The sequence below is a fragment of the Amaranthus tricolor genome, chromosome 2 (genome assembly GCF_026212465.1).
Source record: "Amaranthus tricolor cultivar Red isolate AtriRed21 chromosome 2, ASM2621246v1, whole genome shotgun sequence".
Taxonomy (NCBI): domain Eukaryota; kingdom Viridiplantae; phylum Streptophyta; class Magnoliopsida; order Caryophyllales; family Amaranthaceae; genus Amaranthus; species Amaranthus tricolor.
Window position 1 is genome coordinate 38,699,143 of NC_080048.1, and position 140,971 is coordinate 38,840,113.

The window sequence follows — 140,971 nt, forward strand, 5'->3', positions numbered from 1 at the left end:
AAGATGTTTCTTTAGTGTCCGCTATGTGAACCGGGATCATGTTTTCATATGATTTTTCGGGTCACTTAAGCCGGGCCGTTACAAATTTACTGCCAAAAAGTCCCACAATTTTTTATCAAAGCATATCAAAATGAAGCTGTACAATTAAGAAATGAAATTATTATATGCATTTACATAAGAAAAACATTAGAGAATGTGATCCAACACAAAAGTTTTTACTCATGATATCTTATCATGTTCTTAAAATCAAGTATTTAATACTCTATGGGATTTATAGTGGATGCAAACATCAAAAGAAAAGATGAAAATATTTTATTGTTTATTCTTGCAATATCCTCATATTGTTGATTGGGTAAGCGTATATATTCATGCATTTTTTGACACTTGTCTATTTGTTAGATGTTTTTCTTAATCAATTATGCATAATAATATGTTTTTGTCATGGTCTCTTGTTTTAAGGCTCATCCTTTTAGTGAACTTACACCAAATATAAAGCAACGTTTCGTAAGAAAATAGGGGATAAAACGCTTTGTCGCCCAAAAAAAAAATTTATTACCTAATTTGTCGCTAACATTGATTACAGGTCATAAAAAAATTGAATATTTGTCATTATAATTAAATAATAATAGTAGTTACTATTATTATTTAACAATAACAACAAATATTCAATTTTTTTAACAAATATATATTATTAAAGTAATATTTATACAACAAAACTGAATTAAATGAAATTTAATGAGTAAATTAAATTTAACTAAAAAATAATTAGTAAATTGTTAATGATTCTTTATTAGATTAATGATTCTCTAAAAAAAATTAATTATCCTTTTCAATTTCTGAAAAATTCTAAATATTCATAAATGGTCCAATAATATAGAAGAACAAAAAAATAATTGAAAAATAAATAAAGAACATAAACAAAAAAAAGCAAAAACCCAACACAAAAAAACTGGAAAAAGAAATGAAGAACAAAAAACCAAATTGAAGAATAAAAACAAACAAAAACAAAAACCCAACAACTTAAAAATGAAAAAAAAAAAAAAAAGAACCAAACAACACTAAATAGAAGAAAAAAAATGAAGAACACCAACCTAAAAAAACAAAGAACAACACAAAATCAAAGAACAAAATTGAACAACAACACAAAAACGAAGAACATAAGCAAACTCGGAATCCACATAAACAAGAACAAAAATACAACTCAGATCCAAAAATACAACTTAAATCGAAGCATTTAAAACATAATATTGGGAGGATTTTTCAAAAGGTTTGAGATTAGAGAGAAGATAAGTATTCTTTTCGAAGGAAGGAGAACAAAGGGTAGTAGCTTCCATTAATAAAGTGATTAAGCAACTTGTAGAGATAAGTTTATGGGGATTTAGGAAATGAGAAGAAATGTAAGAATATAGAGATCAGAGAAAAAAGATGGGAAATGGAGAGAGATATGAGACAATATTAACTTACAAAGAAAATGAATTAGTTTTGGTGACAAAATGTTTTGTCACTAAATTTGTCACCAAAGTTAAGAGAGATAAAATGGCGACAAAATAGGTTACAAAGAGTTTGTCGCAAAAAAGTTTTTACAGTTCAATCAAACTTATCCCGCCTTATTATTAAAAAATAAACTGTTTAAAAATTTTGAACAACAATATTGGCAACAAAAAAATGCCTTTTTGTCACCAGACTTAGAGACAGAAGCTTTTTTTTTTTTGTCTGCGAAACTTTATTTTTTTGTAGTGTACTTGAATTGGTATAATTGATTTAATTTGTAACATTTAACTTAAAGTAGGATGTAACACTACTAAGTTGTAATTCTAAATATTTATTTTCTTTACTAGTAAAAAAAACTATTTACTCTATTTTTTTTTCTACTATACTCACACTATTGTATTTTTGGAATTTTTATAGAGTTTTTTTGTATGAAAATATATTAAAAGAATGTCATGGGGCAAAAAATTTTTAAAATGAAGACAATAAAATAAAAAAATTTTTCAAAATAATCTATTATTTCATTGAATTTATTACGGTAATCTAAATATTCAATTAACACCGAATAATTTTAATTCTAAGATCACTTATCTAAAGAGATCGTAGCTCAAATAATGACCAATTTTTACCGATAATGGCTAAAAACAGAAAAAATAAAGTAAAACCAAACTCATTGTATTACCTTGTGGCTTGTTGGAAACATTACCAAACGTAGAAAAAGGTGGTAGAATAATACTTCACAATTGCTACATTGATGTTCGAATTACTTCTACTCGTTCCATGGACAAGTACACTGGTCTGTATTCTGATCGCACAACAATGGCAATTTGATGAACAAACACCAAGAAATCGTGCGATCTTTACTATGAAGAGAAGCGAGGAAGACGAAGATTACTCTTCCCATGAAGCCATGATACCACATTTAACGATCAACTCTCTCTACCAATCCAATACTGAAAGGTTTTCTCTATTTTTGTGGGATTTATTTGTTAAGAGTTAATTTTGTTTTCTTTTGCTTCATTAAACTCTCTTTGCATATTTTTTTAGGGATATTCGTCATTCAAGTATTATAATCTCATTAGACATTTCTTATCTACTTTTCGCTGATTTAATTGCTTGCTCGTTGTTACAATGAATTAGTTTTGTTCATTTGTGGGTTTCCATCCTGAATAGGGTTGAAGATTAATTGTTCATTTGTGGGATGTTGAATGCTGTCTGGGGTTACCATGGAGTTTCATGCCTATTTGGTTTGTATTAACTGTTATAAAATTGGTTCCTAAATTGACAATTTGACATTGATTATTTGATTGGCTTACTGGCTGAAAGTTTCCTTTCACCTTGCAATAAGGGTTGGATTCTCACCACATGCACGCATCTGGCACATTCTTCGGCCTTATTAGTGATAACAAGGCTTCCATCTATGACGTATAGGGGTTGTATGTATGCAATTTGAATTTTTATCCTTGTAGTGATAACAAAGAAACTCTTTTGACTGTCCCTTGGTGGCAAATATTAACTCAAAACTGTACATGAATGAGAAGTGCATATGATTTAGTGTCATTTTTTCAATATAGTCCAATATGATACAAAATTAAAGGATAATAAGTCTTTGGCCTCATCCATTAAAGGACAATTCTCTTGCCTTAACCCAATCATATATGTACATAAATTGCAGTAGGGATTGGTTTGGGACTGCTAAAAAGATCTGTTTTGATGAGAGCTGGAGATGGTTCAATTTATAAGCATGCCCATTGGCAAGATTGTGTTGTTACTGCTTCAAAGGTTTCAACAACGTTGCGAGATAGCACAATATTGATCATGCTTGAACAAAACAAGATCAGGGGAAGGTTTAAAGGGCTAGTGTATTTCCTTTTAATCTTAAAGTTCAATTGAATTTCATGGTGTTTGAGGTTTGAGTCTAGCATTATGCAATGTCTTAATCAACAGTGCACAATGGCCAACATCACAGTATTATGAAAACTAGGGGAAGGTTTAATGGTGTATATTTCAGTATTGACCACAAAATCCATTTCGTGATTTGTTACCACATCCATGATAGAAACCCCATTTTTGCACTACAGTCTTAGTAGATGATTCTGGAAATATGGAGCACATGTTAATATCTACCATTTTGACAATCTGTAAGCATAATAGTATCTCTACTCATTACGGTCACATTCTCACATTAGTTAATCCCTTGAATGTTTAGATTTTATTTCCTTTTCAAAGTTAAGTTATGTTTTCTTTTGGTTGGTTATCTACTTATTTCTTATTGTCTATTTGGATATAAAGTTTCTATTAAACTACATAGTCTTCTTAATGCTCATTTTAATTTACACACAAGCAATTTGGACAACAGAAGACTTTTGTTTTAGACCATCACCAATTTGGCATTAGAGGTACTTCATAGAAGTACCTATTCAAATACCACCTTCGTGATTTTTAATAGATACACTTCTCCCTTCTATGTGAGACTTGTAAAAAATGGAGGATACTATTATCTAAGTCCATTTAGGCAATTCAAAAAAGTTTAGGCCCTTTGAAACTCAATTCTGTCCAGCTTTTTGTTTTGCGCTTCTTTATGTTTTCTAGTTGATTACCAGTAGGTGATCTTTATTGACTGATCTTGGAAAATGACACCAATTAGTGAACATGCGATAAATAAATCAATGAAAATTTGGGGAAATGTTTTAGGCTTATTGTAAGGTCTTGTTTGATAATAATAGACTTTTTGACTAATCAGTTGGTTGGTTTTTGGCTTTTAGCTTATTAATTGGTTAGTTAGTTAAAAAACATGTTCGGTAACTTACTTCTAAGTCGGCTAAAAAGTTGGAGCCAATATGAAACATTGTTAGAAAATTCTGTGTTTCAGCTGTAATCTTCTGTTGCTAAATGTCTCGACTTGTCTCTGTATTGCAGCTTCCCACCTTTTAAGTTGTGAGTTTTTTTCATCATACTCATCAATTGCTGAAGGGAATTAGAAAATTCTGTTGTCAGCTGTTGGATCTGAAGGATTCAGTGGAGAATTTATGTGGGAATACAAGGGCAAAATACTTGGCCTTACCAAAGGTATTTCTGAATATCTTAATTTTCTTCTGTATCAGTCTGTTACTTTGTAATTAAGAGCCATTTTGCTTTGTAGCTCATTACTTTTAATATGTAAAATTGCATGTGACAACAGGTACCAGCATGCATTCTTTTACCACTGTTTTTTTACTCCAATTATTTCTTTCTTTGTTGCTCTAGAAAATGTTGTTTCAGTTGCAAGATGACTCTCATGATCAACGTGGATGGTTACGCAGTATTTTCATATGATAAACTCAAAACCTATAAAAATGGTCGTGATACGATAATGCCGGTGATATCTGTAGTTATAAAATTTTTAGTTTACCGCCAAGTTAACTATTGATTTTTCAGGATGTCATTAGGTATATATTTTATAAGGAACAAAGCTTTGAGATCGACTCCCACTCCTCTCAAAAGTCTCGCGATGTCACCATTGCTTATGCAATGCATTGTGCAATGATGTAATCGCAGCTTAACAAGGTGGACGAATTCATTAAGTAATTGGTAAATTGTGAGCTTTACAATTAAAAAGATAGAAAACTTCTTTAAAAAATTACGTTAGGTCATTAAAAAATGCATTACATAAGACGATAATAATAGAATGACCATGCTCTTCCATTTCTTTTAATTTTCTATATTATGCAAATTGAAGTGGGAGCTTTTTAGATTAAGTTTGTTAGCATATTAAAAGAGACAGAGGCCAGGGAGTATAATAAAGCAAGCTAAACCAAACCTCCTTTATTATATAGATCTTTCTATCATTTACATATAATATAGATTCAATTTTTTGCTCCAATTTTTTTTTTTAAATCATCTAAAATACAAGTACTAATTAAGTTTTTAATAACCATTTTGTTTCAATTTTAGTCAACTTTCCATGCCTGTAGTAAAAGGCAAAAATCAGCCATTTTGGATTGAGTGCTTATACTAGAGTAAAACAGGCTACCAGCACTACTACTATTACTATTTAGCATCCTATGATTGCTTCCTTCCTTATCCGTATCTACTTCTGGAGCTTCTGGTTTGAATATGAACAATCCATACCCATTTCCTGCACTAGAGAAAAGCCAACCATGAACATCCCATAAGACTTGTATAGGTATCCTGTTAACAACCACCATTTCATTCCCTCGAAATTTCCACTGTAAATTCTTCACATGGATCAGTACAATTCCATCGATACTGATCCACATTTCAGGATCCTTAAGTCCTGTTACAGTAGTCTCGACAACAATGTCATATTCTTGATCTTTGCCTTGTCTGAATCGAGCCCTTGTAGCGAAACTCTTCGTTGAATACACAACCTCCTTCTTTAGAGTTGGAATTGCTTCTACAAGAGCTGGTCGTTTCTTGGTGCGTTTATATGCTTTTTTGTTATAATCACCTAATAATAAAACGACTTCTTCGTCTGATACAAGTGCTATATAGTAGTCTGAACATGGTTCTGGACTGTTATTACTGTATTTGGCTGAACGAAGATCCCAATACACGTCGATTTGGTGGTGAATATCTTCTATTGTGAAGGATTTATACCCTTTTTTACTCCAAAAATGCCATGGTTTTAGCTCTACTTTGCATGTTGTTTGATGCCTTTCCAAATTGCCTTCACATCCTTCAACCATGATGTTAAAAGATGTGTTCATTACATTCTTGCACCATAAAACACTTACATTTCTCCAATACCCCGCTATGTTTGCAAGAAACACACTTGTTACCGTGCATGGGGGATTTCTAAGAGCTACAGGAGGCTCCTCTTTTATTTTCTCTTGTGCTCCTCTTACTGACCCAACTCTATTATTCAATGCCATTTAAATTTTTTCGGAAGAATATGAATTGTTAGCGATGATTTCTCACGTTGATTGGTTTTGATTCATACAACTAATTCTATATTGTTGGGACTGACATTATTGCAGGAAAATGAGAGACCGCTTGAATGATTTACATGGTAGATGACTTCAAATGAGGAGGTGAAATCTTTCCTTAAGAGGTATATCTTACGACTTTGAATGAGCTGTTGATGATGGATGATTTCACACGTTGATTTGTTTTGATTCAGGTCAAACTATTTCTTGCCATGTTTCATAATTCAAAACTCATGAAGATATATATATGTGAAAATCTTATTGCTCAAGATGTATGACCTTTAAGTGCATTCAAAAAAAAGAATAAGATAAAACATTTAAAAAATTGTTTAATCAATGATATTCCTGTAAAAAATAAGGGATTAACATAAAGTTTCAAATTTCTTTTATTTTTGTTGTGGTTGATGAATCTAAATGGTGAAGTTCATAAAGAAAATGAGATCATGAAGAGAAAAAGAAAAAGGGATAGGGAAGGGTAATAGAGATGAAAAAGAAAAAGATATATTAAGTTAGCAATAAAAATATAATAGGCTCTAATTGATCTTCCTAAAATTAAGCACAATTTGAGATGTGTTTTGGTAATGTGATACTATTTTTAGATTTGTATCAACTTTTACCACAAGGAAAAAAAAAACTTCGGTTGAGAATACACCCTAAAATCTTGTGATTTTTCTCTTGCATTTACCATATTAATGTTAATTTGTCTATATAATTCTCATTTATTAGAAAAGAATAAAGGATTAATAAATCCAATTTTTTTCCAAAGTTTTAAATAATTCATATACTTTTTATAATTTATTAAAAGTATATTATGGAGTAATCTAGTAATAACATAAACTTATAATAATTAAACTATTCATTTTTAATTAAATTAAATAATTAGCTTTTCACTTTTAGTTTTAGCTTAGTGTGGAGTAATTTATAGCTTTAAACTTTTAAATTACTCCATGTTCCCACAAGAAAAAAGTTTACGAAAATTAAGAAAAAATAAATCTTTTAGATGATAATATTATTTTATTGAAAGATAAAGTTAATGGAAAAGAGTAGGAACGGAACTATAAGCATTAAAAAACATATAAATGAAGTTAGTAGAAAAAATAGAAATACCACAATTATTAAAAAATATTTAAATAAATTAATGAGAAACATAAAAGAACTATAAACAATATAAAAATATAAAAATAAAGTTAGTGAAAGATATGTAGAGACCATAAAAATAGATAAAATATTAACGTTAGTATAAAAAATGTTAATTATGTCCAAAATTTATGATGGCGCCCAAGTCTTTTGACTCTAAGATGTTAAGCTCTGGCTTTTTCCTGTCATTTTATAAAATTTACTTTGTTGAAAAAATTATGTCTAAAATTTGTGATATAAATAAAAAAATTATTTGAAGAACAACAAATATAACGACCCAAAATAATTAATAAACATCATTAATAAAGAACAGAGTGAGTAGTTTTTAAATTAGCTTTCTGGTAAATTGGCTTCAAATTTTACATATTTTATTAACTTTATAATTTCCTAAATGTAACTATTTAGGATTATGGGATAAATTTTGGAATAAATAGCTATCATGCCACTAACTAAAGATTTAATAATGAATCCAAAATGCAACTATGGAGTTAGAAAATAAACTTAATAATGTTGATAATTAATTATGTTAGAAAATAAGGAAGTCACAATATTTTACATGAAAAGAATAATAAAAAGGATGAAACATACATTATTTATATCAATTTTCCAACTTTTATATATTTGTATTAGATTAGATTCCTTGGGTTGAAAAGGTAAAAGTTTGAAATTTCAGTGAAAGAAACATCTCAACTACAAAATTGAAGAGTCAACCGCACATGGAAGCTTTACCGTTAAACTTACTCACCATTTATACAAGGAATATCAACTATTTCTGGTATACTAGTTTCTCTAACAATTGAGAATCAGTCTTGTCTCAGTTCAAGAGAATTTAACACTTTTTAGAAAAGATTTTAAGTTCGATTCTCATTTATTTCTCTTTTTCCTTAGCTTATACTGTAATTCAAAAAAAATTTTAAGTGCAAAATTCTTTCTTCTTTGACCTTAACTACTTTTATTCATGATTGGAGGTCATTTTTCTTTGAATTCCTTTAATTTAATGCAGTTATTGTCAATTGAGTTTAACGTTTATTTTTTTTAATTCGGATTATATAATAAAAGTTGGGTTTTAGGTCGTATTATAATAGCATCGGCATGAGTTTTTGGTTTAGTTGGTTTAATATTAAATGTGATTGTGATAGAAGATTACAAGTAATTCCATTCACACCTCAATTTAAATGGAATATATTAGCGTTGAGTAGGGATGGTCATGCGGCGGGTCTGGAGCGGGTCTGGCCAGATCCGGACCCGGACCCTTTTATTTTTTATAGATCCAGACCCGGATTCGGACCCTAAGGGTCCAAAATTTTCAGACCCAGACCCAGACCCAGAGCCGCCGGATCTGACGGGTCTAGGGTCCTTGATGGGTCCTTAATGGGTCTTAAACAAAGTCTCTTTGATTGTCAAAATTGAACCTTTTTCGAGTCTTTTGGTATTTTTGTAAGCAACTTATCGTAGTACAAACACTTGTTCGAGTCCATGAAATTCAAATACAAAATAATTACTAAAAAGTAAAAAAAATATTTAATTGTATAGGGTCCGAGTTCGGGTCTGAGGGGCGGGTCTAGGGTCTGGGTCTCGAGGTCGGGTCTGGGTCCGGGTCCGGGCCTGCAGCTTGAGACCCAGACCCGGACCCGTCAAATATTTTCTGGATCCAGATCCGACCCGGATCTGATGGGTCTCAAAAAATATGACCCAGACCCTTAAAAAAGGAGCAGGTCCGGGGCGGATCCAACAAGGTCCTGTACACATGACCATCCCTAGCGTTGAGAAAGGTGTGTAATAGTTGATTCATAACATATTATGATATTATGGAACTACAATCATCAACTTAAGATAATAAATAGTAGTTGAATTGGTTCCTTGACCCCACTGGTGAACCTTAGTTATGCTCATTGAGGCGATACCCTGAAATAATTTTAATGTTTTAAATATATATCGGGTCACGGATTTTATATTAGATTGATCATCCTTTAAAAATTGTTTAAAATTCATCACTGTAATAGTCAATTGAAAATAACGATAAAGTTGAGTGCATTCAACCCCTAAATTCTCGTTTAAATAAAAGTTAGTGAATTATGGTGCTAATGGCTCAAGACTTTTTCTTCCATCATTGTAATAGGGTTTAATTTTCACAACATACGAGAAGATCAATTCCCCCTCTCAGTTGTCACAACTTAATTCCATTCAACCTATGACACTACAAGTTCATAGAAAATTTGACTTTCTTAAAAAGACAATGCGCTTAGTTGATACAAGTAATACTATCAATCTTGTTAAAACCCCCTTTTTAACCTATCTAATTTTAACATGAAATATTACATGGGGATATATTCTAATTATCTTGAAATAAAAAGAAATAAAGGTGTTCATTTGGGTCATCGGGTCGATTTCGAATTAAGTTTTTTGTTCGTTTTAAAATCGGGTCTTGTGTTGATCTTGGTTTTTACATAATTGTAAATTCATTTTTTAAGTCGGGCCAAATTAAATTCAGTTACAAAGTTATCAGGTCTGTTTTGAACTTCTCTATTTGTAGTTATTCCATCACTAATATTCTACGAATCTCAAAAGACTATGCCTAGGCCGGCAACAAAGTCTTCCTTTTGTCATATACTAACGACCTGCTATTCTGCTGACTGCACGCTGCTCATTCCACATTTGATCATAGTCTCATTTTCATTCTCATTGTTCATGGAAAATTCTGTTTCTTCCTATCCAAACAAACTAATTTCATCCACCAAAACAGATAATCTCTCTGAGGAAAGTGGTTGGACACAGTATCTCGACGACGATCTCATTGCGTACGACAAAGATGATGAGTTGGTAGAGGAATTCAGCTGTTTTAATTCGAGTTCGGGATGTTCGAGCTTTATGCAGAGTGCTTCAATGGTGTCTGATGCTGGCTCAGCCCCTGAATGGAAAAGGAAAACTACAGTTCATCATTTGGCTCCAACAGATTTACCAAACATGCCTAAGAAATTAAACTTCAAGAATAAGAAAACACAACAGATTTCTTATGATGATTCTTTGGAAGATACTGCTTCTTCCCCTGTTAATAGCCCTAAGGTATGTTGTTATTTCTTTATTTTTTATTGATGTTTTTTTAATTTGTTTTTATTGATATTAATTTGTTTGGTTTGATAAAAATACAATTTAAGGAAGATTTAGGGTCTAAAAATAGAACTAACATGAATTAACAAGTAGTTTTTTAGAGTTTTGAGTTGTCGGACATTTTTTTTTATGTGTTCAGACTCGATAATTCATATTTGACATGAGTCCTTCCTACCCATATCATATCGGACTATCGGAGTGTCAATGGTCTAACGGAGAATGAAAAAATGGAGAGTGAGAAAATTACACGAGATCAATTTCTCTTTTCCTTTTGCCGGTAGAAATTTTCTAAAACTATATAAAAAAAATTATATAAGATGAAGAGTGCAATTAACAAAGACATGAACTATAATTAGATTTTTGAAAGTTTTATTATATGTTTTTTTTGTTTGTTATTATTGGGTTTAGATATCATATTATCTAAGCATCCTTGTCTAAAAAAACTAATATTATTTTATTTATGTATTTCTCCGTCCCTTGTCCCTTGTGATCATCAGTAGCAATTTTAAAAGGAAAAAGTAGTATACGATACATTTGGTTTCTGTCATTGCAGAACAAAATTTTCATTTGGAAATTGAAATTTTAATTGAAATAAATTTTTAAAAAAGAATTGAGAGGAAGATTCTTCATCAAAAGTGCTAAATGTATTCCTAAAATGGCCGAATTTTCAAATTACCCATTGAGTCATAAATTTGTTTTATTATTATAATATAATAATGTAATGATATATTGACAGTATCCTTTATTTTATATATGATAAAATACTATCTAAATTAATTATAATCCTTTCTGTTATTGTAATCAAATATTCTATTTGTTTTTTGACACTATTCATTAATTACTTTAATTTGTATTTTATGTTAAATCTACAGTTAAAAATAATTAAGTGAGATCTTGTTTGATTCGTCTTAATATAAATTTTATTAATATTAACTTTTTGTAATTTTTAATTAAACACAATTAGAAATATTTAGGATTGAAATATTGTATCCTCAAGTGTGAAAAATTAAATGGAACATTTAATTATAATAATAGTCATAATTATAGTCGACAATCCAGTATTACAAACATTTGATTAAAATAATATGGAGTATAAAACACAAAAAAATGATAGTGTTTGTTTTGAAGGAGAAAAAAATGATGGTGTTTTTTTTTTCTTTGAATTTGAGAAACTTATCGATAAATTCTTTGTCGAATTTGGAATTTAAGAAGATTATAATTAAGAAATAATTATGAAGATTATTCAAAGCATGATGATGATTAATATCTTTTCAATGTATCTAATATATACATGGCGCTGTTCAAAAGTGACTCGATCCGAAATCCGATTCAAAATCAAAAGTAAATGGATCCGAAAATGTGTTCTTTTTTAGGTTTATCGAACCGACATTACCCGACCCGAAGCTATACCCGAACCGGTTGACAACCAAAATTGGGAAACTGAACCCGAACTGTAACCGATTTTTCTAACCGACACGTAATCGTTAACCGAGATTACCCTAACTTAATAATGATCGACTCGAGTCATATCCGATCCGAATCATGATCGAGATCAAACTCGATCCGGCTAAAACCGACTTAACCCGAACGAAGTTTAGATCGAACTACTGTAAACCTGAACTAATTTTTTACATAGAAGTATGATCGACTCATATTTAATCATCTTATTAGTTATTTTTAAAAAAGTGATAGCTCGAATAACCGATCTTCAACCGAATCGTGACTAACCGCCCCACCAGAGTGTGACCCGTCGCAACACGCTTTCGAAATATAACCGATTCGAAATACAATCGAATTGAATGACACCCGTCCGAAACAGACCCGATCACCCGAATGAACACCTCTATATATACACGTAACATTCTTCAAAATATTTATTAGAAACTAGTCTAAATTTTTCACATCATGGAAATGTTGATCGATAAGGAGGATCGTGTTCGTAAACCAACTTCCTCGTATGATGCTTGCGGCATAAACCAATCTCTCCTTGGGGTCGGTTAGTCAACATACCGACTCCTTCATGGGAAAGTTGGTGCACAAATTTTCCTCCAATTGATTATGTCAAATATGTTTTACGTAGGTGTAAATAAATATAGGGATGACGATTGGGTGGAGTCGTAGTGAAGATCTTCTTTTCCATAACTAAACTCGACTAAGATTTTCGTTTTTGCTATCTACCCATCATTCATGACCTACAAAATTTTAATCGCCAACACCTAAAACCATTTCATACTTATTACCGACTATGTATACCCACTATGACCATACTCGCTTGATAGATTGATGCCAATTAGCGTCAATAGGTGACATGTAATTATAATTAGAATATCGTCGAAGTTTATATTCTAATAAAAATGTGTATAAGGCGGAGTGTCGAGACGGGTGCATATAGGGTGATATGTGAGTCTTTACCACCATTTACATACTATCCATAAATCATAATGATTATCTTTTTCATGTTCATACCCGTCTATTAATCACCAAAAGACGGATATTCAAAATAAAATATCATTGAAAAATGTAAACCTCTACTATCTTGTTGTTCTTGGTTTAAACTTTTGTTACCACAGATTGCTACATATTTCAAGAAGATGGATTTAAATTCAAGAAAGGTGGAAAAGGCAAATGGAAGCCCTATGGTAAAACTCCTACCCCTTATAGTTATGTCGTTCTTGTTTTTCTTTTAGTATTCTATTTATCCCTAAGATATTCCAATAATAACAATTGACACAAGTATTAAAAAGTCGGTAAGGACCATCAGATTGTGTGGTTGGATTAAAAGTGAGAAAATTAAAAAAATTGTAAGGACCTACCTTAAAAGGAAAAGTTGCAAAGTTAAAAAGGGCAGAATAAAATGAAGAGTGTAATAATCTCTTAAGGATAAAGAGAGTGTGTTATATATAAAAAAACAAAAGAAAAAAATTAAATAAATAAAATCCTCGTACTTCTAGTACTATATGTTAATAGTTCAACATCTTCATTTTCGTTGGGACAGTTTTAGTAAACCAAATAAAAGAAAGTTAATTGTCAATTTTTTTTTGTTAAAAAATTTTAAAATGGAAAGCTATTTTCTAAGAAAAATGTTAAATTTAAATTCTGTCTCGCTTTTATTTATTGTCAAAACCAAATTATGATTTTGAGACATAATTTACAATAATAATAATAAAAAAAATATGTATATTTTATATCATTGACATTGATAATAATAAAAGATGCAGGGTAATAAAAGTAAAATAAGTGATATGAATGGAGAGGATGAGCTGAAGGGTAGTTTTGGCAATGAAGTGGAATACACTGAGTTGAAGCAAAAGGGGATGTGCTTAGTCCCAATATCCATGGTCCTCAACTATCTCAATTAATAATTTTATATGTATTTCCTTGTTACATTAGATTACATGTACATCTAATTACAATAAGTAAGTATAACCCAAATTATTGTACCAAAAGACAAATTGCCTTTGGTCCTTGATGCTTGTACATATATTCATGTGTTAAGAGGCAAATTCAACACGATTTAAAGGCTTAGAAGCAATGATTTCTACTAGATAACTTTGAAGATGATGTACATGAATTGTTCCCATACATTTGAATTTTGTGCATATCAAAAATGTCGGTTTGACACATGTATGCCTATGTTATTCAGTTAAATTATAAAAAAATTTTATTTTTCTTTAAATTTGAAATATGATTAATAAAAAGATAAATATAAGTTTCAGGGATATATAAAAATTAAAGAAAAGATTAAGTTGTATATTGTGTATTAGAGAAAGTTTTTTTTTTATAAGTAGTACTTAGTAGCACTAAGCATCCACTATACACTATACACTTGGCCCACACAACCCACAAACTTAGTCCATTAAACTTTACACTTCGACTCGAGCACACAAGCTCAATTGAATGGGCATTATGGTGAGTCGAACAATTGTCAAAGCATCATAATGTCATGTTCATGCGTCGAAGGAGGCCATTGTAGTAATGGAGTCCTTCCTTGAGTTTGATATGCCTCGAATAAGGGAAAGGATCAGAAGAAAGACCGCAATAAACATATATACAAATATCATTCTGCAACTGTCGCAATTCTGCAATTGTATTGTGTTGAAAAAAACCTGAACATTGCAACTCATAAACTAGGCAGAGGAAGAAGACTCCTTCTCCAAACTATGACTTCGACTAGCTTGTGATCGATTGCTCTCGATACTGTTCTTTCGCTTAAAGGACTCCTTAATCTCGGCTTCTTTTCTATCGACAAAATCTAAGTAATTCTTGAAGCTTGTTGAGCTGAGACGTCTCGACCTAACCTGTTCTATGGCCTCGCTCTCATCTTCTCTTACAACTTCAGGAGCATATCTGCTGAACTGATAACACACTCGGCTAAAAAACATAACAAGTGCCAAGAAGCAGGCACTGCCACAAATCAAAAATAGGCCCCAGAAAGTTTTTAGAGAGAGTCGACTGGTTTCAGCTAGACCGGATTGACTTGGACAACCTCTGTTTTCTAACCACTTATCATGGATTCTTTGTAGTTCACCATTTTCCGAGAGTTGGAGTATAGCTGTGGACAAGTCAACTGCGAGCGGAGAATCCCGTTGAAATGCCTGAGAAATAAATGGCAATAAGGAACAGCAAAAAACAAGATGCATAAGCTACAAAATACATTCTTGGAATAAAATATGCAAAACCAATCTTTGAAAATGCATTAAGTTCAAGAATTTACTGTCATTAAGATTTTAGTATCAATTCTTTCATAGTTTAACCATCATAAGACACTTAAGTACATTCAAGATAGGAATATTCAGTGTCAATTGCCATTTTGGATAGTATAATAGTGTCAACGAACAATCTAAAGCAAAAGGTTCGGTTGATGGTTGGTTATATCAAGCCCCTTCTTACGAGAGTCATTTTGAATTGAGGTGTGGATGCCCTCCTTTATCTTCTTGACGTTAAATATTTTACTTAACAAAACGGGTAGATGAGATTCAAACCCGTGATCTTTTTGTCACATCGGTTCCATTACCATGTTCAGAAACTATCAAAATAAAAAAACTCAATCTGATGGTTGAAAAACTAGCATATGCAATAATCAAAGGGCCAAGAGTTAAGCAAGTTAGCGACTTACAAATCCCCAGCCACTTTTTGTAAACTCTTGTCCTACTACTTGAAAATTGCAGTTACTCGAAGACAAGAGGACTTGAACATAAGGAAGCTCATCGACAATGGCAGCTACACCTCCATTGTTAGGGCCACGCTCAAGAGCATCGGCATATGATTCTTGGCTCTTTAGAGTTTTGATCCTAGACGCAGCTATATTGAGTTCTCTGACAAGATAATCATGAGCAAATGAGCCGTCTTGAATACCAATTGGATCATTACTAGCGATTAAGCTATTAATTCCTTCAATTCTTGATGATAGCTGCTGCACTGTGAGAATAGAAGTCAAACTAGCTGTATAACTCGAGTTGATAATCAACACCACAAAGAGCCATACAAGTAGCACAAATCTTCCTAATGTGCTCAAGGTGTTCTCTCCTGTAGATTGCAGCAAATGAACAATTAATAAGTAATCACAAAATATGGATACTCCAAATGACTACTTGAGTAGTGATTTCGGCGGTGTTAGATTTGGAAGAAAACTTTTTTTTTTATAAATTTTTTTATTTTTTCTTTTGTTTGGTTTGCCAAGTGAATTAAAATGGAATACTTGGGTGGAAAAGTGAAACAAATGTGGATGTTTCAAATAAAGATACCAAAGGAGCCCACACAAGGCTGCATACAGACCATTCAGACCACACAGAACAGGTCATGGTGTCAGAACAGCACAGCAGCAAAAACTAGCGACCAGGCCACCTTGCACGACACGTGGAGACCAAACCTGTGCATCCAGGACCTGGGCTACAGTGGAAATGGAATCTTGGCACATGGACCTAGCCATCAAGGGCCTAGGACCATGCTAAAAGTCCACGTGGAATCCTAGAAGCTGTGCTGAAGGAGGGCTGGTCGACAGTTTTCCAGATCAGAATTTGTTAGTGTTTTTTTTGCTTTCTGTTTTCTGTTTTAAGCGCCTTGTAATAGCACGTGTCTTTTTAATTAGGCTTGTGACATTATAGCCGTTATGTTAGTTGAGAGCTCTATATAAGGAGAGCCTCACTTGTGTAATAAGAATGTTTCAGATTTAATCATTCAATAGAAAACAAGAGGTAATTCAGAAAGTGTTTTTCTGTTTTCTCTGAAGTTGGTGGCAACTTCATCAAAGGCTACAGAGTAACCTTTGATCCTTGGAGTATTGAGAGTTGTGGAGCAACCTTGATGCTTTAAGGAAACCTTGGAAGCAAAGTCTGGAAGGCTTTGTAATGTGTTAGATTAGCGTGAGTAATAGGGAAGGATCACAGATCAACCATCATCAGAAAATCAAGAAGACATTTTTTGGTTCTGTTTGTGATTGTTTAGTGTTCTTTGCATTATCATCTGTAGTTTCTGTGAAAAATAACAAATCAAACTTCCGCACAACATTCATCATTGCATAACCAAGGCCCTATTCAGCCTTAGTTTTGCATCAAAAAGTGCATCCCTTATTTCGATGCGGTCAAGATTTATACTTCTTTGGTTTTAGATTATACTGGGTTATAGTAAAATGACTCATTAAATCATGTGCACTTGTTATTTATTTAAAGTTGTTGATGATGTTTGCTATCAAGGGTCAAACAAAAATAATCTCTTTGTTATTACTAACAAGTGTATAATACGGATAAGGTTGCGTACATCCGTCCCTAAAACCCCACTCTAACTAGGAGCCACGACATTGGGGTTACGCAATTTTATAATCACAATATATGATCACACTTTTGATAAGTAGAACCAAAATTTAGTTAAAAATAAAATGAAATGAAAGAGAATTCTTACTGTGTGAGAAAAACATAGTTGAAAAGCTGAACCTGAAAAATTGAAGAGAAATATATTATTATAATTGATGAATGGGAAGCATAAACCACATCTAGCTACAAATTATAATTTTAAAGAGCCTCATGTACAACACAGAACAAATGAAATTTTATCTTTTATCACTTAGATTATTACATACAATAATATTTCAATACCTCAAGTCAACGCCATCAAATAGCTCCCCGCTTGGGGGTTTGAGATGGTCAAATGTACACCACCTTACCTTTGTTAATAATAACAAAACAATGTTGTTTCCAATTGACCTTTATTAACAAACATCATCGGCAGCTTCACTAAATAAGAAGTGCATATGATTAAGGAGCCATTTTTATATTGTCCATTATAATCCGAAAGTGAGAACTTAAACAACATAATCTATCAAGTAATTTCAACAAAGAATAAGAAGCAAGTGAGCAACTACCAACCCAGTATGACAGAACAAAAATGCTATCAGACTTAGAAGCTTCTAGAAGAAAAGTGATTACTAACCAGCATATTGTGATAAGTTGTTGAGTAGGTGGACCACGAAATTCAGTGTTGACTCGATGCTCCAAAATCCAAATAACAATTCCCACAAGTAAGAAGAAGGCTCCAGTAACACACCACATCTGTATAGTAAAAGGTTTGAGGAATGCCCATGCACTTGATTTTACCTTTCTTATTGGGACAACTACAACTAATCCTGATTCCATAAATGGCTGTGTGAAATCCACTATCCTAGTTCTGTTTGTGACTATAGTTATGTCTCCAACAGCTGCATCAAATCTCTGTTTAGAAATTAGAAAAAACTAAGTTAATGAAAAATGTTTAAGGGTTTACTTCACCGTGCGCATTCCTCTTAGCCCAGGGGTATGAGTATGGTCTGTCCTCTACCCTTCCCCCGGACCCTAACTTTGCGCAAGAATACTGGGTTGAAGACTAAGACTAAGACTAAGTTAATGATAAATGCGGAAATAAAACTGAGGCTAAATCAACAATACTTACGTTATCAGCAACATCATAGACAAGACGGTTGAACTCTGGATTTCTTATGCCATCACCATATAACACATATTTGTGTGGAACAGGATACGGAAGCAATTTAAGAGCAGCTTCAAAGACATCAATACAGAATCCTTGAACTCCAGGGGGTTTCTTGTCTGCAGCAACAAATTCTTTGTAACTGACGCGATTTGGTACTACAATCTGCATAGGCTTGCCATTATTTGGAAACACCCATCCACGAGGAACTTCGCTGACGTTACCAGGCCAGATAACAGCGCCTAGCTGTTGGCTACTAGAAGAAGTGTTAGAAGGCTTCAGGTACAAAGTTTCTGGGGATACAACCGAAAGGCCAGAGTAGTTGGACCAATATCCGATATTTTTAGACCCGGTTCCAACAATATTCAATATGTCAAATGCAGGATGGACTAAGTTCTTTTCTGAATCGAATCGTATTTCCCCAGATAAACCCATGTACTTTGTTCCGAGCAGTATCTGGAGCAATTGTTGGCCTGCTTGGGAAACACGAAGAGATGATCTGTGTGCACTGCCGTTAATCATGGGGTTACTAAAGAAAGTTAAGTTACCAGACTGGTTGAAAAATGAATCAAGAGCATAAGCGGCTAACCAAATGGAATCATAAGCATAGAAAGCATAAGAATTAAGGCTAGAGTTTCCCACATTTTTCAAGACCTTCCATCTAGACATAAAAGCATGTTTGTTTTCAGAATCTGCAGTATGATGGCGAAGAGCCAACACACCTTGAAGTAAATCTATCGTAGAAGAGTCTTTTGGTCCTTTGCTGTCAAGAACAGAAGGAAGCCAATCTGTAGCAATCCAAACATAGCCCTTACTCATCATCCCAATAGACTTTGCAACAGAAAATACGTTCAGACCAGAATCAGGGTTCACATGGACTACAAAAACTCGAGATTCCATCATATCCACTTCAACTAACAAATCATTTATATCATTTTTTGAAGCACCTGAAGCTAAGGCAGCCTTGTACAAAATCTTGGCACGCTTTTTAGCAAGAGCATCTCCTAGTGCAGATATTCCATTTCTGCCATATTCATCATCCACAAATATAGCAATTATATCTCTCCACCCATAATGCTCAATCAAGTCAGCAATAGCATACATCTGAAAATAGTCACTCTGTGTCATACGGATAAAATATGGGAACTCCAACGCAGAGAGAGCAGGATCTGTTGCGAAAGATAGTAAGGGAATATGAAGCTCATTCACAACATTTGAGATAACATGAGCAATGCCAGAAGATTGAGGACCAATTGCAATAGCCACGTCCTTCTCCATTAGCTGCAAGGCTACATAGAAAATCAGGTCGTGTCAATGTTTTTGGAATCTTTCATGGAGGAAGATTAAAAATTTCAAGTTTCTAGCAAAATTAATAAAAAGCACATAGATTTGAGTCTGTTGAACTTATTCCAAAGCTCTAATTCAAGCCCCAAAACAACTCCTATGAAGATCACTATGTATATACTCCGTCCGAGTCAAATTGCTACATTTCTTCAAAAATGCTTCAAAATGGAGGTAAACATTGGCGGCCCTTTCGTTTGTCGGTATTATAGGGTGAGAATGTTGATGAAAATTCAAGGTGACTTAAGGAGGAAAACTACTTGACATGTTTTATGATCACGCTTATCTAACTCTAATTTATTATTCATCCAATGACATACACATTACATGAAAACTAATGCTAAAATTCATTCCCGATACCACCATTTATAAGCGAGTACTAAATTGAGCTTAGAAATACTCCTAAAGATTGATTGTTGATGATTAAATCCTCAACTCAACAAAATTATGCAGCTACTCTTGTGAGAGACCGTCTCTCAAAGAGACAACCTCATAACAAGAAGCACGCATTCTTACTTTCACTTTAATTTGTATTAATTGTGCTATTTAACCCATATATCTAATGCGTCTCTCGGAGAGACGTCTCTCACAACAATTTGTGAAATTTATAAAGAAAGAAAAGACGAGCAAAGTCCTAAAGTCGCAAGAATTACCTCCCATAGTGCCCACAAAACCACTGCATTTGGTGTCATAAAAAATGAGGTTTATTGTTGTTCCATGTAATATACTTGAATTGGAATTGATATCATCAATTGCAGCTATTATTGCTGACTTCAATGCTCTTCCAATAACCGAATTGAATGTAAAAAAAGCTCCAATATTCACAGATTTTGGTCTAGCCATGGAAGATACATCAAAACCAGAAGAATTTCTTTGCCCCCAAGTGGGTCCCATTTCCACCATTAACAAAATAAACATTAAACCTCCCCACCAAAATCCATGTCCAAAGAACAAACCCATGATCAAAACAACAGAAGAATAATCAATCCAAACATATATGTACAAAATTTTCAACTATCAATGTAAAGAACAGCTCAACAGGGCAGACAATTGAAACTTGAAAGCCACTACTTATTACTAAGAATCCCAAAAAGTTCGGGAATCAAAATCACTAAAAATATGTTTAAAAAATAATTGATTTTTCCATACAAGTTGGTTGAAATATAAAAAAATATCTGAGTTCACTCTAAACTACGTCATCTTGGAATATAAAAATGCCCAGAAAACTGTCATGATTCTTTAGCTAAGTACCCAGGAAATCTGCATTGAATAAAATAATGGGAGATTTTATATGATTGTCTTATTCGAGGTAGTAGTCAGTATAAAAAAAGCTAGGCATTATGCATACAAGAATTATAAAAAGTGTGTGGAAATGGTAAAACAAAGGTATGAACAGAAATGAAATCAAGAAACAGCAACAGGCTGTTGTGCGAGTGTGTGGCCATAAGCAAAATACTCCATATGTCCGTATGAATTGCAAAACATATTATTTCTGTCCGTGCCCTTAACTTTGCAACATTCCCTCACCAGTCATCACTTTTTAAAATTCTCATATGCACATTTTCTTGGTCTTTTAATAACATCCATACAATTTCAACATCCTCATTTGTTTCTTACTATTTGTGTTGAAACGAAGCTGATAGGATAAATCACTAAATGTGATGGATGGGGCGAACACCAATGAGGCATGTGAACTGCAAACTTTGTTAACAAACTTTTTCCAAACTAATGCCCCAATAAACTCGCACATATATCATTATTTTAGTTTGTATTTTATTCGCGTCATACCTTAAAACTGATGAGATTCTCAACATCAGTTTTCTTTTAAAAAATGCAGAAAACTTAACGGTTTTAAATTACCAATTTACCATATCAACTTATTCGTTTTTCTTCTAAAACTAGAGAACTCAGGTTATCGAAAATAAATAATTGATGAAAACTTCAACGGCTTTTTTGTTGTACACTTGCAATAATCGAATTTTATATTAGTTATCCGCGTTTTTGAATAAAATAATAATAGCCACATACACCCAATCATTTTGCAATTGATATCAATATCAACAAAGGGGCAGATCATTGGACACTAATCGCCTAAATATAGGGTGAATTTTGTATTCTATGTAATCCAAATGGCATTCTTAGTACAGCAACATTTTGTCTCCAAATATCCAAACATAGGGGCAAATTCTCAATTGACATAAACTTATACTTAGGACAATCATAGGTCGGTCTAGTAATTGAAGATTTTCACGGTCCTCCCCTTGTGATCGGAGATCAATTCTCACCATCAGTAAGATCAAATTTCCTCCTCTCTCATGCTTGTAGAGGATTATATATAACTCGAAATCAAAAAAAAGTATATAAATACTTGGAGTAATCAAAAGAATTTAGTTATCATAATCGACAGGAAACAAATATCTTTGAGTTAATCTAGCTGCCACGATATTAATTTACAAAAGATTACCATATTAACTAATAATTTTCAAGTGAATTATGTATTGCATGGCAAGAGTTCGATCAAATATCAATCATTTTGGTAATTTGGCAATATCAACGTATTAACTACCATTGGAAAAAACCCATCTAATCAAAAGAAGTGATGAAGCTGTCCCTGAAGTTGATCTATGAACTGACCATACAATTCTTAACCACCAGAGTCCAGATCATCATGAGGATGATGACAATGGCTGCAACAATGTGAACCATCACCGAATTCCTTAAGTCGTGAGAGGTGGCTAACAAAGCAGAGCATCATATTAGTAATATCATATTACCGATCACAGCTACCAGCAATCTTATCGATCCAATTATCCTAAGTGTTTTAGATTCGAAACATTACAACAGAGATCCCAATATCAGCTATCATCTTTGGTTTCCCTAAAACTTAAAATGGATAACAAGCACTTCAAGGAGAGGTTCAATTCACATTGTTCGCATGTTAAAAATACGCTTGAATTAGTCCCTTATTAGTTATTATCCAACACGGTCTATGGGCTATGAACAGTTAGGCCGTTAGGAACGAAGCTAAGTACTGAGACTAAGCACTCACATTACATTAAAGCCCTCCAAACGTTATGGGGACTGGAAAACTTTGCAAGCTATGCTTCTCGTTGTGAATGACTTTCATGGGGTTAAACAGTTGAGATCTATGCTTCTCGAACTCTTCATTTTACTTCACATACCCGTATTCAATCCTTGATGCTCGGACATTGGTATGGCACATAAAAACTTTATTTTAAGTGTAAAATCGAATGTTTAGACGTATACGACACTTGAACACGTACCAATATCCGATATTAATACCCGAGTCCAAGTAACATAGCTTGAAGTACATTTTAATTTATAATTCCACAGAGTATGCCCCGATTAATAAATCATATGACTAAATAACAAAGAATGTCTCGTACCTCCTTGGTGGAAGATGCAGGTTAAAGGGTTCTTATTAGTCCTAAAGAAACTCCAACTCCTAAATTCGACTAAAATTCTTATATTGTAACGTGATTTGTTGTAATTTGTAAAAGAATTGGTCTATGTTACTATAACGTTGAACGATTGTAAACCAAAAACAAATAATGACCAAATTGCAACCTTTGGTAGAAACAAGAGACATAATGTAATTAAAGGTTTCGTTCAACTAACAATGAATTTTCAACTTCAGGAAGCAGGTTATATAATTAGGTGTTGAATTCGTAAGATCTCATAAGTAGAAAATAACATCCAAAGCAAGTAAATTTATCTAACCTGTCTCAAAGCTTGATGTATAACATCATCATTTATAAACGGCCTTAATGACCACATCAGGCAAAAGCTCTCCAATTCACCACTCGAAGATTTAAAATTCAATGAAGAAACAATCTTCTCCTGCATCACATAATCTTGCTTTACCATGTTGTAGATAACTGTCATAAAGGAAGCACAACTCACAGCATCGGGTCTTTCAGAAGCAATTACTTTTTCTGAACCCTGGTACACCATCTCGAATTGCTCATTTGAGTTCACACGTAATGCATTTCCTGCCTTCTCCATAAGATTTTCAAGTTCGTTTATTATGGCTTTGGCTTTGGCTTTGGTTACACAATCTTGAAGTTCAAACAAACTTGTGTTCAGCTGATCAACACTCAGCATGTTATCATACGCATTGGAGCAACCAGCTTTCACATATGCATTAATCCTCTTGGTTTCATTTGCTTTAATGATGCTCTTGACCAGATCTGATGATTCGTATATAGAAGAGCGTCTGAGAAGCTCAAGCACCTGCTGAAACCTCACGAGAAACTTGCTCCCAAGTTCTACTAACTCTTCAAACTATATGACTCCCACAATAAACTCTGCCAACATTTCCCTCATTTCATCATCAACATTGGCTATTGATTTTCTGCCTTCCATCCTGAAAAGCATATCAGACTATGTCGTGTTGCACAAATAAGAAGCAATATATGAAAGTATACATTCTGATTCAATAATTCAAATGCTATCATGCATAAAATAGTGAAATGCTTATGATTGGTTTTAGCATTATATAAATCTTTTTAGCTCCAATAAACACTCGTCAAAATACTAAAATTTTTCCATCCTATAATTCCTGTAAACTATACTTCTATTCTACCAGTGCTCCTCACTATAGGATACTATTCTTAACTATCTTAGTAATAAGTACCATCTACACCAATCAAACTAAAAGGTAAACAACATCTATAAACTTATCCTTAACAAAATCATACATATTCATTATCTCAATCAACCACAATCATCAACCCAATGAGGTCATTCAAATCACACTATATTAACTATTACAAGTCACTTCAAGTCCAGAATCCAAATAACCAGGTTTATTCATTTCAAGTATTTCATAAAATCCCTTAATCGTAGTAAACCAAATGAGATTCCTTGGCTCACTTAACTACATTTAATAGAATTAACCCTAAATTAATGATTAATTAGACTCATTCCACCCCAGAATTATAATTTACAATCATCTTCCAGAGTGTTTTGATATGAACAACTCTCGCAACAAGTAGAATCACAAATTTACGCAGTTTTCCCTTAGTAACAAAGAATCACTCATTGTAACAGTATTCAACAAAAACAAAGAATCGCTCATTGAAAGAATGTCAGTTCGTAACAATTAAAACAACAACCATTTACTAGAAATAAATTCAAACAACTCAATTCCAACAAGCCTTGCATCAATTAAAGCCCTCACGAAACAAAAAGAGAATTGGTATGAACTTGCCTCAACAATCAGAAAACTACTTTTCTTCTGCAGCAGCAAAACCTTCGGATACTAGTGAGAAGAGCGTAAAACCAAAAGGCAATATTTCCGTGAATAATATAATATTTTGTTAACTAATTATTGATTAATTATAAATAATATCAATTTAAAGAGATATTTTTCTAAAAAATCTCTAAGACAAAAAAATTGGTATATTAGTTAATGAACTAAAGTTGGTATTATTTTAGGAAAAAACCCCTATTTAATTGGTATTATTCATGATTAATCAATATTTGGTTTTATTGTAGAAAAATTAACAAATGGTTGTATTATTCACGTAATTTATCCTTTATTTTATTACAAAGATAGATAATTTCTGTTGGCAACGCAAGAGTACAAAATAGAAGATTATAATGAAAAATATATGGGAAATTCCACATGGTAATATCGAACTTTCATGAAACGTCAATAATAGTACTTTTTTAAAAAAATTTTCACATTGTACCATCCAATTTATGCCTTATCTAATTGCCGTAGCATTTTCCGTTAAATTTTTGTCAATTTCCATTTAATTCACCATGTTGACGATTCTACCTTAATTAAGTGTTGTTTATTGTCTTTAAAATTTGCCCTAAATTATTTTTATGCTTTCAATTGTTTAATTCACCATTTTGACGTTTAATTCACTGTTTAATTTATCAACGCTCTAAAATGTTTAGAGCAAATTATAATGACAATAACCAAAACTTAAAAAGGTTGAAACGTCAAAATGGTGAATTAAACGAAAATTGACAAGAATTTAACGGAAAATGCTACGGCAGTTAAATAAAGCATGAACTGGTTGCTACTATGTAGAAGAATCTTACAAAGATACTACCACGGGCGTTTTATGAAAGTTTGATGCTACCATGTGAAATTTTCCAAAATATTTGCATGCACGGAATCTTGATAAATTTGTCTTAATATATATGTTTTAATTATTAAATTTTTATAATTTTTGGATACCCAAACTAAAAATTATTTATTTTTACCTTTGCTTTGAATTTGCAAAACAGTAAATTAGTAGAACAAAAGAAAACAAAAAAGATAAGAGAAAGGATGTGTTTGGACAAATGGCCTTTTAGTTGGTTTTTTGAGGGGCTGAAAACATGTACTATGTTTGTTGCTTTTTAATCTAAATGGATAAGCAAACTATCCAACAAAATTATTAAAATAAGATATTAACTATTGGTTATTTTTGGAGAAAAAGAAGGTTAATAAGGCGATGAAAGTCAATAAAAAATCTAATTAAACTAGCTTTTTTATTTTGAGTAAAAGTCAATTTTTAAATTATTCATAAAGCTATTTATCAAACACTTTTCTAACATTTTAACCAAAAGCAAGCGAACGACCAACCACAAAGAACATCTATAAATTTAAATACATTAAAAAATTATTCTTGTAAGAGACCGTATTTCGATGAAATAATCTCAAAACTAGAAGTAGATATACTAATAATTTAAATTAATTAGGTTATCCAATCTATACCTGGAACTTCTCGCTATGTCTAATAATAGCAATCAAATATTTTCAATAATAATTACTTTAATTTACAATCATTTAGTTGCACCTTTACAATTGAAGTGAATGACATGCAAGTACATGAACTCTAGTCTTTCCTCCATTTTTTCAAAGACTAATTCTTACTCTTTATTACCCCTAATAACACCTACTATGTCCCAACTCCTAACCACAAATTTACAAGAAAACTCAAATAAATACCTATTGATAAAAAATAAAAATAAAAATAAAAATCAAATAATTTTTTTAGTTACAGCATAGGCGAATTGCAAATGGTCAGATGAAAATCGAACCAAAACGAGCAGCTATTCTCTCCAACTCTCCAACTGGGACGAGACCTAATTTTGGCAGATAATGTTGAAAACCATTAACTCAAACAAAGCCGGCTACACGAAATTCAAATCAGAATTCAGGACACGAGTCAACAACCACCACCTCCGCCATAACCACCACCATCACAATGAGCAGCACCGCCACCATGACCACCGTAAACTCCACAACCACCTGTATCACCGCCCGTAGTACTATACACACTGGCTCGCCGCCTCGCCGCCACAACCCTATGGTGTTTCTCTTGCTCAAAACCATCGGCACAACCAAATACAATTATCGATATGATTGAAATTGACATTACGAATAAACATATCAGCATAATTGAACCGCCGGAGCTTCCTAATAAATCGAAATTGGCGCCGATACGTGATACTTCTCTTAATATTCTCGCCATTTTTTGAGATACAATAAGACATTTTTGAGTGTGTTATTGGGGAATATTTATGTACTCCTATATTTTTTTAATATTTATGTAGTTTGACTGTTTCTATAACTAACGGATAAGATTATTAGCAACTTGATTTTTAAATATCTATCTGTTTATTCTTTGTATAAAAATACAATTGAATACATTGGGCGTATTTGTGTATTTTCAAATTTTATTTTTTATATCATGGTAGTGGCAACTTGGTAGAAATTGAGAGAAGTTCTCGCAACTGATAGAACTGAGTAAAGCTGCAGGCAACTCCGCCAGCATGCATCTAAAAAAAATTAAAAAAAATATAATAATAATAATAATCATAATATGGTGGTTGGTTTAAAGAATAAAAATAATAATGCTTGTGGACTTTGTGCATAATAAACTTGTATAATTGGTCGAATTAACTTGGGCTGCCACAACCTGGCCAGCTGGCCTGACTTATTTATAATTTTATTCTTGTGAATTTTCATTGAAATAAGCATGTTATATTGAGAAAATGCCTCATAATTTAAGTACTTGTTTTTTGTTAGTTATAATTAATCATATTAACTATTATAAATCTATAGTAATGTATCATAATTCAAGTAAAAATAATATAATAAAAGCCCTTTAGGGCCCATACAGAGTCATTTGTATTTGACTTTATTTATGTAAATAAAATAGCTCCTTTAAAGTTCGTATATTTAAAGGTTAATTCTGAGATCTTAATAGTTCTCCACTCATTAGTCATTACGAAACTAAGTCAGTTCAATCAAAGTAGTATGTACCAAGTTTATGTTCAATTCTACTATAAATTATAGCTATCCATTATACAAATGGTCAATGGGTAGATTTATCCAAAATTTATCCAATTATCCAAAACTAAATATAACTTTATCAGATCTAAAATAGCGCTCACAAGCACGATGCACTCACGCACGCACGCACGCACAATCTCACACACATATATATCTGAATTAATATCAAATTATCAAAATTTTTAATTATCCAAAATTTAATTACTGTACTTAAAACTACACCTCTACCAAATAATAAGAGGAATAAATTAGAATTGACGTAATCTAACGTTGACGATGTCGGCACGCGTTGAAAGTTCAGCACTTTGTGCCACGTCAAACTGGATTTTTCGATTAACGAACTTTGCAACTTGCAAGTTGAATAAAGTTAACTCTTTAATGCCTTTTATTTTATTTTTATTTTATATATCCCGTCATCTAGACTTACATGCATGTAAATAGTATAATATTACTCTCTCTATTTTCTTGTATTCTTTTCAAATAGAATTTACGAATTTTAGTATTAAACTTTAACAATGATTTACCATTGATTTATATAAAAAACGTATTCATGTGAGATTTTGATAGATTCGTCTCAATGTATTTTTTCTAAATAATAACTTTTTAGATTTTTTAAAAACTCAGAATTAAAGTTAAAAAAATTTTACCCTAAATAATCTAATCTTTCAATAATTTTCCTATATATTTTAAACTTTTAATTAAACATAAATAATCCAAATTATTAATCACTTATCCAAGAAGGTGGTTCTTCAAATAGTAACATGTTTTTAATTTTTTATAGGTTAACTTTAATTACAAAAAGATAAATTTTAAAAATAACAAAAGTAGTAAGTATTTTCTCGGATAGTGTATAATAAAGGAAGGAGTAGATATTCATAGGATTTTCTTTTTCTTGCAAACCAGTAGCAAATTTACCTGTTTTACAATTAGTAGATTATCCGGGTTCACCTTAAGCAAACACCATTTAAAATTAGAATTATTTACGATTGATTAAAAATTAAGATTATTATAGGGAAATCAGTAAAATATTAGGTTATTTGGAATAATTTTTATTAAAATCAATTGACTTTTACATTTGAATTGGAATTTGTGCAAAAAATAAATAGGAAGAATAAATGAAAACAGAAAAAGTATCAAATAACCCCTCAATGATTATTATTTTATATATATTATATATTTTTTAGTTTATTAATAGTGATATCTTTTTTGTTAGTATTTTATTTTGATAGTTAGAATAAAGTAAAATCCAATGAAAATATGTATAATTTCTTAGAAATTTTTTTTATCAAATTATTATTTTCCTCAATACATGTGCCTTATATTCTATAATTTCTTTAATTTTTTGTCATAAACCACATTATTTCTTTAATTAGTGTCCGTAAATTTGACACATATTTAATCTCATTTCATTTGCATATTTTCTCTCACTACTTAAAATTTTCCACAAAATATTGATGGGTATTACTAAATATCGCCATATTTTTCATTTTATAGCCACCCTATATATAATGAATTTCCAAGATTGTCCATGCATAATTTTCGAACTCAAAAACTATAACATCTCTCTAAAACTCTCTAAAAATACTATGTTAACTTAAACAAGCTAAAGGTGTACATCGAATAACAATGGCGAATCAAAACGAACATGATAACGATTCGGTAAGTAATTAATTGTTTCGAAATTTTTCAAAAAAACAATTCCAGAACCCCCTCCAGTTGCACAAAATGTACGACCAGACCTAGGGAGAGTCGCACAAAAAGTGCGACTGGACCTAGGCTAAGTCGCACAAAAAGTGCGACTCGGCCTAGGTCCAATCGCACTTTTTGTGCGACTCGGCCTAGGTCCAGTTGCACTTTTTGTGCGACTGGGGAGTTCAGGAAATTTTTTTTTAAAATTTTTTTTGAAAAATTAATTTTTTTATTTATTATAATTATTTTTTAAGTTATTATTATTTATTAAATATTATAGTAAATTATTTTATTATATATTTATATATATTTTTGTGTTTACTTAAATTATTTATTTATGTTATTTTAATTTATTTTATTTTATATATGTATTTTATTTAGTAAAATTTTTTATTTCATATTTTTATATTGATATTGTTAATATATTGAAATTTGAATTATTAAACTAATTGATATTGTTAATATATTAAATAGTTTAATCTTTAATTTATTAAGAATAAATTTATATTTGCAGGACTTTGAAAACTTAGGGGATAATGTAGATTACTCCGATAGATTTGTTATCGATATGGAATTTGATTCTATAGATGATTTACATGCTTGGGCTGATGAGATAGCACTAAGATTTGGTTTTCAATTTATACGTGCTGCATATAAACAAAAGGAAGGACGTTCTAGGTGAGTTTGTACTTAAGATGTCACCGCTATGGTAATATAAGAGGTGATTTACATAACTTAGACAATGCTGCCCGACCTGGTTCTAAAAGTAGGGCTTGTGGGTGTAAATTTATGATTTTAGGAAGTAGTCGTAAACCAGGGGAAAGACCTTGGACAGTAAGAGTGTTTCCTGGTGAAAAAGGAAGACATAACCACCCGTTCTTGGTGTACAAAGGTGGTCAAATAAGAGTAAATAGGATGACTGTCGATATTAGGCAGCACATACGAGATCTTAGTGCAACTGGCATGCAACCAGCATTTATAATGACTTCAATTAGAAGGAATTTTCCTGGTGTTTTTGCTAGTAATAGTATGAATCAAATTTATAATATAAGACAGTCAATAAGGAGAGAAGAGATGGATGGTAGGACTCCTCTTAACACTGTCTTTATATGGCCACAGAGCATAATTATGTAGTTTGGAAAGACTTGGATAGTGAGGGGCAGTTGAGTAGATTATTGATTACAAATCCTACATCTATGCAGATGATACGTTCGTGGCCCCATGTTGTGTTGATAGACACAACGTACAAAACTAATAAGCAAAAGTGGCCCCGTTGCGAAATAATTGGAATGACGCCAACCAATCATAACTTCTTGGTTGCGTTCTATTTGATGCGAGATGAGACGGTTGTGTCTTATTCTTGGGTGTTGGAGAGGTTGAAGGATATTTACGGCAGAGTTCAGACACCTAACGTAATCGTAACGGATCGAGAAGAGGGTTTGTCTGTAGCTATTCGTGTTGTCTTTCAAGGTAAACAGGTTTTAATGATTAATTATTATCGATCTATATATATATATATATATATATATATATATATATATATATATATATATATATATATATATATATATATATATATATATATATATATCTCAATTAATTTTAAATTTCCGTTTAATGCAGATGTACGATATTTTTTATGCGTATGGCATATTGGCAATGACGTGGAGAACATGGTCGACAAATTGTGCGGTGGCAAGAGAAATCAACAGGGACAGATATTCAGGCAAACAAAATGGAACCCCTTGGTTAACAGTCTGACGATCCCTGAATTTGAAAACAGGTGGGAAGAGATTGTGTCCACTTGTTCGACTAGGAACAACAGGGCCGTGCGGTATTTGGCTGAAACATGGATTCCTCACAAAGAGAAATTTGTGCGTATGTGGACGAATGACTGTTTGCACTTACCAGTAGAGCGATAACCAACACTCGTCCTTCAAGTACTACCTGTGTAGCGGTAATAGCTCATTTGATACCCTCTTTAAAAGGGCACACGCACAGATAACGAATCAGCAATCGAGGATAAGACAAGCTCTGCAGGAATCTATGAATTTGTTTTCAAGGACGTCGCGACTTAATTTTTTGAGACCGTTGTATCGTCATGTTTCAATATTTGCCTTGGAACAATTGATGATGGAGCACAACAGGATGTTAAACTTAGGGATTTATGTTTTTGACAAATGCGGTTGTGTACTTCAAAGAACCCACAGATTACCCTGTGCGTGTTAGTGTTACTTGTCAATCAAGTTTCATGGTTCGTTGTACTTGGACGATATACATCCATTTTGGAAAATGTTAAAGTACTTAGAGGCAGAAGAAGACGCCAACGAAGAAGTACGACACGCAAACGTCGATGATAAAGAGTACTTTCAATCGTCGGTGGATGAAGTTTTAAAAGCCGACCCCACAGTTGTACGACGCATGTCTCAGGTACTTGAACATGAACTACACTCTGATGATATTGATATACCCGAGCCACAAGCAAGTCCACCGAGGAAGGGAAGACCAACGACAGGCAGAACCCTCAGGAGAAACAAAAGTGCGTTCGAGTACAGTAGATCATCCTCAAGGGGTCGCGAATCCAGATCTTCATTACGCAGGAGATCTAGTGGTAGATCAGCAACCGATCAAACCAATCGTTAGTTGGAATTAACTTCAGTTTCAACTTATCTGGTACCCGTATTTCCTTTCCTATAATCATATATGTTTTAGATCAATTGAATGATATTAATATACTGTTATTTTTTTCAGATGGTTTAGCAGGTCGTAATTTTTCCGTATATTCTTCCGTCGTACCTGTTTGATTGGATTGATGTTATAGGTGACGGAAACATAACAACTTTGGAATAGACTGTGCGGCGTACAACGACCACAGCATAATAACACCGTTGAAGATGCAGTCAATTTAGATACTCCTTAGTACAATGTTGTGTAGTTATTGTGTTGATTGTGTTTATTATACTGATTATACTTAGTGTTTTCATTAATTGTATTCATTGTAGTAATTGTATTTATAGTATTCATTCCATAATTATATTAGTGAATAAATATGTTTGTGAATCAAACGCAACGCGTAATAATACAAATTCTTCATCAATACAAACATAAATGTCTATGAAGGGCTGTGCCCTCTAAACTCTTGCCATTCGGCAGACAAATCTCTAAATTCATCCAAATAGAAATCAGCAGCCTTTCTTTCCCGGGGCGTCATATTAACAACAGCTGGCATCCTGAGCAATGGCGCGAGTCGAGTTGAAAATTCAGCTGCAAACTGTACAAACAAAACAATTGTATTACCAAAAAATTAGACAACAATTTCGATAATGACACATAAAAATGAAATGGATAAATAGAAACACTAACGTATTCAACTCTGTTATCCGCTGCACCAAACGCAGCAGTAGGTCCTTCACCGGGGATGAGAAATGTGTGGGAAGACACTCTAAACGAGTCGATGTACTCAGGGACAGCCTCTGATGGAACAGATGCTCGACGCAATGCCTGATCACCAACGCGGGCACAATAGGGGAACCTACTCCACATCTCCGTGTGCATAGACGGAAAAGCGAATGTCACTGAATAGGAACTCTGTGCTGGTTGCAGAGCTTGGGTAGGTCTCAACGGGGGGGGGGGGGAATAGCCTATACAAAACCAAACTGTCTGACTGTCCTCTCAGGCAAATACAACTCCACAATATCAAAACAAGTGATACCTCTAATATAGGCGGTGCGTGCGTGCTCGTTCAATAAAGCCCTAGGAGAAGTCATGTACGGAGTCCATTCCACCTGCTTACAAAGAAAAATTACAAATCGCACAAAAAGTGCGACTGAACCTAGGAGGAGTCGCACAAAAAGTGTGACGGTTCCTAGGTTCAGTCGCACTTTTTGTGCGACTCCACCTAGGTTCTGTCACACTTTTTGTGCGACTCGTAATTTTTTTGTTTTTAAATTTTTAATTACATTAAAATAGAAATTACCTCGAGTTTTTGTTAACGACTCCTCCTAGGTTCAATCGCACTTTAGCTCCGATTAATTTTATGTGTAGATTTTGTGTTTTTTGAAGTGATAAAAGTGTTATTGAGTGAGTTTGAAGTGTTTTATAGAAGTTTAAAAATTTTTAAATCTAAGGACATTTTCGTTATTTTATTAAATTAATTTAAAATAAAGGTGACAATAAAATAGAAAGGATGATGAAAAATAAAAATTGGGGACCATACAAAAAAACATAAATAGTACGTGTTTTTTTAATTGATCTTTAGATTTGGAATAGGGCCAAAGAATACCTTTACGGACAAAACAAGCAATGCATATTTAGCATGCTATTTTGGGTTTCAAAAATATTTAAATGAGATGGTAGTATTGTGAAATATTTTTTTTTTTGACTGACTTACTTATATTTGACAAAAAAAAATTTATTAAAACCATCTCATCATGAAACGGTTAAATATGGGTTGACTTAATATTTACTTTTAAAAAAATTAAACAAAGAAACTATTTTTAACTTACTTAATCAATTGTTTTTTTTAAAAAACATTAATTTGGTTGTTTGTATGGACTCGTCTCATGGTGAGACAGTCTCATACAAGACTTGCAGATATTTAGTGTGCTTAAGTATCACTCACAATTTTTAAAATGATTAATTAAAGAAATAAATTAATTATATGGATTCGTCTCATAATGAGACGGTCTTATACAAAACGAACTATTTGGATTTTGTCTTTTTCTTTTCTTTTTTCAATCAGTCTTGTATGAGACCGTTTCACCCATGAACGAGTCCATATACAAGTTCTATTAACAAAAAATATTGAAAAAAATGAAAAATTGAACGTCCACTTGTACAAAAGTAATTTTTTAATAGTTTAGACTGACTCAATTGAAATCGTCTCACAAAGTAATGTGAATCGAATTTTGGACGTTTACCTGAGAAAGTAACACATATTCTAATTAAATAAGACCCAATTCTCGTCTTTTGCTTTTCTTAACCAAGTCTATTAGCGTTAAAAATAAGCCGAATTCACAACCGCCATTGGGCCTATGTTTAGTTAAATATATATATGTATATATATATATATATGAATCCATTCCAAATTTTTTTGCTCATTTTATTTCAAATTCCTCCCCCTCCCTCTCTCTCTCTCTCTCTCTAAAATCCATTTATTTGAGTAACTATCGTTCAACGGTTATATTTTCATTTCACTTTCCCAAATTTAAATTTCAAATCACAATCTCAATCTCAGATTCTCTCACAGATTAAGATATTCTTCATCAATGGGGGCAGCCAACAGTCGTGAAGGTTTAGAGCTTTCTGATTCTGATGATTACGACGAACGAGATTCCGATCAAGAAGAAGATTATGATACTTCTGAAGAACAAGTTGAAGATGACCATAGCCGTCAACCTACAACTCCTTCATCGTCTTCTTTAGATGATGTTGAAGCTAGGTTAAAGGCTCTTAAGCTCAAATACCCTGTTTCTTCTACCCCAATTCAAACTCTTTCTTCTGGGTTAGGTCGAAAAAATGCAGTTAAACTTTATCGGCATGTAGGTGGTGATACTTCTGATTCTAAATGGAAAACTGCTGATGGTTGTACTTCTTACTTGTTTGTGAAATCTAATGATGATGAGGATGAGGAGGAGGAGGAGGAGGAGAAAAATGGGTATTGGGAGTTGAGGGTTGGGTCTAAAATTAGGGTTAGGGTTTCCACGGATTTACAATTGAAGATGTTTCCTGATCAATTACGGGTTGATTTTGTGTGTAATGGTGTTTGGGCGTTGAAATTTTTTGAGAAGAATAATTATTATAGTTTGTTTCTGGCTGAATTCCAGGATTGTTTATTTGAGAATGTTCATGGGTTAAAAGCTACTGAGAAGAATAAGCTTAAAGTTTATGGGAAAGATTTTCTTGGGTGGCTTAATCCTGAAGATGCTGATGATACAATGTGGGATGCAGTTGATGATGAACAGTTTGGAAGTGGAAGTAAGACTCCTAGTTCTGCGTCTACTCCGTCTCTGTTGCACCGAGACCTCCTCGAAGAAATCGAAGAAGTTGCCAATTCTGGGATTCAGAGTTTGGCATTAGGTGCTCTTGATAACAGTTTTCTTGTTGGGAATGATGGTATTCAAGTTGTTAAGAATTTCAGGCATGGAATTCATGGAAAAGGGGTGTGTGTTAAGTTTGATCGAAGTGGGTCAAAGAACACAAATTCTTCAAGCTATTCAACCCCAAAAAAGGCAATTTTAATGAGGGGAGAAACTAATATGATGTTAATGAGTCCAGTACTGGAGAATAAACCACATGCTCCTGGGCTTCATCAATTGGATATCGAAACAGGGAAAATCGTTACTGAATGGAAGTTTGCCAAAGATGGGGCGGATATCTCAATGAGAGACATAACTAATGACAACAAAGGAGCACAATTGGATCCTTCAGGATCAACATTCTTGGGTTTAGATGATAATAGACTGTGCCAATGGGATATGCGAGAACGCTGCGGTATGGTGCAGAGTCTTGCCACTTCTAACTCCCCTGTATTGCATTGGAATCAAGGTCATCAATTTTCAAGAGGAACAAACTTTCAGTGTTTTGCTTCCACTGGGGATGGTTCAATTGTTGTTGGTTCACTTGATGGAAAGATTAGGCTGTATTCTAAGACATCTATGAGACAAGCAAAGACTGCATTCCCTGGCCTTGGTTCGCCAATTACTCATGTGGATGTTACTTACGATGGAAAATGGGTGTTGGGTACTACAGATACATATTTGATTCTTATTTGTACGCTGTTTACTGATAAAGATGGAAGGACAAAGACAGGATTTGGTGGTCGAATGGGTAATAGAGTATCAGCTCCTAGATTGCTTAAGTTAACTCCTGTGGATGCTCATCGGGCAGGGTCAAACAACAAGTTCCATGGTGGTCAGTTTTCATGGGTAAGAGAACTCATTTTACTTTTATCCTTCTCCTTTTGTGTTTGCTGCATTACTATCAGCTTCTATGTTCTGATTATTGTTTCATGTTTTGTTTGTTAAATTATGTGCACTTATTATTCGTGTGAAGTTGCAATTGATGTTTGTTACTAAGGGTCAATCGGAAACAAAAATACTTTTGTTATCTCTAACAAGTGTAAATTTGCATCTATCCAAACACAAATCCCACCCACCTAGATGGGAGCCACTTTGGCGTTTGATAATGGAGTGTTGTTATTGTTGTAGTGTTAAATGTTGTCATGTTGATTACACGGCTTCTGTTGTGATTTTCTTTTTACCTTTTTTCGGGCTAGCATTGAATTTTTGTGTTTACTAGTACTTTAGCATGTGGTTTTGTCTTTAGATAGCTTATTTTAGGAAATTTTGGGTTTTCCTTTCTAGTTCTTCCTGGGTTTCAACGTTTTATGTGGCAGATTTTAGGTAGATGTAACCTGATTGCATTCCAGAGCTTTCAGATTTTAAAAGAGATATTCCTCAAGTTTTGGCTGGGTTATTATTGAATCATTACACATTCTTCAGAGCTTTTGCGGATTTTGATTGGATTTTTCTCCCTTTTATGGCCCTGTGTTTGAGATTATGACCTGGGGTTAGTTAGTTTTCTAGCATTAATTAGGAAAATTGAGGTTGGTGCAGAAATAGCTTATGGAGTTAAATTCGCGTTATCCTATTTTGAAAATCTGCATCTTATACAGCACACATGCCTATGCTGAGATTGAGCATTGAAATGAGGACAATCTTGCCCCCTATTCATGTTGTGGTATTTCGGGGTCGTACTTGATATGGACTGTTCGGTGAATGACTATGCTTGAGAACTTGTGAAGTTTTCAAGCAAAACCTACTGTCTAATATGGGCCCTTTTTAAAGTTGCTTCGTGTTATTTGTTATTTGTGAGGATAAAAATATGGCTTGATTTCTGTTTCTTGTCAAAATATGAAAATTCTTATTCGATCCATAAATGGGAGAATCTAGTCTGCTATGACCTCAAGCACATAAGGGGATGGTGATGGGTTGTGGGCTGGTAGCATTGATAAGGTATTTCACAATCTCTAATCAAGGATATGCGTTAAGGGGATTTTAGTGACCGTCAGGTTCTCGACAGAGCAACCGGCACATGACCAGGATAAACAACAACAATAACAATGTTAGAGCTTTGATCCCAAAGGATTGTGGTCGAATACATGAACTAATATATCAATTCTAATGGTCGTCCTTATCCATTACTAATTTTCTACCATCTCATTCAGTAATAGTATCAGGTATCCTTTTCTCTGCTGTTATGCATTCTTTAACATGTGAGGTTCCTGTGTTTCCAGGTAACGGAGGAAGGGAAACAAGAGCGTCACATAGTTGTAACAGCCGGAAAATTTAGCGTTATATGGAACTTCGAGCAAGTGAAGAACAGTGGCCACGAGTGCTACCAAAACCAACAGGGTATGAAGAGCTGTTACTGCTACAAGATTGTGTTGAAAGACGAGTCTATAGTAGACAGCCGCTTCATGCATGAGAAGTTTGCAGTTAGCGACACCCCTGAAGCTCCTCTTGTGGTGGCTACACCCATGAAAGTGACTTCATTCAGCATATCAACCCAGCAGTAACAATATTACACTGTTATCTCAATCTAGTATGCCATTTTTTTTAATTCTGAAGGGTATTCCTACTACATCAGTAAATACTCATTTTATGTTTCTTTTAGTGATTCAAGTATGTGTGCAAACTAGGGCTTTAATATTGCTATGCAATGGAAATTGTCCAAATTTTTAGTGATTCAATAGAATTTTGTTGCTTTCTATTTTTGTCTTGCTTTATGTGAAAATGTTTGATTTGATTTGGTTTATGATGTATAAGACAACATTTTGGAATACGAAATGCAAAATATTTTCAACAAAAATAATTTAATATCGAGAATTGAGATCTATTAAGGTTATCCGTAAGTAAATTGGTATTAAGTGTTGTGAATGATCAATTACGATGGATTAAAGAATCATGTAATTAACCCATAGGGTGAATCTAGAAAAAAAAATTAAAAATTTCAATAAAAAAAATTATTTCCGAGGATTGAGATTTATCAATATTATCCATAAATGAAAATGGTGGTGTTGTGAATGTCCCAAATAGGAAAGTAAATACTCCATTTGTTTGTTTAAATTTGCTACGGCTTACTCATCACCACTCAAAAGTCATTTCAGGTTTGAAAAGTAAACATACAAGGCTGGTGGAACATACATTTGTTTTACATTTAACAAAAAAATGGCCGAGAAGGAAAATAATAGCTTTATATGCTTTACACAAAAGAATTGAAATTTGCAAACATAGTGCAAAATTAAAGCCCGCATAATATGATATTGGCTGTGTAACGTTGTAAAGATTTTCAAAAAGAAAGATCTAATATTTCCCACATTGTAATGTAAAAAGCCGCGTTACCATGTTCCATGCTTTCGAGAAATGTTCCAAGAAAAGCCGCGTTACTCATCACCGTGTTACATTTGTTTTGGGTTGTTTCAAGAAATGTTCCATGCTTTCGACTGATATTTAACATTACATGTACTCCCGTTACCCCATCACATCTCGTTACCATGGTCGAGACTGTCACCACATTTTCGCACTATTTTTTTTTAAATATACCTATCAGTAATTTTTTCCCCATTGAAAACAATAGTCTTATAACTGTTTAGACAGGTGAAGCTATGCAGTTTCTGGTATTGCAAGTAGCACAAACTCAATGCCTATAAATTTGGCTTGCCAGTCTTGTGATCGCGTCTAATTTTCCGATATAGGTGCAAGTTCCTAAAACAATAAGAAATGTGTCAATGCAGTTCAAATCAACATTGTTAGAGTATATAACATATCGATTCGAACCCGTGATTTTTTTGTCACGTAACCAACTCAACCAAAAGCTTAATCTGATATTTAAAGCCCCAGAATATGTTATATACTCTAACAAACATCAACAGACTATCCTATATGGAAAAAAGTATACCCCTGCAGACAGGAAAAGCATGTTTTGTGCACCAGATGATTTAGGATTCACAGGTGAATGCCTGAAAGCATGGTTCACCAAATATGATTTGGAAGATGGATTCCTTGAGAGCATCGAAGGCAATGTTCGAGAGAGCCAGGACTCAGACGGAGACTTAGGTAGTAGGGAGTTCAGACCAAGTGGAGAACTAGCCTTGGGTGGCTGTTGAGCATCAACGATTAAAGTGACGTCTTTATTGCCTTTCTGCAAGTTTTTGATGCCATTACTGACAGCCCGGAAAGACTTTATATCTTGCAGTGAATCCATAGAAGGGTTTCTTCCTTTGAATTCCAGTAAGCTTGAATTTGAGTGTTGAGATTCGACCATACTTTCAGAATCTACATACAAGGTTTTTTCATCTACAAGCCGGTTTACTGAAATTCTCATTTCTTCAGCATCGTCGTGTGAGGCTGAGTTCGTCATTATGTTGTCATTTTTAGGCAAGTTTGGCTTACATCGACTGAAATCTCGAGGTTCCTTGCTAGTCATCGTTGATTCATTCGTAGGAGTATACTTTTTCGCAGTTCTTTTCAGTTCACCTCGACAAGCAATCCCTGCATCCTGCATTAAATATAAATCACTTCCACTTAAAGGGCTCGGGGTAGTACAACAGACAAGAATATAAATGATAGAATGATACGATACTTACGTTCCGCTTATGATCCCTACCGGGTGCTGCATACGCAGGTCTTGTGCGAGCACTTCGAGCAGAGGAAATCACTTCGACGTGATCTCTCATACCCGGTATGGGATTCATCATACAAAATCTAGGCATAAGCCCACAAAGTTTGACAGATAAATCTTCTGCTCTATCGGGTTCCTCCTTATCATCGTCGTTTTCTTCTCCATTGGTGCAACGCAGGGGATCAGGAACAGACTCGTATCGAGGGGACTCCTTCAGTGTCACTGTCTTGATCCCCGGTTGTTCCTGCTCTCTAGCCACGGGGTGTCTTCTAGAAACAAAATGCGGTGTTTCTGAAGCCACGGCTTTTGCTGCAGGAAGAAACCTAGCCATCATAAAATCTCGTGACTGAGGATCAGAAAAGGCCTCGAATGACCCTGAACCATCCAATCCGCTTACACCACTAACACTGCAGTTAAAGAATGACTCGGTTCTAGAAACCTTTTCCCGAGCATTTACATAGGCCACATTTTCATCGTCTGAATTACAAGCATCTTTATTTTCTTTCTCATCCCCGGATTCTTCAACTGTATCAAACGAAGAAGTTTCCAAAGAACGGGAAACGTTATCGTCTGCTCGGTTTCTAGAACTAGACGTAGGATATTCTTGCAGCACATCATCAGTTTGTTTTTGCATATGGTTTGTATTCCTCCCTGGTGGCAGTTTCGGAACAGGAGTCAGGCACTCAAGAGCATCGTTTCGTGCATTGTTTTCTCCCTTAGGCCTTCCGGGCATTTGTTCCCACTTAAAAGGAACAACACCAGGATTTCTAATGGGGCCTGATTTAAGTTCTGATTTGTAAAAAGGAAGAGAGGGCAAGCTTGGATAGGAGTTATTGTTCTTCCTTTCATTTCCCTTTAGAGCAGGAATTGATGCGCCACGCCTCACAGAGAGCAGAGGTTGATTAAAGTTTAGTTGTTTATCCGCCATCATACTCTTGAGAGTCATGAATCAAAGCTATCTGTCGACAGGAAACCAACGAGCCTATTCAAGCTCGTTGGTCGAACAAGATTAGACGAGAAACAAGACAATTACGTTGATATGATAAGTCAGTGTCACATGATTCGCTAAATCGCGAATAAAAACAAAGCGAATTACGGTCGATTTTAGGCTATTTGAACCATTTTGAGCGAATCGCGAATCTAAAAGGCGAACTAAATAGCGAATTATGTTTTGCTAGATAAGATAAAATGAAGTTATGACATAATCAGACATTTTCAAGCAAAAGAGCACCTTGGGTTTGAGCTAATTTTCACTTTGGATGTCGATATACTAATGTGTGATGTGTATTGGAAAAAGTATAAAGTGATTCAATACAAGTGATGAACATAAGAATAGATATACCAACTTCAGACTTTACTACAAAATTAACTATATTTGACTTCAGTTTTCCAATCAGATATAGACTACTAGATCATTTGTAAATAATGGAAGGGACAAGGGACAATGTCAAAATTACAGGAAGTCTCAACATCATAAGTCAAAACTCAACTGCCGACTCTGATAGCAATCAAGGGTCAATTGAAAATAACCTTTTGTCATGCATCAAACTCTCCAAACTTTTTTTAGGCAGCAACAACCTAATTACAATCCAAAACGTAATTTCAAAAATCTCCGTTCATTTATACTTGCTACATATAAACTTGTAAAGCAATCCAAAACGTAATTTCAATCATCTATATCTTAAACTATTCTAAACTAAAAATTACAAAAATTTAATATAATGAAAGTATGCGATTAGACAATTTAAAGAAAATCTCAGTTGACTATATTTCTTCTTAGTTCTTATAATATATAATAATATATAAAATAAACTTGAAACATAAATAGTATCAATATGTCTGATGTAACAAGTATTTCATAACAAAGCCACCTCATATTAGTTTAATGATACGTTGTTGAGTCTTCCAATCAAAAACTCAACTACTATTACCTTGGAAAGCTCAAGTACTAGTATTAGCTATTCCTCTATCCCTGATTTTGCTCGGAAATGTTACTTTTTAGTACCAAACTCAAAAAGATAGAAGAGAAGTAGAAATTAAAGCACTTTAATAGAGAGCTAGACACACATTTTGCTGATAAATCACAATCATATAGAACAGAATAAAATCACAGGGTACTAATAAATGTAATAATAACCATCAAACTCTTAACAATTGCCACTTAAATCATAGGTCTTAAATACCATTCTCCATGAAAATCCAATAAAGGAAATATTCAAAAAAAGCAGTCAATTCAAAATATAGATGAGAAATAAGGAATTACTGATGAGAAATAAAATTAAGGTACTAATAAATGTAATAATAACCATCAAACTTCCACAAGAAAAACCCATGATGCAATTCAAAGAAAGAAAGAAATAAAAGATTAATCTTACCAGAAAACCCAATATAGTAATCAATAGAAAGCCAATCTCAATCCAAAAATAACCAATAACCCACAAAAAAAAAGAGGAGAAATATAGAGAAAGAAATAGTCTTTTAGAGAAAAAAAGGTGTAATTACTGATTAGCAAAGTTATATGATGATCTGTATGATGAAATAATTGCAAGAAAAAGAAGAACTTTAAGAAAAATCTTTCCTTGAAACTAAAAAAGGAAGAAAGAATAAAGGAAGAAGAGAAATGAGGAAAGGAAAGGAGAAAGGGAATAAAGCAAGTTGTAAGTTTGTGTTACCTTGCACATAGCAAATATCAGAGCTTATGCATTACCAATGAAAGTTTCCATCTTTATTTTATTATCAGATAATGCCCCTCCGATGCAACATTTTATTAAAATTTCTGAGATATTGAATAAAAAGTTTAAGTTTTTTATGTTTTAACTATTTTAAAATATTTTATACTCATTTAATAAGAAACATTATAAAGATTTTATAAAAATCTTTTAAAAAACAAAATAAAATATATTTTTATGACTTTCTTTTACGTTAAATAATGTGACCTAAAACGTAAAAAATCAATCAATATAAATAATATTATATTTATATTTAGAAAGTAGTAAAGTCAAAAATATTAATAGTCATTATAACAATGACATCATCATTAAGCTTTAGAGGAAATTTTTTTATTAAGAGCATAACACATAAGCAATTTTGATAAGTGATGATACTACCGGTGTTTTATTTTAGTAATAGTTATAGATTCTTTTATATTCCTCATATAACCATTAATGCTAATAAGGTTCTTTTATATTCCCCATATAAATCATGAGTAATTTTTTTTTTCAATATAAGAGCAATTTATTACTTTAATTTTGTGGTGAACTTGTCAAAGATTAATTATTTTACAAGGCTAATTTAATGAGTAATTTGTTGATCTATTAATAAACTTGTCAAAGATTCCATTGAAATTAGTCCATGTACATTTATTATAGGAATTTGCTAATTTTTATACATAGCCCTAAGGGCTATGTATAACAAAGTCCTATTAATTATTGTAGTAACTGCTACTGTCAACTGTGTATTTTATTGGTAGCACCGTAGCAGGATGCTTAAATTTGTTTGCATGTAGATGTAAAGGATATCAGTTGTTCATTTATCATTTATTTATTTTGACTAAACAATTCCAACCTAAAGTACAACCTTAAATTGGGATTTGAGCGGGTCGAATATACGAAACATTACTGTTGCTAATCAAAAACAAAGAAAGAGGTTGTTTTTAATTGAATATTAGTAAGCATGCAATTTTATATAAATAAGAAGTGTATATAATTTAATTAGAAGTTTTATCTTTTTCTTCCATTATAATCTGAAACCAAAAAAATATAAATTTTTAGCTCCATCAAAATAATGGACATATACAATAAGGATGGAGAAAGGAAATTAATCGTTTTGTAAGTATGAAAATTAAACTCTTTTCATAAAAATAAAAGGAAAAATCCTTAATCATCTGGTTAACCCAAGTTCTTTTTATTGGGATAAAGTTGGAGAATTTTCTACCATTAGAAAAAGAGAGTATTAATATATTATGTAAGTGATGGTCTGATGGTATTGCATCTTTGCAGGAAATATCTAGAGAAATAAGCAAAGAAGAATATTGAATAATAAAGTTATCGTGAAAAGTGTGCATACATGATAATGTTAAAATAAAATTAGTGGAAACATGTGAAAATACAAGTATTTAAAAAATATTATATAATGTTATTGAAAAATATATTGAGACCTTAAGTTGTAAAATATGTTAACTTAGAAAAGTTAAGATTAATTTGGTCTAACTTAATATTGTATAAATTGTAAGATTTGAAAACAACCTTTAAAACTACTCGTTATAGTAGGTGAGTAAATCATTAAAAACACAAAGTACTTTTTTTGCTTATAAATTTTTTTTACATATTATTTTCATCTGTTTTTCACCGAGCATAAGATAATTTTCCTCTCTAATGTAATCTCACCCTCTTTATTTTCCTCATTAGATAAAAACTTTTTTTTTTAACCATGTTAAAATCTCCCCTTATCATATCCTTGGTAAATAGCAACAATCATTTATAGCAATTCCAGCGGGATGATATTATTTGATATTCTTACAAAAAAAAAATATTTGATATAGTAAGTAGATACGAAGTAAAAATGTACAAAAGAATTTTAATTTGTATACATCTTTTTTGGAAAATAAAAATCATATAGTTTTTATTAAATGGGGTACCTTACACTATCAAGAACCATCTGTCCCATTTGTATAGGAGCACTTTTAAAAAACTTTTCGTCATTGCTTTCACTGGTTTTGGATAACGAATGATGAAGTTTAATGCAAAGTGGTGTTGTCTTTATCCCATTCATTAGTTGAAACTTCTAGAATGGTAATCAATTTGCTATATATGCATTCATTCTTTTTGACTTTAGGTTGGTAGAGAAGTAATTTCTAAATGTTTTTTTTTTAAAAAAAAAAATAGATTTCAGATGTAAAAATAATAGGGGTGGAATATATTCTTTTTGATGTTTTAAAATAGTGTAGAAAGAGGTAAAAGGTAGATAGATGAAATAAATTTAAAGGTAAAATAGACAAGAAAGGTTTTTGTTACAGAACAGACTGAGGAAAAAAAAGAAAAGAATTAAATGAGAAACAAACACAAAATTTTATTGGAGAAAAGTAGTACTTACAACAACTATAATCGTACTTGATTGTCGAAAGATTTTAAGGGTGAAATGAAGAGATTAATTGTGGGCATTTACTAACATGGTATTATTTCAAAGAAAAAAGAAGGTGAAAATATGCAATTTGATTATATGATTAGGACATTAGGTTAGAAACATATTTGCTCGTATATAGTTGCAATAAAAACATGGCAAGTGTGAGAACTAATCTCCATCATTATTACAAGTAACAACCAAACATGGCATAACATGCTTACTTAGATGATCATTTACCAAAAACATTTTTAAGGAAAATGAGGGAGAGGAGATTGGTAAATTTCTTCTAAATTTTTCTGATGTTAAAAGAATTTATTTTGTTAAGAATATGTAGTTATTCCTTCAAATTCTCTTCCCTCTATTTCCCTCCCTTCCCCGATTGATATCCAAAAAATGAGAAAATTGCAATTCTTCCATTTTCCTACCCTTTTCTCCATTTTTCTACCCTTCTTTTCTTCCAATTTCCTCATATCCAAACACAGTGTTAATACAAAAACTCGATTGAATTATGCACTCAAATAGGAGTAAGACAAAAGGAGGTTACAAGCTACTGAACACGAAATAGCAACAATCAAGGGTTGCAAATGAATTCAACACACATAAATCAAGTAATGCCCTGAGAAAACATATCCTCCAAAATCCAAAGCCAAATAATAGAAATTATACAACATACCACTGCCGGGCACAACGGCTAACAAGTTAAGTATGAAACAAGTGAGCAAAGATCCATATGCCCGGAGCTGCAGCTCCGTAAGATTTTTACAAATGCCATGTTATGGAACGTCTTTCACTTGATGAGTCCCGGTCTATTAGCACGCAGTTTAGAATTAGATCTTGTTGAATGCCTTCTCTTAGGCACTTCTGTAGTCAATGCATACATCTTTACTGGGAACAGTTCTTGAGGAAATTCTTTCTGATTCTGAAGTACAAGTTCAAGTCAGAATGACACGAAATTTACAATAAACGATGGGTATAGATTTATTAACTTAACAATGAGTCGGTTACATTGACAATCATCATTCGAACGTTAATTAAATTAATCATAAAGTAAAAAGGGCACAATTTTAATTTGAAATTAACATTTCCTACATGTTAATCTGTTTTGTGCAACATAGCTGATGTTGTATCTACTCTTTCATCCATTGTCAAGCATGAGATTATGAAATTGATACCTTAGTTTTATAGAGATGCAGCCCACATCTTCGAAAAAGCTCCTTGTAATATAAATCAGACCTTGTTATGCTGTGATCTTCCTTGTCTAACACGAATCCTGCAGGTGCACAAAAAATATATTCATATACAAAAGCACAATACACACGAAATAGTAATATAACAATCCATAGTCTAGATCTGCAACAGTTGGCATCCTTGATAAACACCAAACTCCCTCTTTAACATTCATTTCTACAAGCATGAAGATCAGAATCTATATAAGATAAAACTTCATGTAAAATTCAAAAATTTACTAGAAAAAATCAACATCGTGGAAATAAGTATCACACTAAATGAAATAAAATGGGAAAACATAAAACCTAAAAGCAACGACTTTAGAATAATAATAAGCTCTAAGATCAGGAATTTAGGATACTTTATGGAGATACTTTGCAATAGCCTATAATTTATAAATTTTGAGTCATTGGTTGATGAATTTTGTACTTTCCTTTTGATACAAAACACTTGTTTTAGTCAACATAAATTTAAAATGCTAAACATAAGAACATACTAATTACTTGGGCATTTCTTTTGGCATTCTAGAGTGACTAGAAACTACATATTGAATTTCCTAGGTTTTTATTTAAAAAAAAAAAAAACAAGAAATAAGCAAAAGAGTGAACCATAGAAAAAAAAAAAAGAAAACCAGAATCCAAAAAGAAGAAACCAATACCAAAAGAAGGAAATAAAAGATAAAATAAGAAAGTTAAAAAGAGATAAAGTGCGAGTTAAATTGTAATACTCAAACATCAAAATCCCTTTTGATTTAGAAAGATGCTACTTACCTTGTCTGGCAGTGTTCTCCTTAAGAATGAAAAATCCCCCTGGTTTGAGACCAGCCTAAAATTGTTTTAAGAAAATGAAATATTAGGTGAAATCAGCTTTTAAAATAGGAATATCATAAGCCCATAGAATTCCACAAGATCATAAGTTAGCGAAAAAAAAAAAAAGAAGAATGTGCCACCTCATGTTGCAATTCAACAACCTAAGTATATCTAGCCCATAGAAGCTATGATCAAGGTTTGGGCAGGGCTGGAAGATGGCATACCATACCCTTTTCAAAGGAGATAAAGAGGTTGTAGGCTTGTAGTGAGTGAGATCTTCAACCAATCATTGCTCCACATAATAATTACTAGCATATTCTGGTTCCTTACTTTTGTTTTGTAGTTTTGACAAGTTAAAAACCAAAAAGTATAACAAACAGGCTTTTGCTGAATCGAGTATTGTTCTGATGTGTAATCCAAACAACAAAACCAAATTACATTTAGCTATCTTTTTCTTACATTTTCCTTTCTTAATTACTTTTACTTGCAAGAGAACACAACAATTCAGAAAATGCAACAGTTGCCTTATGATACCTTACATTTAGTGACCTGGGGTAGCGAGTTATTGGTTAGCAATTATCATTCGTAAGCTAAGCCGATTTCAGATCTTGTAGGGTAAAATTAATAACCATAGTCTGATCTTAATGGATTTTGTTACTATCATTACTAGAATAGCAAGTTGAAGCCTTAATTATAGGTTGGCTACATAAACCGAAGCAAATCATTGTAGGAGATTGTCTATAACAGCTTGCCTTGTCCATTTATTTTTATCTAATGCTATATGTCATGCATCTTCCATACCCTTTCAATCTTCGCCATCCAAGTTAATTTTAGTCTAAGTAGTTCATTTGTCTAACTCTAAGCATCGTTAATGTGACTTTATAGTAAATACTTAAGTTTGATTTTCACATCCTTTGATCAAAATATATTGAAAATGTTAGCTTATGATATTTACTTAATAAATGTTGACAAATGTTGTTTAACCTAATCAAGTTTTGGGATCTAAATTCAATATTTCAGTAGGTAACCTTTCTTAAGATATCACAGCTAAATCTTATTTAGTCTCATAAAAAGACAATTTTGCATCCTTTATATCTTGAACTTTAGAGATTAAAGATCAAGACTCAAGTGTATTTTGCCTCTAAACATTTTAAAAGCTCTTAAAGGAGGATTGCTAGTAAATGATATGACAGCACTAGCTACTTCACATATTTTGATAAGAAGCAACATTAAAAGAACATATAAAAAGGCGACTTTAAGTCTTGAAGTCCTTAAATCAAGCCAAAGAATAAAGGCAACCCAGTTTGCAATACATTAGAAAGGGACATGTCATGAGTGAAATCCTAAAGAGAAGCAAAAGAAAAGAAAACATTTCCGTTTATGCATTTGGTTCTATATATAATCAATTTCAAAACAAGCTTATATAATTTATAATGATAAGACTGTCATACATTAAAAATGTGAGTAATATAGTTGTAGGACTAATACTTAGAGTTCAGAAAGCATGATATTGATACTGATTTAACCAAGAATAACATGATTTTAATGCTTGATTTATTTCCATATTTAACTTAAAATTCCAATATTGCAATCAATAAAAGTACTAATACTGTAGCAATTTTATTTGTTGGTTAGTTAAAATATATTCATCTTGATTCTTATATGTAAAGATATCAAGATTAATGTTAAACTTTCTAAAACTCGACATTACATAAACCTAAAACCAGCTATTTGTTTAGCCATTTGAATGCATAATTTATATGACCCCTTAGAACATTCTACAACACATTTAAAAGTCTTCTAAACAATATTGAAACACTTATCGTTCTCAAACTTGAGCCTATTATTTTGAATTAGCTATTTATAATTAAGACAAACTAAAACTTTAAGCACTTGTATACATTCAAATGAATATTTTGATTAAACTTGAAATATGATATAGTTATTTGGTTTTGGATTATTACGATCAACGGATTACAATAAATGGTTCACTAAATATGTACACCTCTTATTTGTGTAAATTTGATGATGATGTTTGCTATTGAGGGTTAACCGGAAACAATCTCTTTGATATCACAGGAGTATTGTTGTGTACATCCAAAACCCCCACCCAAACCCTACCTAGCTGGGAGCCTAGTTGCCTAATTGCGGGACTAGGGACCCATTTAATGGCATTAGAGTAATTGAATGTTGTTCGAATCTCATAACATAGTATGTATATGCAAATTTAAATCCATATTAAGCAAAGACTTCAAACTTCCAATACCTCTTTCACATAAGCACACTGATTTACACTCATTTAAGTAACAAGCAAGTCAAGCACCCAACAATCACAATCATTTTAGTACTATGACTATGGTGTAAGTCATGATACAAAAATCAAAAATCTTGCTAAAAAGAGTTCAACACCACAAATGAAAAAACATTTTATAACTCTAAAACCTAAAAGAAAAAACACTATTAACACCAAGAAAAACTCTCCTCCCTCTTTCACCAAGTGTTAAAATCTTAGTCTATCAAGTTGGATAACAAACATTAACTCACCTTCGCATTCTCAAAGAAAGATACAAAGTCGTCGTCCGTAAGATGCCCAATACACCATTGTATCCATATGACATCATATCTTCCAGAATCCGGTGTGAACTCCTGAAACATAAAAATTTCATATTATTGTCAAGACAACCAAATTTTTAAAAATTCTAAGTTTAATAATTCCAGCTCGAAATAAACTGGGGTAAACTTCCTGCTAATCAAAATGAAGAATTGGAAGAATTGGTTCAAAACACATAATATCAAACTAAAGTACAAAAGAAATTCCAACTTCCAACATCAGTATGCCACAGTATTGGAGGACGGAAAGCATATTTAGCAATGTTGACATTTAGGCCAAAGCATAGTTAGAGAATCCATTAGAGATAACCAGATATACCAAGAAATCCCCCAATACCTTTTAATTAAAAAAAAATGAAAGATAAAACAAAAGTATTTTTGTGATTGATGGAAAGACCGAAGTCCTTGCATGTTCAATTGTAAGAATAAAAACATCCCAAGTAGTGCCCATCTCGTTCATAAAAGTGTTCAATGTTCATAAAAGCATCAAAGATCGAGTAAATAAGTAAATAACCCAGTTCTTGACAAACTAGTTCTACACTTCTAATACAGATTTAAGATGAGGAAGTATGTTATTCACACAGTACACCAACAAGACGGTCCAGATTCCACAGAAAAGAGAATAGATCAAATAAATTACCTGTAGGGGGACACAATAAAAATTTGTTGCTTTGTGCTCATCTGCACCAACAACACCTTCTTGGGTTAAACTCTGTCGTGCTGCCTCCAGGAAATGAGACACCGGCTCAAGAAGATCAACCTAAACAACAAATATAAAGTAACTTATACAAAGGGGAAGTAACCTAAATTTACAAAAGACTAATTCAAAATATGCATGGTGAATTACTAAAAAATACATTTGGAGCAATTAGTTAAATAGTTCAAGAGAATGATGATACTAAAACAACAAATAAATTATTTTGCAAACTAGGACAATAGTTTAAACAAGGATATTTTGCTAGCTTAAGCCCGTGTGTTTAAAGGAGGTCCAAAAGCCAATCATTTTCCAAACCCATGTAATTTTAAGGAGTTGAGCAAATCACAAGTCATATTTTCATTTATTGACAAATTTAAAGATACCATTTTCAAAGTACTAAATGAACCAAAATCAAAAGAATAAAATTCTAATGGCCAAAAGCATTCCATATTTAAACTTCAAAAGAACTATACAGACAAATTCACGGATTGTTATTACATGTTTCGCTTAAAATAGCATACTAAAGCTCATTATATATAGCACTTGACTCAAAAATTCAAGACTCATTGAAAACAACTTTTAGAGATTATGGAGTGTCGTTTTGGGATGGCAGAGTCGTGGAGGTGTGGAAAAGGTAAATATGAAGAAAGTACTCCTTTTAAATAAGTTTTCAAGTATCTAGGCTCAAATTTTCACAAGAACAAGATATTAATCAAGACGTTAAACATTAGATACAACGCACTCAAATGGAGAGTAGCAATCTGAATAATATGATACCAAGATGTGCCTCTTAGATTTATGGAAACTTCATCACCAACAACAATACAATATAAATTAAAATTTTGAGTTTTCAAAGAGATCATTGTATGAAGATGGAGGATAACTAAGATGCGCATATTAAATTCAATGCCCTAAAGAAAAGAATTTGAAATGAATATAAAAATATGAGAATCAAAGATATGGAAGATAAAATGAGAAAACATCATTTGTGTTGGTTTGTTCATGTACCCATATATTTAAAAAAGTGAAGGTTGGAACTTTGAGTAACTTTAAAAAAAAGAGGTACGTCAAAGATGAAATCGATAACAAAATTAGGAATAACAAGAATTGAGAATTATTGAAGCATATGATAATATATAGTAATTAATGGAAGACATAAATATATTGATGATCATTAGAACTAATATTCATAGCTGTAAATTAGTATCAAAGATATGAACAAATAAAGTATACTCTTCGTTAGCGACGATCTCAAATGTTGATTTGTTTTGGTTTACTTAGCTGACCCCATATTATAGAAAATAAGCCATTAAGGCTTTGAAATTGTTCTCCCTTTCTCCAACTTGAGAAGATTCCACTGAAGATGATTCTCATAAGGACGATCATACAAGTTTTCTCCATCTATTAAAAACTATGATTTTTGATGAGCATATTAAATTTGAAATAAAGTCATAAACCAGAAAGGAAAAGAATATTTTACCTCATTAAAATATCTTATAAGAAGATTTTTGGTCACTCTACCAATGCCTGAGCCACAATCTGCACACAGGATAATCTCTTAGAGAAACATGTTTTTCCTAATTGCAATTGATGCAAATCACAACAATCAACACAAGAAAATATGGATTACATTTGAAGCATATGCATGAACAGGATCACATGTAGAATAACCTTAGTTACTTTAGGACTTGGATCCAATATGGTATTTACCATGTGGAACATAAAGTTAAAAGAATAACAAGGTAGAATCAAACAAGAGGAACACATAAACCTTCTACTCTAGCAAACCTTCAACATGAATCTCATAAGTTTTTGCACCCAACCATCTAACGTGATCGGACAATGAATAAAAGAAATGAACATAAAAAATAAGACTGTCATTACCACCCTAATCCACCCTTCCCTCAAGTGTGTGAACACTTGTACACACATCAAAGGTTTAATTCTCGCAATTTTCCCAAAGAGGGGCAAGACAATGACTTGACCTTGTTGTTAACTCCTTGCAAAAGTCCTCCAACTCCATGATTACAACACTTGAAGAAATGAGAAAATTGTTCCTTTGCAGGGAAGTTGCATTATCCTTGTTTGATGCATAGGAAAGCTTCAGTAGGTTTTTGCTTCATGTGCACAACTTATCACTGAGATCAAAAAAATGTTGTTGGTGCTCCTATTGAGACTTTGTGGGGGCCGCATAACGAGTCTCCCATTGAAGAATTTTATTGAGCGCACTAGTAGCATCCCCATGTAGACTAATTATAAAATATAAAGTGTCTCCTCAATTTCTTTTGACACGCTAACCTATTCAAAACAACCAAATAAAGAAAAGAGACTTCTAAAAATGCAACTCCAATGGAAAGATAAGCATATTAGATGCACCTCAGCAAAAGTGAATCCAAAATTAGGCTTGTGAAAATAATAACGCCAAAGTCTTAATTCCAAAAGATTGGAGATTAAAAGATTTAACTAAGTTTTACTAAGATGAGAAAATTATTTATGAAAAATAAAAAAGCAAAAAAGTAGTTGAGAACGATATATGACTAAAACTAAGATGTGTGTATCAACATAGCTAATTAATGAACAATGTTCCCATGATGTAAGTTTGTAAACTTAGGGTAATATGTAATGTCCAATTAACATTTTCTCAAAAAGATGCATATGTTTAGGGAGTATGGATGATGACTAAAGGCTTTTAGCCACATCTTTGCAACATGAACGCATTATATAGGTTTTGAAGTTATCGCAATCGCAATATAGACCAAGACAAAATAATTCGTATAGACTGTGAAAGTGGAGATTTTGCATCATGTGTACAAGTATTGGATAATTGGCGTTCATTTAAGTGTAAATCGTGACATATTTGTGATTTTTTCCTTAATCTTACGCCAAAATACGGTGTTCAAGTGTGTGAAACCGGTCCTCGAGAAGAAAAGAAGAGTTCGAGAATCCTGATGCCCTTGCCTCTAGCCTATAAGTCATGGCATACAAGGAATTCCCAGAAGCAAAGTGATCTCAAGACATTTGAAAGTTGTCAACTTGAAATAATAGAGCTCAGTGATAAAAGAAATATTCCCACACAACTTCACACTCAAATACTCAATTCATGATTCACGTTTAACTATTTGGAGCTTCAAGCAACTATCTCTTTAGCTTGATTGATTATGTCATACTTGCAATCTCGTTTAATCTAAAATTTCTATAACAAGCAAATGTCTACAAGACAAGAATGAATTTGCCTTTGAATGATTTTCTTACAATCAATATGATCTTTGTTGACAAAGCCCTTAAGGCTAACTAGGTACTTCCTTGAATAAGTAGTTGAAACACATTATTGGATATGATTTGACACGAGCCTTGTAGTTCTCTCACTCAAATATTCTCTCACCCAAACAGAAGACAGACGATATAATTAAAAGGAAAATAAACAAGATATTGCTACATCTCCCATATAAACCTAGAATATCTTATCTTACTCTCCACGTAGTATGTGCCTAAGCAACATATTAAAAAAGTACTCAACCTGAATAATCAGTTTCATACTCATATATTGCAATTTGTAAGGATTGCAAAGCGTAAACACAATAATATATTCATAGCACTTAGCTACCATCTAAACCAATTGGAAGGGTACTTTAGAAATGATAATCAAATGCCAGAATCAACACAATTTCATGTTACTAGCTAATACCTTGTGAATTCACTAAAATAATATACAATTCTTTCCAAATCAATTCAAAATTTTGCTTCCGTTCAGTTAACAACTACAGGCTGAATTTCAGCCATCATTTTGTGTCTCAGCCGCAATACAATTAGTTAAGTAACATTCATAAGTTGAAGCGGCAAGTTTAAAGTAATAAAAAATGAAATCAACTCCCAAAAGCAACACAATATCATGTAACTAGCTAATACCTCAATATTTACTAACCTAATAGACTATTCTCCCAAACTTAATTTCAAATTCACTTCAATTCGGTTCAGTTGTAATAAAAATAGTATGAAAACCTAAACTTTTCCATCGTTTCAGGTCTCACATTTGCACTACAATTAATTAAATTGCATTCATTTCCAATAATTTAGTTAAACCAATAAAGTCCAAGCATAATAGTGAAAACATACCTAGAGCAACAAGATGACGATTGGTAGGAGTATCAAACAAGAGATCTGAAAATAGGTTTTTAAGAAAATCTTCACTTTCCTTAATATCTGCTTCATTCACACTCCCATAACCACCAAGAACACCATCCACTGAAGCATCCACTTCCTTGTTCAACAAATTAGCAACCGATAATAATTTATTAGACAATTAACTAATTATGATGAAAAAAATGTCTCATTTTTCAATAATTATTGAAGTAAAAGTATACAGTACTGACTTGCCAGTAACCGACGCCATTGCGATACCAATCAATTTTCTTGTGAGAGTCGCCATCTTCGCCGACTTGCTCCCTCCACATCTCCGCTGTATTCTTGAATTCACGACCATCGGTGTCGATTCCAGATATCTCCATTTTCGCAACTCGCAAGGGGTGACTCGTGGCTCGTCACTCGTAACTCGTCACTCTTGAGAGAGGGAAGTCTGTTACAATGGATGTTCCACTGGTTGTCTCATGGAAAAGGTTTATATTTCAAAAAATTCTAATTTAAATAAAAGTTTGAACCCTAATTTTGAGTTAAAGAATAAAAAGCCAAATATTTAACAGAAATTTTCCTGTGGGAAGCCGTGCAACTGGCTCTGCAGAATAGTCTTTTTTTTAATATTTTCACATCCTAATTTCAAGATTTTAAAACATAATTTTAAGACATAAAAATCTAATTTTAAGACTTAAAAGGTCAATTTTAAAGTTTTTAACATCAATTTTTGAGTCATCCTACATTAAGGTTGAAATTAGGATTTTAAGTCTTGTAATTAGTCTTTTAAGTCGTAAATTTGGTTTTTTAAGTATTGAAATTGACCTTTAAAGTCTTAAAGTTATCAAATTCCATGACTTAAAATGTTAATTTCAAATCATTGAAATTGGTCTTTTAAATCTTCAAATTGGTCTTTTAGTTCTTAAAATTGGCATTTTAATTGGTGAAATTGTTAAAAAAATACATATATAATTGACCCGATCTAATAAGACGCGTCTTACAAGTAAGACGGTCTCACCCAAGTTTTTGTGAGTATTTAATATTTTACCTTAAATTGTTTTTTCTAAGGTAGGCTTAAATAAGAACAATGCTAGCTGATAATTGATCGTAGTTGTATTTGATTTCCAACAAAAAATACAATTCAATTTTCCTGAGTTGAAAAAAATATTAATTTACCATCTAGTAAACTTTTTATTTATTCCACTAATATTGTTATTTTTGACTCATTAAACTCATAGTATTAATAAATAAAATAAGAGTATACTATCTTTTTGTATATCACTATGCATATAAATATTTTGTCCCTCTGAAATTATTAAAAAGTTACATTTTTTTTTAATATGTCATTTTTAATTGCAAACTCAAAGAGATAAATGAGTATTATAAAAAGAAAATTACATGCTTCACAAAAACAAACTAATGATGTTTTACGGGTCATTAGTGTGGGACTGTGACCAATGATAAAATTTTTTGCTTAAAGTGATGCTTTAGAAAATCAAATTTCTTGCTTAGGGTTAATTTAAAAGCTTTCTACTTTATGATTAAGGTTGGATTGTGAATTGTGCTGAAGTAAATGTAATTTAAATGTTAAATGTATTTCATGTAATGGTCTTAGCTCCCAAAAAAAAAAAACTATGTTTCCCTCTTTTATTCAAATTTCTTCGTATTTTGATCATTACTTTTATAAGCGAAATATATTATATATGTTTGATGATTTTTATTTTAAGTTATTTATGCAACTATGTTGGACTATTATGATCGGACTAACCCAACACACGCTTGAACATAACATCAAAATTGACAATATTAACATAATCAACTAACAAAGAAACGACAACCTACCTCAATTGCCCAACCAAAACTACCATTAGAATTCACTTTCCTTAGAAGGTGGAATTGAAATTGCAAATAAACATCTTACATTCTGTTTGGTTAATGGTATTAAAAGGTGATAATGAAAATAATTTATAGTGTAAAGTTTCATTAAAATTTCATGTCATTCCCATAGTGATGAAACTGTAATCACAAAAATGAATTTTTGTGTATAAGTTTTTATTGTCACCTAATATCACATCTCTCAATGCCGATCTCATCCTTGCTAAACAAGTTGACACTCAATATCATCCTATTTTTCATTGGATAACCGCTTTTGTTGCTTTAATACGATTTTCTTGCAAGTTGGTACTCCAATTTATCTTGAAAAAAACTAATCTTCAACCAAATTACAACTTCACCAAATAGGACTACCACACTAACAGGTTAGAGTTGAACTAAAGGGTGAGTAATCTCCATATCACCTTTTCTATAAGTGTTATATATTACAATAATGATATATTACAAATATGTGTACAAGATAAATCTACACTATTTGTGATCCTTTGTATATGGCTTTGAACTCTTGTTGAATCACCAAGGAGACGATGAAGATATGGTTGCGATAATCAAAGAAGTCACTCGGAAACTTGATATAAGTAGAAGGCATTCATGCACTTTCCTATTGTGATATTTCTCCCGCAAAGGTGCTTGGGATGATAAATGAAATTCACAATGAGATACAATCAACACAACAAAACCCTAGCACAAGGAAATTGCAGTTGTAAATACAAGTGTTGTGGTGAATTAAGAACTTTGATGATATTGAGAGTTAATTACTCTCTCAATATTATCTCATGAAAGGAAGAACAAGAATGAGAGTATTCTTAAGAGAGAAATAAAAAATGATATGGACTTATAAACCCTTGGCATGTAACCTCTATTTATAGAGCTATGCATGAAACAATATCTCCTTTTGAAACAAAAGTGTTTCACGAAACAAAGCTTATGAATCAAAGTAATGTTTCACCAAGCAAAACTTATGAAACAAAGTAATGTTTCACCAAGCAAAGCTTATGAATCAAAGTAATGATTCATCAAACAAAACTTATGAATCAAAGTAATGATTCATCAAATTCTTTGAGGCATTTAATTTGGACTTATAATATATTTATTTAAGTCCCACTACTATAGTAAGTATGTAGTATATACAAATCTAGGATTATATACTCTAAATGTTCAACACAAAACTTATGAATCAAAGTAATGTTTCACCAAGCAAATAATCAAAGTAATGTTTCACCAAGCAAAGCTTATGAATCAAAGTAATGATTCATCAAACAAAACTTATGAATCAAAGTAATAATTCATCAAATTCTTTGAGGCATTTAATTTGGACTTATAATATATTTATTTAAGTCCCACTACTATACTAAGTATGTAGTATATACAAATTTAGGTTTATATACTTTAAATGTTCAACATTATATTCTTATCATCTATTGTTTACACGAAGTTTAATTCACTTTTCTCTTCTTTCGTATAGGAAATAACCTTATCAATAAAGTCTAATGCTTATTAACATTTTATTTTATCATTATAACATGTTATGTTTGAGAACGATGATTTCATTTGAAAATCTGAAATTGATTCAAATTTATTGTTTGACAAATCAAAAATTTTTCAAATTTGAATTTGGTCAAATTCCACTATTGTTTTTAAAGTAGTTAAAGTTCAGAATTTGAGAATGATTACCAAAACTTGTCATTCTCAAATTCCTTCATTTATGATTTCATAATTGAAATCCAAAATTTAAAATAAAATACTTATTTCCAAACACTATATTAATAGAATTCAATTTACATCACTAATATAAGATTAATTTCACTCTTACCTGTAAAAAATTATCTCTATCCCAAATAAAGAAACGAATCAAATAAAGGTCTTGCGGTATTAGTTAACAATTATATAAAAATCTACATAAATACAAAATCCGATTTTAAATTAATCGGTAACATCTAGACCTGTCAAATATGAACCCGACCCGCTAAACCCAAAAAACCCGACCCGCAAAAAGCGGGTTTTGAACAAATATTTTTAAAAAGTGACCCGTTTAACCCGCTTTTTTAAACCCGCAAAAAATGGGTCAAAAACGGGTCGGGTCGGGTCTGACCCGTCGGGTTTAACCCTTAAAATTTAAAAATTAAAAGAGGAAAGAAAGGCGCTTCATTCATTTCATCCAGCCGGCCCTAATCTGCGTTGTTCTTCATCCTCACAAGTCACACCTCACTCCTCAGGCGATCGTTCCTTCTTCAGAGTTCTTCTTCATCCTCAGTCATCATCTCCGTTCCCAGTCATCATCAGCCCTAAATCTATGGGACGTCGAGCTTCAAGTAGTAGCCGCCGCCGCCCTCCGTTCCCACGAAAAGGGTGTTCAGACTGTTCACCATCACCTCTTGGACAATTCTTTTCTTCTTCATCATCTCCCACTCCTCAAGAAGGTAATTTGAAGTACCAATTTCATTTGTTTACTTGTTGATTTGTAGTTAATTTTAGTTTGCGTATTCGGATTCTGGCAATTTCAGTATGAATCGCTGTTTTCTTCGAATTCCTCGCGAATTTCTGGGCGTGTAGGTTCCAGTTTCTTCGAGGTTTTAACAATGTCGAAGAAATTGTTTAAATTTAATTATATTTTGGTGCTTGGTTTTTGTTGTTTGATAATAGTCTCTGTATTTTCTGGATTGTTGTTTGTTGTTTGCTTAAATTTAATTGTTGTTTGTTTAAATTTCATTGTCTGCTTTTTAAGTTGTTCTGGATTGTTCTGGAATCTGGATTGTTCTTGATTATTGCTCTGCTTTTCAAGTTTAAAGTTTGGAATTTGGATTGTTCTTGGATTGTCCATTGTCTCCCTAGAGTGCTTTTCCGAAATGGCCCTAGCAAGATCAAGCATTTTCCAAGCTAAGTCCAAGTCAGACTCCTCCTCTTCCTCTGCTTCAGCAAGTTCCTCTGTATCGCTTTCCTCGTTTCCATCTCCCTCATCCTTGTTGTTAGCTATCATTAAAGAGAAAATTCCATCAGGAAAATACTGCCAAAATAATAGTGAGAAAATTTGCAGTTAATGATATGTCTTCACATAACTTTTGTTCAAAAATGTTGTTAAAGCCTCCTAATAATAGAAACATGAACATGTGTTGATAAAATTAATGGGATATATTATAAGATCGATTATAGAAAAACAATAATGGAGTTTATATTATCAATGAGGACAAGTTGAAAGGAAGTTCAATAAATGTTGAAAACTTCTGCTAAACAATTAAAATTGATCAACATCTGCATAAATCAAACTTCAAAGGCAAATGATGACACTTTTAGACCCAAATGCTAATATAATGAACCTGTAATCTACATTGTTTTGTAGGAGTTGAGCCAAATGATGATAGTAACAATCCTGGAACAGATGGAAGTTATGGAACAGATGTTGAGACTCCTAACATTGGGCAAGAAGCTACTCCAACATTCGGAACTCGCAAGAGAAAATGGACATCAGATTGTTGGGACCATTACAATACTTTCGATGGTGATGAATTCGCTGATAAGAGGCCAAGAGCTTACTGTAAGTATTGTAATAAAGGACCTATCTTTGCCGACTCAATGTATGGTACTACTAATTTTAGACGTCACACTGAATCTTGTCAAGCTCGTGATAATTGTGATATTCGTCAAATGCTCTTAGATAAAAAAGCTAAGCCTGTTTTGAAATACAATCCTATTGAGTACAAACAAAAGGTTGCTTTGGCTATCATTAGGCATGGATATAGTTACACTTTTGCTGAGCATGAAGGGAATAGGGATATCCATACATATTTAAATGAAAATTGTAAACCAATATGTCGAAATACAGCTAGGAATTGGACTATTAAAATTCATCAAAGGGAGAGAAAACAATTAAAAAAGGCATTACATGTTATCCCTGGAAAGATTTGCTTGACATCGGATATGTGGTCCTCAATTGTTGGTCAAGGATACCTTTCTTTAACTGCTCATTACATAGATGAGAATTGGAAGTTGAGTCTCTCATATTGAGTTATTGTAATATTGAGGATGAGTCGATAAGCAATATGGCGAAGGGCATGAAGGCTAAATTTGATAAGTATTGGGAAAACTATAGCATGATTCTTTCCATGGCTGCCATTTTAGATCCTCGCTTAAAACTTCAATATGTGAAGTTTTGTTTTGTGCAATTAGATGGTAGAAGTGCTGAATATAAGACTGAGAAAGTGAAAGAAAGTCTCTTCAAGCTATTTGAAGAGTATTCACAAGTTGATATTTCTCCCCTTGATTGTACTAGAGTTGGAAGCGGGAATGCAAGTCTTACTGTAAGTTTTCATTCTTAACCTTTTGATATTATGTTGTACTTAAATTTGTTATTCAATAATTATTAATAGAAGTTCTCTTGTTTTGTAGGCGTTTTCATCTTATGAGAATTCTTCTTCTCAAGGTAGAACACAACTAGATGACTACTTAGGTGAGCATAAATTGGATCCTTTGTCGGATTTGGATGTTCTTGGTTGGTGGAAGGATAATGCTAAAAGGTTTCCACAAGTTGCAAGTATGGCAAGAGATTTGTTAAGTATTCCAATTACTACTGTTGCTTCCGAGTCGAGTTTTAGCTTGGGAAGTAGGATACTAACAAAATGGAGAGCTTCCTTACTACCGGAGAGTGCCGAGACTTTGGTCACAACCCGAAGTTGGCTATATGGATATGATGTTGAAAATGGTAAATTGTCTTTCTTTTTTTGCATTTTGAGAAATAAAGAGATTCATAGCTAATTAAATAGTTCGTTTTTTATTTGTGTGAAGATAACAATTCTCTTGAAGACGGTGTTGAAATTCCGATTTTGCGGGATCCAAACAAAGAACCTCAAGTTATCGGCGTAGAAGAGAGCGGAATTGAAATTCTTGAAGATGATGATTTTTAGTAAATGTTGTCTTAGATTATCAAATAGTAGACTATGACCAAGTTTATTAAATTGTAATTGTCATACTTTGTTGAACTAATTTTATTTTCTGTTTCATGCAACTTTTGATATGTACTCTATATAAGTTACAATTTTATCGTAATAGGTACATACTAAAATATTATCGTAATAGGTACATATTAATATATTATCATTGACGTAAATTATTTTTTCAAAAAAGTGCAAAACCCGTTGGGTCAACCCGAACCCGACAACTTAGGGTCTTAAACGAGGTAGTCTAAACCCGAAACCGTAATTTTTTAAACCCGTTCAACCCGAACCCGAAAATATTTTTATACGACCCGACCCGTCCGACCTGTTTGACAGGTCTAGTAACATCTAACTCGATTATTGACTAATGCGAATGAACACCTATGCCCAAATACGTTACCAATTGGTCGTCGGTCTCTACAATGATCTCCTATCACACTCACACTCTTTCTTTCTCTTTCTATCTCCTAAGCACGTGACTTACACCATCCCACCACTTTCTCTCTCCTCTTCAATCCATTTCATTTTCAGTCACGCCATCGCAATCCCTCTTTATACTTTTCAATTTCTCATCCCTTTTTCCATCAGTTCATTTCATCCTATTTTTCAAATCAAATCAAATCAAATCAAATACCCATTAACAAATCTCGTAGCAACAATAAAAACCCTCAATTTGATTTGCGACGTTTTTCTTCAACTGTACCAGAGGATTAGATGGTTGTTGATCATATAGCTGTATGAATTTTTTGTTACTGCACTATACTTGAGATTCTAATGCTGTACTCGGTTTCCCAGATTCAATTTGTTTGATCCGCTGGTGGGTTAGTTCCATTTCCTCTAATTTGTATTGATTTTGATCAATGTTTGTCCCTTTACATGAATTAAGTCGTATTCATTTTATCATTTGGGCATTTCATGAAGTGGGTTTGTGTTAGATGTGGTGTATATGAGTATGTTTTGAGATTTTTAAGGTTTATTCAAATAATGTAGGTTGTTTCTATGGGATGCTATATTCATAGGGTTAATTTGGGGATGCTAGATTTGTAATCTAGAACTTGGTGAAGTTAATCTGATCCTGTGCTGCATATTAATGGATTTTGATCTCGACTTAAGTGATTCTTACCTAATTCTATTTGTATATTGGTGATCATGTCATTGATAGTAAATCGCTTCTATTATCCCAATGCTATTAAATGCCATTAGACAGGATGTATGCCCTTGCGAGTGATAAAGAGGTGGCTAAGTAAACATACATTCAATTATCCCAATGTTATTAAATGCTATTATATGGCTCCCACGTAGGTGGGTTTTGGTAGGTCCAATATATGCAACCTTAATACCTTACCCGGTGATAATAAAGTCGTGGTTTCTAATTGACCTTTAGTAGCAAACATACAATCCATTATACCAAAGAACAGAAAGTCTCTGGCCCATCAAGAATAGACGATATCACTGCTACTAACGGCTTGTTTGTTAGGTGGTAATAAACGGTGGTAATGGGAATAGAAACTAGTGTAATTTTGGTTGAAAAATCTCTTGCTACCTTGATGGCCGTGCTTGTCCAACTTGAATCATCTAATTTTATTCATAAAATTCATTTCAACGCATTACCATAGGGAGAAGTGGTATTAGGTGGTAATGAAAATTTATAAACAAAAAAGTTTTTTGTGATCAAAGTTTCATCACCATGTGAATGATATGTAAACTTTGATGAAATTTACATTATAAATCATTCCCATTACTATCATGTAGTACCACTAACCAAATGGGCCGTAAATAGATTAGCATTTAGTGTTGGATTGTTGTTGCTTGTGACCTTTCCATTTGCATTGCTAGACTGCCATTTTTTTCATTTATGAAGATAATTGATATTGTTTCTTGTGTTTGGCCGTTTGGGTTTATAACGTAGTGTGTTGATGCTGTTATTTCAAAAGTAACTTAATTGACTAAGTGATTTTGCTTGTCCATTGTATATGATCTATTGAACTTAGCTTTCTTTAATGATAAATAAATTCACGAGTTAAATGTTATTACAATCTACAACTCAATCCATGCCACAAGTTTCGTTCAAATAGGCATTCTGCTGGACTGGTGCTGTTTTTTTGATACACAAATGTGATTTTAGTGAATTTTCTAACCAAAAGGTATTTGAATGATTGGGTTCGGCTATTTTCGGTGATAGATTGGAGTGTGAGTGGAAGCTTTATTGCAAGTCAAATAACGGCTTTATTTACTTTTTTATTATGAACATTATAAAACCGAAGTTGATGGCATCATGGCACTATGTTAATACCATTAGGAATTTTTTGACTTTAAAGAACAAGCAAAAAAATGGTTGTTATTGAGTAAGGTTGTGTTCTTGTACTGTATGCAATATAAAAACTCGAAGAAAATAATTCTTAACGATTGAGGTCGTGAACTTGTATGGTTGTATCTGTACCTTAGTTTGGGGCAGTGTCTTTGTATCCTAATTTTGTAAATGGCATGTAAAATGTAGATCTGCACTTATATGTTATTTTTCTATTCATTCCCATGTAACTTAGGATCGTGATGAATGTTGTGAATCATACTAGATTTTGAGTCCTCTGGAACATCATTTGTGTTTGTATGAGCTGATATTCTTCTCCATAAAAGATTAATTGCTATTTGTGATACATTTTCTTCGATGCAGTTTATAGATATGTGTCATATTTTTGGTGATTATTGTAGGTAACTGTGTAGATATTGATTCTTAGGCTATATGTTAGATTGCATTTGACTATCTGAAGAGAGAACTGCAAATTTATGTTTATTGAGTCCATTATGTCGACCAGAGGCGTTTTTGTCATCATAGGATGTAAGTGGACCATAAAAATTGGAACAATATATGACACTTCAATCTGCAATATGCAGGCTGTGCAGCCCCAAGGTCTTGGGAAGCAAACAACTTGAGCAAATGATTTTTTGTTGCAATACCCCATCTGGATGGAAAAGGACTTTTATGGGGTAAAAGTTGGGGGCGAAATGTTATTACATTGCAAATATTCAACAGCATGGAGGAGAAACATGGTGATATAGGGCAAGCAGAACAGGAGCCTTCTAATTCTAGCTGGTGGGCTTCAGATTTTGCGGAAAGTTTTGGATCAGTTTCTTTGACTTCGCAAGAGGAAAGATTGAATCGCAAGGAAGCCATTAGACACAGTGAGCAGGATGAGCTGTCCTCTGAGACAGCATCACATGTTCTATGGAGCACTGGAGTGCTTTCTGAACCTATTCCGAATGGCTTTTATTCTGTTGTTCAGGTGAGTAACTTTTTTATTTGCATGTTAAGTATAGAAAACAATGACATAGACCCTATTTGGAAAAAATATCTGTTAGATGATTATATCACCTGTGTGAGCTGTTTCTCGGTGATGTTTCAATTTTTTTTATATAGAAGTATATTTTACTCATTCATGATTCATTTTGGATTAAATCATGGCCGAATGCCCAAGTGATGGTTTCAATCATCTTATTATCTGAATCATGGAGTTGGTCGTGGGCATGTAAAATTGTAGAGTTTGTTTACTTAGGATTAAGTTGCTATATTGCTTTAAAAAATTTTAGGAAACAAAGAATGCTCCACGTTCTGAAATCTATGAACAGACCACTTTGATATATGCTTTTACTCAATACTACATTGAATGACTGGGAGTAGGAGACATATGAACAAATTTTATATTTGTTCCTGATTGTAGGCGATGAATCAGGCTGGATGAGTAAAATGCAAATTAATAGAGGGTGAAATAGAAAGCTATGATGCCTTTTTTGGCTCATGGATTGCATTTCTCTTATAGGGTAGCTGAAAAAATATTATATATAGTAGAAGTAGTTATTAGATTTTCTCCCTAAAAACTCTTCCACCATAAGCTGTCTCTGCCTCCAAAAACTATTTTCTGCAACTTTTGCAAGACTTAATGTCTAAACACAATGTTTTTGATTTACGGCAGAGTTATGATTAAATGTCACAAGGTTTCTAAGAAGCTATTTTTTTGCTGAAGAGAGCTAAAAGCTTTACTGTGATGTCGATTGTCAGGTGGTTATGACCCTCTACATTATTTTGATCCGCGACCCCCCACCCCCCAGTTCGTTGTTTTTAAACGCAGTGGCCGCTGAAGCTCAAGATGCTGCAGGCCGAACCCTTTTATATATATGGGGAAGTAATTTATGTAATGCTCATCATAGGCACAAAAGGCACAAAAACGTTAATGCGTTAGTGTGTCTTGCACCTTTGTATATTTAGTGTGTCTTTAACTTTTACCGCATTTTCCCTGTTCTACTTTTTCCCTTTTCTGAATGGTGGCTAAGTGAAAGAAGGGAAGATATTGAAAAGTATGATTATGATAGGTTACAACCTGAAGCTTTTATACATTGCAGGATAAGAAGCTTATGGAGATGTTTGATCGTCTTCCTACGCTTGATGAGCTTTCTACTTTGGAAGCTGATGGCCTTAGGGCCGAAATTATTCTTGTAGATGCCCAGAGGGATAAAAAACTTCATATGTTGAAGCAACTTATCACAGCTTTAGTGAAAGGATTAAACTCTAATCCGGCCGCTGTTATAAAAAAAATTGCTGTATTGGTAAGAATTCCTTAACAATAATGTCTGGTCACTTCCAAAACTTTTTGATTAATTTTTTGTGGTATTTTGTCTTTTTTCTTTGCTGTGGATTATGATTTATTTTCTTCTAACTTTTTGTATACCGGTGTATTATTGTTTAACTGTTGGCATATGTCTCTCTTTTTTCTAGTCTACTGCTTCTGTCTTCATTGAAATTAGAATAGAGGCCTGCAAACTGTGCCAGATACTAGAAGGATAAAAAATATTGTTTGCAGTGTTGCAGTTTCCTAAGTGAGTGTAATCCTTGAGCTTTCATGTGATATAACAACAATGCAAAAGCCATAATTCCAACAATATGGGGTCGACTATGTAAACCAAAACAAATGTGAATAAATTTGGAATACAAATGTTATATTTTTTCATGGAAAACACCCCCAAGAAATTTTTTGGTTAAATGTGAGGTATGTAAGGTAATATGGATAGTTGGTGCTGTTTGGTGTTTCGGTAAGGTTGATTAACCACTGATTAAATGTGTCTGCCTTTTCTGCTATTTGTAAAGGTGGAAATGACTGATGTTGGATAGCTCGTTATCAGGAAGTAATGATGGAAGTTTGAGGATATTCTTTGGTCTGATAGATGGCGTGACCTTGGATTGGAGTTATGACAGTGTCTTTGAAATCTAGGACAAGGGTGGTGGAAGTATTGAGTAGTTACATTTTGCGTAGATACAAGTGGTGCAAAATTTTGGCATCATCTTGTTTTCATAAGACCATCTATGTTTGTTCTTGATGTTTATGGCTTTCCTCTAGATCAAATTATGTGAGAATCTTTTCCCCATTGGTATGTTTATCGCTTTCCTCTTGATCTAACAATGTCGGATTTATGACAGGTTTCTGATCTTTACAAACGCTCTACAACGGATTCCAGCCCTGTAAAATCTCTACTAGATGAAGCTTCTCAAGGTTCAATGGCTCGTGGGGTTCAGTTGCTAGGACAAATTAAAAATGGTTCTTGTCGTCCTCGTGCAATTTTGTTTAAAGTTCTGGCGGATACTGTAGGTTTAGAGAGTAAGCTTATGGTGGTATGTATTCTTGAATTTGAGAGGATCAGAAAATGTTATTTCTCTTTTCAGTTGTTTTTGGTGAACTTATTATATGTGCCCATTTTTCTTGTAGGGATTGCCCAATGATGAAAGAATAGAGTGTGCAGATTCTTTTAAGCACATGTCTGTGGTAGTAGTTTTGAATTCAATGGAGCTTTTGGTTGATCTCATGAAGTTTCCTGGTCAACTGATACCTCGATCCACCAGGGCCATTTTCTTAACCCATATTTCAGCTGCAGGGGAGAGTGACTCTGCAGAAAATGATTCTTGTGACTCTCCACTTGAGCCCAACAGTCCTATGTGTGGATTTTCGGAAAGAGTTGATCAAGATAGGTTAGTTGGAAGCAATTTTTCTGAGAGTTAGAGTTAAATGTAAATTTACCAAATTAGCTGTTTGTTTCAGTTGTTTATTTGAAGTTTGAGCACATTCATTCAGGTTTGTCGGATCCTGAACTGCACCTATATAGTTAAAGTCTGTTTGACCTAAGATAAATCATTCTTTGTTAACTTGGTAAATCTAGCAAAGCGAAATTGCAAATGATGTTGCAATATGTGATCTGATTTTTTCCATTACGAACATCACTACTAGATAGTTAGTTACGAAGAGTCTTTCATTTTCTTTCCAGATCTTCTTATTGTCTACTGTTGTTTCATAACAAATAGCAATTGCAGCGTTAGAGGATTGTCACAAATATTAAGTACACTCATGCTAGGAGAGTAATAGAGGAGTCCATATGATGATGAAAGAGAAAGAGAGAGAATGAAACAAATATAAACCAATGGTGTGTGGCCAAAGAATCAGCAAGTGTTTAATTATTACAAAACAAGAAAGAAGTAGTATCCCTTTTAATTATTTTTTCCTTTTGGCTTAGCCCAACCGACTGTTAATCGAAGAACAGGATACAGACTTCTTCCTCACCCTGCCTGTCCCTTTTAAGTCCTTCCATTTATGCTTTCGCTTCACATCAGGTTTCTCCTCCTCTCTCATACCCTTATCTTTTAAAACTCTATTCAAACTCTTGAAAATTTTTTGATGTCATTTATTCTATGCTGCGTGTGCTGCAAAGAAAAATGATCACTCTGGTCATGAGGGCATTCACGTAATAAAATCAATAGGAAAACACTTATAAGATGCTTATAATTAGAAAAAAGGATAATTATATCAGAATTTCGTATCAAATAATCTGATTAATTTGGCCTATATGCATATATTATAGTTCCTATCTCCTGTTTAATTTTCTTTGAATTAGGTAATTTATGTGATATTACAAAATATTAAAATAAAACAGGCTTCAAATAAGGTAAAGCATAGTTATGTATTTACTGCTTCTCTCACTTATAAAGATGAGGAATGTTGCTCTTTTTTATCGACATGTATTGCTAGATACATCTTGCCAATGTCCTTTTATTTTTCTCCAGTGCAGAGAAAGATAATATTGGTCCATTTGCGAGGAGATTTGATATAAATGTTCCTGGTCCTTCATTGCAGAACAGAATTCTTAGGTCAGCCTCTAGTGTTGAAAGCAGATTGAGGTATTTACATCCTTTCCAGATGATTCAAAATTTTGTCATGTGGACTTGAATTTTTTGTTTCTTTTGTTGGGGTGGAGGCCTCAGAATGGATATTTATTCCTGTTTGGTGATTTGTGTCTCTTCCATGTCAATATCTGCTTTTTCAGTGCTCACGTTGAGCTGGTTGTTAACATTCCTCAGTTTAATTACATAGTGAACCAAACATTGCGGCAGCATTTTGGAGACGGAGTCGGAGAAAGGTCATTGCTGAACCGCGGACTGCCAGTTCAAGGTGTTCCTTGATTCTACATCTTCAAGTGATGAGGATTTTTTTTATCTATTGATCTATTTGTTGAAAATGCACCCAAATTATGCACTAGCTCCTTTGGCGTCATACTTGCATACCCCCATGTCGTTCATGCTGGATTGATGCCACCCTTTCTTTCAAACCCATGACATGCATAGTTTATTGGCAGATCTTATTTTTTGTTGCTCTTATAAACTATCTATAACGCCCTTATTTTCACACCCCTCTGTCAAAGGGGAGAATTGAAAGGAAAATTTGAGCTTATGTGTAATTGAAATCTGATCATCTTTTTAATGAAACTTCTTTCTAGTCTGCTTAAATTTCTTATATCCTTTTGCTCCAAAATTTTGAAGATTTCGCTTTTGTCATTAAATTGTCCGTATGCTGATATTTCTGGATGATATTTGAAATCAGAACTTCATTGACCTTTTACTTGTGAGAAATGTTCATTGGTATCAGTAATTATGGTCTGTCGATGTAAACTTTATAGTTTCTACTTATCCATAGTTTTAAACTTTTGATGATTGCAGTCCTGAGCATCCTTCACTTCGTGCACGTGGTCGATCCATGCTTGGCGCCGGCGGTGAAAGAAAATCTTTGAGAGATTATGCTCATGATACTGGTTCATCAAGGTTTCTAACTTTTCAAGTTTTTTGGCTCACTGCTCATATACATGCAGAGAGAGCATGCTGCATTTACTTTTTGTGGGTTGGTTAGAATTTGCTATTTTTGAAGTTCGGAATATGGGGTTTTTAGATTAACAGTAGGATAGACTGTTACTGCTGAAAATGATGAGTTTTATTATGATAATATTTGGAACAACTATTGTAATGGATATATGACCTTAGAGAGCGAACAACTGTTTGATACTCAGTCTAATCAAAATTGTTTGACTTATGAAGATATCGGGATGTTATAGAGATTTTCCGTATTATATACCGTTCCAGGTTGTTCATCCCATTTATTGAGTGAGTGGAGGTATGATTACGTGTTTGGCGAAATTCTCTGTCTTGACTCAAAAAACTTAGATGTATCAATTTTCTTTCAAAGTCGGTAATAATTAAGTAAAGTGGAATGTGTTCTTGGGTTCATGACATGTTGACATGCTTGTTTATTGGTTAGATTGTCGTTCTCACATATGGGTACATGATGTAATATTTGATGATCAACTACATGTTTGACCCTTCAAGGAAAGTAGCTTTCTTTTCTTGTGAGTTGTGAGTGAGAGTGTATGAATTTATGTTTAAGAGTAATATTATGGTAGCTTCCCTCAGATTATTTTAACATTAAAATGGAGGACAGACATGATGAAATTATACCTATTTTCTTTGTAACTGGCTATATTTGCTGATCTCTTTTGATTTTGTGTGCTGGTGGTTAGTGTATGAAGTTTTGTTGGTTGAATCTTGTCCGAGCTAGAAATATTTTGAGCTTTTAATACTGGCATACAGATCAGTTGGTGCAGCAACATCGGAAGCTCGTAGGTTGCGACGAAGGAGCATTAGCATCACTCCAGAGATTGGTGACGACATTGTGAGGTTTGTGTGTTCTTGTGTTACTAATGTTTGTGTTTTCTTTTTATGATATCTTGATCTCGGTGAAAATCTTTGTATTCTATTTAAAAAGGATGCTATGTGATTACATGCAACTGATTTATAAATTTCTGTAGCCATCTAGATTTTGTGCATTTATGAACTTAATTTTAAGCCTGTAATACACTAATACCTTTTTAATTTGAAGTTTTTAACTGATATTATATACTTATTTAAGTGTTTATTATTGTTTTTACATTAACTTCCACAGTTCCCAACTAAATATATATTTATATATAGGAGTATAAAATTTACTTTGTCCAATTTAGTTGGTAATGCCTTGGTTCTTCGAAGTTAATAAGTAAAAGAGGAATCACGAGTCATTGGATTGTCTTTCATGATCCATCACTTATTTTTTAAAATAAATGTTCAAGGAATTTTTTATACTGTTTGTAGATATTATCCCGTCATTATCATTCTGCAAGTGCGGAGTTGTAAATGAGCGACAAATGCATTGATTAACTTATTGGTTGTTATGATGTCCAACGTGTTAAATAATAGATACTGCTAAGGAAAGCAAAGAACAATGTTTTTAATGATGAGAGTAATTTGTTTCATTTTCATATTTGATTTATTAATACATTGATTAAAGCATAGTTGAAATGGGTTGCGGTCAATATTAATTGTATTGATTATGGAGAATATAAAGTTACTATTTGTATAACAAAAGTTGTTTAGTGATCATATGTACATGAATAATTGGTATTATTAAAGACCAATAATACTGCAACCTTAGTTTTTTACTATTTCAATTAAAAATGATTCCATGGCTATGCTCCGAGCCCCGAGGAAGTTCTTCTATTTGGTATTGCTTCTCCATTAATTACGAGGGAAAAAAGTCCGAGTCATCTCTTGATGGCTGTAAGTCTGATGTTCAGATACTTGCAATTACTTAATGGAATGCAGAACTAATTCGATCCCTCATGTCGTGCTGTTTGTGTTATTACTTGACTTATTTATAATGCTGGTTGCTTGCTTGAGCAGGGTTCAATATAAAGATTGATATTGACTAGAATGTCCATATTTATTTGCTTAACCACTGTGCTGGCATGGTTCACGTATTTATGTACAGTTGCCCTGATTTTTCAGGGCTGTACGAGTGATGAATGAGACATTGAAGCAGAATCGAATTTTGAGAGAGCGTGGTGAAGATGTGTCTCTTCCCACTTCACCAAACAATAGAAATACCAGTGGCAATCCCGAGACAGATGTATGTAGGCTTCACTTTGTGTTTGATTGTATGTTTGTTGTCGTTGATATGGTCCTTTGATGTACTTTTTTTTTTGGTCTATGTGTTTCTCTGTTCAAAAATTCAATTCTCTAGGATTTCTTCAACTCATTAGCCTGCCCAGTTTTGTATTCTGTTAAAGACAGATGATAAATTCCTGATTGTTGGTTTATAGATTCTTGTAAGCTGGATTACGATTCATGATGCTTATATGCAATATACACATTTTTGCATACATCATTGCTTGAGATTTTATTTCCTTTATTGGGAGGGTCATTTAAGTTTAGTATGTCTGCCTGAATTAAGGGTCAATCGGAAACAACCTCTTTGTTAGTGTTATCACTTACAAGGGTAAGGTTGCGTGCATCCGACCTCCCCAAACCGAATCCTAGGTGGGAGGTTGGGAGCCACTTAATGGCATTGGACTAATGGAATGTTGTTTTATGTCTGTGTAATCCAAAGATAATATACCTTTGAAATATCTGGTTATATTTTTCTTGAATAATTTGATTGGAATTAGTCTGCCTGATTATTTTGTTGAAGGTACTCAGTAGTAGTTACTCTGTCCACATTCAGGTATCTGATTTACGTCTTCGTAGTCGAGATGAAATATCTGGAACGAGATCTGCTTTATATGCTTTGCACGGGGAACAAAGTTCTCAAAAGGCTATATCATTGCCTTCCTCTCCTCATCAGTATAGGAGCCGGACTCCAGAGAGGAACAGAACTTCGGGACAAGCTCCAAGTGATGAAATGGTGTCAACATGGAACAAGATCTTAGAAACACGCATGTATCATGACAAGTCTCTGCTTCCTTATGAAGAATGGAATATTGATTATTCCGAGTTGACTGAAGGAACACGTGTTGGGATTGGTAAGCTTCTTTCTCTTGCACGTATGTTGCTTACAGTAAATTTTGTTAGTTCTTATTTTACAGATTTTCATTGCAAGTCTTAATTTTGTGTTTTGTACTGCTAACTATAAAAATTGAGTGGTGAGACATATGCAATATACAAAGAGATACATATACATTAAAAGAAGTGGAAAATCAAATATTGGTCAAGGAGTACAGGTTATATAAGAATCAACTTTTGGGTTGAAATATATAAACAATATACTAAACAAATCGCATGCAGGACAGGAGAAAACGAAGCTTTGTAATTGAAAAAACTGGATCAGAAAAAGATCCACTCCTTCTATGGTTGGCGTCATGGGTCCTGTGTTGCTAACTACTTCATTGGACTCTACTGTCTACACCATCTTGGTGTGTACATTATCTTTCATACACATCTTTTTATCGGGATCCAGTGTCAACGGAGCCATATTTTTTATAGCAAATGTCCCACTCTGCTCTCTTTCCTTGTTAGTAGATGCAAAATTTGTATATTTTGACATAATACGGGTGTCAAATTTTAGTGGCATTTAGTTTTTTTGACTGAAATGTACTACATAGATAAGGTATATCTCGTATAAGGTGAGGGGAAACAAGGAGATCCCAATTTCCCAACTCATGGGAACTTTTTCCTTTCAGACTAGAAATTCAGAATGTGACAAGGAGATCCGATCAAAGTTGGGATAGACGAGGGATCAAACCTCCAAACAAAGCAGGGGGTGGTAAGGAAGTGGGAAGTCTTACCATTTAACCTTCCATCTGTTTCTCTTAAACTGTCTGAGTTGGATGAGTAAGATTGACCGCATTCCTCTAGTCCTCCCTGTGAAGGGAGTATGGGTGTGGAATGTCTATCACCTTCCCTCACCCAGGCCCTGCTTTCGAGTGGGATATTGGGTATGATGATGATGATGACAACTTTGACTCATAATAAAGTTCTATTTTTCTGTTAACTCTGTTATCTTTCTCACTTTCTAGGCTTCTTTGGGGAGGTTTTCCGAGGAATATGGAACGGGACTGATGTTGCCATCAAAGTGTTTCTGGAGCAGGGTCTGACTTCTGAAAACATGGAGGACTTCTGCAACGAAGTAGCGATTCTTAGGTACCTTGATATATGATATTGTCATTGTGAATAATCTTTCTGCTTGTAATCTAACAAATTTCTTTTGTACTGCCTCCAGTCGCCTACGACACCCAAATGGTAACTCTCTCGTTCAGATATGATTTCAATAAACTTCACGTTTCATCTTTTCTTTCACTTTGTCATTTTCATGTATGTAGTCCTATCCTCCCTGCTTCCTTGTGCTTCCCTTACAATGAATTTAGAATGAATCCAATGAAATCATAATATAATCGTTCATCTGAGGAGTGATCCTGAGAACCTGAAAACAGCAAATCTTAGATTTGTTTTTTCACTAATTCTTTATTGAGACCGTCTCACCATGAGTCAACCTCAGTTGGGTCAGCCCAAGCTCTTTAAAAAAATTGTCGTCCTGACAATTCAAATATCATTGTTTTTTTGGGAAATTATTAATGGTACCCCTGTGTTTTTGCACTTTATTTTTGGTTCCCTTCTGTTTTTTCGATTATCAATGGTACGCCCAACATTTCATACTAATTACAACCTTGACATTATTCAAGTTTTTGCCGTTATTTTACCGTTTATATTTGAATTTGACCTAACTATGGTTAGTTTATATTTGGTACCCCAAGTACCCCCAGCAGTTACTAACCGTTAGTTTATATTCAAGATAACGGAAAAAACTTAAAAATGTCACGCTTGTAATTAGCATGAAATGTTGGAGGTACCATTAATAATCGAAACAACACAGGGGTACCAAAGATAAAGTGCAAAAACACAGGGTAACCATTAATAATTTTCCTTGTTTTTTTATATTTTTTTACTAATGGGCTGCTTGTATGGCTCGTCTCACGGTGAGATGGTTTCATACAAGACTTGCCTTTCTTTTTTACATTTAGTGTGGGGGACATCTTTCTTAGCGAAGATTTCCCACAATTATCTATTTTGGTTCAAGTAGCTGGCCCCATATTGTTTGGATTGGCTTTGGCATCGTTGTTGTGTAGTCCGGGACCGGGAGACTTGAAGTGTTGATATTTAGTCCTATATATTTTCGCTGCTGAAATCTGTAGCTGTGAACTTTGTAATTAGTAAAATTGATTTTCTCACTGTTGCCGTTTTCTTGCAGTAATTTTATTCCTTGGTGCTTGCACACAACCACCACGCTTATCAATGGTCACAGAATACATGGAAATGGGCTCTTTGTACTATTTGATCCACTTGAGTGGTCAAAAGAAGAAGGTTAGCTGGAGGAGAAGATTGAAAATGTTGCGCGATATATGCAGGTCTGTCTTTTGATGTCATTAGTCCTTTTTTGATGAAATTTATCATTACATCATCGGATTATAACTGAATTCCTGATACTGTATAATTGACCAACATCACAGCATTCATCAATTGTTAATTGAATTTTTTGCATTGAGATGAGATATGTCTGGTTAGAGCTAAGGCTGAGCCATGCATCATATCATACATACTAATAAAAATGCTAGAAAATGATAAATATCATCCTTATAGAGTCTTGAATGGATTTATATTAGTGATAATAGTTAAAGTTCATTACATGACATTGTTTACGTAATTTAGAATCAGATTTTTTTTAAGTTGGAGCTGAATTAGGTAAAGTATTTATATAAATTATTATAGAATTCTATACACCTAACCTAGAATTTAAAATATTTAATTGAATGAAAAAGTGATGTATTCGATAAATAATTTTTTTAAAAAATAAGTATTTAATTTTTATTTTAAAGAAGTCATGTATTCGACAAATTTAATCACGATAATATATACTTGCATTATTCTTTGAAGTTATATTTTTATATATTTCATACTAATACATTTGTGCATTGCACGAGTTTCTATACTAGTTTGATATAATTATGCTAATCGTATGTGTTTTCATCGTTGGTCATGCCTATTCCTGATTCCCATCCAGTATTTAATCAATTGACTTGGATAGGGAAAAAAGCCGCGTTCCTCTAATATGTTTTTTGTGTATCCAAAAAAAATTGAATGATTTTGGGCATTTGTGGTCACTTATAGAGGTTTGATGTGCATACACCGGATGAAGATTGTCCATCGTGATCTGAAGAGTGCTAATTGTCTCGTGAACAAGCATTGGACAGTGAAAATATGTGACTTTGGGTTGTCAAGGATTATGACAGAGTCACCTATGAAAGACTCTTCATCTGCTGGAACTCCTGAATGGATGGCTCCTGAACTCATCCGTAATGAGCCCTTCACTGAGAAGTGCGACATTTTTAGCCTTGGGGTCATTATGTGGGAGCTTTGTACTCTGACCAGGCCATGGGAAGGTGTACCACCCGATCGGGTATTTTTCACCTTGCTATCTTAGCTTGTTTAGCTCAGCAGTTTCAAATTCCGCTTCCTTTCTCGGATGGAATCTAATTTGACTTGGTTATGTAGGTGGTTTGTGCTGTTGCAAACGAGGGTTCACGTTTAGAACTTCCCGAAGGACCTCTTGGCCAACTCATTGCAGGTATTCTTTTATAACTATTAGGCATTCTTCTATTGACATATCATTGTCAGCCGATAGGGTTAACCGATCCTAAACTCTAGATGGGAGGTATTTAATGGAATCGGGGATAATGAAATGCTACTGGGTTGTTTCATTTTTATTATTTTTACGGCCCGTTTGGTTAGTGGTACTAAAGGGTGATAACGGGAATAATTTTTAGTGTAAAATTTCATTAAAAGTTCCATGACATTCCATGGGGATGAAACTTTAATCACAAAAAAGTTTATTTGTTTACAAATTTTTATTACCACCAAATACCACCCTTCCCAATGGTAATACATTAGAATGAATTTTATGAAGAAAATGAGATGATTGAAGTTGCACATGCATGGCCATCAAGGTAGCAAAGAGATTTTAAATCAAAATTACACTAGTTTTCATTCCCATTACCACCGTTTAATACCACATACCAAACAGGCTGTTAGGGTATTGGTAGAATGAGTTTATCGGATCTCACGATCTGATTCTAATTGCAGATTGCTGGGCAGAACCGCATGAACGGCCAAACTGTGAGGACATACTTTCCCGCTTGCATGATTGTGAATATGCACTCTGCTAAGTGCTAATCCACGTTCTTGTATACCTGAAAGATCGTAGTAGAGTTGTCACCTTCGTTATCATGTTTCCGCCTTTCGGCCCTTGTTTGTTTTAAACTCAATCAGTAGATCATATTTCAAATTTTGAAATGGAGAAAAAAAGTTCACAGTTTGATATTATATGCAAAAAGAATGAACATTTTGAGGAATTTCTGGTCAAACTTCCTTTCCCATAAAGCTTTAAGTGTTAAATGTAAGTTTCTGATACAAAGCAGTGACTTATTGCACAAAACTACCTAATCCTAAGAGCCTAAATTACAGTATTGTCAAGAACAGGAAATCAGATGAGAAAATGTGAAAATTACAATTTTGTTGATTTTATGAAAATCAATCGGGAATCTGACGGGCATTCAACTTATTTTCAAATCGACAACACGAATCTACTCTCATCTCGGTGCTCATATCGTTCTCGGGAGCAGGGTAGTAATCACATCTCAATTGTACATCTCTTAGGTTCGGGATCCGGATCAGAAACATCATGAAATGTTCATGAGCAGTTCCATGAATGAAGAGCTTTCTTAAAGAATCACATTGTGCAAGAAGTCCGGCCGCAGGAAGTGACAAGCTTCTTTGGTTCACTTCCCTGTCTTGTGGAGGCCAATAATCGAGTTCGTTTAGTGTTAAACTTCTGATACCATTCAAGAACCATCTCTCCCATAAGCTAAGATCCATGTGCCCAGAAGGGGCTGTCAATGCATAGCCTATTGTATCACCGCAATCTAGCTTCATCTTTGATAATCTTGGGTAACGCACGAGTGAGCTGATCCCAAATGTGCCCTGTGACGGTTTTGGTCTTTCTCGACAATCACCCTCCATCTTTATATGAATTTCCGTTAAATTAGGGCAATCCTCGAGTCCCACGTCTGCTAATGGTGTCAAGAGCTCTCCTACACCGATCCAAAGCGAAAGGAATTCGAGACATGCCCATGTCTTTAAGCGATAGCCATTGCTAGTGCTATATTCTCTTATGTTGCCATTCATCATTAACCAACTTTCTGCGTCCAAAGACATCCTACATCTCTTCTTCATCCTATTTTCTTCCTCGATCATATCATCGTCATCTTTGGTTTCTAATTCATTAAATTCATCAACACTAAGCACAGCTAACTCGTCCTCGTTCTCGTTATCGGGCTTCTCGCCATCCCAAATACAATCAATGTGGAGTCTCCTAATCCGATCCCTTATTGGCTCCACAGCCATCACCGAAGCAGGGGCATCAAGATACCTGCAATTCGAAACCTTCACTTCAACTAAAGACTTACTAAGCAAACACACCATCGTCCTCAATCCCCTCATCGTAATCTTTCTACATCCACGCACCTCAAACTTCGAAAGTTTTGAGCATCCCCTACCAATAGCAATCAACCCAAAATCATTCAAATCTGCCGAATTCTTAATCGTTAACGATTCAAGTCCCTGACAAAGAGCAATCCCATCCAAATGAGATTCAATAGCCTTACAAATCTCATGAAAACAACCCAACTCAAGAGACCTCAAATTCGGACACCTCGAAGCCAAAGCTTCCAAACAAACCCAACTTCCTCTAACATTAGGCCAAACATCTAACACCAATTCCTCAATTAGTCTCAAACCAGAAAAAAATCCAACTAAACTCTGAATGCTAAACCCAGCATCTTCACTGCTAAACCCTTCCTCATCAATATCACGATCACCTTGTGAAATATCAGCAAGATGAAGAACCCTAAGTTCCTTACAATTAGAAGGAATCGCCAACAACGCTTCATCCCCAACATACCCAATATACCTAGGATCAAAAACACACACAATCCTAAAATCTTTCAAATTAGGGCAAATTTTAGTAATCTCAATAATCTCATGCGACTTAAATCCTTCAGACAGTGAAAAATTCAACAAATTCAACTCAACCAAATTCTTCCCAATCATTGGATAAGCTTCTAAAGCATGAGTAAGATCATCAGTCCAATAATAAAAACAAGACAAATCAATTGACCTAAGAATCCCAGAATTCTCAAAAATCGTAACGAAATCAGACCCAATTGGAGTTTGATTAGGTCTTTGATGCCATCTAACTAGCTTAACATGTTTAATCGAAGCAAAAAAGGGGGAAAACAAAGAAAGAGTGCAGTAAGACCTAGAATAAAGAGTAAGAGAAATAACAGAAGGAAAAGCAAGATGAAGACGACGAGCAAGAAGAAAAGAAGGCTCATCCATAAAGGATAAAGAGGAAGAGAGAGAAAGTCCCCAAGGAGAAAGAAGAGAGAGATCGAGATGAGTAACATAAGTGAAGCAATCAGGTAGATGAAAAAGCAGGTCTCGAATGTTACCTCGAAGAGTTAAGTGAGTTCGAGTATGGCGTTCGAGAATCCGCCATTTTTGAGAAACAAGAGAAGCTGAGTTGCGAAAACGAGGTTCAGATATTAAGGAAAGGATGTGGGATAGAAGAGCTTCTGGAAGGTCGTGGATTGTGGAAGCCATGGATGAATATAACAATGGAGGTCGTAGAGAAAGAGAGAGAAAAGGTGGGACTTGGGAGGATATATTGGATAATGAAGAAAGTGGGGTTTTGGGTTGAGAAGAGAAGGAAATCCACGTGATTCCATTACTCTACTTAGGTAGGAAGGTTGGCGTTTTGCCCCTTTTTGAGAGTTAGTCTTGTATGGACTTGGTGCGTACTTAGAGTGTATTGTGACTCTATGAGTTAGGAAATACGATGAGTTAGTAGAGCGGAGAAATCGAAAGGTGTAGGTTTAGAAAAATATCATTGAGAAATGAAACGTGGTGCATGATGAAAATGTATACTAAATCTATACTTGACTTATTCAGAGTTTTGTTGTTGTCATTTTGCTACACGGTCTTTTTGAGAAGTGTTGTATAGAATTTGATAATGACGTGAATTGAGACGGCAGATGGGTAGTTCGGTAATTGTCATTTAACTGATGATTGCCATTTTTAGAAGTTTTTCAATTGTTATTTTCAGCAAAATAATCTAAAACTTCACAAAATCAAAAAAAAAACTACATAATTAAAAAAGATGGATTTTCATACATATTTTAGATTAAGTTTTTGATTTATATTTGCTTTGATTTTAATCTTTGATACATTGGTTTAATAGTAATTGTTCATCATTTGTTTACTTTTTATTTTATATGTGTAAAGATAATATAGTCAAATAAAGATCATTTTTGCATTGATGAACCCCAAAGGAAGCATTGTGAACATGAAATGAGTGTTAGAGATCGATCAATAAAACAACCTCATTTCACTAATCTCATTTCAAGGATGAGATTATTTTCATTCTAGTCCCTTAGTATGATTTTTTATATACTTCAACTTGTGGCCTTTGGTTATAAGTCTCACTTGTTCATCACACCGGATCGCAATTTTATTATTCTTAGTCAATTTATCCAAAGGACAGCATAGCGATCAACATATGTATTTGACCCGACATATGATATAAATTATTAATAAACTAATGGAATGTTAGCCATGAATATTTATTGTCAACACTTGGCAATCTGGCATACTAAGTAATTGACATATACTCCCTCTGTTTTATTAAATTTGCATCATATATTTTAAGTGCTTTTAAGCAAAAAATGAATTAAGGGGAGACTCAAAGCTTATAACAAGACGTATGTCTTTTATTTTGACTTTTACTCATTTTTATTGAATTGAATTAACTTTATTAATTCATATTGTCATTTACTCTTAACAATACAAAAAATTTAATAAAGTAGACTTAGCTTTGCTAAATTAAATTTCATTTTACCTAACATGAATTGGAAAAGTGATGACTTGAATTAATCAAATAGAGACGGAAAGAACTAAAGTTTTAATAAACCAATTCATGAGCTAAATTATAGTATTTTTTTAGTTGTTGAGCACATATCTTTCAGAAAGGGGTGGATTATCTATATAACTAAAAAAAACTTAAAAATATTGTCAAATGAGTGAAATTAAACAAAAAAAATCCCATGATCCCCTTGAATTTGCACCTAAAACACTCAACATGAAAAACTTAAATATTGTTAATTTTATAAAACAGAAGGAGTAATTATATGAAAATTTGAATAAAATAAGATTATTTCATAACTTAATTCCAAAAATAAGCTTCGTGAAAACTTATTTTTCAAAATAAGCGTTTGTACATCCAAGCCTAGCTTCGGGAACATTCGCTGTTACTAACAGCGAAACATTGAAAAAAAAATTAAAATAAAAGGGATCAGTCGCTGTTAGTAACAACGACTTTAATGTTAACTGGTAACTCCTTCATCTCGTCGCCTGGAATAAGGAAGTAATTGAGAGTTGAAAACTTAAAACACATTAAGTCGATGTTACTAACAGCGACTTAAAAAAATAATAATAATAATAATTTTTTTTAAGTCGCTGTTAGTAACAGCGAATGATCCCGAGGCTAGGCTTGGATATACGGACGCTTATTTTGAAAATTAAGTTTTTACGGAGCTTATTTTGGGAAAAAGGTTGTTCAATTGTCTTATTTTTTTCAAACTCTCTAATTATATTTGGTCAGAATAATTATGCTCCTTTTAGACCATCTCTTTTCTTTAATTTGTACTTTCTCCGTTTCAAAATACTTACACCAAATGCATTTTTACGTAATCTAATGTATTTGTCTGATTATTTATATGTAGAGTTCTGCATAACTAAAAATTATAAAAATTTGATATTATGAAAATATGTGACAAGACGAATAAAACAAGATCCCACATGACAATGTTTTTTCTCGTATAATAACCGAAATATGTAAATTGCCAAGAATGATGAATAGTGCAAAAATTAATTTTGTGCAAGTAATATGAAACGAAGGAATATAAAAATTAAATTTTTAAAATTTCAACTTAACCCTTTCACATCGTATAAGTCTTAAACTTTTGATTAAACACTACATACAAAAAGTACTAACATCTAATAAAATGGCCAAACAATTTGAAGCTGATCATAAGATTTTAATACAGTTAACAAAATCACATTGAGTTAGAAACACCCAATAACCTAAACAATTTAATACTCCCTCCTAATCACTTCTATTATCTCATTTGCTTCTTAAACGTTATTATCAAGCACTATTAATCTGTATTTAATTCTTAATATATAAATAAAAATATAATTAAGTGAAATTTTGTTTATTCGCCTTGAAGTAAACAATAACTTGTGCAAACATTATGAAACCTATCCTAGACTCGGCAGTCGGCAAGCGAAGTAATCGCAAGTTTCATTATATTCTTCCTGCTGACACAGTAAGACCCAGAATGCCATCAAACAAGGGTAGGGCAACAAAAGCACCAAACGTAAATAAGCCGAACAACAAGAATTAAATGCAAAAGTGTAAAAATTAGTACCAGAAATTATGTAAAAGCTTCTACTTCAATTTTAAAAAGTTCCCATCTGGGGGAAGACACTCAACATAATAAACCAGTTTCTCATATTTTTAAAGGACAAAAGGATAAAAAAAAAAAAGTACCAGGAGAAAACAAATTAAGTTTACTTGACAAAAATGACTTAGAGCTTGTCTTCATACTCAGAAAGTGGGGTCATTTGTTCTTTCAGCCCCTTCCTCTTGCGGATACTGGCCACCAAGGTTGAAGCTTGTGATCCAGCCTCCAATGGATCCGAGGCCATCATCTCCCAGTGATCAAAGACACACTGAGGGAAGGCCTGACCGGATGTGGCAGCTCTCAATGTACCTGAAAAACCAAAAGACTCGACGACAGGCAGGTATGCCTTGATGTTGTAGAGTGGGGTCCCTGGCCTCTGCATTTCTTCGAACACGTGACCACGCTTCTGGTTAAGAACACTGTAGATACCTCCAAGAGCTTGTTCAGGAGCTTGAATTTCCACAAGGTACACGGGTTCCAACAATCTTGGCTTGGCAGTCAGCTGGGAAGCATAGAATACTCTCCTAGCAGTTGGGATAATTTGACCACCTCCACGGTGGATGGCGTCAGCGTGGAGAACCACGTCACAAACTTCAAAGCAGATGCCTCTCATGTTCTCTTCAGCCAAAGCACCTTCCTTTGAGGCCCACTGGAAACCAGCAACAACTGAATCCTTGATTTCATTAAGGTACTGAACTCCCTTACACATATCAACTACCATGTTGGGTCCAGTAGTTTCAGGACCAAAACACCAGATTTTCTTTGCAAGGTCCTTATCCCAGCCAAATTCCTCGGCCAAGATCTTGGAACGGTTCTTTGGGTCATCCCTTGGACCAATTCGGCCATCATCAATAGCCTCAGCAAGTCCATCTTCCATGGGACGAGCTTCCATGTAAAGACGGTTGTGCTTGTTTGGAGACTTGCTCATCACAGTACGGCAGGACCTCTCAAGAACAGTCTCACGGAAGGACACAACGGGATCAGACTTGATGATTTCAGCACCACCCATGAAATCATCTTGAAGATCCTTCAAACAGATCTCAAGATGAAGCTCACCAGCACCAGCAATAATGTGTTCACCTGATTCCTCAATGGTACAGACAACCATAGGATCAGACTTGGCTAAACGTTTGAGACCTTCCACAAGCTTGGGAAGATCAGATGCAACCTTACACTGAACGGCAACACGGACAACAGGAGAGACAGAGAACTTCATGGCACGAATTGGGTGAGCATCAGTTTCCTTCTCGTTTGTGAGGGTAGCATTCTTGGTAATAAATTGATCCAAACCAACCATGGCGACAGTGTTACCACAAGGAACATCCTCAACGGTTTCCTGCTTCTTTCCCATCCAGATAACCGTTCTCTGGACATTCTTGACATAAAGATCCTTCTTCTCACCAGGAACATAGTTTGGACCCATAATCCGAACCTTCAAACCAGTTGAAACCTTACCAGAGAAGACACGACCGAAAGCAAAGAACCTACCCTTGTCAGAAGCTGGAATCATTTTTGACACATAAAGCATCAAAGGACCTTCAGGGTCACAGTTCCTGATGGCAGTAGCATAGATATCATCCATTGGACCCTCATACAAGTTCTCAACACGGTATTTCTGAGCCGTTGCTGGGGAAGGCAAGTGATAGATCATCATTTCAAGTAAAGCAGTGCTAGCTGGCAGCCAGGTCTGCATGACACGCTTCATCAATGCCTTTCCCATCAATTCTTTCTCTTCGTTCTTCAACTGAACTCCAAGCTTTGTCAACATGGGCCACAATTTATCTTTTTGATCATTCATGCAAGTAGCAATGATCTGCTTAATGGGCTCGTAACAGAATTGAACAAACCCACGCTTACAAGTAGCAGAACCAGTGTTCTTGGTGGTCCACTTCTTGGTAGCTGGATCAAAGTAGTTCTCACCCCAAAGACGTTCCATCATCTTAGACTCATCAACACCAAACTTGGAGGCATACATCTTAGCAAAGTTGGTGAGAGTAAATGCCCACCCATGGAGACCGGCTGAGAAAGCCACTGTTCCTTTCTCAGGATAAACTTGGACATCACCCAGAAGTGGATCTTCATAAGTAGCCATGATGACATTCGCGTTCTCAATAACCTTCTGAAATGTAGTGTATGCCTCCTCTCCCTCAACCTGAAGCTCAAGGAAGCAACGGTCCATCTTGTTAACAGTAAGTACAGGTCTAATTCTCTCACCGAGAGCCTGACGGAGGACAGTTTCGGTCTGGACACACACACCCTCAATACAGTCAACCACGACAAGGGCACCATCAGTAATACGGAGGGCAGCTGTGACCTCTGACGAGAAGTCGACGTGCCCAGGGGAATCGATAAGGTTGATGAGGTATTCATTGCCTTTACGCTCTCCCTTGAAATTTTTCAAAGATTCATCACTCATCTCATAGTAGAGAGAAATCCCAGTGGACTTGATGGTGATACCACGTTCAGCTTCATCAGCACGGGTGTCAGTCATTCGTACATCACCAGCTACTTCTTGGGCAATAATACCAGCAGCAGCCACCAAAGAATCCGTCAAAGTAGATTTTCCTGCAGAATAAACCAAACCCAAGAGTTACAAAAAGAGCTCACCACAGTACCTCAAATCATACATCAAAAATTCACAAACATAATGCAGAGAAAATACAAATGGGCCCTTAAAGACAGTTTCCTTCGAGTAATATTATGATCCAATAACAGTAAAAACAGTGTTCCCATTGGTAAACAGCCATTTAAACTTCATAAACTAAACTTCAAAACAAGTTTGCAAAAGATGACCCTTTTCAAGAGACCTAAGATTCAAAAATATCAGCGCTAACTCTTTCGACCATATATTGCTTATAACTTTCCCAACAAGCAGTCAACTATTTGTAAAACAATAAAAATATACAAAATAATAAAAGTAACAAAGGGGTGTATTACCATGATCCACATGAGCAATAACAGACATGTTACGAATGTTATGCTTGCAGTCCATGATAGCACGGAGCTCTTCTGCTGTAAACTTCACCTGTTAAACCAAAATAAAAGCACAAAGTCAAATACAGAATAAAAAACCAAAAAAATTAAATAGGTAACCAAACCAAGTTACACGTACCATCTTGGCTTCTCTTCAAATACAAGGGCTATGTGCCAATATCTCCAAGATGCTCCTTCAATGAAGCCTATACAGGATTTCAAAAATCAGCACTTAGTCCACATAGAAAAAACTAACCATATAGACAAAAAACACTTGGCATTTAAAGTTCTAGGCTTCCACCAAAAGAAGCTATAATAATAAAATACAAGCCATTATACCATCTAAAATATACCTCAAAAGTTCTTAAATTTTCCTTGGTTTATTCTAACTGCAATGTTTAACAATTGAATCTCTTGCATAATACAATCAAATGCAGAAAATATGAAGAACTACAAGCACTAAAAATGGTAAATGCACTCCAAGACTTCATATATATTTCCTCTAATTCTTTCTAAAGGCAAATTTTAATCAAAAAATAACTCGCATGATACAACCAAAACTGCAAATATAACCTTGATCAGATGAAGGATAACTCAATCCATTCAAATTTGATATAACCTCTTTGACCGAGTTTTATCAAATGAATCTCGAAAACCATAATTTATCAAACTAATCTATTATTTTTCCAAGAATCATTTTAGACATACTACAGCGATCCAAATCCAAACAAACATAACACAAAACTTCATCTCATGAACACAGCTTCTTCAAATTAATCTCTAATCTCTATTTAATCAGATTAATCAGTCACTACCTACGTAATTATTTTAGGCATACTTTACTTAAGATTAAGATCTAAATCTAACACCAAAATCTCACATCTGTTTCAATAACATCAGGTATAACACAACGGTTAATCAGATTACAAATCCAATTCGAACACAAATCAAAGAAAACAGTCAAAATCAGATTAACATGAAACAAATCTATAGAATCCAAAAAAAAACAACACAAAGGTGTAATAATCATCACGAACTCAAGCAATAAATCCTCATTTAAGCAGATTATACAGCTTGATTATCAAGAAGAAACCGACCACACAAAATTAAATCGTAAACATGAAGATAAATATAAGATTGCATGAGGAAGAGAAGGAAAGTGAGAGAGAAAGAGAGGAGAGAAAAAAACCTAAGAGAAGAGTGAGATTTTAGATGGAGATTGAAATGGAATGAGGAAAGATGGACGGCCAGGTTATGAACGTTTAGAGCTAGTGGTAGTGGCCCAAAAACCCTAAGAAATAGCAATAATTCTGAATGACGAATACACCCTTTAGGGTTAAGAATATTCCCTTTTTTTTTCCCTTTTTAAATTTTAAGGGTTTAAAATAGATCTGATGATTTGAAATTTATCTGATCTTGTGGCCAAGTTCGATTCAATTCGACTTCAAAAATAATTTATAATTATGCAAAAAATAATATAGATTATGAACGCAAAACTCAATTTCAAATCGACTCAAAATACTTAACAAAAATCAATGTGATGACCCAAATAAATATGTATCGCTTAATCAACAATAAATTAGTGCGCAAGCGAAGAGAATGGACCTGTGAATAGAAGATAAAGGATTGGTGCACATTTAAAATATTGTTGACTAACTTTATTTTGGACTTGCTCTATTTCAAAACTATGGACAATGAGTGCGTGGATAGCCATGGAATGGGATTAAGTGATTGTTGAGAGTTGATAATTGATGGTTTATAATTAATTGATTTGAATAATTGATTTTATCAATTGATATGATAAGTAGATTTTAACTTTGTGTAAATAATAGGTCTGTTGAGAGGCGATTTTCAAAGTCCAGCCTAATTTACAAAAACACCTAATATGCGCACGAGTTTCACAAAAACACCTATTATAAATTTTAGTAGGTATTTTGAATTAGCTTTAATAGGCATTTAAACTAGTATTAGTAGGTATTTTTCATACTGAAGTACTCATTTTAAATAGTTGATGTAATCATTTTAAAATAGTTATAGTAAGTATTTTTGCATATTGATGTAAACATATAAACACTTATAACACATAACATAAACTCCTACACCACAGAACAAAGGAAGTAAAAATTAAGAGTAATCGAAAAATAATATTAAAAAAATTAAATCAGGCAATAGTACTAAATAGGACATAATATTAAATTACATTTAAATACAATATTCTTTTTCACATAACACCCTTATATAAAATTAAGATTAATCGATAAATAATATTAAAAAAAATTAAATGAGGCAATAGTACTAAATAGGACATAATATTAAATTACATTTAAATACAATATTATTTTCCACAGAAAACCCTTATATATATATATACATATATATATATATACATATATATATATACACATATATATACATATACATATATATATATATATATATATATATATATATATATATACACACACACATATATATATATATATATATATATATATATATATATATATATATATACATATATATATACATATACATATATATATATATATACATACATATATATATATACATATATATATACATATATACATATATATATATATATATATATATATATATATATATATATATATATATATATATATATATATATATATCATTTTGGTTATATAATTTCTAATATAGTTGTAATACTCTAATTATGTTCGTATTTTAAACCATATATAACCATATATATTGAAGCAGAAAAAGATCAAATACTTCTATATTTTCATGAACAATATTAAAAAATTAAATGAAGCAACATTACTGAATAAGACGAAATATTAAATTACATTTTTAAAAAATAAAATATTCATTTTCACAGACAATCCTTAAAATTGTATATATAAATTATATAACTAAAATGATATGGGGTGTTTGGTTCTTAGCTTTTTGCTTAGTTTTAAGTTTGATGGTTGGTTAAACAGCCAATAAATGTGTTTGGTACATGGCTTTCAAAGCAGATGAAAAGTTGACTTTTAAGCCAAAATGAAAAGGTTGCTCCAACTATCTTTTTTGACTTGTTGACCCACTTTTTCAATAATAGACAGTTTAAAGCCAATACTTAAGTTTACTAAATATTTCCATAAATAGCTAGCTTTTATAGCTAACTTAAAAGCCAACAAAAACAACCAACACCTTCAATTGGTCAAACAAACCAATTAAAAAAGTCAACAGCCAATAACCAATTGTCAAACACCCCATAATATAATTGTAATACTTTAATTATGCTCGTATTTTAAACCATATATAATCTAACTCAAAAAGATCAAATACTTCTATATTTTATTTATGTTTTATTTCTATTATAATTTGTCTAAGGTTTCTTTGTTCTTTAAAAGCTGAGTTCGATAAGATTTACTCCTAATTGTTATCGTATATTAATTACTTCCTTCCTTTGTTTCTTTTTGTTTGTTCATTTTAATTTTTTTCACTTTATAAGAAATAAATTTAAATTTAATTTTTGAAGTATATATTCAAGATAAAATATATTCATGCGAGATTTTATTAGATTCGTTTTAATGCAAAAAATTTTGATATTTAATTTTTAATATTTTCTATGATGCGTGCTATGAGATATCGAGACTCTAAATTTTGCATTAAAATACGTGAAAAAGTAAAGTGAACAATAAAAAGGAATATAGGGAGTAATTATTTATATTTGCAATATATTCTCACTTAAAAATAACCTTTAAACTATGAAATTGTTTTATAAAAATACAAAAAATTATGATCATTTTAAAAATTATTTTTTTAATACAACTCGTCTTGTATGAGGTTTTCTCATTTAACAGCTGGTCTTTGGATAAGACGGCCTCATAATGAAACCGTCAATCTGGGCCGGCCCAATTTGCGCGTGTAACAACCTGGGCATTTTTTGTCAATTTTTTTTGGCATTTTTCAGTTTTGATTTTAAAGGTATGAATCTTGACCTTAAAGGTAACAGTTTTCAAAATTGATATATTTAAGGTCAAAATTAATAAATGCTCAGAAAATTAAAATGTTGTTACACGCGCGAATTGGGCCCGCCCAAATTAACGGTCTCATAATGAGACCGTCTCGTCCAAGTTTTTGTGCTCATTTAATTAAAAAATACCCATGTTGTTAAACGTGCGAATTCAACCGGCCCAAATTGACGGTTTCATTATTAGGTCGTCTCGTCCAGCTGCATTTAATTTCCCTTCAATTTTAATTTAACACAAAAATAAAAATTTATACTCAAATTAATTTCAATTTGATTTAACCCAAGTACCCAACTTAAGTTACCATATCACCCCACCTCTCCCCGCCGATCACAAACGCAGTTAATCACCCTTCCTTACTCTTTCTCAACTATAAATTCCGTCTTTCTTTATTTTTTTTCTTTTTTCTCTCCCTTCTTTCTTAACGGTCGGGAATAAGCTTTCAATGGAAATCAATGGCGACGACACCTCACCGCCGCCGTCACTCAGCCGAAAACTACGCCCTCATTCGTTTACAGATCGTTACAATTTCAAATCTACGCCAGTGCTCCGGGAAGATTGCTGGTCGGAGGAATCAACAAGCGCGCTTATCGAAGCCTGGGGTTCTCATCATCTCTCTCTTAATCGGGGAAATCTCCGTCAACATCATTGGTCAGAAGTTGCTGCCGCCGTCAATTCTTCCGGCGAAAATCGCCGGCGAACAGACACCCAGTGCAAGAATCGTATCGATACGTTGAAGAAGAAGTATAAGATCGAAAAATCGAAGACCGTTGATTCTTTCGGTAGTTACGTTAGTCCTTGGCCGTTTTTCTCCCGCCTTGATTATCTCATTGCCGGTGTCAGTGAGGATTCTGTATCATCCAGGAAAGTATCACCCGAAACTCCGGTGCCGACAAATTTTCCGGTAGCGCCAAGGTCGATGATTACTAGGAAGAGGACGTCGATGGTTGATGATTCATTTTTCCGGCGGAATTTTGTGGATGTTGTGGCGGCAGCGGCGAAGGTTGAGGAGGAGGAAGAGAGAGGAAGAGTGTCTTCAGAGCCCACGGGAACGTTTAGCGGCGTGACGAGAAGGGAACAAACTGAGAGGGAAGAGAATGGAAGTTATAAGGATGGGTGTCGGCAATTGGCGGAAGCGATCATGAGATTCGGAGAGGTGTATGAGAGAGTAGAAGCAGTGAAGCAGGAGCAATTGATTGAACTTGAAAAACATAGGTTGGAATTTGTTAAGGATTTGGAGTATCAAAGGATGAAGTTGCTTATGGATACTCAGATTCAGCTTGCTCGTATTAAACGCTCTAAACACTCCGACGGCGCTGGTAAATTTCATCTGAGTGTTTTTTGGTTGCTAATTATAATACTATAATAGAGTTTGCCATATGATTAATTTATTAGTGTTCTTCCTTTTTATGTTCTGCGAGTACTTATTTAAGCTTTGTTGGAGTAAATGATTGCAATTGAAGTAACATGTTATCTTTTCATTTAAATACGTTCTGGTTGCATCTGACTCTATTAAGCTTAAGTGGCAATATCTTTTGTGTTTGCGACTTTGCTTTGTGCTCTTGCAAAGCAGTCAAGTTAGCCATTTACACCAAAGTTTTAGAAGGAGAATTGCCTTGTTTGTCCAAATTTGGTTGTATTTCTCAACTTCTGGACTGAATATTGTGTGCATGTGTGGACTTGATGTTTGAAAGACTACCGTTGGTTTATGCCTTTGATTGATATGTAAACTGCTTGCTTCTAAATATAGAAACACTTGAGTTGCTGCCAAAGAATATAGAAGTAGGAAACCCATCACACCAGGCATTGCTTTTTACTCATTCAATTTTAAGTTAGTTTGTTTAAACTTTATTTACTAGCTCAACTTGAGGTTTGACGTGTTCAGACTTTATTTACTTGTTCAATTTGAAGTTGATGCGTTGTTATTTACTGTTTTTATTTGAAGTTTGTTTTGTTCAAACTAGAGAATGTTGTAGCAGCACTTTGTGTTTTGAGGATAGTTTTAGGTTGTGCTGACATGTGGGAGAGGGATTCTTCTGTTTGCTTCTACTTCAAAGTTTTAGACCAAATACAACTGCAACTCTGCTTAATTCTGAAATTCTTTTCTCGGGTTATCGTTGTTTATGCAGCTTATCTTGTAAAGAATGACGATCAATTTGTTCCCTATTGCTCATTACCACGATAAACATTTTGGGAAATTTATATAACAAGTTTCCATGTAATCTTGAATTTGATTTCAGCTTTTGTGTTCCATAAATGATATTGTCAATTCATGTTTGGCAGAGTAAAGTTGATCCAGATCTAAGATGGTATTTTTTCTTTTCTCTTACCAGATAGTTACTTGTAGCTTGTGCATCCAAGGAGAATGAGAAAATGAAGCTAGCACTTTGTTAATACTTCATGTTAGGAATTCTACAATTTGCTCAGATTGGCGACTGAATCAACCTGGTAGATACTGCAGATGGTAGTTTACATCAGAATTCTGATAAGTTTTAGGATAAATATAGCCTTCGAAAGTGTAGTTATATCAAAAGTCCTTCTTTATTAGATTTACATTTTGTTTTTGTTAATTAAAGTTACTTTAGCCGATAAACTCAGAAACCTACACAAATTTACCATGTCTATCAACAGTCCGCCTTTGTTTCACTTTGATAGCGTACTTCAAATTCAAGTGGCTTGTTTGGATCTCAAAGTTATAACCATAAGCTTGTACAGAATCATGAGTTGACTTAGTATTCGAAAACTTTTCCTTCTATTTTTGTAATAAGGATTCAATTCGCACCAACTACACAAAGAGTAATTCCCCTTCCCCTCTTCTTTGTAGGGGATTCTCTTTACCTCCGATTCAAACAAAATTTGTTATCTTGTTGTAAGTTTTGTTGATATCGAGTGAAGATTGTCTATGGTTTTCGTGGTCTCTTTTTCTTCCTTTGTGAATTTTGGTTCGCATTGTGATTGCTGCACTAGTTGCTTATACATTAGGGCAGACTGCTCATCTGTCGAAGCAAGCATCATAGTTGAGGAGAGGACGTTTACGGTCCCTTCGCTACACAACACGTTCAAATGGTTAAGTTAATGACTTAACGTTAATGAAATTTTCGTATACTAACCGATAAAATAAATCACATGTTTGAGAATGTATTTTACGTCATGAATCATGATCAATTATGTTTTGTTACCTCTTACCTCTACCAAAGTACCATTATTTATATCATTATAAAACAAATTGTGAAAACACAATTATTTATATGAGACAGTCTCACTGTGAGACTCATTTCATATATGGATTAAATAGTTTAATAATATAAATTATTAGGATAAACAATTTCTAGTAGTTCTTTTAAAATCCATAATATGCCGACTGGCTGGCTAATATGATTTCTGGCCGCCTTGAATTGTCGATGTAAGCTATTTTTCTTTACCTTCTAAACTTACACGAGTCCTTCCTTGTAGATCACTTTACACTTCTTTATTAGGCGGTTCTAATTATTCTTCAACATGATGATGTTATTATTATTAATTTTAATGGGCAAGAATTTCAATTTAACATGTGCCACTCTCCCTTTTTCAGTGGCATTCTGTTTTTCTTGATATGACATTGATAATTTGAACAATTCATAGTCAAAATTGATGCTTTAGAAATCATAATTCAATGTATTAATGACCTATTTGATTGTTGCTATTTAATGGTGAGAATTGTAATAATTCAATCTAATTTAGTTAGAAATTTTTTTATTATTATATTTATCTTACCCTAATTAATTTTTTTTCCCATCGAATTTATTCCTACATTTTGTACTGAAATATTTGCTACAAGGATATAATTTGAACAAATAATGAAAAGGGATAAAAGTGTGTAAATTAGTGTGATGTATGAGAAAATGAAAGAAATGAGTAGATGACTTGGATGAGATTTATAAAAAAGAGTGTGGGTTATGTTCACTAATAGAAATATAACAAATCTTATAGAACGAGTATAAATTGAAAGTATAGTAGTAAAATCTGTGAAATGGAGGAAGTACTTATTAATACCACCTAAAAATGTGTTATTAGGTAGTAATAGTAGCAATATAATCAAGAAAAACACATGTTTATGGGATGAAAGGCTCATTATCATGAGAAAGACAATAAATTTCTTGAAGAGTAAAACTATAAGTCATCTTTCATTAATTCCATTGAATATCAATAATCAAACGTGTTATTACAATTCTTGGAAGCAAGAGTTAATCTAAGATTTTGTGTAGCCCCGTCAAACATGTGTGTAATTGTCTATATTCTCTTTAATTTTGCTACATAATATATAAAAGGCTCTTAAAATTTCGCAATATATCAAAATTAAGTGCCTAGAAGTATTTAAAAATAAAAAAGAGAATTAGAAAGTTAAATTGATGGAGTCGTATCCAAAAATAGAAAATAAATCAAATTCATTATGACAAACTAAAATAAAATATATGACAAAATAGGAAAGTATTTTTTTTCTTATTATATTATCGTTCACTCATTCAATACTCACAAAGTCACAATAATTTTAAGGTTCCCTCTACTTTTTAACAAATACGATTATGATCAACATTGTTGCAAATTGAAATAAAAATTATCTCGTCTTTTGGTGTTACAACACACATCAAATGAAGAAAAAAGTTTATTTAATAAAAAAAAAAAAAAAAAAAGGAAAGATCGAGGACAATTATCATGAATTAATTTTAGTCTTTGAAGTTGAATACTTTTTGAATACTTTTTCAGGGCTGATTTTCATCATTTACGGGAAGATCAATTTACGCTCCTCTCTTACCTCTATAAGATTATTTACCCGAGACTAATAATATATAAGAAACATAAAATGAGGCAATAATATCGATTTGTACATTGCTAATGGAGGCAACAATAACATATATGCATGTATACATTATACATACATATATACATACATACATTCATACATATAGGTATATATGATAAAAAAGAAGAGAACATAAAATAAGAAAGATAAGAAGAATTTTTTCAAATTATTATGTCTAAAAAAAGATTACTATATTATAAAAAAGGAACATTTTAAAAAAGATATTCATTTTTCTAACATAATGACCGTAAAATTTATTTGTTTCTTGCTTAATATTGACCCTAATTAGATTTTTATATATTTTCAAATTAAGTGTATAATCTTTTTTCAAAACATTTTTTGTATTCTATCTCACCCTTTTAAATTTTAATACACATGATTACAAGAGAAATATACCCGAAACAGTTATAGAAAAACTCAATAAAATACTAATTGGGACATTAGAATTCAAAAGTGATACATATTTATAGTGATAATCTTAATTAATGAAGAAGATGAACAGTGAAGAAGATAAAATTGACTGAAAATTTAACATTGTCTTCCACGCTAGCTGATTATATCTTGGCAGTTCAGATGTCTTCATAGCATGGTAATACTACATTAAGAAAAAAATTATTCCCCAATTATTATATAAATGAAAGATTAGTAAACTATAATAAAATAAAATTCAATTAGTTTATATGCATATGATGAATAAATTGAACACTCAAAACAATTACATAAAGTTAAAAATACGACACAGTACTTAAGGTAAAGTGAAAATCAGGATGATAAAAGATAAATAATACTGTAATGAATCCGTTAATTGTATTAGTATATCTTTGTTTGGGGTTAGTTAATTAACTCATATAAGTTTCTTATTTATATGAAGTTATAAATTACAATAATTTGTAAATATCGGAAAAAATTGATACAGTTGCTTACATTTGTTTCTTAAAATAATGTTTTAGCAAATTAAGTTTAGTTAAGTTATTTAGAAGTGAGTTCTATTGGGTATAAGTAAATTGTTTTCATTTCAATTTAGTAATGTTTAGTTTAATGCAATTAAAATATGTTCAAAACTGAATTGATTTCAATCTAACTAAGGTGAAGGAAATAAGACTAAAAATGATCAATAAACAAAAAATAAAAAAATTAAAAACATTCAAGAACTTAGATAAGAACTTAAAATAGCAAAATATACACTTATTTATTAATTACCAATAAATTGAAAGGATGAGATGATTGAAGACCCTTTAGAAGAATTTTTTTTCTTTCAACTATAAACTGGATATAAGTAATTATATCATATGAGTAGTTAACAAGTATTTATGAGAAATTAATATATATATATATATATATATATATATATATATATATATATATTATTACATTACTTTTAATAATATGATATTTTACTAGCTATTTAATTAATCTACTATTAATCAATAATTTAGTTGACTCCATTTCGATTTAATTTAATTAATTTATTAATATTTCTGCGATACATGCTCTTATTTATTTTAATTAACTAAACTTAATGAGTCGAATATAATTGATCCAATTTATATTCCAAGCAAAAATTTTTGTAACGAATTTCATTTAAAAAATAAAATAGACATACATTACAAAAATAAAATTTATTTAAACTCGTCTCGTATTTCTTGTTAATCAATTCTATTAATATTTTCCTTAACTAATAGGAGTTATATATATATATATATATATATATATATATATATATATATATATATATATATATATATATATATATATATATATATATATATATATGAAATTTTAAATAAAATTAGAAAATTATTCAGTATATCTTTTACTCTTATTTAAATAGGCTGACATTTGTAAGATAAAAACAAAAAGAAAATTATTTTCTTAAAGCTTATTTATTTATGTAATTCTTACTTTTAGCTTAGATTATAACAAATGAATTATGGAGTTGAAAATTAGATATATAAATCATAGTTTAGATAATTATTGAGGTTAGCATAAAACAAAAGTGAATAATGGCAAATTTAAGATATAATTATCAAAAATTTAATTTTGAATGTGTGACGAACCAAATTTGCGGACACTATTTTATTTTATATGGATACACATATAAATATAAATAGCATTTAATTGAATGATCCGAGTCATAATGACTTAGGCAGACTCAAATCATAACATTGACCGGACTGAACCTAAATATCTCCAAATAATATTGACAAAGAACTAATTAAAAGCCTGAGAAAGAATCATTTAGAAAGTGTTGCCTCTATGAGCAAACTTTTAAGGAAAAATCACTTTGAATAATACAATTTTTTGTTAATTTTCATATAATAATATCAACTTTTGATTACCTATTAATACCACCAACTTAAGAGCTTTTTTTTCCTAAATTAATATCAATTTTAGTTTATTAACCAATTATCAATTTTTTGGTCATATAATCTCCTATAGTTTGATTTTTAATATGTTAGAGAAGTTCTAAGGAAACACCCCTGAATTAATATTATTCATAGTTAATTAAAAATTTGTATTATTATGGAGAAATAAACAACTTAATTTTTCCAACTTTTAATCAGCAAATAAAGCTATGTTGTTCATCTGTTCTCCTCAAATATTTGGCTGCTAGGTCATGAAGAGTGGTGGGAGTATATATAGCTTCTTCATGTCCACATATTTGGGAAAATTACAGTATATGTACATGATAAATAATTTATTTTTCTTTTTTTTAGATATATAGAATTTGTATAATTTTATGCTAATATGTGGCCATACATTTGCTTGTATTTATTAGTTCCTCGAGATTGCCCTAGCTACTTTTTTATTTTAGTCTATCTATTAGTATTTTTGGATATGACCCTACCATTTTAAGGCATCTTTATTCTCTATTTATCTCTTTTTTATTTCCTCAATTAACTCACATAAGGACAAAAGATATACACCCAGTTTAATTTTTCAATCTTGGTATCATCCTACAAACTCAAGAGAGGAGTAATTGAGTAATGAATTACTCTAAAGATGACTATATATAAGTTTTTTTTAATAAAAAAACAATTTTTTTGAAAGCTATAAGATTAATATAATTGTAGTTGTACTTCTATATTGCCAAAGTCATAATATCACAATAAAAATGTGAAAAAAATTACCTAGAATAATAGTTTTTTTTTTTAAATTTTTTTACAATAATCTCACCTATTGATTAACTATGAGTAAGCCCAACTTAAAGTGTATTTGCCTAGAATAAACTCGAGTAACCGGAGAACCTACTATAGTAGGTATTTTTACCAAAAATGTAATTTGAAAATTAATGTAAAATTAAAAATAAATTTACAGAAATAATTCTTAAAAATAACAAATTTAGAAAAAAATTTGAACATTTCTTTTACATTTTTTCGATATTTTATTTTAATTTATCTTTTTTTAAAATAAAACTTGCTATAACAAGTCATCTAATTACAAGGTTTACTCTAGAAAAATACCTCTAAAGTTGAATTATTCATCGTTAATTAATAGATGAGATTATTGTAGGAAAATCAAAAAAAGATTAGATTATTACAAGTAATTTTTTCTAAAAATATTTGGCTGTTGGTTTTTTATATTTTTGTTGGTGTTTTAGTAGATTAATAAATAAAAAATATGTTGGATAAATGATTTTTAAATGAAAAGATTAAAAAAATGGCTGACTTTTAAGTCAAAATAAAAAGCTACTAAAATATATAGCTTTTTTCGATTTTATCTTTTTTTTTTAAATACAACTAATAGCCAATTACATTTAACTTTTATTAAACACCCGATCAATAACAGTCAACTTAAACACCCGACTTATCAGCTGTTTTTCATCTGAACAAATTAATTGACAACATCAACCAACACCAATGTAACGTACCAATAATCATTTGCCAAACAAAGCGTAACTTGATTATAGTGATGAAGTCGGCTAAAGAGAAGCGTGTATATATAATAAGTGGACAAATAAAAGTAGGGTTGGTGGTAGTGATTGATCAGTGATGGTGAGGTGAGGTGAGGTGAGGTGAGGTGAGGCTCGCCATAACATCAGATGATAATTGACAGCAGACAACAGAAACTTGAAATAAATGAACATATTTGGTTTAGGGGAAAGCTTTGAGAAAAGTCTGGTTTGTACTTCTAAGGAATCTAGCTAGTATTCAGTCTACGTATCAGTGATAGAATACATAATATTAGTATAGAAATTTATGAAATATCCTGTAAGAAGGATAGAAAGCAGTATAATGAAGGGTAAAAGAAGTCGAAATAAATGTGGCATGAGCAAATTAAAAACGACTTGAGTAAGTTGCACCATTCTGAGAACTTAAATAGGGATTGAAATAGTTGGAGACGTTAGATTTATATTTTAGACTTTTAATAGTTTTCTTTAGTTGCTTTTTATCCGCTTTTTTTTCTATTTATTTACTCGACGTATTAATTCTATTGTTTGAACCCTAGTTTTGGCTATTATTTGCAAGTAGTTTTACTCTTGAGGCAATGACGAAATTTATATTGCTCTCTATGCAGGCAATGACGAAATTTATATTGCTCTCTATGCAGGACTCTCACTATTTGGGGTGAAATTGACCACATTCCTCTTGACCTCTCTTTGGAGGGGGTATGGATATAGATTGTCTGCCCTAATCCAAACCTTAGTTTCAAGCGGGATATTAAGTTGATGCTGCTTAACTATGCCTTAATTGTGGTTCTTCTATGTTATAAGTGGAAAAGTTCGATATTCATGGAGTATTCTATTAAATGGCCGATTCGACCTTATATTCCTATGTATTTTGATAGTAGATATAAGTATGTAAATATTTTATATTATGTATAAGTTTACATTCCTATCCTAATTCTAGGGTTTACCTTGTATCTATATAAACAATAATAATCATTCAAGCGAAATACTCTAATATGGTATCAAAGCTCAGGCTATTTTATTAAAATCTATTTTTAATCCGTCCTCGTTCAAACAAAAGAAGAATGAAAATTATGATCTTAGTGGTTCGACAAAAGTGACATTCTCACAAGGTCAATTTTTGTATGAAGGATACCAAATAAAACAATCGGAGCAAGTAACTGAACATACTCTACCCTAGTTGAAGGTACTGTGTTGAAGATTACACGAGTCAACTTGAGCGGTGTGTTAGAACATTTAATATGCTCTATGCAAGTCACGACCCAATTTGAGAAATAAGTTAATACTATTTCTATATACTACCAGAGTTTAATAGTACTTGCACCATTTCGACTTGACACAATTAAAAAAATGATTAAGTAATAGCAAAATACCCGTCAGATGAATCAAAATGAAAAATATAGCAGAACTATTGCCACATAGATTAGTTTATAACAAGTCATTAATCAGTCTCCAAATCTATTTGATTTAAGAGATAATAATTTAGTATCCATTTGAACTTTTGAATAAATAGTATTATTAACATATAAAATGAATTATTTTGCACTAACACAATACCTTGTTAATTTTATTATATAATGCACATACAAAGATTCGCAATGATGAATGCATAGAATTTAGCACATAAATTATGAGAAATAATGAGTACGGAAGAGCATAAATGAATTTAAAAAATAATTAAATAAACTTAAAAATACAAAATAAAAATAGAAACAAAAATTCCAATAATGAGGATCCATTAAATGTTTAGATCCTTGAAATTAGTAGATTATGTGGGGGCACAAAATCTTTAAAAATCTTAGAAAGCCAAAATCTAGTGAAAATGTCGACAAAATAAGAGCAGATATATTTTAAAATAATAATTAGGGTAAATGTAAATCACAGTGCAGTTTTGCATGATGAAATCAAATACGTAACGAGCAACTGATAATAGAAATTACAAGTAACGTCGGCTCTATAAGGGATAAGAAGGACTTGTGCCCCGAAACCATTTAAAAAGTTAGAAAAACGATATTTTAATATTTAATAGTTAGAGGTTATAATACTAGCTTTCTCCGTTTCTTTAAATGTCTCGCTTTCTTTTGGAAACCTATTTATAAATCACTTTAATTTATATTTTATTTTTAATTCATGCATTAATAAATAGTCAAATGAGGTTTTATTTGATTAGTTTCAATATAAGGTTTAATAATATCTAATTTTTATAAAATTTAATTATATACAATTATCAATATTAAGCATTGAATTATTGCATTGACAAATATGCAAAAAGCAAATAAAACGTTTGAAAAGAAACAAAAGGAGTAGTATATTTATTATTTAAGGGCTCATAATTAATGTTCGCTCCAGACCTTGCAAATCTCAAGGCCGATAAGAATAAGTACTTTCTTAGTTAGTATGAATTTGTTATTGATAATGATACTACTCTGTCTCATAAAATTTATAATTAGAATAAAAAGTTACCTTATTAATTTTTTTTGTTTTTAGATAGAATTAGATAAAATATTTGGAATGTATGAATGAGATAAAAAGACAAATTAAATATGTAGATGAGAATTATAAAGTAAGTGTAGGGTCTTAATCAAAATAAAAAATACATTAAATTCAATAGAATTAAAATAAAATGAAATATGTAACAAACTTTTTATGAGACGAAAAAATTATATAGGAGCAAAAATTATCACTATTAATTATAAATTTAAAAGAACGGAAATTGTATATATTTCTACATTTAATTATGTACTTGATTTATAATTTTATTATAAATGTTATGTAATCCATTTATAATTATATACCATTATACCAGCTCTAGTCTCATGAATTAACTATTAACAGTAATATTTTATCTCACAACATGACTATCTAGTAGTGGCTCAAATAAATAAAGGGAATATCTACTAAACATTTAAGGGAAATTCTTATAATAATTTTGAAGTGTACATCAAGATCGGTTGTTTTTATTACTACTTCCCATAATATTTTATTAATATACGTGACCGTGTTCATTAGGGAGAAATACTAATTATTCAATGATATTTTCTTCATGATAATAGAAGTATAAAATAATTACATATATATTATATAATCCTCTATTCTAGATCGATAAAAAATTAATAAAAAATTTATGTTATCTGATTACAAAAATTTAATTTTAAATTTATATATAAAATTATATTTTAATAACATTTATTCTTCTAAAGTACTTTTCGATTGCTTTGCTTGTTAATATAAGTTGTGATCCTCATATCCATTGATGCAGATACGCGGTGCATGACAAGTTAAAGAGGAGTTTGGATGCAGATGCCAGCTAGACAAGCTTAAAGATGAAACAAAAAACGACTAAAAAAATACTTTAGATGAATAAATGATATAAAGATGAAATTTTTATATATTAATCAAAGTGGAATTTTAATTATTTGAAAGGGTAAATGTAAAATTTTTAAATTTTAATTTTCCTAAAATATGTGAGAGTATGCTTATCAAAGTAGCTAGGAAGGAATATTTTTTAATAATGAAACCTTATTAATCAGAAAAGAAAATATACTGTATCATTGGGAGATATAACTATGCGTAAATATTACTACTTTTGTCCTTTTGAAGTTGCTATTAATAGTAAAATTTAATCTCACAACATATTACTATCAGTAACAATCTTAAAGACACGAAAGAAGTAACATGTAAATTAAGGGGCACTTTATGACTTACTATTATCACTTAGAGGTATTATGACTTAAAATAGACATGTATTGTATCATTGACTATTTAATCTTGCAATTATTAACAAGACAATGAACAATATATAATTCATACATACACGAATAAATACACTCATAGGCTATATATTTTGTAACTTTTAACTATTAACTTTAACTTTTAATTGAAACGTTAAAATAAATTTTTATCATATACTTCATCAATCATAACAGGTCAACAATAATAATATTTCATTTTCCTAATACCGTTAAGCAATTCTCATTTAAGATGAGATTTGGCGGTTTAATTGTACACAACTTAACATTTATTATACGCTTGTTGGTGATAATAAAAAAGTTCTTACAATTAATCAACTACATTAAAATAGGAATAGTTAGTAGAGAATGCATACTTTGGATGTGTTTTCTAGAAAAGAAGGAAGAAATAGATATCTTTCTAATAAATGTCATTAGTTTTATTAATCTTTAATTAAGATGGTTAATTAATATTTATTTTAACTAAATGGTTAAGCTGATGGTTTGAACCATAAAATATTATATAGGTCTTATAAACTGCTTTATAAAGTCTAGTAATAATGCATGGTGAAAGATTTTATTTAGTGACAAAAATCTAATTATATCCTAAAAAAAACAAATATGGTTGATCATCCGATAAAACTCCAATATAAGAAGAAAAAAATTATAAAAATATATACTTGAATACTCTCAATTTGATTCTAATTATTACATTATTGATGCATCTATTAGAAAGTTGTAGATCAATATTAGTACCTAGAATTCTAGCTAGAAATCATCAACCTATATCCAAGTAATACATATATTACTTAAGGTGTATTAAAATTTGCAGCATAATATTTAAAAAACTCTCACTTCAACTTGAATATAAATTCAAAAAAAATTTAACAAAAGAATACACTTTTCATTAATTTTTAAACGTAAACGTAAATTTTATCTTCTGAAATTAAATATGGTTTAGATCCAGATGAATGGATGTATGGTGACAAGGATAATGCGGTTGACATTAACATCAAACAAATTTGTGAAAGTTTTTTTAAACTGGCTTACAATTCCATTTCATCACATCTTTATGATTCAGGATTTTTGTATAATGTTCAATAAATTTGAAAACTTTACAACTCGATCAATACTATATAACTCTTTACTTTTGTACTCTTTCGCTTATGTTAAGAGATTAATGATCACATGGGAAATTCACGTCTAAGCCTGTTAGACCATATAGACCAGGTTATTTGATCATTCCGTAACATAAATCACAGAAAAACAACAATTAAGTTGTTCATATATACATATGGAGATGAGAGTTTGACCCATCTTATATACTAATTTTCTGAATTCGCCCTTGGATAAACAGAGGAGCTAAGAACATCAAGATTTGTTGTCTTTAATCATGTCAAATACATCTAGTTAGAACAATTATTCGAATCATAACATGTTATTCTGTCTTTACCTTGATTTTGTCAGTGTAAAACAGTGCAAATAGTGCAAGTTCTAGTGAATCTTCACCATTAAAATATAAGTCGAGGACCCAACGTGTTCTAAAAGTTTAGAAGTGACATAAAACTTATATTATATGCTTAAATAATATTTTTATTTGCATGTTTTTTTCAATCTTGTATAGATACATATAAAACTTGATTTGATGAATTATTAAGAAATAAAATCTTGAGATCAATTTTGAATTTTCGAATTAACCCAATTGTGAGATCGAATTAGTTCATTAGTTAGATCATTTAGATGTTATTAGATGAAATGATGAAATAATTTAGATGTGTATTAATTGAACCATCTATTTAATTAGATCTAAGTGTAATCTAAGTATTTGGGTTTTAATTTTCAAAACCCTACAAAGATATTTAGTTTTTAATTCTGGAGTAAGGATAATTTTCTATCGGTGAAAGGAGAAGGAGTCTTTCTGTAGATGGTTAGAATTAAATTCTTAGAATAAAGTTAGAATTCATAAAAAAGAAAGCCTTTAACTATAAGATCAATTCACAAATTGTCACAAGAGATGAATAAAATAAATAGATGATAAAAAGATTTGAGTTTTTAAACATACCTTAGAGAAAATAATGATATGAACATGATCATATTTCATGTTAAGGAAATCTCATCATCATCATAGAAGAAGAAGAACCACCAGGAGAGAAAGAAGAAGAATCTTCACTACTTCCACTCCCACTTCCACCACCTCTTCCACCTACTTTTTTCTTCTTTTTGTAAGGAATACCTCGAGCTTTAGCTTGACATTCTCTAACCTCCCTAAGATAAACCCTTATCGCGCTACCAGCAAAAGGGTTCATCTCAGGGGAGCCACCATTTTCTTCATAGGCTGCACGAAGGCGGCCTATGAGGGCATCAAGACTGCCCCAAGCTTGCCTAAGAGGGCATGGGCAAGGGGCTGGTGGTTCAGGTTGCCCGTAAAACATGCACCCAAGGACATGGACCTTAGTTTTTCCAAATTGATCCAAGTAACGAAGGAAATCTAACACATGGTGACAAGTGCATTGAGATAAAGGAACCGGAGGGTGTTGATTCCTTAAGTATTGCCCAAAAGTGTTCCAATCTCTTCTTTTTTGGGATTCATAACGACTTGGAGTTGGTGATGGTGGTGGTGTTGCTTCATAGTTTTGGGTTGATGATGAAGAAGATGAACCCTCCATTATTTTTGGGATAGTTGTTGCATATGAAAAGGGAGTGATGAGCTAAAAGATGTGTATTTTTTTTCTTTCTTCTTTTTGGTGATATAATAATGTTTATAAGATGTTTTGGATGTAACATTTAAATGTACATCGTTAAAGCAAAATAAAAATATATAATATATATAATAATTTTTTAGACTTTTTTATTTTTATTTATTCAAAATAAAGATAAATTGATATAAATTATTTGACATAAAGTAACGTAAATTAATATTTGAACCTCTAAATTTTCAAGAGTTTAAATTACCTATATTTAGATGATTAAAAGTGGGAAATAGGAAAAACCAAAAAGAGAGGGGTAGAGTAATAGTAGTGTGTTGAGAGGAAGAGAAGAGGGATTCAAGGGAAGATTGGGATTATTATAATTAGTACTAACCTAGGTTGCACTAAAACGGACACGGATACAACACGGGTACGGAAAAACGCCAACTTAAAAATGGCGGATACGGGGACACGAAAATGGTAATATAATAAATATATCAAATTAAAGATAATTTTACAATCTTTCATTTGATATATGTAAATAAACACTTTAAAAACATAAAATTTACAATTTTTCAACTTTTCAAAATTCAAATTACAAACACTAAGATTAAGAATTTAAGATTAACAAATATTACTGATATGTATATTTTGTGTTTTGGTCCATGGGCTGGCCCTCTTGTTTTGGCCCATACTCTTTTCCCTCTTCTTTTCCTCTCCTGTATATATATGCTTGTATGCCTCCTATTTCAGATAAGAATTTTTAATCAATCAAATAAAAAAAAGGAAGAATTCAATCCTGTAGCTTTGCTCTTCTTCTTCCCATCTTCAAGAACCATTTCTCAGAAATCTGAGAAATGTTACATGGTATCAGAGCGGATTGAGATCTGCTCCTACAAATCTTCCGCGTTTTTTTTTTTCTTTTCTACAATCATTGAAATTGTATCTCAATTCTGAAATTTCTTCAATATCGATTTCCCAAAATTCCGATCAAAAGATTTCATCTCATAATTCTTGAATCACCTTCTTCTTCCTTGTCTTTCTTGATCTCAAAATGCTTGAATCGAATTATACTTCACAAAATCCAATTGCTGATCCAAATTCTATATACTACATTCACCCAAATGAAAACCCTACTGTTTCTTTGGTTTCAGAGAAATTCAATGGTGATAATTACGCTGATTGGAAGAGAGCTATGGTTTTAGCTTTGTCAATGAAGAACAAAATTGCTTTTATTGATGGAAGCATGATTAAGCCTGAACCCAATGATCCTCTCTTCAAAGGTTGGGAAAGATGCAACAACATGATAATTTCATATCTACTCAGATCTGTGGACAATACTATAGCAAAGAGCGTTTTATATTTCTCCACTGCTTACGAGATCTGGAAAGATCTTGAAGATCGATATTCAGTAATATCAGGACCACAACTATTTTCTTTACAACAAAATTTAAGCAAGATTAATCAAGACGATAGTCCTATTGCAGTATTTTTTACAAAAATCAAAGGTATTTGGGACCAAATCAGTGCGGCAAACCCTACTCCAATCTGCACATGCAATGGCTGTTCATGCAATTTCTTAAAGAAATTTATCAAAAATCAGCAAGATGAAAGATTAGTACAATTTCTCATGAAATTGGACAACAAACACAATGCTGTTAGAACAAATATTCTAATGATGAATCCTCTTCCTAATATTTCTGTTGCCTACAACTTACTCATACAAGATGAGAGACAACAAGAAATAGCAGATGTGCTCAACAAACATTCCACCATGGCATTCACTGCAAGTGATGGAGTTAGAGGTGGGATAAACAGACCTACAACCCTTAAGAAGAACAACCTGTACTGTGAGTATTGCAAAATGACAAACCATACCATACATAAGTGTTACAAGCTAAAAGGTTATCCCAAGAATGAGAAGAACAACAAGGGAATAAAAGGAAGAAGAGTGGCAGCCATGACTTGTGAAGAAGAATCAGATGATGAACCAGATCCAGAAACTGATTTATGCAAACAATTAGTAAACCTGATTAAAGAAAGCAAAAAATGCAATGACATTCAAGCCATAGAAAAGGCCAACACAGCAGGTAAAAGTCCTTGTTCAATAACTTGTCTGAATTCAAAGTGGATAATAGATAGTGGAGCCACTGATCATATTTGTTCTAATTTAGAATTATTTGATAATTACAATGTTTTTGACAAATCACCTAACAAAATCACAGTGGCTGATGGAAAGAAACTAAAAATAGAAAATATTGGAACTATAACATTTGAAAATGGTATTATTCTGAAAAATGTGCTTCATGTTCCAAAACTTCAGTTCAATTTAATTTCAACACACAAATTATGTAAGGACATGGATTGTAATATAGTCTTTACACATGACAAGTGCATGATCCAGGATCATTCACAGAGAAGTACACTGGTTCTTGGTAATCTGGAGTCCGGACTTTATGCAGTTAAAATTGATGATGGTAAAACAAGAAGCTCTGTCAACATTGCTGCTACAGAAGAGCTGAAGTTGATGCACTTAAGGATGGGCCATATACCATTCAATAGGCTACAGCTTGTTAATGATAACTTAGCAAATAGGAATGGTCTTGACTGTATTTGCCAAATTTGCCCTAGAGCAAAACAAACTAGAAATTCTTTTCCAAAAACAGGAAGTAGAAGCAAAAATTGTTTTGATTTGTTGCATATAGATGTTTGGGGCCCTTACAAAATTAGAACTCATAATGACTGTAAATACTTCTTGACCATTGTTGATGACTTTTCAAGGCATACATGGACTTTCATGATGAAAAATAAAAATGATTCTGTTGATATTCTTGATTTTGTTATTACATTCATACATAATCAGTTTGATGTTGTTGTCAAAGCAGTTAGAAGTGATAATGCCAAAGAGCTTTGTGAAGGTAAAATTTTAAATATATATGAAAAATTTGGAATCTTGCATCAAAGAAGCTGCATTGACACTCCACAGCAGAATGGAGTTGTAGAAAGAAAGCACAGGCATCTTCTTGAAACAGCAAGGGCACTTTACTTTCAGTCCAAGGTTCCATTGAAATACTGGGGAGAATGTCTTCTCACTGCCACTCACTTGATAAATAGAATGCCCTTGAGCTGCATAGACGACAAGACACCTTATGAAAAATTGTATGGAAGAAGACCTAACATTGATCACTTAAGAGTTTTTGGCTGCTTAGTTTATGCATCAAGTCTAAAGGCAAATAGATCTAAATTTGACTCAAGAGCCACCCCTTGCATCATGATGGGGTATGAGATAGGTCAGAAAGGCTACAAACTCTTGAATTTAGAAACAAACAAACTGTTTGTCTCAAGGGATGTAACATTCCATGAAAAGCACCTACCATTTCATCTCTCTGACTCACCCCAATCCTCTCTGAACCCAATCTTTCTTCCCAGCCATACACCTTTCAACTTACCAGATGATCAGCCATTACCTGATGCATTCTTTCTACCCACTGAAACACCAACACCTGAACCAGAACAAAACATAGCAACGCCTCATTTAAGCCAGCCATACATACCTGCCTCTCAAACACATCCACCAAACCTAATCATCAACTCACCAAATAAAAGAATACCCAGAAAACCTGCTTGGATGGATGACTTTGTTTGTGCTGCCTATAATGAAACACAACATTGGTGCAATATTGTTAACTTTGATGAAATACCAACACACTGCAAAGCCTTTATATCTTCCATATCTACTCTCTCTGAACCAGCAACCTACCTTGAGGCTGCTCAACACCCTGAATGGGTTCAGGCAATGAAGAAAGAAATAGAAGCACTCAATAAAAACCACACTTGGGAAGTCACAGACTTGCCTAAAGGTAAGAAAGCCATTGGATGTAAGTGGGTTTACAAAGTGAAACTTAAGAGGGATGGAACTTTGGAGAGATACAAAGCAAGGCTTGTGGCAAAAGGATTCACACAAAAGTTTGGCGTGGACTATGCAGAAACCTTCTCCCCTGTAGTGAAAATGGCTACCATTAGATGCCTTCTTGCCATAGCCTCTGGCAAACAATGGCCCTTGTATCAACTTGACATCAACAATGCATTCTTACATGGCTCTCTTGATACAGAAGTATACATGCGTATGCCTCCTGGTATTCCTAATCCAGAACAAAAAGTATGCAAGCTACTCAAGTCCCTCTATGGGTTAAAACAAGCTAGTAGGCAATGGTTTGCAAAACTTACTATTGAATTACAACACAAACACTTTATACAAAGCAAGAATGATTATTCTTTATTCATATATAATGATAATGTGGATTTGTGTGTTGTTGCAGTTTATGTAGATGACATTATTCTTACAGGTACCAACACAACCATCCTAAATGACCTCAAAAATCACCTACACAAAGTCTTCAGCATCAAGGATTTGGGAGATTTGAATTATTTCCTTGGCATTGAAGTCTCAAGGATAAATGAAGGAATCATCTTAACACAAAGAAAGTTCACCAAGGAGCTCCTTGAAAGCTGTGAGATGGATCTTTCTAAGACAGCCAAAACTCCTCTTCCAGTTAACATCAAATTAGCAGCAGATCAAGGAGATTTCTATCATAATCCTGCTCTGTACAGATGCATAGTGGGCAAGTTAAATTTCCTCACACATACCAGACCAGACATTGCTTTTGGGGTACAAACTCTCAGTCAATTCCTCCAAAGTCCAAGAATTCAGCATGCAAAGGCCCTTTCACATATGTTAAGATACATAGCTGGCTCTATAGGTCAAGGAATCCTTCTTCAATCCAGTAATGAACTAACTCTCCAAGGGTTCTCAGATTCAGATTGGGCCTCTTGCCCAAACACAAGAAGGTCTATCACAGGATACATCATGCTTTTGGGGAAAAGTCCTATCTCATGGAAATCAAAGAAACAATCCACTGTTTCTCGATCATCCTCTGAAGCAGAGTACAGAGCTATAGCCTCAGCAGCCTCAGAAATAACATGGCTTGTACGTCTATTGTCTGAACTGGGGATTCAACACTTACAACCTGTCAAGTTGTGTTGTGACAATCAATCAGCAATCCACTTAGGAAAGAATCCAGTCCACCATGAAAGGACGAAACACATTGAATTGGATTGCCACTTCACTAGGGAAAAAGTCATGGAAGGATTATTGAAGCTTCTCTATGTCCCTACTTCTGATCAGCTTGCTGACCTTCTGACCAAATCTCTTCCATCTCCACAACTCCACAAGTTAATGTCCAAGCTGAGTGTTCAATCTGTTGATTACCCACCAGCTTGAGGGGGGGTATTACTGATATGTATATTTTGTGTTTTGGTCCATGGGCTGGCCCTCTTGTTTTGGCCCATACTCTTTTCCCTCTTCTTTTCCTCTCCTGTATATATATGCTTGTATGCCTCCTATTTCAGATAAGAATTTTTAATCAATCAAATAAAAAAAAGGAAGAATTCAATCCTGTAGCTTTGCTCTTCTTCTTCCCATCTTCAAGAACCATTTCTCAGAAATCTGAGAAATGTTACAACAAATAACACACTAACAATTTAACATTAACAAATAACAATTAACAAATATTCAAAGAGGATATACAAAAAAATGGGAATGGAGGTGGGGCAACACCATGTAGAAATTAAAAATAATTTTTTTTAAAAAAAAACGTGTTATTGACTCCTTGCCGTGTCCCTTCCGTGTCCTTGTCGTGTCCGTGTGTCCAGAAAAATATTAAAATGTTGGACACTTCATTTGGCGTGTCGGACACGGATTTTCGCGTGTTCGTGTCCGACACGCGACACACAGGTTCAGTGGCGTGTCCGTGTATTCCAGGTACTAACATGTAACATCCCAAATGGAGGTGGGTCCTACTTCTCAGTGGACATTAAGTGGGGCCTATCTATTGGTGAAATTTTTTTGAAAAATCCAATTAATTTTATTTTTCGTTGGATTTGGTATTTGTTGATGTTTATTGCCATTGGTTTTTAATTTTCTTGATTGAGGGGTTCAGTTTATAATGAAATATTGGGTGTATTATGCTTTGTTCCTGTGTATAACATAATAAACACAATAATTTAAAATTCTGATGTAATCCTTAGTATTCCTAGCTTCATAAGGGTAGTTGATGTTGATTCTAAGGAAGTGTAGTTAATTTTATTGCACTATATGACTCACTCTATATACAAATTAAATGGTCTAATTAATATATAAGCCTTTTATTCTAAAATCGTTTTATCAAAAGACGGTCTCACACAAGAATTTCTCTGATTTTATGGGATTCTTAAGGTGATCAGGTTGCATTTGGGCCCAAACGTAGCCCATATTACGGGCTTTTAGGTAACACAAATTATTGTGTGAGAGTTGAAACAGTCTTACTGTGAGATGCACCTCATATATAGATTAAATAGTTCAATTAAAACAAATTATTAGCAAATAGACTTTTTGTTTTCAGGTCGTTTTACTTAGAGACGATTTCTCACAAGAAGTTGCTTTTTAGATGATATGAGTTGAGATTAAAAAGAATAATAGAATTTTTAAATAGTATGTATTTTGAACACATTTTTAATTAGACTAATAATCTAGACAACTTTAATCAACTTTGAACATAGATATGAAATGAAAGACTAATGTTCATCTTTAGGACTCATTTAAAGGCCAAAATTAATTTTCTAAACGTTTTTTTCCCAATTTGGTTATAATTTAGTTTATTTTGTTTTTGGGTTTTTTATATACCCTAATCAAACATAATGCATGAAACGACAAATGATAGTTTTTTTAGAACTTTGTCATTTGTAATTATTTAATTAGATGAGAAGACTATATATATAGAGATTAATAATAATGTCAGAATCGTAATCTTAAATTTTGTAGTAAAATGACAAATGATATATCTTTCAGAGCTTTGTCATTTGTAATCGTTTAATTAGATGAAAAAACTACATAGACAATGATAATGGCAGAATTTTATCCTTAAAAATTTCAAAATTAGGGATCTGATAAGCCATTGGTCATAATAACTCGAAGAATAATGACCATGCATGGTTTTTACTTAAGTTACCTAATATCTTTTAAAAATAATTTGAAATATTTACATTTCCAAACTCCAGATCGATTAATCGAAATCAAGTATGATTTACTTCTTTTTTGAAATAAATTATATCATGGAAGACATAATACCCAAAATCCTTCTCATATAAGAGCTCATTGACTAGAAGTGTGGTTGCAACACACGACATCTTCAACCCGTGAGCAGTGATCCTTTTGTCATGTTAATTTCTGATTCCCTGTTTAGAAACCAACTCGAGTCAACGTTCAAGTTAATAGTTAAAGCCACAAGATATAATATTTGCTTTATCAACACTTAAATGGGTATTTGTGAAAGGAGAAAAACATAAATTGCTAAAAACGTTTTTAAACAAATCAACAAAGTCAATGCACAATAATATAAAAAAAATCAATATTAAAAAGTCAGCTACATAAATCAAAAGAAATGGAAATTATAGAAAAGAAAAAATATAAATTCATAAATTAAATAATAAATGGGTAATTTAACATTTAATATTTTATAAAGATTTTTAAAAAGTGAAATAAACATTTTAAGTAACCATCACATGATCACATTTTCTGCCAAACAAAAGTATCTTCATTTCAATCCCAATGCACTGTTTCTCAACACGTATAGGCACTAAAAAACATTTTACCTACCTACGCTTAATAAGCGCGGCTAAAGTTCCTAATAAGCGTGTCTGATAGTACCTTTCAGCCACGCTTATAGGTTATCAGCCACGCTTATAAGTATTAAAAATTTTCCTCACTTGATAAGCGTGGCTGCATGATTTCACTGTCAATTGTTTTTCTTCTTATTTTCGCACACAAATAAGCGTACCTAATAAACATATCTAACATTTTAACTAATTTTGATGGTAAATTAATTATTATTATTATTATTATTATTATTATTATTATTATTATTATTATTTTGAAAAAAGATTTTTTATCAAACGGGCTACAAGGGAATAAAGACCCTAATTAAGATTTCCGAAATAATTAGCTCTTAATACGCAAAGGGGTACACAGGAGATCTCCAAAAAGAACAAGTAAATAGGCTATACATTTAAGGACCTATACAAGAGGACATGCCCATCTTGATAATTAGACAACTATTGAACCTGAACAAAAACATCAAGCTACACACACAACACAACGAAAACAGCAATACACTCAATTGAGATTGCACAGATTCGAGATTCGCATCGAACACACAACAAAGCCACATGCTGCATAGAATGCTCGAGCTCAATAATTGCTGCACCAGTCCAACCCCAACCCATTTGCACGCTGCAGCAGACACTAGGGAACAGCCCGCAGTCGGCTAGCACACAATAACTGTAAATCAACTCTTCTCTGGTAGCTCATACTACGCTATCTAAATCTCAAAAAACTAAGAGTAGTACTTTTGGCCTTGTTTGAATATAAGTCAGCCTTAAATAATAACAAAACACCCATTACCGGCCTGAATTGGAATAGGATACCTAATTACATTCTCACTTGAATTCTGACAGATTTAAAGTTGTACATCCTGTTTGCAAAAAAATCAAAGATGTCAAATGCCTGCATTCTCTAACAAACTTCAAAAGAAAACATATGCCAACCAAGACTTACAAATATTCAATCAAATACCATTTTTATAACAACTTCTAAACTACCTAGGAATAGAAATTTGATAGATTAATTAACAAAAACCAAATAGCTACTAACTATTCAACCCCACTTATAACCCCAATTAAAGACATCAAATTTAAGGCAAAAATAAAAAGTAGATCATTCAAAGCTCCAAATGCATAGTTGATAGTAAGAACAAGAAAAACGTTCAGATCAACAATCAACAAATGCCCAATTGTTAAGAAAAATTGGAATGATTTTTCAAATATGAGGAGCAAGAGGAGATTTATGGGTATAACTCATTACAAAAAAAAAATCACAATCATAGTCCACAAATTCATTGAAAGACAAAATCAAAATACTTTTAGCACATTCGTAATGATAATCAATTCATCCCATTCCTAATGTTAAAAAGAAAACACAACTAGTAAATTAGTAAATGAAACATGTTGTAGAATTGAAGTTTTAATCAAGAAACCCTAAATTTTTGGGGATGTCAAATCATAACTAAAGTAGGAGTTAATTAAAGAAAGTGGTGATCTGATTGAGTTTGCGGTGGTGAGTAGACAACAGCGAGGCAGCTGGAAGGGCAACAATTGACATTTATAGGTAGTAGTCTTACCGCAGTTGCAAAAGATTGGGTATTCTCACCAAAATCTTATTATCTATCTGTCATCTAATGCCCAGTTAGAAAGGAACATAGATGAGTTGTAAAGCGCTCAAGACGTGATTCACTAATACCCCTTTAGCTCATTCAAGGTTGGTTTCCTCATGAGCAAATCTTTCATTTGATGGACCACCACATGCAACAATAATTTTGTAACTTCAAACATAGATGTGGTTCTGATCGTGAAAAACAGTCATAAACTGCTTTCAAGGTCATGGTTTTGCAACTTTTAAGACTAGTCCAGATAACAAAAGTTATAAATGTTGTGTTTATCTAAATGATGAAAAAGGAATGTCGTGGGAGATATATTGAGCCTAAGTTAATTTTCTGCATCATAGCAGTTACTTAAACCAAAGCAAATGCCTAAAACTAACACATCCACTTTTGTAATCTATGAACCTTCTTGTTAAGTATGGATATGCAGTGACATAGTAGAGGCAAGTGACCGAAGGCCCATTTTCCATATGCAATTGTGATTAAAATACATTTTCTCTCCACAAGCATACTTACAACTAGTCGAGATAAAAATGTTAAAGATCAGATTTTGTAACAAGAACATCTTGCATTACAGGAGAGTAAGACAATAATTACCATTTATCAAGAACCAATCAGAGTAAGACAAAAAGTGACCTTGGTTTGAATACTTCTATCAAAGCAGCAGCATACAAGAACACACATAAGAACATTACCAAATATCAGAGTAAGACATTCATTGATATAAGCATGTTATCAAACTTACTCAAGCGGAGGCCTAATTGTACCCAACAAAAATCAATCAAAGGTGGAATGGAAAACAAAGTACTCAAATATTGAAGAAAACAATTGTGTCTTCTATCAGTCTAATTTCCGTATGTTTTGTCATCTATGAAATGTTAGACTAAAATTAAAAAATAAATAAATAAATAAATAAATTCCATAAGCAAATGACTAGGTTATTCACAAAGACAAATTACATCAGTATAATTATATCTCAAACAAATCAACAAGACATCAACTAAATAACCCAATTATCAAAACAATTGAAATATTTTCAAATATACAACTTTTTCCTAAAAATCTAAAAACCCAAGTAGCAGAAAGCAGTTATAATTCTATTTCTTTATCACAATAGTAAGAAAAATTCCCGTTACTGAGAATAAATTAGGGACTTTACCTTGAAAGACTGTAGATTGATTGAAAAAAACATTGATAAAGATCCCTTTGAGGTTGTCGTTTTGCTAATTCGAGCGTGAAAAGGGGTAAAAAACAAAGCCCCTGTTGTTGTTGATGTCGCTGTAACGTGACTATTGAGAGAGAGTGTAGGAGTGGCGTACACCACCGCTACTGTTGGTGGAGGAGAGAAGAGAGGGCAGCTGCCACCTTATGGTGTGTAAGGTTAGATCGAAAGTGAAATGAGGAAAAAGAGATGGGAGTAGATTGAGGAGGTAGATTAGGGTTGAAGAAGATGAAAAGTAAAGTTGGGTTGAGGCAAGTAGATTAGGGTTGAGCAAGTGGATCGTGTATGCTAATAAGCGTGCCTATATTATTTAGATCTTTTATTTTTTAATTGACTTTTAGTCACGCTTATTAGTGTGTCTATTATTTAGTCACACTGAAATACAATTTTTCAGCCAAAATTAATTAAATGTGGCTAATTAAGTGTAGGTAGAAACTACTTTTTTTTTAGTGAGGATTTATTTTCCTCTATTTAATGGTGGGGTTAACTTAAATGTTCTTGACAATATTTGACGGTTGTTTAGATAATACTTCATCTTTTTTCTTTTTCTCGTTTATTTTTTGTATAGTTTTCAAAGTAAAGTTTAAGCTTTAATATTTCTAAATATGAATTATAAAAAATATCTAATAAAAAAATATACATTAAGACGAATCTAACGAGATCTCACATGAATATAATTTATCATCTATATAAATCTTAAAAATCTTAATTAAATTTCCAAAATAAAATATTCTAAACGGGAGTAACATCATAAAACGGAAAGAGTAATAAATATGTAAATTTAGTAAATATATATTAAATATAAAGCTGTGATATAAATGTTGATCTTCAAATTAGTTAGCGAATTATAATTAGATACAAGCTTATTATTTTAACTTAATTAAGATGATTCAAACATCATCCTTAGTGAGGGTTTATGAAACGTACGTTAAGATAATTCGTTTATTTTTTACTTGGGATCAGCCATCAAATGTATGATTGCATTTCCAAAGATAATTCGTATTTAAATTAAAGAAAAACTACCTGAAATAAACTAACATTTTCATAATTTTTTTATAATAATTCTATGTATTGACTAATCAAGAACAATCTCAACTTTTGGAGTGTTTGCCCTGAGTAAACTTGGATAATCTGATGACCAGATATAGTAGGTAATTTACCAAAAAAATAAACTGAAAATTAATGTAAAATTAGAGAAAAATTTTAAAAATTTAAATAAAGATTTTTAAATAATAAAATAAATTAGAATTTTTTTAAACATTTTTTTTGACATTTTATTTTAATTTATATTTTTTTAAAAAAATAAAACTTGCTTTAGCAAGTCATTTAGTTACCGCATTTACTGTAGAAAAATACCTCTCAAATTTGATACTATTCATGATTAATAAATAGGTAAAAATATTGTATAAAAATTATGAAAATATTAAATTATTCTAAATACTTTTTCATTAAATTGAAGTTATCTGAAATTTTTTTAATTCATACCAAATAAAATCCATAGGTTAAGGAGTGTGACTCCTTAATTTCATGAACTCTCCTAAGATAAATCATACAAACATCTTTCTTAATAATTTTTTTGAATAATGTGTGCATAGCTCAAAGTATAAATTGTTAGTGTTAGGATAGTTTCTCTAACATCGTTAAATTAAAGAATATGTACATGCTTTACAAGTTAATGTACCCCTTCTTCCCATTGTTATATATAGGGCTGACTATTAGGAGGAGCAGTATGAGCACTGCTAAGGGCCTGATATATAGAGGGCCTTATATTTTTGCTATATGGTTAAAATTAAATGGATAGGGAGAGTATTAAAATTTAATGTATTCACATTCGAGGAAGACCTAGGAGAACATAGGAGGAACAAATTAAAAGTGACATGCATGAACTTCACCTCTCCAAGGACCTGACCAGGGATGGGGACAGTTGGCGGCGTCTTATCTACGTCCTAGATTACTAAACCCGTCCCTTTTAACCTTCGTTTGTTATTGTTCATTGCCTTTAATTATTGCTCTTTACCTTCTTGTTTACTTTTATCTTTATTATAGTTATTTGTACGTATTCTATTTATTTTATTTGTAAGTTGCACGTTTCTCTCTCTTTGAAGACTTTTCTCGAGCCGAGGGACTCTTTGACCACACTCTCCTCAATGGGTATGAGCTGCTGTCGTTCTTCCCTCCCCAGACCCTGATCGTAGTTTTCTATGAGCGGGATACACAGAGTATGATAATGTTGACATTCAATCTATTTTTTGAAAGATAATTATATAAATTGGTTAATAAATTTGTATTAGCAGCTTGTATTGAATGATTAGGATATACTAGTATAAATTATTGTAGTTGAGCAATATAATTTCTCTTGATAATTTTAAATTTACTACTTTTATTATTAGTTCAATTAAGATAAGTGATAATATATAGTGGTTTAAACTTTAAACTTAAAAGAAATGGCTATTTGAATTTATAATTAATAGTTATTGGTTCCATGTAATTATAAAATTTTACAATATTTTAATATATTGATAAAAAATAATTGTACTAATTAAAGTATTGATAAAGACATACAAATACCAAAATGTAATAGAACGTAATTTTAGATTTTAGGGGCTCATAATTTATATTTTGTTCAGGACCTTGAAATGTCGGAGACGGCCCTGGTCATATGATTTTAAAATGATATCTGTTTGACTTATAAAGGGCGCGCACCTCCAATTATATACTGATATTATCAATAAGTTCAACTCAATTCAACGATTAGTGCCAATTTTTGACAATTCTTAGTTACTCAATGAACAAACATACAAATGATAATTACCATCTCTATTGGGCTGTAATTTGTTTTCAAGTCGGTGGTTTACGAGAAACGCCACAAACCCTGTTTTCTTCTATATCTAATCATCCATTGCTAAATCTATTTCCAACAACAACAATAAAATCATGATCATATTCAGTGTATCTCATTTATAGGAAAAATTATGATCAGCGTCTGGAAAAGAACGAAAGACGACAACTCATACCCATAAAAAGACGGAAACAAAAATAAAATATACTTTTTTTTATTAGTTTCGGATAAATGAAACGTTTTATTGCGATTTGAAACACAGTCAGACGTTTCATTTGTTGTGAGATGTCTTTGATGTAACCCTGAATCATAGCTGGCTGCTGTTACTTCTTGTGCCTTTTCTTTTAAAAAAACAAATCAGCTCGTTTTATATGAGACGGTCCCATCATGAGTCAGGCCTATATAATTAACTAATTTTTTTAATTGATTATTTTAATATTGTAAGTGATCGTTTTAAGGTTATAAGTAATCACTCTAAGATTATAAAAAGTGAAAAAAATCAGCTCGACTTATATGAGACAGGCTCATATAATTAGCCCATTTTTTTTAATTGATTACTTTAAGATCGTAATGATCGTTTTAAGGTTATAAATAATCACTCTAAGACTATAAACATGAATATTTTAAGATTGTAGTGATGTTATACGTGATCACTTTAAGACAAAAAGTATATATTGTGCCTGCCAAATAGAGATGGTCTCACCGTGAGGTCGTCTCATTTAAGAATTAGTGAAATAAAATACTCCTATGTCTCTTTACAACAGTAACAAAATGAAAAGGAAAAATTATCTAAAACAATCCGACAATTTATTGATTTTCCTATAATTATTCTAACTTTTGATTAGTCATGAATAATTTCAACTTTAGGGTCACTTACCTAATGACATTGTTGCCCAAATGGTGACTGATTTTACAGGTTAATTGCTACAAAAAAATTAAAAAAAATATTAAAAGTTAAAATCAAAAAATAAACTTACTTGATTTTATTTTTTATTTTCTTTAAATTTTCTAATATTTATAATTTAATTTTGTATCTATTTTTTTTATTTTTTATGCAATATGACTTGTTATATAAGTAAGAGGGTTACCTTGGTGCATTCTTAAGAAAACACTCCTTATAGTTGAATTTATTCATGTTTAATCAATAGTTGGATTATTATAGGGAAATTAGTCAAAGGTTAGATTATTATGGATAATTTTTCCATAAGAAAATTATTGTTTTTTAAAGACGATATAGATATTTGATGATAAATGAAATGGGAGAATGAATTTTATGGATGAAATAAAAAAAAATTAAAATATATAAATGAAATTAACAGAAAGTGATATGTCATTATCTAAAAATAAAAATAATACAAAATAAAAGGATCAACACAAAATAAAAAATTATGTTGAATGAGAGGAATTAAAGGGAGTAGGAATCATCCATAACACAAGAATGATAGTGTATGTTGTGTTTACTACCAAATGAGACATCTCTGTAGTGCAGACGTGTTCAAAATAGATTTACCTGATTTTACTAAATTTTGTGTAACTAAAATTTGTCTTTAACTCGAGTCGAAAAATATATTTATATAATAGAAAATCAATATAGATGCAAGATTCGATATTAACCTAATTTAAAATATCTGACTCAAAATCAAATAAATGGTCTAAATAAGCACCTCTAATGCAAAGTTACTTGTAAATAGTGGCTACCTAGATCAAAAGACAAAATATTTGAAATTGTGCCCGTATCTATAATTAAGATTTTGATAAACAAATGTATTTTATTAGATCATTTTTGACAAAAAAATGAATTTAGTGAGTATTTTTGATGAACAATATATTTTAACCTTCATATATTTATATTTACATCGTAAAATGTAGGAAATCTGTAAGTTGGTACTTTTTGACAAATAAATGTATTTTAAATTAGGAAAAATTACCTAGAATAATTCAATGTTTTTTTTCCATTTTTCTATAATAACTATCAATTAACTATGAATAATCCCATGTATTATATCATTTAACCCGAACTATTGTTTCTTCATCTACTACTTGTTTGTATTAATTTAAATAAAATTTTCTTTTTTTCTTACATTTTTATTTATATTTACTGATTACATAGTCATTCATTTCTTCACCCTTTTCACTTTCATTTCATGATATTAATTTACACACTCCTACCAAACCCACCATTAAAGAGGATCTCCATTGAAGAAGAACTTGATTTTCATATTGTTTTTTTGAGCAATTAATATACAGATTTCAGAATGCTATTTTTAGTTACATAATGTGTTTAGCTTGCTACTGATTTTAGTTCAGACTGATTTTAGTTCAGAATGCTAATAGTAGCTGAACATCAGAATGGTTAATTTCATAATGGTACTGTTTTTTTATATTGAAAAAAATTACATACTGATTTCAAATATATAGCTGAACATTAGATTGTAATTACATATTATTTTTTGCTAATTGCATACTTTCATATAATTAATTTTTTATAATTTTTAAATGTGTATAATTCAACATATAAATAAAAAAAAATACATCAAAGATAAATTGGATTATTTCTGACCAATTTTCCCTATTTCAATTCAATCCTATTAAATAATATTTTCTTAGGTTTGACTTCGATTACTATCTTCAAAATTTTTTTAAGAAAATCTAATGTTAATACCTTCACTTGCAGACACGGAAACAAACTGGATCCACCCATGCATATGAGGTGAGGTGAAAGTATTAGTGCACTTGTATTAAAAATAGGGGAAATAATTATGGTTTCCATTTTAATATATATATATATATATATATATATATATATATATTATATATATATATATATATATATATATATATATATATATATATATATATGAATGAGGGATTCAATGAGAAGGGTGTTAAAAATGAGAAGAGTAAGAAGAACTTTACACCCTTGATTTCACTAAAATAAAAAAAACCAATAGTCACGATTATATTGAACCAAAAACACATATTTGAAAAAGTAACTATGTTACACAGTAAAGTGACTATGACATAAATTTTTTAGAAGTTTCTTAATTTATAACATAATATCCTTTTTTGTATATATAGTAACAAAACAAAATCAAATAAAAATCCTTCTCATCCTTCTTATTTGATCCTATATATATATATATATATATATATATATATATATATATATATATATATATATATATATATATATATATATATATATATATATATATATATATATATATGGATAGGATCCGGTGAAAACAACAAAAATGTTAAAAATTGAAAACCAAACTAAGATATATATATATATATATATATATATATATATATATATTGTAGCAAAAACTGTACATACAATCTTATATGTGTACATATGTTTATGAAGGAAAAAGTTCATAGTAAATACAAAAATATCATCTGAATATGTATATATTCTAAGCATGTATGTACACTTTTTATAAAATATCCAATTATTTACAAATTGTCAATATATAAAATAACAAATAAATTATTTTACAATAATTTCTATTCTATTAGTGGAAATTTTGGTGGATGAGTTGGTCGGTCAACTTGATAGATTGCCCTCTTGTATTTGTCAATACTCGTACTTAGGTTAAATTTGGCGATCTTGCCTTTTGGTGTGTCGATTCTTATAGATAACACATTCTCAAATGAGACAGTTTTATTAAAAAAATTTTTATTGGGCTAACTCAAAATATATTTATTGGTTTTAAAGTAATTACTTATAAACTTAAGATGATCACTTACAATTTTTTTATAGTCTTAAAATAAATATTTATAACATTAAAGTGATCATTTACAATCTTAAAGTAATTAATAAAAAATAAGCTAATTATATTGACTCATTAATTAAACTGTCTCACAAGACAAGCTGGAGAAATAGCACGTACAAGAAAATCAAACTTCTATTACAAACGCGAGATATTCTTATTTAACTTTATTATTTCCAATGCTTAATATGACTATTTGTTTTCTATTTCTAGGTTTATATGAAATATTCATTATTATTATTATTATTATTATTATTATTATTATTATTATTATTATTATTATTGTCGTTTTTGGATGAATATATTTTTTTTCTTCTCTTAATTGATTGTTGTGTGTAGCTTATGGTGATAGTTATTGTCGTTGTCTTCTACTTTTTAAGTCAGGCTTCATATGCTAAGGGGGACTATTTTAAATATTCCCTCTGATCGATAATTTCCAAGATGATCTTGATTGTAGGTTGCAACCCAATAACATGACTTTACTATCTTAAAAGTACTAATATAAAATTTAAACTGATAGTTAAAATTCTAAAATATGTTATATATTTTATAAAATACTAATATAAAATAAAAATAATTATTTTTATGAAGATGTAAGAATGACATGGAGAATATAGTGAAAGACGATATTGTGAAAATTTTAACTTTATTAATTGTCGGATGGTAAAAATCAAAATGAATGGTGAAAAAGAATTTATGTGGGCGATGATTAAATTGAAATATTAGTCCTTATAGTTGACTCTAATCTTTTGGGATTATAACTTTAGCCTTTGACATTATTGCTGTTGTAAGTGTTAATTACAAATAATTATTTTTGGTTAAGAAAGGAAGACGTGAAAAACCAAACTTTGATATGATCGTTTGGTTGTTCTGTTTAGTATAATTCGATATAAATTGAAAAATTAAATGATGTAATTGTAAAATTTTCAATTATACAACATAATTTTATTATATGAACTTTATTATTGACTTCGACTCAGACTTTTGAACCTATTTGATGTAAATTTGGATCCGCCATTGGAAACAAATGATACTATATTGTTACTATATTTCAATTGATTGACCAAGAATTAAAATAATTCTTTAAAAGCTCTTTTCTTTTATATATATATATATATATATATATATATATATATATATATATATATATTCACTTGAACCGAATATGAAAGGATGTTAGTTATTTTCTATTTTCCTCTTAATTAATAGCTTATCATAATTTATTTGCATTTTTGAATTAAAATTTGTAATTGTAAAAAATGTAAAAAGAGAATTACAAGTTTTAAGAAGTAGTGAAATGAATTTTAAATGTTAAACTTAACTTAACTTATATAATTAAAAAATTGATAGGTTGCAAAGAACATTTCCTAATTCCATCAATATATTGGTTGGCTAATAGACATGAAATGAACTTGAAAAATGCTTATAAAAGAAGTTGTTTGTTGATGTGATTAAACATAATTGAGTTTGCTTCAATTTGAATTTAAAATGCATAAATCTTATAAATTAATTATAATTATTATTAGACATATCCTACTGTTAACGCTGAAAAGTTGGCAAAAAAAGAGTGATAAAAAACTACTTTGATTTTCTAACATAAAGTTGACATTGGTGGACTCCACCAACTTGGGATATTAAGTGGAATTAAGGGAGAAGAAAACCCTTTTGCACATTAATTAAGGGCACACTTAAAAAAAGGAAAAACTCAAATATAATTCAACAATAATGCCCTAAGGAGTAAGAAAGGGACAGCAATCATTCGGCAAAGGTGCTAATTCTATAGGCTTTTTTTGTCCTTTTTGATCATTGCCCTTTTATTTTCCTATACATCCTTTTGGCATGTCCCCTTATTATATGCTTGTGAAATGCTCATATTACTTGAACATGCCACTCAATTTACATGTAATTTGTAGATCTTCTTTGTGTTTGGAGTGCACATAAATCTTCTCGAATAATTATGAGATCTTGTGTAAAGTTTTTGAAACTCCTATGAGTTTTATGGTGACGGTCATCATTCTAATGTCCCGTACAAAGTTAAGGTTTGGAGGAAGATATAGTTGACAGACAGGGCTGACCTTAGGTTTTTAAGAGCCCTGGGCGAAAGATTATTTATGAACCCCTAAACTATTGTATATATAGTAAAATTCGAACCTTAGCACTAATTGAAAACTAAAATTTTTGGGGGCTCTAAGCGTAGGCACGCCTTGCCCTTGCTCAGGGTTGACCCTGCTGATAGACCATATACGTACCCCTTTATGGGAGAGGATAGGAGACATGCGCGCAATTAAGAAATTCCCTAGATAGTGAGAGCCCTACAAAAAGGGAGATGGTGAGCACAAGATATCAAGGTCAAATGACCTACAAAATATATCAAACAAGATGGACTAAAATAGGCCTGTTAAAAAAAATTAGGTTAATGAGCAACACTACATCGGACAAAAGGAGGTAAGTGAAAGGGGACCATCAACAATCTTGAAATAAAGGTATAAAATAAATTCAAAATATACCAAAGATATAATAATGTATAATAATGGGCTTGAGTATCAGTGTGATTGTAGATTTAGAATGTCGTCATCATCATACTCACTGTATCTCGATCATTAAAAACTATGGTCAGGATTTGGGGAGGGAAGGACGGAGGCAACTCATACCCATAAAGGAAAGCGCGATCAAAGAGTCCCTCGACTCGAGAAAGAATAAAACAGATTTTTGCAATGTCTAGGGCCGAGTGAGGCTGATTTGTAGATTTAGAATATGCTATATATTATGTCACGTCACTATGTACGAGAGTTTTTTTACAAATATTTCTCATATTTGTAGCTATATATTTCGCTTGTAATGAAGGATGGACGAGATTTAAATTCGCGATCTTTCGTTATATTATTGACCTCTCTGATACCAGACCAAATAAGAAATGAATTCAACCAAAAACTTAATCAAGTTAATGTTTGTAATCCCGGTATATATGTCATATAATAATCTCAAGGTCGTCTTCAAACTTTTAATGATTCTGAGCGAAAGTTAAATATGAGCTTTTGGAGTATAAACATGTATATTCATTTTTAGTTGCAATAATAAACTACTAATTTTTTTATTACATAAAGTATTGAATTGTTCAATTAATTTAATTAAAGAAGAAAATACAACAAAATAATAATAACACAACTTTTTATGAAGATTGACACGTATTGCTAAAAGTATTATATTTTTAAATTTAATTACAAAGTTTGGTATAGTAATTTTTTGGACCCTGAAAATAAAGACAAGGCCCCTGAGCCATAGATCATTCCGCTCATGTGATTGAGCCGACTTTGTATACTCTATTAAAATACTTTTATATAGTGGAGACTCTTAAATTAAAGACAGAAAACAACTACTCACTTTACACATACCTTTAAGACCCGTCCAATACAGACGTATACAACATCTACATCCTATCACCGAGTTAGTAGAGTTTGCATGGTCTGAGTGAGTGACCAGTCTACATGCTCTATTGCATTTGCATGGCATATATTTCTTCTTTGACGACTATTCAATTTATGACTCGGAATAATATAAACAGCTGCTCGTACTATATACAGTATACTGATCATAATAGATCGACATAAATGTATGAATGTGGGGGAGTTTTCTTTTATACTATTTCAAAGAAAGAACAAGAATAATAAAATAATTTACTGAATATTTGTCTTCAGGACTATATTTTCTTGAATCTTAAAGGATGCTAATCTTGACTCATAGCCATGCTTTTAGCAGGTGCAACTTGCAAGGTACAAATTCTTTTGTGGGCCCCATTGTGAGTTGTTTGGTGATTGGAGTATTCGATGTAGGACTCAACAAAGTTTGGTCTAAATCGTAAACCAAATCGGAATTTTAGTATTTGGTCTGGTTTACGGTTTAAATAGTCTGGTCTGATTTTTTTTCAAATTAAAATACGGTTTACGGTTTGGTCTCGATTTTTTTATTTTTTAGACCAGACCGGACCGCAAACCGTACTATGGTCAAAAATCATAATTTTGTATTTGAAAAATTAAGTTGCTACTTAGATATTTTAAGATGTAGTTATTTTTATATAGCAGTATATACTTAGATGATGTTGATGTTATCAACTAATTACAAATTATTATATTTATTAATTGTAGGTGTGAATTATTTGCATAAATACATGTATTAATTTGGATGAAAATATAAAAATAAAAAACCATAGACCAGACCGTTGTAAAACGGTTTAGTCCGGTTCGAAAATTTTCAGACCGAAATTTTTGATTTGGTATGATTTTAGTGTCAGACCAAACCAAACCGGACTGTGTTCACCTCTAATTGGATGTATATAAGAAGGTATGTCATAGGCAGATTTAACAGGTAGTCTGGATAGGCAAATAACAATAATAATCTAACAGTACCGTAATAGAGAGTAAAAAATAAACATAATTGAGTTGGTTGTGTAGTCATTTTTACATTTTGCTGAAAGTTTTGGTTGAGTTGGTCTTTTACAAGCCAACATGAAAAAGGTCATGAGTTCGAATCACATCCATCCCTTATTTTACATGAAATGTTTAGCGTCAGTTACGAAGATTGAAAAAGGAGTATATGTGCAGAATCTACACTTCTAGCTTAAATTGCGTTGAAGGGGTGTGATAGAGTCTATAACTAGTAGAGTATATAACATATCTTGATCCACTATCAGCATAAGCTTTTGCTTGAGGCTCCAAGATATATTATATATTCTTACACATCCCCTCACACGAGAGCTTTTGGGGCTAGAAATGTGGATGTAACACAAGTCTTCCTCATTTTAAAATGCAATAGTTTGCGCCAAGTATGAAGAGGGTAAGTGCTACATCCACACTTCTAGCCCATTACTCTCGTGTAAGAAGCGTGTTAAAGTATATAATACATTATAGGGCCTCAACTATTAGACATGGTATCAAAATCACCACTCTGCATCTACATTTCTAACTCAAAGAGCTTCTCGTCAGAGGTAGCGTGTTTTTGAAATTCTAGCTTAAATTTTTATTGAATTATTAATTTTTGACAATAATAACCATCAATTTAAGTTTTTGATTATACTATTTTTTGGTATTTTATTTGTCACTTGACATTCAAAAGTTGAGACCTAATAAACAACTAGTTATGGACGTAGCATGTAAAGGAACTAATAGTAACTAGTTACAGCAAATTAAATAAATGCCAAAAGTACGTATATCTTTTCATCTGTCACTTGACGTCTAACTTCTAGAGTTCGGAACTAATAGCAACTAGTTTTAGTAAAAAAAAAAATTGTAAATAAAGGGAAATAAATGACGATTTATTTCACTATTTTAATATTATGTTATTAATTTTATTAAATGGCTTTCACATAAGGTAGGGTTTGAAAGCATAGAATTTATATAATATTACATTTATTAATGATAAAACTAACAAATAGATTGATTCTTAAAGAAATAAATAATAAGAAATAAATGCGGAAAATAAAGTTAATGACACAAGAGGTAGGTGATACAAAAACTAAAAGAAAACGGAAATAATTGAGGGACAATTTAGTCGTCTTTTCACTAGTAACCAACAGTTGGTATCAGTAATATTAATAAATTTTGAGATGCGAGTCATTTGGGTTGAAAATTTTAAACAAAAAACACGCGATTAGTTATTATTTTCGATCACCTTGCATCATCTTCGATCATCTCCATGATCTTTCACCGATCATCATTCATCTTTAGCATGCATTGCATCAACATCTTCATTCATTATCATCTTTTTCATTCATCCAAACAATCTTCGTTGCTAGCAATTGGAGACGTTGGGAAAGAACCCATTGTTAAAGTTATGTCAATGGGTCATAATCCTCCAATTGTAATGCCATTAAATAGTGATGAGTGATGACCACTCTTTTATCGTTGTTCATGTTATTTGCATTTCCTGGAAAAATACAATAATTCAACCTAATGCTATTACAAGATTGTATGGTGCAATTTGTTGAAGTCAAATATTGAATCTAAGAGGATCGAAAAAGCAAAATATGTTTTGCATGATTTATTGTTTATCAAGGGGAGACGAATTGCATATGGTCAATTTCAACACCCAAAAGTATGTATATTAGTTGATGATATTCATTGGTATTTCAATCATTCAAAGTAGGTATTTAATACCTAAAAAGTAGGGGTTATAAGTCTTAAAGTAGACATAAAAAATAGATTTCATAAGAATCAAAATGGGTGTTGTATGATTTGAAAGTAACTGTTATAAATCCTTAAAGTAAGTGTTTAAAGATCTTAAGTAAGTGTTGTAAGACTTAAAGTAGTTGTTTCAATATTCAGAAGTAAGTTTTTCTAAATACAAAAATAAGTGTTTTAAGATTCAAAGTATGTATTTTTTTGATATTAAAAGATCTAAAAAATAAATAAACCAAACAAGTTAAATTAGATTTTTGTACATAATACTATTGGTGTTAATAGCTAAAATTATATATAAAAAAAATACTTCTATATAATTAATTAGAAGAAGAATTTTTTAAAATTCAAGATTTGCATACAAAAAGAGAGGACTAGAGAAAAAGAGCAGCGAGAATCAAACTTAACTTCTTACCCGAAAAAAGAACTACATGTTCTAAGTGAGACAGAAATCGGTTTTTTAATGAGAAGAATAGTTAGTTAACTAGAACAATTATGAGTTATTGCACAATAAATTAGTAAAATGGGAGTCATAGTTATATATATCAATTCAGTATTTTGCTCGAAAGCAGGGTTCAAACGGAGGAAAGTAATGGACAATTTATACACATACATTCATACACGTACCTTTCAAAGAGAAAATCAGAAAAGAAAATTAATCATTTTTATCCCTAAATAATAAGAGTCCCGTGAAAATTTATACTCCCTCCGAACCAATTTAGATGTCCCATTTGCTTGGGCACGGTTATTAAGGATGATGTGGGGTCCATTAAAAAAGGTAAGTAGTAAAGGGTAAGTAGTGAAGGGTAGTTGGGTAAGTAAGATATATGGGGGTATATTCGTAATTACTTGTGTGAACTAAGAATATTTAGGTAAAAAAAGATTGACAAAAATAAAAATTGGACAACTAAAAAGACTTTACCAAACAAGAAAATAGGACAACTAAATTGATTCGGAGGGAGTAAGTGACATCATTAATTAAAGAGTCGTACCATGGAATTTCTGGCATCATCTCTCGGTTTATATTGGGGCCTCTTGGTAGGGCTACCAGAAAGTTGCTGTCTTTAAATTCAAAGACTATCATTTTTAGTTATTAGCACTTATTAGCGCATAGGGTAGAGGACGTCCTAAAGAGTCTCAAGTACCATGCCTACTTTTCAAATCATATGCTATTATCTAGCTAAAAATTTGTAATTTAATTACTATTTTTTTTGGTTCAAGTAAAATCCTATTAGAATTATTTCATCCAATAAACTTTTAAAGTTTTTTGAAAAAAAGTTGATAAGATTTGTTGTTAGGTCTTGTTCTGTCAATAGACTTTTCAAATAAATACAAGAGAAAAGATCTTTGATGAATACTACTGTTATTTATATTTGAATTTAGGTGAATGACTTTTGACGAGTATTTATAATTATCATTCAATTTTGACTGAGTTTTTGCTTAAAAATATTATACATGAGAACTGGTTGGAGTTGTTTTGAAAAAATCTCATGAAAATTTTGGTGAAAAAGGAATTTTTGCCGTGATAATGACTTGTGAGAAAGTAAGACTATATAAGCACTAAGTTATTCTGCAAGGGTCCCATACCTAATAAAAACCGTGTATTTAAGACATGTGACTTTTATGTGACGGTCATTTTATTCAACTAAATATATTTTTGTCATTTCACCCAAGAGAGAAAAATGGAGCAAGAAAATTGGAAGAAGAAATTACTTTATAGTTTTAACAAAATAAAGTCTTTTAACATTAAAAGTTTTAAAAGGGAGACATGCTTATTTTCAGTCTGTTCTCCTTCCTACTGCTCTGTTCCCCTCCCGGCTTGCTTTCCCTTCCTTTCCATTCAAAAATTTACCAAAACACAATGCAAGTGTCCATTTCTTCTTGTCTTATTAACATCAATATTTTCCTCATAAATCTCACTATTGGCTTGTCAAGTACTTATAAAAGTTGATGGAATCACCTAATTCAACTTTATTGGTTGTGACGGGTAAACGGCTTGACTTAGAGGTGACAATGTCACTGCTTGGTTCGCTCAACATAGCAACACCTATCACTAACACTTGTGTTCTCCGTTTCTCTCAATGCACGTCACTTTTTATTTTAGTGTGTTTTTCTATTTTTTAGCAACGATTTTATTCTCTTTTTTTCATCTCATCCACTAACTTATTGTCTTCTTAACCTAATTTCTAACCATTTATTTCTATCATCTACTTATTTTTGTCTTATTTTTCATCTTAAATATCTTTTTCACAAATTTTCATCAAAATAATACATGGTGCTAATTGAGAATGACAGTAGTATTACTTAAAAGGAAATAATATAATATAATATAATTGTATCACAAATTCTCGTGAAAGACAGTCTCTTTGAGAGACCATCTTTAATTGGGTTGGCCCAAAAAGAAAAATACAGAGTAAGTTTCTCGGTAGGCATTAAGAATATTGTTAGTAGGGATTTATAATATTGTAAGTACTTAAGTACTTACTCAGTGTGCATTAAGTATATTGTAAGTTGGCATTAAAGATACTGTAAGTAGGCATCAAGGATATGGTAAGTAGGCTAGCAGACTAAGTTTCTCAGTAGGCATTAAGAATATTGTAAGTAAACATTATAAGTATTTTTTCGGTGGACATTAAATATATTGTAAATAGGCATTAAGAATAATGTAAGTAGGTATTATGAATATAGTAAGTAGACATTAAAGTTTAATGAATTAGGTCTAAGACATATCTCTTAAGAAAACGGTCTCAGACCCGGCTGTAATTGTATTAGAGAAAGTAGTAGGAAAAAGTGGTTCTATCCTATGAGCTAATATTAGTGCTTTTTATATAGGCGTTAATGCGAAGACACTTAATTTAGGGCGCTAATCAAGTGTAAAACGACTCCTTATAATACTCATATGAACATTAAACACCCTTCATCAATGTCATTAATCAATTTCAAAGGCATATCCATATTTATAAGGTTTTGTACAAACTAAAAAAAATATGTCTTATAAAGATATAATAAATCAGAGTCACAATTTTTTTAAAACAACTAGCTAAATTTTTTCTAAAAAACAATTAACATATAAAATTCTTTAACACCCTTGAATTAAAAATATCTTACATAAATTGTGGAGGCCTATTAGAATCGAAGGTCTTGAGCGTTAACTCACTGCACACGCTTCTAAAATTTCTTTTCCGCGATGACAATGAAAGGATAGGAGCAAAATGAGTTCATGCTCAAGCTGGATGGGGTTTGCTGGGTTATAGTGACCAATAATTCAATTAAAAGTTTAAAATGATGTTTGCAGCTTAAAAATATATATACTCTATTATAGATCCTCATAGGAAAGTTCTTTTTATTAAATTTGTAGATGCAACACAAATCTTCCTCATAACTGACAATAAATGTTCTATTTGAAATAAAAGGTGGATAAGATTCGAATTGGTGATATTTATCACGTTCGCTCTGATACCATATACCATGTCAAAAGAACGACTTAACTAGAAGCTTAATCTAGGCATATCAAACAAATCAGGCTAGGTCGGATTCGGGTCTTGGTCATGCATAAACAGGTCGGAAATCATTTGACCCGAACATAACTCGTTGGTTGCAAATTCCAATCTTACCTGATCTGCAGTAGGATCAAGTCAACCTGATTTCGACCCACTTAAACTGTTTTTTAGAGTTTTTAACATTGATTACATATTATTTTTTTAGCTTTAAATTTAAACTTTTCATTTATGAATTATTTTATTTATTTATTTTTTTTAATGAAAAATAGGAAGATATTAAATAAATTAAGTTCAAATTATATCTATTGATTTGACTTGAAATTAACTCGTTTAATTAAATGGGTTATGCATGTTGGTTTCAGTTTTAAAAGTTTGACCTTAACCTAACCCATTTTATAAATAGATCAGATCGGGGCGACCTATTTAATTAATTGGGTAAAAATCTCAGCCTAAATAAGAAAATGAGACAACAAAAGAGAATTGGAGAGAATATTATTATAATATATGTTTCTATACTTAGCTAAGTGTTACATAGCTTGATAAGAAAAGCCACTTATGAGATAGATGAAGTCCTATTTAGGGACATCACAACATGCAATGTAACCAATATACAACAACTAATCCTAACTTAATTAGTAGAAATTAATTGTTGATGTTACTAATTAAGATTTAAGAGTATTTTCCTTGCTCTTTTGTCAAATTTCTCTTGCCGACCTAAATCACTTGGTTACCAAATCACTTTCATGAATAGAAAAAAACAGTTGTTTTAAGTTAATATTGCTGCTTTCCACTACAAGCAATAAAGGGTTGTCCTTGAGAATATTTTGTGTTGGAACTTATTAGGAAAAGGAAAAAAAAATTGTTGAAAAAGCAAACATCACATAAATGAATAGATAAGAAATATATACATTATTTTATCTTCTTTTATATGGAAAGTGATGGAAATAACATTTTGATGGGAAATCAAAATTATTTCTATGTCTATGTTTGTATGGGCCCTTTTAGACTTATAATGTCATTGTGCATGCACAATACACCCCATTCGTAACACAATTTTATCTCATTTAACTTCTAATCTTTTTTTAGTTGGTACCTGAGAGGATAAAACTCAATCGATAAATGTGTGAATATAAATGAAAGTTTGGTTTTATAACTCATAAAATGTCGTTACGTGGTGAAAAATATCTTTTGATATATCCCTACTAAATGTTTGTTATGAGAATTGACATATTGCAACTCATTTTTGTCGAATTAATTCTCATGATTATTGTCCTCTTGAGGTTAGTTGACATAGCCGATTTTCATATAAGAAAATATTTTTCAGGTTAAAAATACTTTTTACGTTAAAAAAGTGTAATGTAGAGTCAATGAATCAATCAAATCCCGCCTAAAAGGAAACTAACAAAAATTATATTTTAAATATGCAAATTTGTAGATTATTTTTTGCGAAATCAATGATTAATTGAAAATAAAGTAAGCAACTCGTCTTATATGAGACCGTAACACGGTGAAACGACCTCAAAATAAAAAGTTTATAAGCTAAAAACTTCTATTATTGGGTTACTTTACCCAAGTATGAGGCATGTCTCACGGTGAAACCGTCTCATACAAAAATTTGTATAAAGTAATTGTTATTATAAGTGTATATATGACTATGTACATTAACATTTGACATTTAAATATTGTCATGTTGTCGTTTTGTGTGAGAGCCATATTTGGAAATTGGAAGGTAATTGTTAGCAAAAATTTCTTTGATATGAAGTCATTGTTAGAACTAAGAAGTTAATTAAATATGAAGAAACTTTACATTGTAGGGTTACCTTAATCTCCAATGGCCTTTTAGTATGCATTAATTATTATGGCTTGGTTAATTTGGTTTATTATTTTCTGATTGGAAAAAATCATTAGGAAAAGAAAGCTTTTTAAGAAAAATTTAGAAGCTTAAATCAATTCTAAAATGACAATTTGTGTGTAGAAAAAGTACCATGTATGACAACGTATTATAATTATTAAAGATAATGACAACCTTTTCAATATTTCCCAAAGGAAGAAAAATTTTACTACTCTTTTTTGAATACATAAAAACAAGACTATCAGAACTAAACTCAAAATCTTACTTAGAAAAAAAAATACATATTTCAACTTAAATAAAGTCTAATTTTCAAAATCTATTGGGCGACTCTCTCAAAGTAAAACTTATTTTGTTCATAAGTTATAAAAATTGTCAAATTGATTATTTCTCATTAAGTAGTCTTGGAATCTATTAACTTCTAACAATATCAACAAAATTAAAAGAACTGTTGATGGTATTAGCAAATATACTTCCTCCGTTCTGAAACAGTCGCTACATAAAAATTATTGGTACTATTTATCTTTTAAAGCATTTTATATATTGCGGTTATTGTATAAGAAAAAATATAATTAAGTGAGATCTTGTTTGAATAGTCTAATCGAATACTTTCATAATAATATTAGATTTTTATAATTTTTAATTAAACATAGCTTAAGATATAAATGATCAAAGTAACACATTAGATTGCATAAAAAGTAAAATGTAGAAAGTATAATGGAACAAACTAAGTATATTGCAAAAGAACCTCTGACAATTGCTAACGGTTTCTTTTATTACATTGAACTATTGAACATAATAGGTGAAATCGTTAATGATGTATGCAATTTTAACCTACAATCTTTTAGTGTATTAATATTTTTTTGGTAAAACCATTAACGATATTAACGATTTTACGTAGACTTTTTTCGATGAAAACTATGTTTCTCTAATAAGATAAATCAGACAATAAAGTAACAATATTAGTAGTTTTTAACTGAAGATGACATAACAAACATATTATTTATATATGGACGATATTAAAAAAAAAAAATCAAAGTTGAATGTCCTGCTTTGAAAAAAAAAACTTTTAAGTCTTTACACTACAAATAAGTATTGAAATAGTGATGGAAAAAAAACGAGAAGGGTTGGTCGCCAGGTGGAAAAGTGGGTTGACGACGGGGTCATTGGTCGCCATTTAGTCGCCAGCCACAATATTTTTTTATTTTATTTTAATAGTTGGCGACGCGCACCATAATCGCCATGTCGTCGCTAATTTTTTTTTTATTTTAATGTTTTTTAACAGTAAGCGACGGATAGCTTGGAAGCACTTTGGTCGCCAATACTAGTACTTTTTTTCTTTTTTATTTTAATCTGTGGCGACGGGTTATTTAGTAATTGTCGTTTTGTCGCCATTGTTTTTCCGTATTTTTTGAATTTGAATTTGAAAAATGGCGATGGGTTTGTAATCGTCGTGTTGTCGCCATATTTGTATAAATAAGAAGCAAAATTGTTGTGCATTGTATATTTCGAAAACTAAAGAATTAGGAGAGGTTACTCATTTACTTATTCTATTATGTAGCTTGTTTTTTATGTTTACATGAGTTGTTTTATTAATTTTTATTATTTATATTTAAATTTTATTTTCATTAATTTGATTTAATTTTATTATTAATTACTAGTACATATTTTATTTCCTTTGTTATTTACATGAGTTTTTTATATTTTTTTATTATTTTATATTTTATTTTTATTGTCATTAATTTGCTTTAATAATTGTTATTAGAATAATTATATTATTATCATATATTGTTATTTTCATGAATTGTTTTATATATTTTTATTGTCATTAACTTACTTTACAAATCAGTTGAATAATTATATTATTATATTATATATAGGTGTTAAAAATGAATTTTAGGCAAGAAAGAAATTGGATGTACAACCGACGAAACAATGGAAAGTTTAGTTTAAGATTTATGAGAGGGTTGGAAGAGTTTTTAGATTTTGCTCATACAAATAGCATGAAATCTGAGATTAGATGTCCTTGTAAAAAGTGTAATGTTGTTATAAGGAACCAGATGAAATAAGAGAACATCTAATGAGAAGGGGGTTTGTTGAAAATTACTATGAGTGGGAATATCATCAAAACACAGATGTAGGAACAACATCTGATGTTGTAGCGGTAGTGGGAGAGCAATCGTCAAACAATCCAAATCCATACTCACAGATGGTGCATGATGCAGTAGCTAGTGTATTTCCAAACACTTACCATCAGTTTCTTCCCTCCCAGTATGATGTAGTATCAGTAGATAATGAACCACCGGTACACGTTGACGAATATCCAAACCCTCAGTGTCGACAGTTCTTTGAATTGTTAAATTCTGTAAATAGTCCTTTATTTGAAGGTTGTAAAAATCACACCAAGATGTCTATTATTGGTTGACTTACAAACCTGAAGACAGACCATCGTCTCACTGAGAGGTGTTATGGCGATATTTGTGCTATTGTGAACGAAGTGTTACCAGAAAAGAATACGATGGTAAACAACTTGTATGAAACGAAAAAACAAATAGCTGCCCTTGAATTACCCGTTGAGAAGATAGATTGTTGTCCTAACGGATGTATGATATATTAGGGGAATAATACGAATGCAACTTGCTGTTATATTTGTGAAACTTCTAGATGGAGAAGAAACAGTAAAGGTGATAAGGTTTCGCGGAAATAATTTCATTATTTCCTTCTGGGCCCCAGATTACAAAGATTGTATGCTTCAGAGGCAACATCTAGGCATATGAGGTGGCATGCAGAGCACCGCACTAAAGATGGAGAGATGATACATCCGTCCGATGCTGAAGCGTGGTTGACATTTAACGACTTGCATCCAGACTTTGCAATGGAGACTCAAAACGTGCGGCTTGGTCTGTGTACAAATGGTTTTAACCTCTTTGGAAGTTCGGGTCAACAGTATTCATCGTGGCCTGTCATTGTCACACCATACAATCTTCCGCCATGGATGTGTATGAAGAAGCCGTATATGTTCTTGATCGTGATTGTCCCTGGGCAGAGTAATCCAAAGCACGACATTGACTTATATCTTCAACCACTAATACAAGAGCTGAATATGTTGTGGGAGGAGGGGATTTGTACATTTGATGTGTCAAGAAAGGAGAATTTTCAACTGCGAGCAGCTTTAATGTGGACGATCAATGACTTTCCAGCTTATTCGATGTTGTCTAGGTGGAGTACTGCGGGCCGATATGCTTACCCTTACTGCATGGATGATTCACAAGCCTTCTACCTTACGCATAGCAAGAAGATGTCTTGGTTTGACTGTCATAGAAGGTTTTTAGATAGAAGTCATCCCTATAGGAGAAATAGAACAAATTTCAGATCAGGCCTTGTTGAGAAAAGAGATCCACCTATTATTCGGACTGGACATAAATTGCTTGATGAATTAGACCAGTTTGGTTTTTGAGAGTCAATGAAGAAGATGCACTGGAACATAATAAGGAGGTTAGTAAGTACTCTGCTGGATGGAAGAAGAGGAGCATATTCTGGGATTTGCCATATTGGAAAACTAACATGATTCGACATAATTTGGATGTTATGCACATAGAGAAGAATGTTTTTGATAACATTTTCAACACTTTGTTGTGTGTGCCAAGTAAAACAAAGGATCACATCAAGGGTAGACACGATCTGCGTGAACTTGGTATACGTTCAGAATTGCATCCTATAGGTTTGTGAACTCTTAATCCTTTATAGAATTAATAATTAATAATAATTCATATAACATGCTACAGGTACGTCTATTCCTAAAGCTTCCTATACATTAAATGAACAACAGATATGTGCTTTGCTTCAATGGTTGAAAAGTATTAGATTTTCCGATGGTTATGTGTCCAATATGGCAAGGAATATTGACATGGCCAAGCATCAATTGTTCGGCATGAAAAGTCACGACTGTCATGTTTTCATGCAACGCTTAATTCCAACGCTTAAGATGGAAGCAAATAGTCCGGTTATCATCTGCAAACTAGAGACTATATTTCCGCCCACATTCTTTGATAGCATGGAACACATTCCTATCCATTTGGCATATGAGGCAAGGATTGCAGGACCGGTCCAATACAGATGGATGTATCCATTTGAGAGGTATATAAATCATATGTAATTAATTTTTTCATTATTCTACCGGTGAACTAATTTTTTCATTAGGTACCTTAGACATTTGAAACTCAATGTGAAAGATAAAGCTGCTGTTGAAGCGTCGATATGCAACGCTTATTTAACCGAGGAAGCATCACATTTTGTTTCCCATTATTTTGAGCCACATGTGCGATGCAGGGTCGGAGACCTTCCCAGGAATGATGGTGGAAGTTACAACAATGTTGTATCTGGTGTATTCACAATCTTCAGTCATCCAATAAGATTTCATGGAAAAGGAAAAGCATATATTTTTGATGAAAGAGATTACGAGATTGCCCATAGATACGTGCTAATGAACTGTCCAGATGTGGATGTATTTGTATCTGAGTTTAAAAGTTCAATTCAAAGACATGAACCGAATTGGTCAAGTCAGAGGATTGAAGCGTTTGTGCAAGAATATTTTACAAATGCATTCAGAACAGCAGTATGTTGTTTATCTTTTACGTTAATTATGTATGTCAAGATTACGTTAATCAAATTCATAAAGTTATTTTCATTTATCTGACAGGCAAGACAAGGATTATTCGATAACCGAGTGAACAGTGACATTTTGAAGCAGATGGCTGAAGGACCACTTAAACATGCTCAAAGTTACAATGTCTGTTACACAAACGGATATAGATGTCATACAATACTTCATGCATCAAATAAATCTGCAGACAATAGTGGAGTGTGCGTCAAAGCTGCTGACAACAGTCGTGACGAAGATGATTTTTACGGGCAATTGCTTGAAATAGTAGAGGTTGAATACCCGGGGATACCTATCAATAGAGTAACGTTGTTCAAATGTCATTGGTATGACCCAACTACTACAGGAAATAGCCACGGAACAACATTCATAAACGATATAAGTTAGTTGACATACATCAGGGTCGTTCTATCGTTTATATGATCCATTTGTGTTGGCAAGTCAAGCATGTCAAGTATATTATCTTCCATATCCGAGTATAAGACAAAATTTAAAAGATTGGAGAGTGGTTTGCAAGTCAACAAAATAAATTTGACAACAAGAATCCAAAGATGCTGCTTTCCAAGAAGAAAATAGGGACCGTATTGAAATGGAAGAAGATGTTTCCCAAACACCGCTTCTTGATCCATCTGGCGAAATTGTTCAATAGGTGCATGATAATGATGAAGATACTGAAGAAGATGTGGATCTTGTACTGTCAGAAAACGAAGGATCCGAAGATGAAGATGTTGAGAACAATGAGTATTTTAGTGATGAAGAGTAGCTTAATTATTTATATGTAATTATTTAATATTTTGTAATATTTAATACAATTTTATTATATTCCTCCGAATTATTAATATTTTGTAGTAATAATAATAATAATAACAACAACAACAATAATAATATATAACAACAATAATTATAATAACAATACTAATAATACATAAAAACAATAATAATAATAATAATAATAATAATAATAATAATAATAATAATAATAATAATAATAACATTACTAATAATATATAATAACAGTAATAAAAATAATAATAACAATAATAAAATTAATAATTATAATTATAATAACAATACTAATAACATATAATGACAATAATAATAATAATAATTAATAATAAGAATTACTAAAACTACACGATTAGCAAAGGCGGGATTTTCAAAACAAAGCTATGACTAGGCAACCAACTGCGTCGCCCAACCAGCCGATTTTTTCCCTACTGTTGCACGCAAAACTTGTTCATTACCGAGGATGGGCAACGGTCCAGCGACCAGGGGGGTCATTGCCATTTTAAAAAAGTCAAACCATGTCCTATCGGTACAGATGGCGACGACTTAGCGAGGGATGTGTTGGTCGCCAATTCCCGATGAAAAAAACGTAATATTTTGCCCTAATTTCTCATTTCCTACAATCATAACCTTATATTTCTTCAATTTTTTTCTATCTTCTCTACGCCTCTTCATCTACTCACTCCATTAATCTCATTCTCTATTAATTTTCTTTTCTCTCTTAATCTCATCCTCATCATCTTGTGGTTACTACTCATCTTCAACTCTAAAGTTCTCTTTCTACTAAGAGGTTAGTGTTTATTGTTTTGAATTTTTTTTATTTCTTGATGATTATGATGATAAATTATGTTTGAATGTCTTTTTTTTTATGTTTGATTTCGAATTATGGAGTACATTGTCATCTTCAACATGTTTTTTCATGTTATTTCATGATGTTTATGTTGAATTATGTATGTTTTTTTTTTGATATTTTCGAATTATGGTATACTTTGAGCATGTATAATGTTATTTTGTTCCAAGTTTTTTTTATTATTTTTTAATTTAATTTTTGATTTATGGTTGTCATTATTTTATGTTATTTTCGACATATTTTTATATTTTTTTTATATTCTCAAATTATGGTATATTTTGACCATGTTTAGTGTGATTTTTTTTCCATTTTTTTGTATTGTAAATGATATTTTCGAATTATGGTATATTTTGAGCATGTATAATGTTATTTTGTTCCAAGTTTTTTTATTATTTTTTAATTTAATTTTCGATTTATGGTTGTCATTATTTTATGTTATTTTCGTCATTTTTATATGTTTTTTTTTATATATTTTCGAATTATGATATAACTTGAGCATGTTTAATGTTATTTTTTTCCCAAGTTTTTTTTTTTGGTTAATTTTAAATGTAATTTTGATTTATGGTTGTTTTTATTTTATGTTATCTTCGACATATTTTTATATTTTTTTTTTAATATTTTAGAATAATGGCATTTTTAACCATGTTTAGTCATAATTTTTTCCAGTTTTTTCCTTTTTTCATATTGTAAATGATATTTTCGAATTATGGTATACTTCGAGCATGTTTTATGTTTCAGATTTTTTTATTTAAAATGTAATTTTGGAATTATGGAGTAATTTATTTTTAATATGATGTTATTATTTTGTTTCGAAATTTTTTTATGTTTTTTTTTAATATTTTCGAATTATGATATAACTTGAGCATGTTTAATGTTTTTTTTTTCAAGTTTTTTTGTTATTTTTAAATGTAATTTTCGAATTACTTTAATACTATACGTAGAAATGTTTTGTTTGGGATGATAATATTCATTACGTAGATAGAAATGTTAGTTTACTTGAA

At 32.0% G+C, this 140,971-nt stretch overlaps 14 protein-coding genes across 24 annotated transcripts; 7 read left to right on the forward strand and 7 right to left on the reverse strand.

Moving 5' to 3' along the window:
- Positions 1–5,040: 5,040 nt before the first annotated feature.
- LOC130807051 (uncharacterized) lies at positions 5,041–6,451 on the reverse strand. The gene has a single exon (XM_057672336.1). The coding sequence runs from the start codon at positions 6,360–6,362 to the stop codon at positions 5,418–5,420; it is 945 nt and encodes a 314-aa protein (XP_057528319.1). The 5' UTR covers positions 6,363–6,451; the 3' UTR covers positions 5,041–5,417.
- Positions 6,452–10,072: 3,621 nt separating this feature from the next.
- On the forward strand, positions 10,073–14,277 carry LOC130807052 (vascular-related unknown protein 1). Of its 2 annotated transcripts, none has more exons than XM_057672338.1 (3): positions 10,073–10,616; positions 13,232–13,300; positions 13,880–14,258. In XM_057672338.1, the coding sequence occupies exons 1-3, from the start codon at positions 10,125–10,127 to the stop codon at positions 14,018–14,020; spliced, it is 702 nt and encodes a 233-aa protein (XP_057528321.1). In that variant the 5' UTR covers positions 10,073–10,124; the 3' UTR covers positions 14,021–14,258. The 2 variants fall into 2 exon arrangements, with proteins under 2 accessions (XP_057528321.1, XP_057528320.1); XM_057672337.1 differs by having other exon boundaries at positions 10,098–10,616; positions 13,874–14,277.
- A 24-nt stretch (positions 14,278–14,301) lies between these two features.
- Positions 14,302–25,182, reverse strand: LOC130807050 (glutamate receptor 3.4-like). 5 transcript variants are annotated; one of them, XM_057672333.1, is made up of 7 exons: positions 23,910–25,182; positions 23,700–23,819; positions 18,582–19,898; positions 18,087–18,364; positions 17,559–17,590; positions 15,778–16,187; positions 14,302–15,256 (listed from the first exon to the last, which is right to left on the reverse strand). In XM_057672333.1, the coding sequence occupies exons 1-7, from the start codon at positions 24,081–24,083 to the stop codon at positions 14,789–14,791; spliced, it is 2,799 nt and encodes a 932-aa protein (XP_057528316.1). In that variant the 5' UTR covers positions 24,084–25,182; the 3' UTR covers positions 14,302–14,788. The 5 variants fall into 5 exon arrangements, with proteins under 5 accessions (XP_057528316.1, XP_057528314.1, XP_057528318.1 ...); XM_057672331.1 differs by having other exon boundaries at positions 23,700–25,181; XM_057672335.1 differs by lacking the exon at positions 23,910–25,182 and having other exon boundaries at positions 18,582–19,906; positions 23,700–23,840.
- Positions 25,183–35,047: 9,865 nt separating this feature from the next.
- LOC130805352 (protein CYPRO4-like) lies at positions 35,048–38,740 on the forward strand. The gene is made up of 2 exons (XM_057670116.1): positions 35,048–36,896; positions 38,267–38,740. The coding sequence occupies exons 1-2, from the start codon at positions 35,238–35,240 to the stop codon at positions 38,546–38,548; spliced, it is 1,941 nt and encodes a 646-aa protein (XP_057526099.1). The 5' UTR covers positions 35,048–35,237; the 3' UTR covers positions 38,549–38,740.
- A 126-nt stretch (positions 38,741–38,866) lies between these two features.
- Positions 38,867–43,434, reverse strand: LOC130805353 (uncharacterized). 4 transcript variants are annotated; one of them, XM_057670120.1, is made up of 4 exons: positions 43,029–43,386; positions 40,619–41,635; positions 39,931–40,530; positions 38,867–39,737 (listed from the first exon to the last, which is right to left on the reverse strand). In XM_057670120.1, exons 2-4 carry the CDS (start codon positions 41,597–41,599, stop codon positions 39,711–39,713), a joined length of 1,608 nt encoding a protein of 535 aa, XP_057526103.1. In that variant the 5' UTR covers positions 41,600–41,635; positions 43,029–43,386; the 3' UTR covers positions 38,867–39,710. The 4 variants fall into 4 exon arrangements, with proteins under 4 accessions (XP_057526103.1, XP_057526104.1, XP_057526100.1 ...); XM_057670121.1 differs by having other exon boundaries at positions 40,619–41,612; positions 43,029–43,319; XM_057670117.1 differs by having other exon boundaries at positions 38,868–39,737; positions 43,326–43,434.
- A 2,880-nt stretch (positions 43,435–46,314) lies between these two features.
- LOC130806316 (alpha N-terminal protein methyltransferase 1) lies at positions 46,315–55,852 on the reverse strand. Its single transcript, XM_057671336.1, has 8 exons — positions 55,488–55,852; positions 55,231–55,375; positions 52,598–52,656; positions 51,061–51,180; positions 50,355–50,456; positions 47,772–47,826; positions 46,947–47,044; positions 46,315–46,693 (listed from the first exon to the last, which is right to left on the reverse strand). Exons 1-8 carry the CDS (start codon positions 55,620–55,622, stop codon positions 46,562–46,564), a joined length of 846 nt encoding a protein of 281 aa, XP_057527319.1. The 5' UTR covers positions 55,623–55,852; the 3' UTR covers positions 46,315–46,561.
- A 3,230-nt stretch (positions 55,853–59,082) lies between these two features.
- Positions 59,083–61,137, forward strand: LOC130805801 (zinc finger BED domain-containing protein DAYSLEEPER-like). Its single transcript, XM_057670587.1, has 2 exons — positions 59,083–59,555; positions 60,473–61,137. The coding sequence occupies exons 1-2, from the start codon at positions 59,429–59,431 to the stop codon at positions 61,135–61,137; spliced, it is 792 nt and encodes a 263-aa protein (XP_057526570.1). The 5' UTR covers positions 59,083–59,428.
- On the forward strand, positions 61,127–62,362 carry LOC130806866 (zinc finger BED domain-containing protein DAYSLEEPER-like). Its single transcript, XM_057672093.1, has 3 exons — positions 61,127–61,430; positions 61,519–61,831; positions 61,915–62,362. The coding sequence occupies exons 1-3, from the start codon at positions 61,173–61,175 to the stop codon at positions 62,031–62,033; spliced, it is 690 nt and encodes a 229-aa protein (XP_057528076.1). The 5' UTR covers positions 61,127–61,172; the 3' UTR covers positions 62,034–62,362.
- A 125-nt stretch (positions 62,363–62,487) lies between these two features.
- LOC130802053 (serine/threonine-protein kinase EDR1-like) lies at positions 62,488–77,636 on the forward strand. 3 transcript variants are annotated; one of them, XM_057665968.1, is made up of 17 exons: positions 62,489–62,884; positions 64,956–65,344; positions 66,459–66,662; positions 67,531–67,722; positions 67,817–68,076; positions 69,163–69,276; positions 69,470–69,547; positions 70,093–70,194; positions 71,014–71,100; positions 72,244–72,364; positions 72,959–73,256; positions 74,250–74,373; positions 74,453–74,472; positions 75,479–75,635; positions 76,396–76,684; positions 76,780–76,852; positions 77,368–77,636. In XM_057665968.1, the coding sequence occupies exons 2-17, from the start codon at positions 65,096–65,098 to the stop codon at positions 77,448–77,450; spliced, it is 2,451 nt and encodes an 816-aa protein (XP_057521951.1). In that variant the 5' UTR covers positions 62,489–62,884; positions 64,956–65,095; the 3' UTR covers positions 77,451–77,636. The 3 variants fall into 3 exon arrangements, with proteins under 3 accessions (XP_057521962.1, XP_057521951.1, XP_057521957.1); XM_057665974.1 differs by having other exon boundaries at positions 62,489–62,880; XM_057665979.1 differs by lacking the exon at positions 70,093–70,194 and having other exon boundaries at positions 62,488–62,884.
- Positions 77,637–77,783: 147 nt separating this feature from the next.
- Positions 77,784–80,143, reverse strand: LOC130802077 (F-box/LRR-repeat MAX2 homolog A). The gene has a single exon (XM_057665988.1). It carries the CDS (start codon positions 79,942–79,944, stop codon positions 77,815–77,817), a length of 2,130 nt encoding a protein of 709 aa, XP_057521971.1. The 5' UTR covers positions 79,945–80,143; the 3' UTR covers positions 77,784–77,814.
- A 2,692-nt stretch (positions 80,144–82,835) lies between these two features.
- Positions 82,836–87,157, reverse strand: LOC130805828 (elongation factor 2). Its single transcript, XM_057670616.1, has 4 exons — positions 87,028–87,157; positions 85,978–86,044; positions 85,803–85,890; positions 82,836–85,430 (listed from the first exon to the last, which is right to left on the reverse strand). The coding sequence occupies exons 2-4, from the start codon at positions 85,978–85,980 to the stop codon at positions 82,990–82,992; spliced, it is 2,532 nt and encodes an 843-aa protein (XP_057526599.1). The 5' UTR covers positions 85,981–86,044; positions 87,028–87,157; the 3' UTR covers positions 82,836–82,989.
- A 2,991-nt stretch (positions 87,158–90,148) lies between these two features.
- LOC130806832 (trihelix transcription factor ENAP1-like) lies at positions 90,149–93,108 on the forward strand. Its single transcript, XM_057672050.1, has 2 exons — positions 90,149–91,161; positions 92,176–93,108. Exons 1-2 carry the CDS (start codon positions 90,288–90,290, stop codon positions 92,187–92,189), a joined length of 888 nt encoding a protein of 295 aa, XP_057528033.1. The 5' UTR covers positions 90,149–90,287; the 3' UTR covers positions 92,190–93,108.
- Positions 93,109–95,075: 1,967 nt separating this feature from the next.
- Positions 95,076–105,109, reverse strand: LOC130806167 (protein LIGHT-DEPENDENT SHORT HYPOCOTYLS 10). Its single transcript, XM_057671120.1, has 2 exons — positions 104,383–105,109; positions 95,076–95,277 (listed from the first exon to the last, which is right to left on the reverse strand). Exon 1 carries the CDS (start codon positions 104,984–104,986, stop codon positions 104,423–104,425), a length of 564 nt encoding a protein of 187 aa, XP_057527103.1. The 5' UTR covers positions 104,987–105,109; the 3' UTR covers positions 95,076–95,277; positions 104,383–104,422.
- Positions 105,110–135,104: 29,995 nt separating this feature from the next.
- Positions 135,105–139,097, forward strand: LOC130805802 (uncharacterized). Its single transcript, XM_057670588.1, has 8 exons — positions 135,105–135,114; positions 136,542–136,620; positions 136,819–137,118; positions 137,322–137,395; positions 137,460–137,811; positions 137,875–138,289; positions 138,374–138,637; positions 138,984–139,097. The coding sequence occupies exons 1-8, from the start codon at positions 135,105–135,107 to the stop codon at positions 139,095–139,097; spliced, it is 1,608 nt and encodes a 535-aa protein (XP_057526571.1).
- The last annotated feature ends 1,874 nt before the right edge of the window (positions 139,098–140,971 follow it).

Excerpts from the sequence above, each read along its gene's own strand:
- LOC130807051 (XM_057672336.1), bottom strand. The coding sequence starts at position 6,362 with ATGGCATTGAATAATAGAGTTGGGTCAGTAAGAGGAGCACAAGAGAAA.
- LOC130807052 (XM_057672337.1), top strand. The coding sequence starts at position 10,125 with ATGCCTAGGCCGGCAACAAAGTCTTCCTTTTGTCATATACTAACGACC. Across the intron at positions 10,617-13,231 it reads CCCCTGTTAATAGCCCTAAG|ATTGCTACATATTTCAAGAA; the intron begins GTATGTTGTTAT and ends TTGTTACCACAG. Across the intron at positions 13,301-13,873 it reads AGGCAAATGGAAGCCCTATG|ATGCAGGGTAATAAAAGTAA; the intron begins GTAAAACTCCTA and ends TAATAATAAAAG.
- LOC130807050 (XM_057672331.1), bottom strand. The coding sequence starts at position 24,083 with ATGCTGAGTGTTGATCAGCTGAACACAAGTTTGTTTGAACTTCAAGAT. Across the intron at positions 19,899-23,699 it reads TACATCAAGCTTTGAGACAG|CTAATGGAGAAGGACGTGGC; the intron begins GTTAGATAAATT and ends GTAGCCTTGCAG. Across the intron at positions 15,257-15,777 it reads CAAAAAGTGGCTGGGGATTT|GCATTTCAACGGGATTCTCC; the intron begins GTAAGTCGCTAA and ends TTTATTTCTCAG.
- LOC130805352 (XM_057670116.1), top strand. The coding sequence starts at position 35,238 with ATGGGGGCAGCCAACAGTCGTGAAGGTTTAGAGCTTTCTGATTCTGAT. Across the intron at positions 36,897-38,266 it reads ATGGTGGTCAGTTTTCATGG|GTAACGGAGGAAGGGAAACA; the intron begins GTAAGAGAACTC and ends CTGTGTTTCCAG.
- LOC130805353 (XM_057670120.1), bottom strand. The coding sequence starts at position 41,599 with ATGACTCTCAAGAGTATGATGGCGGATAAACAACTAAACTTTAATCAA. Across the intron at positions 40,531-40,618 it reads GTAGGGATCATAAGCGGAAC|GATGCAGGGATTGCTTGTCG; the intron begins GTAAGTATCGTA and ends TATTTAATGCAG. Across the intron at positions 39,738-39,930 it reads TGCTTTTCCTGTCTGCAGGG|GAACTTGCACCTATATCGGA; the intron begins GTATACTTTTTT and ends TTATTGTTTTAG.
- LOC130806316 (XM_057671336.1), bottom strand. The coding sequence starts at position 55,622 with ATGGAGATATCTGGAATCGACACCGATGGTCGTGAATTCAAGAATACA. Across the intron at positions 47,827-50,354 it reads CTTTCTTTGAGAATGCGAAG|GCTGGTCTCAAACCAGGGGG; the intron begins GTGAGTTAATGT and ends AAACAATTTTAG. Across the intron at positions 46,694-46,946 it reads TGCATCTCTATAAAACTAAG|AATCAGAAAGAATTTCCTCA; the intron begins GTATCAATTTCA and ends CTTGTACTTCAG.
- LOC130805801 (XM_057670587.1), top strand. The coding sequence starts at position 59,429 with ATGGGACGTCGAGCTTCAAGTAGTAGCCGCCGCCGCCCTCCGTTCCCA. Across the intron at positions 59,556-60,472 it reads ATCTCCCACTCCTCAAGAAG|GAGTTGAGCCAAATGATGAT; the intron begins GTAATTTGAAGT and ends ATTGTTTTGTAG.
- LOC130806866 (XM_057672093.1), top strand. The coding sequence starts at position 61,173 with ATGGCGAAGGGCATGAAGGCTAAATTTGATAAGTATTGGGAAAACTAT. Across the intron at positions 61,431-61,518 it reads GCGGGAATGCAAGTCTTACT|GCGTTTTCATCTTATGAGAA; the intron begins GTAAGTTTTCAT and ends CTTGTTTTGTAG. Across the intron at positions 61,832-61,914 it reads TGGATATGATGTTGAAAATG|ATAACAATTCTCTTGAAGAC; the intron begins GTAAATTGTCTT and ends ATTTGTGTGAAG.
- LOC130802053 (XM_057665968.1), top strand. The coding sequence starts at position 65,096 with ATGGAGGAGAAACATGGTGATATAGGGCAAGCAGAACAGGAGCCTTCT. Across the intron at positions 72,365-72,958 it reads GTGGCAATCCCGAGACAGAT|GTATCTGATTTACGTCTTCG; the intron begins GTATGTAGGCTT and ends GTCCACATTCAG. Across the intron at positions 73,257-74,249 it reads AGGAACACGTGTTGGGATTG|GCTTCTTTGGGGAGGTTTTC; the intron begins GTAAGCTTCTTT and ends CTCACTTTCTAG.
- LOC130802077 (XM_057665988.1), bottom strand. The coding sequence starts at position 79,944 with ATGGCTTCCACAATCCACGACCTTCCAGAAGCTCTTCTATCCCACATC.
- LOC130805828 (XM_057670616.1), bottom strand. Across the intron at positions 85,431-85,802 it reads TATTGCTCATGTGGATCATG|GAAAATCTACTTTGACGGAT; the intron begins GTAATACACCCC and ends TTTATTCTGCAG.
- LOC130806832 (XM_057672050.1), top strand. The coding sequence starts at position 90,288 with ATGGAAATCAATGGCGACGACACCTCACCGCCGCCGTCACTCAGCCGA.
- LOC130806167 (XM_057671120.1), bottom strand. The coding sequence starts at position 104,986 with ATGGAGGGTTCATCTTCTTCATCATCAACCCAAAACTATGAAGCAACA.
- LOC130805802 (XM_057670588.1), top strand. Across the intron at positions 137,119-137,321 it reads TTGCTTGATGAATTAGACCA|TAAAACAAAGGATCACATCA; the intron begins GTTTGGTTTTTG and ends GTGTGTGCCAAG. Across the intron at positions 138,638-138,983 it reads CGGGGATACCTATCAATAGA|GTGCATGATAATGATGAAGA; the intron begins GTAACGTTGTTC and ends ATTGTTCAATAG.